The sequence below is a fragment of the Chionomys nivalis genome, chromosome 20 (assembly GCF_950005125.1).
Source record: "Chionomys nivalis chromosome 20, mChiNiv1.1, whole genome shotgun sequence".
NCBI classification, from domain to species: Eukaryota; Metazoa; Chordata; class Mammalia; order Rodentia; family Cricetidae; genus Chionomys; species Chionomys nivalis.
In genome coordinates this window covers 1,053,534-1,197,712 of record NC_080105.1, presented here as the reverse complement: position 1 = coordinate 1,197,712, position 144,179 = coordinate 1,053,534, and the positions used below count along the sequence as shown (strand labels likewise).

The window sequence follows — 144,179 nt, the reverse complement described above, 5'->3', positions numbered from 1 at the left end:
TTGTACTGAGAAAAGGAACACTGATCTCAGTTCGAACAGTGCTTTCACAAGTAGCAAACAACTGCTTGTCTTGACCAAGAAACGCATGTGCGTTTCACACTAAAGCTTTCGTGAAATTAATAAACTTTCGAAAGAACGCGATTATCTTTCAAAGCAAAGCTTGTACTGAGAAAAGGAACACTGATCTCAGTTCGAATAGTGCTTTCACACGTCGCAAACAACTGCTTGTCTTCACCAAGAAACGCATGTGCGTTTCACACTAAAGTTTTCGTGAAATTAATAAACTTTCGAAAGAACGCGATTATCTTTCAAACTAAAGCTTGTACTGAGAACAGAAACACTGATCTCAGTTCGAACAGTGCTTTCACACGTAGCAAAACAACTGCTTGTCTTGACCAAGAAACGCATGTGCGTTTCACACTAAAGCTTGCGTGAAATTAATAAACTTTCAAAAGAATGCGATTATCTTAAAAATTAAAGCTTGTGCTGAGAAAAGGAACTCTGATTTCAGTTCGAACAGTGCTTTCACACGTTGCAAACAAATGCTTGTCTCGACCAAGAAATGCATGTGCGTTTCACCCTAAAGCTTTCGTGAAATTAGTAAATTTTCGAAAGAACACGATTATCGTTCAATGTAAAGATTGTACTGAGAAAAGGAACACTGACCTCAGTTCGAACAGTGCTTTCACACGTAACAAACAACTGCTTGTCTTGTCCAAGAAACGCATGTACGTTTCACACTAAAGCTTTCGTGAAATTAATAAATTTTCGAAAGAAAGCGATTATCTTTCAAAGTAAAGCTTGTGCTGAGAAAAGGAATTCTGATCTCAGTTCGAACAGTGCTTTCACACGTAGCAAACAACTGCTTGTCTTGTCCAAGAAACGCATGTGCGTTTCACACTAAAGCTTTTGTGAAATTAATAAACCTTCGAAAGAAAGCGATTATCTTTCAAAGCAAAGCATGTACTGAGAAAAGGAACACTGATCTCAGTTCGAACAGTGCTTTCACAAATAGAAAACAACTGCTTGTCTTGACCAAGAAACGCATGTGCGTTTCACACTAAAGCTTTCGTGTAAGTAATAAACTTTCGAAAGAACGCGATTATCTTTCAAAGTAAAGCTTGTATTGAGAAAAGGAACACTGATCTCAGTTCGAACAGTGCTTTAACACGTAGCAAACAACTGCTTGTCTTGACCAAGAAACTCATGTGCATTTCACGCTAAAGCTTTCGTGAAATTAGTAAACTTTAGAAAGAACGCGATTATCTTTCAAATTAAAGCTTGTACTGAAAATTGAACCCTGATCTGAGTTTAAAGATTGCTTTCACACATCGCAAACAACTGCCTGTGTTGACCAAGAAACGCATGTGCGTTTCTTACTAAAGCTTTCGTGAAATTAATAAAATTTCGAAAGAACGCAATTATCTTTCAAAGTAAAGCTTGTACTGAGACAAGGAACACTGATCTCAGTTGGAACAGTGCTTTCAAACGTAAAAAACACCTCCTTGTCTTGACCAAGAAACGCATGTGCGTGTCTTATTAATGCTTTCGTGAAATTAGTAAACTTTCGAAAGAACGCGATTATCTTTCAAAGTAAAGCTTGTACTGAGAAGAGGAACACTGATCTCAGTTCGAACAGTGCTTTTACACGTAGCAAACAATTGCTTGTCTTGACCAAGAAACGCATGTGCGTTTCACACTAAAGCTTTCGTGAAATTAATAAACTTTCGAAAGAACGTGATTATCTTTCAAAGTAAAGCTGGTACTGAGAAAAGGAACACTGATCTCAGTTCGAACAGTGCTCTCACACGTAGCAAACAACTGCTTGTCTCGACCAAGAAATGCATGTGCGTTTCACCCTAAAGCTTTCGTGAAATTAGTAAACTTTCGAAAGAACACGATTATCGTTCAACCTAAAGCTTGTACTGAGAAAAGGAACACTGACCTCAGTTCGAACAGTGCTTTCACACGTAGCAAACAACTGCTTGTCTTGTCCAAGAAACGCATGTACGTTTCACACTAAAGCTTTCGTGAAATTAATAAACTTTCGAAAGAAAGCGATTATCTTTCAAAGTAAAGCTTGTGCTGAGAAAAGGAATTCTGATCTCAGTTCGAACAGTGCTTTCACACGTAGCAAACAACTGCTTGTCTTGACCAAGAAACTCATGTGCGTTCTTTCCTAAAGCATTCATGAAATTCATAAACTTTCGAAAGAACGCGATTATCTTTCAAAGTAAAGCTTGTGCTGAGAAAAGGAATTCTGATCTCAGTTCGAACACTGCTTTCACACGTAGCAAACAACTGCTTGTCTTGTCCAAGAAACGCATGTGCGTTTCACACTAAAGCTTTTGTGAAATTAATAAACCTTCGTAAGAACGCGATTATCTTTCAAAGCAAAACTTGTACTGAGAAAAGGAACACTGATCTCAGTTCGAACAGTGCTTTCACAAGTAGCAAACAACTACTTGTCTTGACCAAGAAACGCATGTGCGTTTCACACTAAAGCTTTCGTGAAATTAATAAACTTTCGAAAGAACGCGATTATCTTTCAAAGTAAAGCTTGTGCTGAGAAAAGGAACACTGATCTCAGTTCGAACAGTGCTTTCACACGTCGCAAGCAACTGCTTGTCTTCACAAAGAAACGCATGTGCCTTTCTTCCTAAAGCTTTCGTGAAATTAATAAACTTTCGAAAGAACGCGATTATCTTTCAAAGTAAAGCTTGTACTGAGAAAAGGAACACTGATCTCAGTTCGAACCGTGCTTTCGCACGTCGCAAACAACTGTTTGTCTTCACTAAGAAACGCATGTGCGTTTCACACTAAAGCTTTCGTGAAATTAATAAACTTTGGAAAGAACGTGATTATCTTTCAAAGTAAAGCTTGTCCTGAGAAAAGGAACACTGATCTCAGTTCGAACAGTGCTTTCACACGTAGCAAACAACTGCTTGTCTTGACCAAGAAACGCATGTGCGTTTCACGCTAAAGCTTTCGTGAAATTAATAAACTTTCGAAAGAACGCGATTATCTTTCAAAGTAAAGCTGGTACTGAGAAAAGGAACACTGATCTCAGTTCGAACAGTGCTTTCACACGTAGCAAACAACCGCTTGTCTTGACCAAGAAACTCATGTGCGTTTCTTCCTAAAGCATTCATGAAATTAATAAACTTTCGAAAGAACGCGATTATCTTTCAAAGTAAAGCTTGTGCTGAGAAAAGGAATTCTGATCATTTCGAACAGTGCTTTCACACGTAGCAAACAACTGCTTGTCTTGTCCAAGAAACGCATGTGCGTTTCACACTAAAGCTTTTGTGAAATTAATAAACCTTCGAAAGAACGCGATTATCTTTCAAAGCAAAGCTTGTACTGAGAAAAGGAACACTGATCTCAGTTCGAACAGTGCTTTCACAAGTAGCAAACAACTGCTTGTCTTGACCAAGAAACTCATGTGCGTTTCACACTAAAGCTTTCGTGAAATTAATAAACTTTCGAAAGAACGCGATTATCTTTCAAAGCAAAGCTTGTACTGAGAAAAGGAACACTGATCTCCGTTCGAATAGTGCTTTCACACGTCGCAAACAACTGCTTGTCTTCACCAAAAAACGCATGTGCGTTTCACACTAAAGCTTTCGTGAAATTAATAAACTTTCGAAAGAACGCGATTATCTTTCAAAGTAAAGCTTGTGCTGAGAAAAGGAACACTGACCTCAGTTCGAAAAATGCTTTCACACGTAGCAAACAACTGCTTGATTGACCAAGAAACGCATGTACGTTTCACACTAAAGCTTTCGTGAAATTAGTAAACTTTAGAAAGAACGCGATTATCTTTCAAAGTAAATCTTGTGCTGAAAATTGAACACTGATCTCAGTTTAAAGATTGCTTACACACGTCGCAAACAACTGCTTGTCTTGACCAAGAATCGTATGTGCGTTTCACACTAAAGCTTTCGTGAAATTAATAAACTTTCGAAAGAACGCGATTATCTTTCAAATAAAGCTGGTACTGAGACAAGGAACACTGATCTCAGTTGGAACAGTGCTTTCACACGTAGAAAACAACTCCTTGTCTTGACCAAGAAACGCATGTGCGTGTCTTACTAATGCTTTCGTGAAATTAGTAAACTTTCGAAAGAACGCGATTATCTTTCAAAGTAAAGCTTGTACTGAGAAAAGTAACACTGATCTCAGTTCGAACAGTGCTTTTGCACGTAGCAAACAATTGCTTGTCTTGATCAAGAAACGCATGTGCGTTTCACACTAAAGCTTTCGTGAAATTATAAAGCTTTCGAAAGAACGCGAATATCTTTAAAAGTAAAGCTTGTGCTGAGAAAAGGAACACTGATCTCAGTTCGAACAGTGCTTTCACACGTAGCAAACAACTGCTTGTCTTCTCTAAGAAACGCATGTGCGTTTCACACTAAAGCTTTCGTGAAATTAATAAACTTTGGAAAGAATGCGATTATCTTTCAAAGTAAAGCTTGTACTGAGAAAAGGAACACTGATCTCAGTTCGAACAGTGCTTTCACACGTAGCAAACAACTGCTTGTCTTGACCAAGAAACGCATGTGCGTTTCACACTAAAGCTTTCGTGAAATTAATAAACTTTCGAAAGAACGCGATTATCTTTCAAATAAAGCTGGTACTGAGAAAAGGAACACTGTTCTCAGTTCGAACAGTGCTCTCACACGTAGCAAACCACTGCTTGTCTCTACTAAGAAATGCATGTGCGTTTCACACTAAAGCTTTCGTGAAATTAGTAAACTTTCAAAAGAACACGATTATCGTTCAACGTAAAGTTTGTACTGAGAATAGGAACACTGACCTCAGTTCGAACAGTGCTTTCACACGTAGCAAACAACTGCTTGTCTTGACCAAGAAACTCATGAGTGTTTCTTCCTAAAGCATTCATGAAATTAATAAACTTTCGAAAGAACGCGATTATCTTTCACAGTAAAGCTTGTGCTGTGTAAGGAATTCTGATCTCAGTTCGAACAGTGCTTTCACACGTAGCAAACAACTGCTTGTCTTGAGCAAGAAACGCATGTGCATTTCACACTAAAGCTTTTGTGAAATTAATAAACCTTCGAAAGAACGCGATTATCTTTCAAAGTAAAGATTGTACTGTGAAAAGCAACACTGAACTCAGTTCGAACAGTGCTTTCACACGTAGCAAACAACTGCTTGTCTCGACCAAGAAACGCATGTGCGATTCACACAAAAACTTACGTGAAATTAATAAACTTTCGAAAGAACGCGATTATCTTTCAAAGTAAAGCTTGTACTGAGAAAAGGAACACTGATCTGAGATTGAACAGTTCTTTCACACGTCACAAACAACTGCTTGTCTTGACCAAGAAAGCATGTGCGTTTCTTCCTAAAGCTTTTGTGAAATTAATAAACTTTCGAAAGAACGTGATTATCTTTCAAAGAAAAGCTTGTACTGAGAAAAGGAACACTGATCTCAGTTTGAACAGTGCTTTCACACGTAGCAAACAACTGCTTGTCTTTACCAAGAAAAGCATGTGCGTTTCAAAGTAAAGTTTTCGTGAAATTAATAAACTTTCGAAAGAACGCGATTATCTTTCAAAGTAAAGCTTGTACTGAGAACAGGAACACTGATCTCAGTTCAAACAGTGCTTTCACACGTAGCAAAACAACTGCTTGTCTTGACCAAGAAACACATGTGCGTTTCACACTAAAGCTTGCGTGAAATTAATAAACTTTCGAAAGAATGCGAATATCTTAAAAATTAAAGCTTGTGCTGAGAAAAGGAACTCTGATCTCAGTTCGAACAGTGCTTTCACACGTTGCAAACAACTGCTTGTCTTGACCAAGGAACGCATGTGCGTTACACACTAAAGCTTGCGTGAAATTAATAAACTTTCAAAAGAACGCGATTATCTTTCAAAGCAAAGCTTGTACGGAGAAAAGGAACACTGATCTCAGTTCGAACAATGCTTTCACACGTAGCCAACAACTGCTTGTCTTGACTAAGAAATGCATGTGTGTTTCCCAATAAAGCTTTTGTGAAATTAATAAACTTTCGAAAGAACGCGATTATCTTTCAAAGTAAAGCTTGTCCTGAGAAAAGGAACACTGATCTCAGTTCGAACAGTGCTTTCACACGTAGCAAACAACTGCTTGTCTTGACCAAGAAACGCATGTACGTTTCTTCCTAAAGCTTCCGTGAAATTAATAAACTTTTGAAAGAACGCGATTATCTTTCAAAGTAAAGCTTGTACTGAGAAAAGGAACACTGATCTCAGTTCGAACATTGCTTTCACACGTCGCAAACAACTGTTTGTCTTCACCAAGAAACGCATGTGCCTTTCTTCCTAAAGCTTTCGTCAAACTAATAAACTCTCGAAAGAACGCGATTATCTTTCAAAGTAAAGCTTGTACTGCGAAAAGGAACACTGATCTCATTTCGAACAGTGCTTTCACTCATCGCAAACAACTGCTTGTCTTGACCAAGAAACGCATGTGCGTTTCACACTAAAGCTTTCGTGAAATTAATAAACTTTAGAAGGAACGCGAATATCTTTCAAAGTAAAGCTTGTACTGAGAAAAGGAACACTGATCTGAGATTGAACAGTTCTTTCACACGTCGCAAACAACTGCTTGTCTTGACCAAGAAACGCATGTGAGTTTCACACTAAAGCTTTTGTGAAATTAATAAACTTTTGAAAGAACGTGATTATCTTTCAAAGCAAAGCTTGTACTGAGAAAAGGAACACTGATCTCTGTTCTAACAGTGCTTTCACACGTAGCAAACAACTGCTTGTCTTTACCAAGAAACGCATGTGCGTTTCACACTAAAGTTTTCGTGAAATTAATAAACTTTCGAAAGAACGCGATTATCTTTCAAACTAAAGCTTGTACTGAGAACAGAAACACTGATCTCAGTTCGAACAGTGCTTTCACACGTAGCAAAACAACTGCTTGTCTTGACCAAGAAACGCATGTGCGTTTCACACTAAAGCTTGCGTGAAATTAATAAACTTTCAAAAGAATGCGATTATCTTAAAAATTAAAGCTTGTGCTGAGAAAAGGAACTCTGATTTCAGTTCGAACAGTGCTTTCACACGTTGCAAACAAATGCTTGTCTCGACCAAGAAATGCATGTGCGTTTCACCCTAAAGCTTTCGTGAAATTAGTAAATTTTCGAAAGAACACGATTATCGTTCAACGTAAAGATTGTACTGAGAAAAGGAACACTGACCTCAGTTCGAACAGTGCTTTCACACGTAACAAACAACTGCTTGTCTTGTCCAAGAAACGCATGTACGTTTCACACTAAAGCTTTCGTGAAATTAATAAATTTTCGAAAGAAAGCGATTATCTTTCAAAGTAAAGCTTGTGCTGAGAAAAGGAATTCTGATCTCAGTTCGAACAGTGCTTTCACACGTAGCAAACAACTGCTTGTCTTGTCCAAGAAACGCATGTGCGTTTCACACTAAAGCTTTTGTGAAATTAATAAACCTTCGAAAGAAAGCGATTATCTTTCAAAGCAAAGCATGTACTGAGAAAAGGAACACTGATCTCAGTTCGAACAGTGCTTTCACAAGTAGAAAACAACTGCTTGTCTTGACCAAGAAACGCATGTGCGTTTCACACTAAAGCTTTCGTGTAATTAATAAACTTTCGAAAGAACGCGATTATCTTTCAAAGTAAAGCTTGTATTGAGAAAAGGAACACTGATCTCAGTTCGAACAGTGCTTTAACACGTAGCAAACAACTGCTTGTCTTGACCAAGAAACTCATGTGCATTTCACGCTAAAGCTTTCGTGAAATTAGTAAACTTTAGAAAGAACGCGATTATCTTTCAAATTAAAGCTTGTACTGAAAATTGAACCCTGATCTGAGTTTAAAGATTGCTTTCACACATCGCAAACAACTGCCTGTGTTGACCAAGAAACGCATGTGCGTTTCTTACTAAAGCTTTCGTGAAATTAATAAAATTTCGAAAGAACGCAATTATCTTTCAAAGTAAAGCTTGTACTGAGACAAGGAACACTGATCTCAGTTGGAACAGTGCTTTCAAACGTAAAAAACACCTCCTTGTCTTGACCAAGAAACGCATGTGCATGTCTTATTAATGCTTTCGTGAAATTAGTAAACTTTCGAAAGAACGCGATTATCTTTCAAAGTAAAGCTTGTACTGAGAAGAGGAACACTGATCTCAGTTCGAACAGTGCTTTTACACGTAGCAAACAATTGCTTGTCTTGACCAAGAAACGCATGTGCGTTTCACACTAAAGCTTTCGTGAAATTAATAAACTTTCGAAAGAACGTGATTATCTTTCAAAGTAAAGCTTGTCCTGAGAAAAGGAACACTGATCTCAGTTCGAACAGTGCTTTCACACGTAGCAAACAACTGCTTGTCTTGACCAAGAAACGCATGTGCGTTTGACACTAAAACTTTCGTGAAATTAATAAACTTTCGAAAGAACGCGATTATCTTTCAAAGTAAAGCTGGTACTGAGAAAAGGAACACTGATCTCAGTTCGAACAGTGCTCTCACACGTAGCAAACAACTGCTTGTCTCGACCAAGAAATGCATGTGCGTTTCACCCTAAAGCTTTCGTGAAATTAGTAAACTTTCGAAAGAACACGATTATCGTTCAACCTAAAGCTTGTACTGAGAAAAGGAACACTGACCTCAGTTCGAACAGTGCTTTCACACGTAGCAAACAACTGCTTGTCTTGTCCAAGAAACGCATGTACGTTTCACACTAAAGCTTTCGTGAAATTAATAAACTTTCGAAAGAAAGCGATTATCTTTCAAAGTAAAGCTTGTGCTGAGAAAAGGAATTCTGATCTCAGTTCGAACAGTGCTTTCACACGTAGCAAACAACTGCTTGTCTTGACCAAGAAACTCATGTGCGTTCTTTCCTAAAGCATTCATGAAATTCATAAACTTTCGAAAGAACGCGATTATCTTTCAAAGTAAAGCTTGTGCTGAGAAAAGGAATTCTGATCTCAGTTCGAACACTGCTTTCACACGTAGCAAACAACTGCTTGTCTTGTCCAAGAAACGCATGTGCGTTTCACACTAAAGCTTTTGTGAAATTAATAAACCTTCGTAAGAACGCGATTATCTTTCAAAGCAAAACTTGTACTGAGAAAAGGAACACTGATCTCAGTTCGAACAGTGCTTTCACAAGTAGCAAACAACTGCTTGTCTTGACCAAGAAACGCATGTGCGTTTCACACTAAAGCTTTCGTGAAATTAATAAACTTTCGAAAGAACGCGATTATCTTTCAAAGCAAAGCTTGTACTGAGAAAAGGAACACTGATCTCAGTTCGAATAGTGCTTTCACACGTCGCAAACAACTGCTTGTCTTCACCAAGAAACGCATGTGCGTTTCACACTAAAGTTTTCGTGAAATTAATAAACTTTCGAAAGAACGCGATTATCTTTCAAACTAAAGCTTGTACTGAGAACAGAAACACTGATCTCAGTTCGAACAGTGCTTTCACACGTAGCAAAACAACTGCTTGTCTTGACCAAGAAACGCATGTGCGTTTCACACTAAAGCTTGCGTGAAATTAATAAACTTTCAAAAGAATGCGATTATCTTAAAAATTAAAGCTTGTGCTGAGAAAAGGAACTCTGATTTCAGTTCGAACAGTGCTTTCACACGTTGCAAACAAATGCTTGTCTCGACCAAGAAATGCATGTGCGTTTCACCCTAAAGCTTTCGTGAAATTAGTAAATTTTCGAAAGAACACGATTATCGTTCAATGTAAAGATTGTACTGAGAAAAGGAACACTGACCTCAGTTCGAACAGTGCTTTCACACGTAACAAACAACTGCTTGTCTTGTCCAAGAAACGCATGTACGTTTCACACTAAAGCTTTCGTGAAATTAATAAATTTTCGAAAGAAAGCGATTATCTTTCAAAGTAAAGCTTGTGCTGAGAAAAGGAATTCTGATCTCAGTTCGAACACTGCTTTCACACGTAGCAAACAACTGCTTGTCTTGTCCAAGAAACGCATGTGCGTTTCACACTAAAGCTTTTGTGAAATTAATAAACCTTCGAAAGAAAGCGATTATCTTTCAAAGCAAAGCATGTACTGAGAAAAGGAACACTGATCTCAGTTCGAACAGTGCTTTCACAAATAGAAAACAACTGCTTGTCTTGACCAAGAAACGCATGTGCGTTTCACACTAAAGCTTTCGTGTAAGTAATAAACTTTCGAAAGAACGCGATTATCTTTCAAAGTAAAGCTTGTATTGAGAAAAGGAACACTGATCTCAGTTCGAACAGTGCTTTAACACGTAGCAAACAACTGCTTGTCTTGACCAAGAAACTCATGTGCATTTCACGCTAAAGCTTTCGTGAAATTAGTAAACTTTAGAAAGAACGCGATTATCTTTCAAATTAAAGCTTGTACTGAAAATTGAACCCTGATCTGAGTTTAAAGATTGCTTTCACACATCGCAAACAACTGCCTGTGTTGACCAAGAAACGCATGTGCGTTTCTTACTAAAGCTTTCGTGAAATTAATAAAATTTCGAAAGAACGCAATTATCTTTCAAAGTAAAGCTTGTACTGAGACAAGGAACACTGATCTCAGTTGGAACAGTGCTTTCAAACGTAAAAAACACCTCCTTGTCTTGACCAAGAAACGCATGTGCGTGTCTTATTAATGCTTTCGTGAAATTAGTAAACTTTCGAAAGAACGCGATTATCTTTCAAAGTAAAGCTTGTACTGAGAAGAGGAACACTGATCTCAGTTCGAACAGTGCTTTTACACGTAGCAAACAATTGCTTGTCTTGACCAAGAAACGCATGTGCGTTTCACACTAAAGCTTTCGTGAAATTAATAAACTTTCGAAAGAACGTGATTATCTTTCAAAGTAAAGCTGGTACTGAGAAAAGGAACACTGATCTCAGTTCGAACAGTGCTCTCACACGTAGCAAACAACTGCTTGTCTCGACCAAGAAATGCATGTGCGTTTCACCCTAAAGCTTTCGTGAAATTAGTAAACTTTCGAAAGAACACGATTATCGTTCAACCTAAAGCTTGTACTGAGAAAAGGAACACTGACCTCAGTTCGAACAGTGCTTTCACACGTAGCAAACAACTGCTTGTCTTGTCCAAGAAACGCATGTACGTTTCACACTAAAGCTTTCGTGAAATTAATAAACTTTCGAAAGAAAGCGATTATCTTTCAAAGTAAAGCTTGTGCTGAGAAAAGGAATTCTGATCTCATTTCGAACAGTGCTTTCACACGTAGCAAACAACTGCTTGTCTTGACCAAGAAACTCATGTGCGTTCTTTCCTAAAGCATTCATGAAATTCATAAACTTTCGAAAGAACGCGATTATCTTTCAAAGTAAAGCTTGTGCTGAGAAAAGGAATTCTGATCTCAGTTCGAACACTGCTTTCACACGTAGCAAACAACTGCTTGTCTTGTCCAAGAAACGCATGTGCGTTTCACACTAAAGCTTTTGTGAAATTAATAAACCTTCGTAAGAACGCGATTATCTTTCAAAGCAAAACTTGTACTGAGAAAAGGAACACTGATCTCAGTTCGAACAGTGCTTTCACAAGTAGCAAACAACTACTTGTCTTGACCAAGAAACGCATGTGCGTTTCACACTAAAGCTTTCGTGAAATTAATAAACTTTCGAAAGAACGCGATTATCTTTCAAAGCAAAGCTTGTACTGAGAAAAGGAACACTGATCTCAGTTCGAATAGTGCTTTCACACGTCGCAAACAACTGCTTGTCTTCACCAAGAAACGCATGTGCGTTTCACACTTATGCTTTCGTGAAATTAATAAACTTTCGAAAGAACGCGATTATCTTTCAAAGTAAAGCTTGTGCTGAGAAAAGGAACACTGATCTCAGTTCGAACAGTGCTTTCACACGTCGCAAGCAACTGCTTGTCTTCACAAAAACGCATGTGCCTTTCTTCCTAAAGCTTTCGTGAAATTAATAAACTTTCGAAAGAACGCGATTATCTTTCAAAGTAAAGCTTGTACTGAGAAAAGGAACACTGATCTCAGTTCGAACCGTGCTTTCGCACGTCGGAAACAACTGTTTGTCTTCACTAAGAAACGCATGTGCGTTTCACACTAAAGCTTTCGTGAAATTAATAAACTTTGGAAAGAACGTGATTATCTTTCAAAGTAAAGCTTGTCCTGAGAAAGGAACACTGATCTCAGTTCGAACAGTGCTTTCACACGTAGCAAACAACTGCTTGTCTTGACCAAGAAACGCATGTGCGTTTCACGCTAAAGCTTTCGTGAAATTAATAAACTTTCGAAAGAACGCGATTATCTTTCAAAGTAAAGCTGGTACTGAGAAAAGGAACACTGATCTCAGTTCGAACAGTGCTCTCACACGTAGCAAACAACTGCTTGTCTCGACCAAGAAATGCATGTGCGTTTCACCCTAAAGCTTTCGTGAAATTAGTAAACTTTCGAAAGAACACGATTATCGTTCAACGTAAAGCTTGTACTGAGAAAAGGAACACTGACCTCAGTTCGAACAGTGCTTTCACACGTCGCAAACAACTGCTTGTCTTGTCCAAGAAACGCATGTACGTTTCACACTAAAGCTTTCGTGAAATTAATAAACTTTCGAAAGAAAGCGATTATCTTTCAAAGTAAAGCTTGTGCTGAGAAAAGGAATTCTGATCTCAGTTCGAACAGTGCTTTCACACGTAGCAAACAACCGCTTGTCTTGACCAAGAAACTCATGTGCGTTTCTTCCTAAAGCATTCATGAAATTAATAAACTTTCGAAAGAACGCGATTATCTTTCAAAGTAAAGCTTGTGCTGAGAAAAGGAATTCTGATCATTTCGAACAGTGCTTTCACACGTAGCAAACAACTGCTTGTCTTGTCCAAGAAACGCATGTGCGTTTCACACTAAAGCTTTTGTGAAATTAATAAACCTTCGAAAGAACGCGATTATCTTTCAAAGCAAAGCTTGTACTGAGAAAAGGAACACTGATCTCAGTTCGAACAGTGCTTTCACAAGTAGCAAACAACTGCTTGTCTTGACCAAGAAACTCATGTGCGTTTCACACTAAAGCTTTCGTGAAATTAATAAACTTTCGAAAGAACGCGATTATCTTTCAAAGCAAAGCTTGTACTGAGAAAAGGAACACTGATCTCCGTTCGAATAGTGCTTTCACACGTCGCAAACAACTGCTTGTCTTCACCAAAAAACGCATGTGCGTTTCACACTAAAGCTTTCGTGAAATTAATAAACTTTCGAAAGAACGCGATTATCTTTCAAAGTAAAGCTTGTGCTGAGAAAAGGAACACTGATCTCAGTTCGAACAGTGCTTTCACACGTCGCAAACAACTGCTTGTCTTCACAAAGAAACACATGTGCCTTTCTTCCTAAAGCTTTCGTGAAATTAATAAACTTTCGAAAGAACGCGATTATCTTTCAAAGTAAAGCTTCTACTGAGAAAAGGAACACTGATCTCAGTTCGAACAATGCACTCACACGTCGAAAACAACTGCTTGTCTTGACCAAGAAACGCATGTGCGTTTCTTCCTAAAGCTTTCGTGTAATTAATAAACTTTCGAAAGAACGCGATTATCTTTCAAAGTAAAGCTTGTGCTGAGAAAAGGAATTCTGATCTCAGTTCGAACAGTGCTTTCACACGTAGCAAACAACTGCTTGTCTTGACCAAGAATCGCATGTGCGTTTCACACTAAAGCTTTTGTGAAATTAATAAACCTTCGAAAGAACGCGATTATCTTTCAAAGTAAAGCTTGTAATGAGAATAGGAACACTGATCTCAGTTCGAAAAATGCTTTCACACATCGCAAACAACTGCTTGTCTTGACCAAGAAACGCATGTGTGTTTCTTCCTAAAGCTTTCGTGAAATTAATAAACTTTCGAAAGAACGTGATTATCTTTCCAATAAAGCTTGTACTGAGAAAAGGAACACTGATCTCATTTCGAACAGTCCTTTCACACGTAGCATACCACTGCTTGTCTTGACCAAGAAACGCATGTGCGTTTCACACTAAAGCTTTCGTGAAATTAATAAACTTTCGAAAGAACGTGATTATCTTTCACAGTAAAGCTTGTAGTGAGAAAAGGAACACTGATCTCAATTCGAACCGTGCTATCACACGTAAAAAACAACTGCTTGTCTTTACAAAGAAAGACATGTGTGTATCTTAATATAGCTTTCCTTAAATTAATAAACTTTCAAAAAACGTATTTATCTTTCTAAATAAAGCTTGTACAGAGAAAAGGAACACTGATATCAGTTCTATAAATTCTATCACATACCATACAACACCTTGTTTTACAGGAACACACATGTGCATTTATTACCAAACCTTTCCTTAAATTAAGAAACATTCAAAACAATGTGATTATCTTTCAAAGTGAAGCTTGTACAGAGAAAAGGAGCACTGATCTCAGTTCTAAAAATGCTTTGACTCTTGCCAAATAACTGCTTGTCTTTAGAAAGAAACACATGTGCATTTCTTATTAAATCTTTCCTTAAATTAATAAACTTTCACAAGAAAGAGATTGTCTTTCAAGGTAAAGCTTGTACAGAAAAAAGAATCACTGATTCTGTTCTAACAATGCTACCATAGGAAACAAACAACTACTTGTCTATACAAAGAAACACATGTGCGTTTCTTACTAAAGATTTCGTTAAATTAATAAACTTTCAGAAGAACGTGATTATTTTCAAATTAAAGCTTGTACAGAGAAAAGGAACACTGATCTCCCTTCTATCAATGCTATCACACGACCAAACAACTGCTTGCCCTAACAATGAAACACAAGTGCATTTCTTACTAAAGCTTTCCTTAAATTAAATAACTTTAAAGAGAAATTGATTATCTTTAAAATAAAGCTTGTGAGAAAAAAGGAACACTGATCTCAGTTCTAACAATGCTACCATACGTACCAAACAACTGCTTGTCTTTAGAAAGAAACACATGTGCGTTTCTTACTAAAGCTTTCCTTAAAATTATAAACTTTCAAAAGAACGTTATTGTCTTTCAAAGTAAAGCTTGTACAGAGAAAAAGAAATCTGATCTCAGTTCTAACAACGCTTTGACTCTTGCCAAAAAACTGCTTGTCTTTAGAAAGAAACACATGTGCGTTTCTTACTAAAGCTTTCCTTAAATTAATAAACTTTTAATAGAAGGTGATTATCTTTCAAAGTAAAGCTTGTACAGAGAAAAGGAACACTGATCTCAGTTCTAACAATGCTATTACACGTACCAAACCACAGCTTGTGAGAAACATATGTGTTTCTTACTAAAGCTTTCTTTAAATTAATATACTTTCAAAAGAACGTGATTATCTTTAAAACTAAAGCTTGTGCAGAGAAAAGGAACACTGATCTCACTTCAAACAATGCTTTCCCAAGTACCAAAAAACTACTTGTCTTTTGAAAGAAACACATGTGCGTTTTTTATGAAAGCTTTCCTTAAATTAATAAACTTTATAAAGAACGTGATACTTCCAAAGTATAGCTTGTAAAGAGAAAAGGAACACTGATCTCAGTTCTAACAATGCTATTACAGATAGAAAACAACAGCTTGTCTATACAAGGAAACATGTGCGTTTCTTACTAAAGCTTTCCTTAAGTTAATAAACTTTCAAAAGAACGTGATTATCTTTCAAAGTTAGATTGTACAGATAAAAGGAACACTCAACTCATTTCTAACAATGCTATTACACGTACCAAACAACAGCTTTTCTATACAAAGTAACATGTGCGTTTCTTACTATAGCTTTCCTTAAATTAATATACTTTCAAAAGAACGTGATTATCTTTCTAAGTAAAGCTTGTACAGAGAAAAGGAACACTGATCACAGTTCTAAAAATGCTTTGACACGTACCAAAAACAGCTTATCTTTAGATAGAAAAACATGTGCCTTTCTTATGAAAGTTTTCCTTAAATTAATAAACTTTCAAAAGAACGTGATCATCTTCCAAAGTAAAGCTTGTAAAGAGAAAAGGAATATTGATCTCAGTTCTAACAATGCTTTTACACGTGCCACACAACGGTTTGTGTTTAAAAAGAAAGACATGAGCGATTCTTACTAAAGCTTTCCTTAAATTAATAAACTTTCAAAAGAACGTGATTATCTTTTAAAGTAAAGCTTGTATAGAGAAAAGTAACACTGATGTCTGATCTAACAATGCTTTTACACGGGCCAAACACCTGAATGTCTTTACTAAGAAACACATGTGCGTTTCTGACTAAAGCTTTCCTTAAATTAATAAACTTTTAAAAGAACGTGGTTATCTTTAAAGTAAAGCTGGTACAGAGAAAAGTAACACTGATCTCATTTCAAAGAATGCTTTCACAAGTCCGGAAAAACTGCTTGTCTTTACATAAAAACACATGTGTTTTTCTTACTAAAGCTTTCCTTAAATTAATAAACTTTCAAAAGAACCTGATTATCTTTCAAATTAAAACTTGTACAGAGAAAAGTATCATTGATCTTAGTTCTAACAATTCTTTGACACGTGCAAAACTACTGCTTGATTTAGAAAGAAACACATGTGTGTTTCTAACTAAAGCTTTCCTTAAATAATAAATTTTCAAAAGAACGTTATTATCATTCAAAGTAAAGCTTGTACAGAGAAAAGGAACACTGACCTCCGTTCTAACAATCCTATCACATATACCAAATCCACTGCTTGTATATACAAAGAAAGATGTGTGCGTTTCTCACTAAAGCTTTCGTTAAATAAATAAACTTTCAAAGAACATGATTTTCTTTCAAAGTAAAGCTTGTACAGAGAAAAGGACCACTGATCTCCGTTCTAACAATATTATCACACGTACCAAACAACTGCTTGTCTATACAATAAACACATGTGCGTTTCTTAATAAAGCTTTCCTTACATTAATAAACTTTCAAAAGAATGTGATTATCTTTCAAAGTAAAGGTTGTACAGAGAAAAGGAACACTGATCTCTGTTCTAACAATGCTTTGACACGTGCTAAACAACTGCTTGTCTTTAGAAAGAAATACATGTGCATTTCTTACTAAAGCTTTCCTTAAATTAATAAACTTTCAAAAGAACGTGATTATCATTCAAAGTAAAGCTTGTACAGAGAAAAAGACACTGATCTCAGTTCTAACAATCCTATTACACGTACCAAACAACAGCTTGTCTATACAAAGAAACATGTGCGTTTCTTATAAAAGCTTTCTTTAAATTAATAAACTTTCAAAAAACGTGATTATCTTTAAAACTAAAGTTTGTGCAGAGAAAAGGAACACTGATCTCAGTTCTAACAATACTATCACACATACCAAACAACTGCTTTTCTACACAAAGAAACACATGTGCGATTCTTACTAAAGCTTTCCTTAAATTATAAACTTCCAAAAGAACATGATAATCTATCAAAGTTAAGCTCGAACACAGAAAAGGAAAACTGATCTTACTTCTAACAAAGCTTTGGCACGTACCAAACAACTGCCTGTCTTTATAAAGAAAAACATATGCGTTTCTTACTATCACATTTTTTAATTAATAAACTTTCAAAAGAACGTAATTATTATTCGAAGGAAAGGTTGTACAGAGAAAAGGAACACTGATCTTAGTTCTAACAATGCTTTTACACGTGCTACACTACTGCATGAGTTTAAAAAGAAACACATAAGAGATTCTTACTAAAGCTTTCCTTAAATTAAAAAACTTTCAAAAGAACGTGATTATCTTTCAAAGTAAAGCTTTTACTGAAAATAGTAACACTGATGTCTGATCTAACAATGCTTTTACATGGGCCAAACAACTGAATGTCTTTACGAAGAAACACATGTGCATTTCACACTAAAGCTTTTGTGAAATTAATAAACTTTCAAAAGAACGTGATTATCTTTCAAAGTAAAGCTTGTACAGAGAAAAGTAACACTGATCTCTGTTCTAACAATGCTTTGACACGTGCCAAAAAATGAATTTCTTTAGAAAGAAACACATGTGCGTTTCTTACTAAAGCTTTCCTTAAATTAATAAACATTCAAAAGTACGTGGTTACCTTTCAAAGTAAAGCTAGTACAGAGAAAAGAAACACTGATTTCAGTTCTAACAATGCTATCATAGGTACCAAACAACTGCTTGTATATGCAAAGAAACACGTGTGCGTTTCTTACTAAAGCTTTCGTTAAATTAATAAACTTTCAAAGAACATTATTTTCTTTCAAAGTAAAGCTGGAACAGAAAGAAGTAACACTGATCTCAGTTCTAAAAAAGCTTTGACAATTACCAAGCAACTTCTTGTCTTTAGAAAGAAACACATATGTGTTTCATACTAAAGCTTTCCTTAAATAAATAAACTTTCAAAGAACATGATTATCTTTCGAAGTAAAGCTTGTGCAGAGAAAAGTAACACTGATCTCATTTCAAACAATGCTTTTAAAAGTACTAAAAATCTGATTGTCTTTACAAAGAAACACATGTGTTTTTCTTACTAAAGCTTTCCTTAAATTAATAAACTTTCAAAGAACGTGATTATCTTTCAAAGTAAAGCTTGTACAGAGAAAAGGAACACTGATCTCAGTTCAAACAATGCTTTGACAAGTACTGGAAAACTGCTTGTCTTAACAAATAAACACATGTATGTTTCTTATTAAAGCTTTCCTTAAATTTATAAACTTTCAAAAAAACGTGATTATCTTTCAAAGTAAAGCTTGTACAGAGAAAAGAATCATTGATGTCATTTCTAACAATGCTTTGACACGTGCCAAACAACTGATTTTCTTTAGAAAGAAACACATGTGCATTTCTTACTAAAGCTTTCCTTAAATTAATAAACTTTCAATAGAAGATGATTATCTTTCAAAGTAAAGCTTGTACATAGAAAAGGAACACTGATCTCAGTTCTAACAATGCTATTACACATACCAAACAACAGCTTGTCTATACAAAGAAACACGTGCGTTTCTTTTGAAAGCTTTCCTCAAATTAATATACCTTCAAAAGAACGTGATTATCTTTCCAAATAAAGCTTGAATAGAGAAAAGGACAATGATTAATTTCTAACAATATTATCACACGTAAAACAACTGCTTGTCTATACAAAGAAACACATATGCATTTCTTACTAAAGATTTGGTTAAATTAATAAACTTTCAAATCTTTGAAAGTAAAGCTTGTACTGAGAAAAGAAAAACTGATCTCAGTTCTAACAATGCTTTGACACGTACCAAACAATGGCTTGTCTTTTGAACGTAATACATAAGCTTTTCTTTCTAAAGCTATCCTTACATTAATAAACTTTAAAAGAATGTGGATATCTTTCAAATTAAAGCTTGTACAGAAAAAAAAATTCTGATCTCAGTTCTAACAATGCTTTGACACGTGCCAAACAACTGCTTGTCTTTACGAAGAAACACATGTGCGTTTCTTACTAAAGCTTACCTTAAATTAATAAACTTTCAAAAGAACATGATTATCTTTCAAAGTAAAGCATGTACAGAAAAAAGTAACACTGATCTCAGTTCTCACAATGCTTTGAGACGTACCAAACACCTGCTTGTCTTTACAAAGAAACACATGTGCATTTCTTACTTAAGCTTTCTTAAATTAATAAACTTTCAAAAAACGTGTTTATCTTTCAAAGTAAAGCATGTACTGAGAAAAGGAACACTGATCTAAGTTATAAAAATGCTTTGACACGTGCCAAACAACTGCTTGTCTTTAGGAAGAAACACATGTGCGTTTCTTACTAAAGCTTTCCTTAAATTAATAAACTTTCAAAGAACCTGATTATCTTTCAATGTAAAGCTTCTAAAGAGAAAAGGAACACTGGTCTCAGTTCTAACAATGCTTTTACACGTGCCAAACTACTGCATGTCTTTAGAAAGAAACAAATATGCGTTTCTTACTAAAGCTTTCTTTAAATTAATATGCTTTAAAAAGAATGTGATTTTCTTTTAAAGTAAAGCTTGTACAGAGAAAAGGAACACTGATATCAGTTAAAAAAATGCTTTCACAAGTACCGAAAAACTGCTTGTCTTTACAAAGAAACACATTTGTGTTTCTTACGAAAGCTTTCCTTAAATAAATAAACTTTCAAAAGAATGTGATTATCTTTCCAAGTAAAACTTGTACAGTGAAAAGGATCATTGATCTCAGTTCTAACAATGCTTTGACACGTGCCAAACAACTACTTGTCTTTAGAAAGAAACACATGTCTGTTTCTTATGAAAGCTTTCCTTAAATTAATAATCTTTCAAAAGAACGTGATTATCTTTCAAAGTAAAGCTTGTAAAGAGAATAGGAACACTGATCTCTATTCTAACAATGCTTTGTCACGTGCCTAACTACTGCTTGTCTTTAGAAAGAAACACATGTGTGTTTCTTACTAAAGCTTTCGTTAAATTAATAAACTTTCAAAAGAAAGTGATTATCCTTCAAAGTAAAGTTTGTACAGAGAAAAGGAACACCGATCTCAGTTCTAACAATGCTATACACGTACCAAACAACATTTGTCTATACAAAGAAACATGTGATTTTCTTACTAAAGCTTTCCTTATATTAATATACTTTTAAAAGAACGTGATTATCTTTCATAGTAAAGCTTGTACAGAGAAAAGGAACACTGATCTCAGTTCTAACAATACTATCACATGTACCAAACAACTGCTTGTCTATACAAAGAAACACAGATATGTTTCTTACTAAAGCTTTCCTTAAATTAATAAACTTACAAAAGAACGTGATTATCTTTCAAATTAAAGCATGTAAAGAGTAAAGGAAGACTGATCTCAGTTCTAACAATGCTTTTACATGTTCCACACAACTGCTTGTCTTTAGAAAGAAACACATGTGTGTTTCTTACTACAGCTTTCCTTAAATTAATAAACTTTCAAAAGAGTGTGATTATCTTTCAAAGTAAAGCTTGTAAAGAGAAAATGACCACTGATCTTACTTCTTACAATACTTCGACCCGTACCGGATTTCTGTCTTTTTTTAAGAGAAATACTTGTGCGTTTCTCACTAAATCTTTTCATGGAATTAATACACATTCAAAAGAACGCCATTATCTTTTTATAGTAAAGATTGTACAGAGAAAAAGAACACTAATCTCACTTCCAACAATACCTTGATACATACCACAGAAGAGCGGCTCTCTTCAGAGCAACATATGTGCCCTTAAAATAAAAGAGATGTGTGTGGCACACACCTTTAATTCTAGCACTTGGGAAACAGAGGTAGCGAGAATTGAGTTCAAAACCAGCCTGGTCTAGAGTTAGATCCAGGACAGCCAAAGAAACACAGAAAACCTATCTCAAAAAGCCATAATCAGTGCTAAAAGACATTTGAGTAGATAGAAGTCTCCTGGATTAGTCCTTCCCTTTGTATAATTTGGTGCCACATTTTTCTTAATCTTCCTTATTTTGTTAAAAAATGATGAAGAGAAATCCTACACGCAATCGTCACGGGAATTATGTGATTATTTCTCTAAACCATGATGAAAGGAATGTTCAAGGATACTACACACCCAAGTAATATTGGGTACCAAGTGATAACCAAGAGGGACAATGTCCTTGTATTAGACCCTTGCTACAATTTCAAGTTGACATTATTTACAATACATCAACATACAGAGACTTAATCTCACAGTGAGATGGGCACATTGGAACCCCAAGATATGTATTTCCTCATACACCCAGAAGAGTTTGTATACTGGATAGGAGCAGCACTTTCTTTAGCATATCCCCTGGAAGAGAGATGTCAAATGCCATCCAATAAGAGTCTTACATCAATCCATCTGCTGAGATCTGAATCTACTCTCAGTTGTTGCAGCTTTTTATGTTCTCAACAGAGTGTCACACACTGTTTCATGCCTGTATGCATGGCAGACAGTAATATGTTCATTTAAAAGATGCCTTTCCACCTATTTCATTCTCTCTCTCTCCCTTCCTCTCCCTCTCTCTTCCTCTCTCCCTCTGCTGATTCTGCAGATCCTTTCCCCAGAGACTGGTCCCTTCCCTGTCCCTTCCCCTTCTGTCAGTAACTTATCACTCAAACTCTTTCTACATTACCCTATTGTCTGTCCTTCACTTGCCTTGTACTCTAACCTGCCACTAAGGCAAACACTTGTAAAATAAAAACAAGTGAATCCTAACACATACACACACATACACACAAATAACCTACATAAACTACAACAACCTCACACAAACACACACATACACACACACACACAAATAAACTACATGAACTAGAACGGTTTCCTTTAACAATTGAACTGTTGAAATTTCACTATGACATTCTCACACATACACATAATTTACTCTGCTCTTATTTGTTGACCTCCCCCATTCTCCTCCCTCTGTTTCTTTCCCATCGAAATTACATTACCTACAACAAGTTCAGGTCACCTCTCTCTGTGGGTTTTTCCATCATGATCTTGCCCACGCCCACCCTTGCTCATATAGTCCCCTAAACTCTCTTCAACTGGTCTCCCAGAGCTCGGCCTAGTGGTTGGCTGAGGACCTCTGCATCTACTTCCATTGGGTACTAGATGAACGTTCTATGATAACAATTAGGGTAGTCACCATTCTGATTACAGGGGAAGGCCAGTTCAGGCACCCACTCCAGAATTTCTAGGAGACTTGTGGATCCTTGGGAATTTCCCTAGCACCAGTACTCTCCCTATTCCATAATGGTCTCTTTTATCAAAATATCTCTTTCCTTACTCTGACCCTCCATCCTGCCCCCATCTCAACCATTTAATTCCTCATGTTTCAAGCCCGTCATTCCCTCTCTTTTACTCTCCCCACACTTGACCCAGGATATCTCATCTATTTCCTCTTCCCAGGGAGATACATGTGTCCCAATTAGGGTCCTCCTTTCTATGTAACTTCTCTGGAGCTGAGGATTGTAGTGTGGTTATTCTTTGCTTTACATCTACTGTTCACTTATGATTGAATACATATCATATTTGTCTTTCTGAGTCTGGGTTACCTCACTTAGGATGGATTTTTTTTTTTTTAGTTCCATTCATATGCTTGCAATTTTCATGATATAAATGTTTTTCTGCTGAATAATACACCATTGTGTATCTTACTTCTAACAAAAGGTTTTCATGAAATTTATACACTTTCAAAAGAACGTGATTATCTTTCAATGTAAAGCTACTAGAGAAAAAAGGTACACTGATCTCATTTCTAACAATTAATTAGACGTACCACAGAACTGTGTCTCTTTTCAGAGAAACACATGTGCATTTCCCATAAAAGCTTTTCAAGAAATTAATACACTTTCAAAAGTATGTGATTATCTTTCAAATTATGTTTGTCCAGAGGAAAGGAACATTGCTCTCACTTTTAACAATACCTTTACATGTCTCAAACAACTGCTTCTCTTTTCAAAGAAACAAATGTGTGTTTCTTACTAAAGATTTTCATGAAATTAATACACTTTCAAAAGAAAGTGATTATCTTTCAAAGTAATGCTTGTACAGAGAAAAGGAACACTGATCTAACTTCTAACAATACTTTGAAATGTCTCAAACAACATCTTCTCTTTACAAAGAAACACGTGTTTTTTTCTTACTAAAGCTTTTCATTAAATTAACACACTTTCAAAATAATGTGATCATCTTAGAAAGTAAAGCTTGTACAGAGAAAAGAAACACTGATTTTATTTGTCACAACTTTGACATGTCCCAAACTACAGCTTCTCTTTGCAAAAAAACCACGTTTTTTTCTTACTAAAGCTTTTCATGAAATTAACACACTTTCAAAATAATGTGATCATCTTAGAAAGTAAAGCTTGTACAGTGAAAAGAAACACTAATCACATTTCTCGAATTACTTTGGTTTGTCCTAAACAACAACTTTTCTTTACAAAGAAACACTTGTGCATTTCTCATTAATGCTTTTGATGAAGTGAATACACTTTCCTTTTTTTGTTTTCTTATTTCTTATAATAGTTTCATAGAGATCTGTGTCACATATGCAAATTCAGTAGTTTTCCATGTTCATGAAATTTTTTTTACACAGCTAATATTTCTACCTTCAAAAGCAGGCGTATCTTTTCTCTATCATCTTTCTCATGTATAGTCATACTTTAACAGCCACATATTTCCATACTATTTACCTTGCATGACTAGAATCATGAGAAATAGAACATACTGTGGCAAGTTTTGTTAAAATATTATCATTAAACATATTTACCATAGCTATCAGATGCTCCACTTCTGCATACATATATTTAACTGAAAGTAAAACATGTTCATGTGGAAATGTTTTTATAATGGTTGTAACATCATTATTTATGAAACTTCAGGGTGAACTTACCCACAACCTCAATCAACAAGATTATGAGAAGATAAAATAAGCTATGTGCATACAGAGGAGCATTATTTAACTCTTAACATGAATGCTATACGTTGTAATATGAGCGGCAGGGCTGCGTCCCCGGCACCCAGCCACCCGCATGGCTAGCTTATGCCCCGAAATAATTACACGGAAACTGTATTCTTTTAATCATTGTCTGGCCTATTAGCTCCAGCCTCTTACTGGCTAGCTCTTACATATTGATCTAACCCATTTTTAATATTTTGTGTAGCACCATGAGCTGGCTTACCAGGAAAGATCTTAACCTGTGTCTGTCTGGAGTGGGAGAATCATGGCGACTCCTGACTCAGCTTCTTTTTTTCAGCATTTTTTTCTGTTTACTCCACCCACCTAAGGTTTGGCCTATCAAATGGGCTAAGGCAGTTTTCTTTATTAGTTAACCAATGAAAGCAACAGATAAAATACAAGAACCACCTCCATCAGCTATACGAATACAGGGTAGATATTTATCTGAGATCCAAGACTATGTATAAAGGAGTTAAAACAGGTTAGAATTACAATGAGCATTAACTTCTATAAATATGAACTTGTGACACTGACAGGTATACTCTTCCTCATTCTCTTTACAATACATTCTGAGCATCTCAGATTATTAGCTTCTCACATAGGACATTAACAGATTGAAGACAGGTACAACTAATGACAATAATCCTCGAAACACTGTACTCCAGAGGTCATCCTAACAGTCAGTGGAAGAAAATATGTCTCTTTATTTAAATTTGTCAAAAACTTAGTGAATACACTTTCAAATGAACATGATTATCTTTCAAAGTAAAGCTTGTACAGAGAAGGAGAATACTGATCTCACTTCTGACAATTCTTTGACATGGCGCAAACAACTGCTTCTCTTTTCAAACAACAAATGTGCGTTTCTCACTAAAGCTTTTCATGAAATTAATACAATTTCAAAAGAACATTATTATCTATCAAAGTAAAGCTTGTACAGAGAAAAGGATCAATTCTCTCACTTTTTGCAATGATTTGACATGTCCCACAGAAATGTGTGTCTTTTCAGAGAAACACATGTGCTTTACTTACTAAAGCTTTTCATGAAATTAATACACTTTCAAAAGAACGTGTTTATCGTTTAGGGTAAAGCTTGTACCGATAAAAGGAACACTGATCTAACTTCTGAAAATACTTTGATAAGATTCAAACAACTGCTTGTCTTCAGAAAGAAACATATGTACGTTTCTCACCAAAGCTTTTCATGAATTTGATAAACTTTCAAAAGAATGTGATTATCTTTCAAAGAAAAGCTTGTACAGAGAAGAGGAACCCTGATATCACTTCTACCAGTACTTTGACATGTTGAAAACAACAGCTTGTCTCAACAAAGAAACACATGTGGATTTTTTACTATTCCTTTTCTTGAAATTAGTACACTTTCAAAAGAAAATGATGATCTTTCAAGGTAACGGTTGTTCAGAGAAAAATAACACCGATCTCACTTCTAACAAGACTTTGACATGTCCCAAACAACAGCTTCTCTTTACAAAGAAACACATGCTTTTTCTTACTAAAGCTTTTCGTGAAATTAATACACTTTCAAAAAAGTTATTATCTTTCAAAGTAATGCTTGTACAGAGAAAAGGAACACTGCTCTCACTTCTTACAATTCTTTGATGTGTGGCAAACAACTGCTTCTCTTTTCAAACAACAAATGTGTGTTTCTCACTAAAGCTTTTCATGACTATAATACAATTTCAAAAGTACATTATTATCTATCAAAGTAAAGCTTGTACAGAGATAAGGATCAATTCTCTCACTTTTTGAAATATTTGACATGTCCCACAGAACTGTGTCTCTTTTCAGGGAAACACATGTACTTTGCTTGCTAAAGCTTTTCATGAAATCAGTACACTTTCAAAAGAATGGGATTATCATTCAAAGTAAAGCTTGTAGAGAGAAAAAGAACACTGATATCACTTCTAACAATACTTTGACAGGTAGCAATGAACTGCTTCTCTTTACAAAAAAACACATGTGTGTTTCTCACTTAAATTTTTCATGAAAATAATACACTTTCAAAAGAAGATGATTATCTTTCAAAATAAAGCTTGTACAGAGAAAAGGAACACTAATCTCATATCTAAGAATACTTTGAAATGTCCCAAACAACAGCTTCTCTTTACAAAGAAACACATGTGCGTTTCTCTGTAAAACTTTTCTTGAAATGTGTACACTTTCAAAAGAAGGAGATTATCTTTCAAAATAAAGCTTGTACAGAGAAAAGAAACACGGATCTCAGTTCTAACAATGCTTTGAATGTACCACGAACTAAGTCTCTTTTCAGAGGAACACATATGCTTTGCTTACTAAAGCTTTTCATGAAATTAATACACTTTCAAAAGAATGTGATTATCATTCAAAGTAAAGCTTATACCATTAAAAGGAAAACTGATCTCAGTTCTAAAAATACTTAGATAAGATTCAAACAACTGCTTGTCTTGACAAAGAAACATATGTATGTTTCTCACTAAAGTTTTCATGAAATTAATACACATTCAAAAGTACGTGATTATCTTTCAAAGTAAAATTTGTACAGAGAAGAAGAATACTGATTTTACTTCTGACAATATTTTGACATGTTGCAAACAACTGCTTCTCTTTACAAAAAACACATGTCTGCTTCTTACAAATCTTTTCATGAAACTATTATACTTTCAAACAAAGTCATTATCTTTCAAAGTAAAACTTGTACAGAGAAAAGGAACACTGATATCACTTCTAACAATACTGTGACAGGTTGCAAAGAACTGCTTCTCTTTACAAAAAAACACATGTGCGTTTATCACTTAAACTTTGCATCAAAATAAAACACTTTCAAAAGAACATGATTATCTTTCAAAGTAAAGCTTGTATAGAGAAAAGGAATGCTGATCTCACATCTAAGAATTCTTTGAAATGTCCCAAACAACAGCTTCGCTTTACAAAGAAACACATGTGCGTTTCTCTGTAACGCTTTTCTTGAAATTGGTACACTTTCAATAGAAGGTGATTATCTTTCAAAGTAAAGCTTGTACAGAGAAAAGAAACACTGATATCACTTCTAACAATACTTTTACATGTCCCAAGCAACAGCTTCTTTTCCAAAGAAACACATTTTTTTCTTACTAAAGCTTCTCATTAAATTAATACCCTTTCAAAATAACGTGATTATCTTAAAAAGTAAAACTTGTACAGAGAAAAGAAAGACTGATCTCATTTCTCAAATTACTTTGACATATCCTAAACAACAGCTTTTCTTTACAAAGAAACACATCTGCGTTTCTCAGTAAAGCTTTTGATGAAGTGAATACACTTTCAAAAGAACATGATTATCTTTCAAAGCAAAGCTTGTACAGAGAAGGAGAATGCTGATCGCACTTCTGACAATTCTTTGACATGGCGCAAACAACTGCTTCTCTTTTCAAACAACAAATGTGCGTTTCTCACTAGGCTTTTCCTGAAATTAATACAATTTCAAGAGAACATTATTATCTATCAATATAAAGCTTGTAAGGAGAAAAGGATCAATTTTCTCACTTTTTGCAATGATTTGACATGTCCCACAGAAATGTGTCTCTTTTCAGAGAAACTCATGTGCTTTTCTTAGTAAAGCTTTTCATGAAATTAATACACTTTCAAAGGAACGTGTTTATCATTTAGGGTAAATCTTGTACCAATAAAAGGAACAATGATCTCACTTCTGAAATTAATTTGATAAGATTCAAACAACTGCTTGTCTTGACAAAGAAACATATGTACATTTCTCACTAAAGCTTTTTATGAAGTGAATACACTTTCAAAAGAACGTGATCATCTTTCAAAGTAAAACTTGTACAGAGAAAAAGAACACTGATCTCACTTCTGACAGTATTTTGACATGTCAAAAAAACTGCTTCTCTTTACAAAGAAACATATGTCCATTTCTTACAAATCTTTTCATGAAATTATTACACTTTCAAAGAACATCATTAGCTTTCAAAGTAAAGTTTGTACAGAGAATAGGTACAAGACACTCACTTCTAACAATACTTTGATATGTCCCAAACAACTGCTTGTCTTGACAAAGAAACACATGTGCGTTTCTCTTTAAAGCTTTTCATGAAATTGATACACTTTCAAAAGAAGGCAATTATCTGTCAAAGTAAAGCTTGTACAGAGAAAGGAAACACTGATATCACTTCTAACAATACTTTGAAATGTCCCAAACAACAGCTTCTCTATACAAAGAAACACACGTGCTTTTCTCATTAAAGCTTTTCATGAAATTGAAACACTTCCAAAAGAAGGTGATTATCTTTCAAAATAAAGGTTGTACAGAGAAAAACAACACTGATATCAATTCTCACAGTACTTTGACATGTTCCAAACAACTGCTTGTCTCAACAAAGAAACACATGTAGATGTTTAACTAATGCTTTCATGAAATTAACACACTTTCAAAAGAACTAGATTATATTAGAAAGAATAGCTTGTTCAGAGAAAAGAAACATGGACCTCAATTCTAACAATACTTTCACATGTCCCAAACAACAGCTTCTCTTTACAAAGAAACACATGTGCTTTTCTCACTAAAGCATTTCATGAAGTTAATACACTTTCAAAAATACATGATTATCTTTCAAATTAAAGCTTGTACAGAGAAGGGGAACACTTATCTCACTTCTAAAATACTTTGACGTGTCGCAAACAACTGCCTCTCTTTACAAGAAAACACATGTGCATTTCATACTAAAGTTTTTAATGAAATTAATACACTTTCAAAAAACGTGATTTTCTTTCAAAGTAAAGCTTGTATTGAGAAAAGGAACACTGATCTCACTTCTAACAATACTTTGACATGTCCCAAACAACTGCTTGTCTTGACAAAGAAACACATGTGCGTTGCTTACTAAAGCTTTTCATGAAATTAATTCATTTTAAAAATGAACATGATTATCTTCCAAAGTAATGCTTGTACAGAGAAAGGGAAGACTGACCTCAGTTCTAACCCTGCTTTGACATGTACCATAGAGTTGTGTCTCTTTTCAGAGGAACACATGTGTGTTTCTCACTAAATCTTTTCATGAAATTAATAAACTTTCAAAAGAACATTATTATCTTTCAAATAAAACTTGTACAGAAAAAAGAAACAATTCTCTCACTTTTTCCAGTGCCTTGACATGTCCCACAGAACTGCGTCTCTTCTCAGAGAAACACATGTATTTTTCTTACTAAAGCTTTTCATGAAATTAATACACTTCCAGGAGATCTCACTTCTAAAACTACTTGTCTTAATAAAAAAATATATTAAATTTCTCACTAAAGCTTTTCATAAAATTAATACACTTTCAGGAGAACGTGATTATCTTTCAAAGTAAAGCTTGTACAGAGAAAAGGAACACGGATCTCAGTTCTAACAATGCTTTGAGTGTACCACGAACTAAGTCTCTTTTCAGAGGAACACATGTGCGTATCTCACTAAAGCTTTTCATGAAATTAATACACTTTCAAAAGAATGTGATTATCTTTCAAAGAAAAGCCTGTACAGAGAAAAGGAGCACTCATCTCAGTTCTAACAATGCTTTGACAAGTACCACAGAATGGCTTCACTTTTCAGAGAAACACATGTTCCTTTCACACTAAAGCTTTTCATGAAATTAATCCACATTCAAAAGAATGTGATTATCTTTAAAAGTAAAGCTTGTACTGAGAAAAGGAACACTGATCTCAGTTCTAACAATACTTTGACACGTTTTACATATCAGCATCTCTTTTCAGAGAAACACATGTGCATTTCTCACTAGAGCATTTCATGAAAATACTACTTTCAAAAGACCGTGATTATCTTTCAAAGTAAAGCCTGTACAGAGAAAGGGAACACTGATCTCACTTCTAAGAATACTTTGACATGTCCCAAACAACAACCTCTCTTCATAAAGAAACACCTGTGCATTTCTCACTAAAGCTTTTAATGAAATGAATACACTTTCACAAGAATATGATTATCTTTCAAAGTAAAGCTTGTAAAGAGAAAAGGAACACTGATCTCACTTCTTAGAATTCTTAGATCCGTACCAGACCTTTGTCTTTTTTAAGAGAAATACTTGTGTGTTTCTCACTAAATCTTTTCATGAAATTAATATACTTTCAAAAGAACGTGATTATCTTTCAAAGTAAAGCTTGTAGAGAGAAAAGGAACACTGATCTCACTTCTTACAATACTTTGACATGTCCCAAAAACTGCTTGTCTTGACAATGAAACACGTGCATTTCTTAATAAAGCTTTTCATGAAATTAATATACTTTCAAAGGAGCTTGATTATCTTTCAAATTAAAAATTGTACAGAGAAAAGGAGCACTTATCTGAGTTCTAACAATGCTTTGACATGTACCATAGCACTGTGTCTCTTTTCAGAGAACCACATGTGCCATTCACACTAATGCTTTTCATGAAATTAATATACCTTCAAAAAAACGTGATTATCTTTAAAAGTAAAGCTTGTACAGGAATAAGGAACACTGATCTCACTTTTAACAATACCTTGACACGTACCACAGAACTGCGTCTCTTTTCAGAGAAACAAATGTGCGTTTCTCACTAAAGCTTTTCATGAAAATAATACGCTTTCATAGACCATGATTATCTTTCAAAGCAAAGTTGTACAAAGAAAAGGAACACTGATCTCACTTCAAACAATAGGTTGACATGTCCCAAAATACTGCTTGTCTTGACAATTAAACACATGTGCGTTTCTTAATAAAGCTTTTCATGAAATTAATAAACTTTCAAAAGAACGTGATTATCTTTCAAAGCAAAGCTTGTACTGAGAAAGCGAACACTGATCTCAGTTCTTACAATGCTATGACATGTACCACAGCACAGCGTTTCTTTTCAGAGAAACACATGTGCGTTTCTAACTAAAGCTTTTCATGAAATTAATACATTTTCAAAGGAACGTGATTATCATTCAAATTGAAGCTTGTAGAAAGAAAAGGAACACTGATCTCACTTCTAGCAATACTCTGACATGTCACAAACAACTGCTTCTTTTTACAAAGAAACACATGTGCGTTTCTCACTAAAGCTTTAAATGAAATTAATACACTTTGAAAAGAATGTAATTATCTTTAAATTAAAGTTTGTACAGAGAGACACTAAGGTTACCCACTAAGAGCAGTTAGTGCCTGACTAGCAGGCAGGCCTCAAGGTCCCCACCAGGGAGTGCGAACCCCTGCTGCTGGGGCTGCAGGGTCTGCTGTGCTCTCCTGGACCTGCCCTGCCTGCCTCCTTCTTCCCTTGGTCCCTGGCACTTTGGGCTACCAGGTGTCCCTGTGTAGGTGCTGAGAAGTTCCATCTGGACGGGTGAGTGTGTGCTATCCTGGGGCGGACTGTCCGGGAGGAGAGCACAAACCCCTTTCCCCCAGCTCCTGCTGCAGGGCTTTCTTTCCTAAACATGCACTCCCCCCCAAAGCCTGCCTTGTCTGCAAGGTCATTTACTGAGGATCAGCTTCCTGCTCCTACACTAAGGTTACCCACCCAGAGCAGTGAGTGCCTGACTAGCAGGCAGGCCTCAAGGTCTCCGCCAGGGAGTGCAGGCCCCTGCTGCTGGGGCTGAAGGGTCTGCTGTGCTCTCCTGGACCTGCCCTGCCTGCCTCCTTCTTCCCTTGATCCCTGGCTCTTTGGGCTACCAGGTGTCCCTGTGTAGGTGCTGAGAAGTTCCATCTGGATGGGTGAGTGTGTGCTATCCTGGAGCGGACTGTCCTGGAAGAGAGCACAAACCTCCCTCCCCCAGCTACTGCTGCAGGGTTTTCTTTCCTACACACGTGCCCCCCCCAAGCCTGCCTTGTCTGCAAGGTCCTTTGCTGAGGATCACCTTCCTGCTCCTACACTAAGATTACCCACCCAGAGCAGTGAGTGCCTGACTAGCAGGCAGGCCTCAAGGTCCCTGCCAGGGAGTGCGGGCCCCTGCTGCTGGGGCTGCAGGGTCTGCTGTGCTCTCCTCGAACCGCCCTGCCTGCCTCCTTCTTCCCTTGGTCCCAGGCTCATTTGGGCTACCAGGTGTCCCTATGTAGGTGCTGAGAAGTTCCATCTGGACGGGTGAGTGTGTGCTATCCCGGGTCGGACTGTCCCGGAAGAGAGCTCATACCCCCCTCCCCCAGCTCTCGCTGCAGGGCTTTCTTTCCTACACATGTGCCCCCGCCCCCCAAGCCTGCCTTGTCTGCAAGGTCCTTTGCAGAGGAACAGCTTCCTGCTCCTACACTAAGGCTACCCACCCAGAGCAGTGAGTGCCTGCCTATTGGGCAGGCCTCAACAACCCCGAAAGGGAGCACAGACACCTCCAGCCTATGCTGCAGGGTCGCCTGTGTTCTATTCGATCCCGACCTACCCCCTGCATTTGCTCTTTTGTCCTCGGGTCATTGGACTACCAGACATTCATGTCTTGGTTTTGAGGAGTCCATCTGGAAGTGAACGGTTCCTGCCCCTACACTGAGGAGATACACCCAGAGAGTTAGTCACAGCAAAGACTGGACCAAGACACCAGGCCTCTCCTGGCTCCATTTGAAGGAAAAGATGGGCAGGCGCCAATGCAAGAATTCCTCCAACAGCATGAAAGGCAATGTGACATCACCAGAATCCAGGAATCCCGAAATAAGAAGAATTGTACACCCTATTCCAGAAGAATTAGAAGAATTCGACCCAAAAGTGAATTATATGAAAATATAGAGGACCTTAAACAGGAGGTGAAAAACTGCCATATTCAATTAGAGATTACAAACAAAAAGGTAGAGGAAATGAATAAATATCTCAAAGATACCCAAGAAAACCAAGAGAAACAAGAAAAAGTAATCAAACAGGTAAGGGAAACGGTTCAAGACTTGAAGAATGAAGTGGAAGTAATAAAGAAAACACAAACAGAGGGAAGGATGGAGATGGAAAATTTGAATAAACAGGAACTACAGAGACAAGTACTACCAACAGATTACAAGAAATAGAAGAATCTCAGACACTGAAGATACCATAGAGAAAATAAACACTCTGATCAAAGAAAACAGAAAAACTAACAAATTCTCATCACAAAACATTCAGGAAACCTGGGACACAATAAAAAGACCAAACCTAAGAATTATAGGGATAGAAGAAGGAGAAGAAGTACAGCTCAATGGTCCAGAAAATGTACTTAATGAAATTATAGAAGAAAACTTTCCCAACCTTAAAAAAGATATTCCTTTGAAGGTCCAAGAAGCATACAGAACACCGAATCGACTGGATCAAAAAAAAAAAAAAAACATCTACTCATCATATAATAATCAAAACAAAAAACATACAGAATAAAGAAAGAATATTAAGAGCTGCAAAGGAAAAAGGTCAAGTTACCTATAAAGGTAAACCTATCAGACTTACACCTGACTTCTCTATGGAAACCATGAAAGCCAGAAGGTCCAGGATAGATGTACTGAAGAAACTAAGAGACCATGGATGCAAGCCCAGACTACTATACCCAGCCAAGCTTTCATTCACTATAAATTAAAGAGAGAAAACAAAATTTTCCAGGATAAAAACAAATTTAAACAATATATAGCCACAAATCCAGCATTACAGAAAGTAATTGAAGGAAAATTACAACCCAAGGAGTCCAACAATGCCCACAATAACTCAGACATCTAATGACCCTTCACCAGCACAACTTGAAGAAGGGAAACACAAAAACACTAGTACGAAAAGAAAGAAAGAAAGAAAGAAAGAAAGAAAGAAAGAATAAAGGAAGAAAGAAAGAAAGAAAGAAAGAAGGAAGGAAGGAAAGAAAGAAAGAAAGAAAGAAAGAAAGAAAGAAAGAAAGAAAGAAAGAAAGAAAGAAAGGAAAAGTGACCGGAGTTAACAACCACTGGTCATTAATATCACTTAATATCAATGGACTCAACTCACCTATAAGAGGCACAGGCTAAGAGATTGGATAGGAAAACAGGATCCAACATTCTGCTGTTTACAAGAAACACACCTCAATTACAAAGACAGATATCTACTCAGAGTAAAGGGCTGGGATAAGCTTTATGAAGCAAATGGACCTAAGAAACAAGCACTAATTTCTAAGAAAGTTGACTTCAAACTAAAATCAATCAGAAGAGATGGAGAGGGACATTTTTTACTCATAACAGGAACAATTCATCAGGATGAAGTCTCAATCCTGAATATCTATGCCCCTAATATAAAAGCACCCACTTATGTAAAAGAAACATTACTAAAACTCAAGGCAGTCATCAAACCACACACACTAATAGTAGGAGATTTCAACACTCCTCTCTCACCAATGGACAGGTCAATCAGACAGAAACCTAACAGAGAAATAAGAGGATTAAGGGAGGTAATGAATCAAATGGACTTAACAGACATCTATAGAACATTCCCCTCAAATAGGAAAGAATATACCTTCTTCTCTGCCACGCATGGAACCTTCTCGAAAATAGACCACATACTTGGTAACAAAGCAAACTTACACAGTTACAGAAAAATATCAGTAACCACATATGTCTTATCAGATCACCATGGATTAAAGTTAGAATTCAAAAACAATGCTGTCTCCAGAAAGCCTACAAACTCATGGAAACTGGACAGTCAACTACTGAACCACACCTGGATCAAGGAAGAAATAAAGAAAGAAATTAAAGTCTTTCTTGAATTCAATGAAAACGAAGACTCAACATACTCAAACCTATGGGACACTTTGAAAGCAGTGCTAAGAGGAAAGTTCATAGCATTAAGCGCCCACTTAAAGAAAACAGAGAAAGAACACATTGGAGACTATATAGCCCACCTGAAAGCTCTAGAAAAAAAGAAGCAGACTCACCTAGGAGAAGTAGAAGACTGGAAATAATCAAACTGAGGGCTGAAATCAACAAAATAGAAACACAGAAAACAATCTAAAGAATCAATGAAACAAAAAGCTGGTTCTTGGAGAAAATCAATAAGATTGATAAACCCTTATCCAAAATAAGCAAACAGCGGAGAAAGAATACACAAATTAACAAGATCAGAAACGAAAAGGGAGACATAACCACAGACACAGAGGAAATTCAGAGAATCATTAGATCTTACTACAAAAACCTGTATGCCACAAAATTGGAAAATGTAAAAGAAATGGACACATTTTTAGATAAGTACCATATACCAAAGTTAAACCAGGAGCAGGTGAACAACCTAAATAGACCTGTTAGTCTTGAAGAATTAGAAGTTGTTATAAAAGACATCCCTACCAAAAAAAGCCCAGGTCCAGACGGCTTCAATTCAGAATTCTACCAGGACTTCCAAGAAGACCTAATACCTATACTCCTTAAGGTATTTCACAATATAGAAACAGAGAAGTCATTGCCAAATTCCTTTTATGAAGCTGCAGTTACTCTGATACCAAAACCACACAAAGATACAACCAAGAAAGAGAACTACAGGCCAATCTCACTCATGAACATCGATGCAAAGATACTCAATAAAATACTGGCAAACTGTATCCAAGAACACATTAGAAAAATTATCCATTATGATCAAGTAGGCTTCATCCCAGAGATGCAGGGCTGGTTCAACATACGAAAATCTATCAATGTAATCCATCATATAAATAAACTGAAAGAAAAAAACCATATGATCATTTCATTAGATGCTGAAAAAGCATTTGACAAAATTCAACATCCCTTTATGATAAAGGTCTTAGAGAGATTAGGGATACAACGGTCGTACCTAAGTATAATAAAAGCTATTTATAGCAAGCCAACAGCTAACATCAAATTAAATGGAGAGAAACTCAAATCTATTCCACTAAAATCAGGAACACGACAAGGCTGTCCAATATCTCCATACCTCTTTAATATAGTGCTTGAAATTCTAGCGATAGCAATAAGACAACATAAGGGGATCAAAGGGATTCAAATTGGAAATGAAGAAGTTAAACTTTCATTATTTGCAGACAATATGATAGTGTACATAAGCGACCCAAAAAACTCCAGCAAAGAACTCCTATAGCTGATAAACACCTTTAGTAGCATGGCAGGATACAAGTTCAATCTCCAAAATATATAAAGAACTCAAGAAACTAGACTTTAAAATGCTAATTAACCCATTTAAAAAATGGGGCACTAAACTGAACAGAGAATTCTCAACAAAAGAAATTCAAATGGCCAAAAGACACTTAAGGTCATGCTCAACCTCCCTAGCGATCAGGGAAATGCAAATTAAAACAACTTTGAGATACCATCTTACACCTGTCAGAATGGCTAAAATCAAAAACACCAATGATAGGCTTTGCTGGAGAGGTTGTGGAGGAAGGGGCACACTGATCCATTGCTGGTGAGAATGCAAACTTGTGCAACCACTTTGGAAATCAGTGTGGCCATTTCTCAGGAAATTTGGGATCAACCTACCCCAAGATCCAGTAATACCACTCTTGGGAATATACCCAAGAGATGCCCTATCATATGGCAAAAGTATCTGTTCAACTATGTTCATAGCAGCATTGTTTGTAATAGCCAGAACCTGGAAACAACCTAGATGCCCTTCAGTATAGGAATGGATGAAGAAAGTGTGGAATATATACATATTAGAGTACTACTCAGCGGTAAAAAAGAATGACTTCTCGAATTTTGCATGCAAATGGATGGAAATAGAAAATACTATCCTGAGTGAGGTATTTCAGACCCAAAGAGAGGAACTTGGGATGTACTCACTCATAATTGGTTTCTAGCTGTAAATAAAGGACATTGAGCATATAATTTGTGATCCTAGAGAAGCTAAATAAGAAAGTGAACCCAAAGAAAATCGTATAGTCATCTGCCTAGAAAGGAGAAGTAGACAAGATTGCCGGGCAAAAAGCTGGGAACTAGCCAGTGAGGTGGCTTGGGGCTTAGGGGAAATAGGATGAGAAACGTGAGAAGGGGAGGATGGGAGGAGCTTGAGGGATTGGGATGTTTAGGATATAGGAAGGATGGATACGGGAGCAGCAAAGAATATATCCTAACTAAGGGAGCCATCTTAGGGTTGGCAAGAGACTTGACTCTAGAGGGGCTTGCAGGTGTCCAGGGAGATGTCCCCAGCTGGTACCTTGGGCAACTGAGTAGAGGGAACCTGAAATGATCCTATCCTATACTGATGAATATCTTACATATCACCTTAGTACCTTCATCTGGCGATGGATCGAGATAGAGACAGAGACTCAATTTGGAGCAATGGTCTGAGCTCTTAAGGTCCAAATGAGGAGAAGAAAGAGGGAGAACATGAGCAAGGAAGTCAGGACCACGAGGGGTGCACCCACCCACTGTGACATTGGAACTGATTTATTGGGAGCCCACCAAGGCCAGCTGGACTGGGACTGAATAAGCATGGGTTGAAACTGGGCTCTCTGAACATGGCGGACAACGAAGGCTGATGAGAAGCCAAGGACAATGGCACTAGGTTTCAATCCTAATAAATGAACTGGCGATGTGGGAGCTTAGCCTGTTTAAACAATCACCTTCCTGGACCTAGATAGAGGTGGGAGGAACTTGGTCTTCCTGCAGGGCAGGGAATTTGTACTGCCCTTCCGCATCAAGACAGAGGTGGAATGGAGTGGGGGGAGGAGAAGAGGAGTGGGGGTAGGGAAAGGGTAGTGGGGTGAGGGGCAATATTTGGGAGGGGGGAGGGAAATGGGAAATGGGGGCAGGTGGAAATTTTAAATAAAAAAGAATAAAAATAATAATAAAAAAAGTTTGTGCAGAGAAAAGGAAAAATGATCTACTTCTAACAATACTTTGACACATATCAGAGCTGCGATTCTCACTAAAACTTTTCATAAAATTAATAAACTTTCAAAAGAACGTGATTATGTTTCAAAGTACGGCTTGTACAGAGAAAAGGAACACTGATCTCAGTTCTAACAATGCTTTGACACATACCACAGAAGTGCGTCTCTTCTCAAAGAAACACATGTGCCTTTCTAACTAAAGACTTTCAAGAAATTAATACACATTCAAAAGAATGTGATTATCTTTAAAAGTAAAGCAAGTACAGGGAAAAGGAAAATTGATCTCATTTCTAAGAATGCTTTTACACGGACCACAGAATGACATCTCTTTTCAGAGTAACACATATACATTTCTCACTAAAGCTTTTCATGAAATTACGCCTTTAATCCCAGCACTTGGGAGGCAGAGGCAGGTGGATCTCTGTGAGTTCGAGACCAGCCTGGTCTACAGAGCTAGTTCCAGGACAGGCTCCAAAACCACAGAGAAACCCTGTCTCGAAAAACCAAAAAAAAAAAAAAAAAGAACGTGATTATCTTTCAAAGTAAAGCTTGTACAGAGAAAAGAAATACTGATCTCAGTTCTAACAATGATTTGACATGTCCCCATCAAATGCTACTTTTTTCAGAGAAACACATGTGCATTTCGTATTAAGCTTTTCATGAAATTAATACACTTTCAAAAGAATGTGATTATTTTTAAAGTAAAGGTTGTACAGAGAAAAGGAACAATGATCTCCTTCTAACAACATTGACATGTCCCAAAAACTGCTTCTCTTTACAAAGAAACGTCTGTGCGTTTCTTAATAAAGCTTTTCGTGATATTAATATACTTTCAAAAGAAATTGATTATCTTTTAAGTTAAAGCTTGTACAGAGAATAGGAACATTGATCTCAGAACTAACAGTTTTGACATGTACTACAACACTGTGTCCTTTTTCAGAGAAACACATGTGCGTTTCTTACTAAAGCTTTTCATGAAATTAATATACTTTCAAAGAACATTATTTGCTTTCAAATTAAAGCTTGGACAGAGAAAAGGAAAACTGATCTCACTTCTAACAATACATTGACATGTCCCAAACAACTGCTTGTCTTGACCAAGAAACACATGGACGTTTCTTACTAAAGCTTTTCATGAAATAATTACACTTTCAAAAAAACATGATTATTTTTCAAATAAAGCTTGTACAGTGAAAAGATGACACCAACAAACCAGAATCATAGCACATTTATTTTTTCAGAATACAGAAGGCCACTGCTGCTCATTGTAGGAGTGGGTCTCTGTGGGGATCAGTCTAAAGGTTCAATAATCTAAGCTTTTTCAATCATAGCTCATAAAAGTATTCCCTTGGCATCATGGGGCAACGTGTCACTGCAGTATTCCCCAAGCAAGGGCTGCCCTTCAGGTCATAGGCATAGTGCACATAACAGGGCAGACAGCTGAGAAAAATGAGACCGCCTTGAGCTGTCTTTCAGACCTGATATATCCAGAAGCTCAGGACCAAGTTCATCAAATCTGCATAGAAGCACTCGGCATCCATCATGGTTCTCCAGAGGGACAGGGTATGTCTCTTCGGTTAGCTTGTTCAGCTTGGCTGTGTGGTGAAGCAGTTGCTTCAGGATGGGTAAAGTCAGGTCATTCATGTAAAACTCAATCTTGAGGAGCTGGGAGCACTGACTCAGGGCAGACATCAAAGCACTAAATTGAGAATCCTCCAGCCGACATCCGGCCAGGTCAAGAGTTTCCATGGTGTCTTTCACTCTCTCAAGGAGATAGCCAAGTGGCTTAATACACCTGTCCAACATTGTGTAAGACAAGTAGAGATGTTTAAGCGAAGAAAGGTTCAGGCACCGGGGCAGGTAATCCAAGTCTCTCTGTATGATGTAACAGTGAGTGATAGACAGGGTCTCCAAGGGCTTCTTCAGGCGCCTAGAGAGAGAATGAGATTTCTGTCAAATGGTGTTGAAGAGGATGGTTAGAACTGACAATGTAGCAGATGGTACCTCTCCTGCATTCATTCTGAAGGAGGTCAACCCCCTTGTCTCTCCCTTTTGTGGTCAGCTCACAAAAGTCACAGAAATCTAGCATGGGCCAGACTCAGGCCACAGGAGAAAACCCAGCAATTTTCCTATCAGGAGGAGTGAATATGGTGACTGTAAGCTGACTGTAAAGATTACCTACCCCCAAGCGAGCTTCAGCGACACTCTCTTAGGGGCCTCTGTCAGTGAGACCAGCATCTATCCCTGGTGCATGAGTTAGCTTGTTGGAGCCCATTCCATATGGTGGGATGCCATGCTCAGCATTAACGCAGCTGGGAGAATCTCGGTCCTGCCCCAACTTAGTGTGCTGAACTTCATTGACTCAACATAGGAGCCCTCACCCATATGAAGTGAATGAGGAATGGTTGGGAGGGGAAGTGACGGGATTGATGAGAAGATTGTTGGAAAAGAGACATGTAGTGGAAATATAAATTGAAAAAAATTATTTTTAAAATATAACCGAAAGAAGAAAGGAATCAATATTTGGCCAAATATTAAAATATCTAGAATAAAAGAAAGAAAAAAGTGACCTGCATCCAGGCAAGGTGGCACAAGAATTTAATTCCAGCACCGGGGAGGTAGAGACTGGTGGATCTCCGAGCTCAAGGCCAGCTTTGCCTCAGAACTAGCTGTTCCTCTGAAAAGAAATCTCAGACAGGTGTGGCAGCTCTCACACTGTAACACAAGGGTGACACAGGACTATTGTCGACAGTTGGAGTCCACTTTGGGCAAAATAAAGAGTGCCAGTCAATCTTTGATTCATGATGAAATCCTGTCTCAAAAAATTCAAACATCAGATATATAGATGAAAATTAACAGTTCAGTATTTCTGGACTGGAACAAGGAATGAATTATTTATTTATGTGTTTATGCTCTTCAAAGAGCAGATTCTCAGCTGGGCAGTAGTGGGTCGTGTTTTTGATCTCAGCATTTGGTAGTCAGAGGCAGGCGGATCTCTGTGAGTTTGAAGCCAGTATGTCTACAAGAGCTAGTTCCAGGACAGCTTCCAAATCTACAGAGAAACACTGTCTCTGAAAAAAAGGAAAAATATAAAGAATGGGTGGTGGTGGTGCACGCCTTTAATCCCAGCACTCAGGGGGGAGAGGCAGGCGGATCTCTGTGAGTTCGAGGCCTGCCTGGTCTACAAGAGCTAGTTCCAGGACAGGAACCAAAAGCTATGGAGAAGCCCTGTCTCCAAAAATCCAACATATACATATATAGAAAGAAAGAAAGAAAGAAAGAAAGAGAGAGAGAGAGAGAGAGAGAGAGAGAGAGAGAGGGAGGGAGGGAGGAAGGAAGGAAGGAAGGAAGGAAGGAAGGAAGGAAGGAAGGAAGAAAGAAAGAAAGAAAGAAAGAAAGAAAGAAAGGAAGAAAGAAAGGAAGAAAGGAAGAAAGAAAGATTCACTGTGTATCCTAGACTCTAGACTCTAGTCTAGGCTGACGTTGAACTCCAATGTGCCTGCCTCTGCCACCATAGGGTTGAGATTAAACGTGTGTACCACTTCTGGCTGTTTTCAATGAATAAGTTAATCTTAGTTATAATCTGTGCTTTTTCCTATGTTTTGATCTGATCCAACATCAAAAAAATCCCAGATGGAGTAAGATTAGACTAAGTTTTAGGATCAGACTATGGAATTAGTCTGGGAGGGTGTGACTACAAAGGGGTGGGTTCAGTGGAAAGGGTTATAAAGAGTCAGAGCATCCAGAGAAACCCACAGAGTCTCTGAAACCTGGAGATACAACGCTTCCTTGCCTGGATTTGGAGGCCTATCACCAGTATCCAACTCTGGTAAGTCCCTTAGCTCTACCATCTATGCAGCCCAGTCTAGCCTTGTCTGTGCTTCAAATACTGTGTGTATTCCTTTAGTTTGCAGGGAATTCTGTCTTTTGCTTGTGGAAGTTGTTTTAATTGATATTTATTGAGCTCTACATCATTCTCTGCTCCCCTTCCTGCCTTTCCCCTCCTCCCTTTAATTCTTCCACAAAGACCCCATGCTCCCAATTTACTCAGGAGATCTTGTCTTTTTCTACTTTCTACTTCCCATGTAGATTGGATCTATGTAAGACTGTCTTGGTGTCCTCATTGTTGTCTAGCTTCTCTGGGTTTGTGGTTTGAAGAATGGCTTTCTTTGCTTTATGCTTCTTAAAAATCACCTATGAGTGAGTACATGTGATAATTGTCTTCTGTTTCTGGGTTACTTCACTCAAAATAATGTTTTCTAGCTCCATCCATTTGCCTGCAAAATTCAAGCTGTCGCTATTTTTATTTATTTATTTTTTCTGCTGTGTAGTACTCCATTGTGTAAATATACCACATTTTCCTTATCCATTCTTCAATCGAGGGGCATGTAGGTTTTTTCCAGGTTCTGGCTATGATAACCAAATCTGCTATGAAAACAGTTGAGCATATGTCCTTGTGGCATGATGGAGCATTCTTTGAATATATACCCACAAATGGTATTATTTGGTCTTGAGGAAGGTTGTTTCCTAATTTCCTGAGAAATCACAACACTGACATCCAAAGGGGTTGTACCAGCTTGCATTCCTGCCAGCAATGCAGAAATGTTCTTTGTTTTCCCCAAAAAACCTCTCCAGCATAAGTTGCCATTGGTGTTTTTGATCTTGGCCACTCTTTCAGGTGTAAGATAGTATATCAGAGTTTAGATTTGCATCTCTCTATTGACTAAGGGTGTTGAACATTTCCTTAAGTGTCTTTCAGCCATTTTAGATTCCTCTGAAAGTTGTCTGTTTAGGTCTGTACTCTATTTTTTTATTGGATTATGTGTTCTTTGGGTGACCATGTTCTTGAGTTCTTTGTATATTTTGGAGATCAGACTTGTCTGTGTGGTTAGTGAAGATCTTTCCCTTTCTGTAAGCTGTCGTTTTGTCTTGTTGACCTTTGTCTTGTTCCTTCTTTGCCTCAGTTTTCAGTTTCAGGAGGACCTGTCTGTGCTGCTGGGGCTATATTTATTTAGGAAGTGGTCTCCTGTGCCAATGCTTCCAAGTGTACTTCCCACTTTCTCTTTTTTCTTTTTCTTTTTGGTCTTTTCGAGACAGGGTTTCTCTTGCTTCTGTAGGCTGTCCTGGAACTAGCTCTTGTAGACCAGACTAGCCTCAAACTCACAGATCCATCTGCGTCTGCCTCCCAAGTACTTGGATTAAAGGCGTGTGCCACCACAGCCCAGCTATAGAAAGGCATGCGGGATTAAAGGCATGTGCCACTTTGGCCCCACAAACCATGCATTCTTATGCATGCCTTAAATCCCAGCACAACGGAGTCAGAGGGAGGGTGATCCGTGAGTTTGAGGTGAGCATACTCAACACAGTGAGTTCCATTCCAGCAGGTGTTGGCATGCTATTTGAGCCCAGCATGGAACAGATGGAGGTGGAGGCTAACCTGGTCTCCAGAGGGATCTCCAGGAGAGCCAGGGTTCACAGTGAGTTCCACAATGGCAGGGTTACTACCTTGTATCTAAATAGCAAATGAAACAAAGTAATTTGCATCTGCTGATTGATGCAGGGACTCCTCATCCTGGAGCCTATACTGTCCTCAAACTTGAAGAAAGCAGCCTGCTTCCATTTATTCAGTGTCCAAATGAAAAGGCTGAGCTATCTGCTGAAATTTAATTAGAAATCCTGCCCCTTTCAGTCTTCCTAGTTTCAGAAGAACACAGGAAGCTGTTCTGGTGCTCTAGAAGTATTAACAGTTGTGGTATTTATTGTTCTAGTGAGTTTCCTTCCTCTAGACTGTGAATTTTCCTTCCCATCTCTAGTCTTTTCTGTAGTGGCATTTTAGTTGTATTTTTTGTTTTTTTCGAGAAAGGGTTTCTCTGGCTTTGGAGCCTGTTCTGGAACTAGCTCTTGTAGACCAGGCTGGCCTCGAACTCACAGATCCACCTGTTTCTGCCTCCCAAGTGCTTGGATTAAAGGCGTGTGCCACCACAGATCAGCTTCAATTGTATTTTAATAAATAAAGCTTGCCTCTGGAGAGTAAAATTGCCACATTGGTCAGTCTTACAGCCAAGCAGTGGTAACACAGCCCTTTAATCCCAGTAGCATCACTAGTTGCCATAGAAAGCAGCAGTGCATGACTTTAATCCCAGCCCTAGAGAGGATTATAAAATGGAAGGAGACAGCTCTCACAGTCTCATTCTGAGATTCCTGGAGGCAAGATCACCATTTTCAGTTTGAGCTTTAGGTAAGAAACAGAGACTGGCTGCATTGCTATTCAGATCTTCATGTTGAACTCTAATTTCTCTGAGTTTTTACTAATCCTGCTTCATTTAGCACCCAATTGTTTTGTATGCAAGTTTATGAAAAAGTTGTTGCCTGAGTCTTTTTGGCCACCATCCCAGGGAGACTTGGGACTGAAATTCTAGCTCCAGGAATTTGAGCCCAAACCTACCCACCTGGATTTTTTTTTAAAGGAGCTTCCTGACTAAGCCTTAGCAGCAATAAACTCCCAGAGGTTTTCTCTGTATTTTTGGATGTCCACAAACTCAGTGACACCCTGGCTTCGAACTCACAGAGATCTGCCTGTCTATGCCTCCCTAGTGCTAGGATTTAAGGCTTGTGCCCCTATGCCTGGTTTCCTCCCAGCTCTTTTGAGATTCTCTTTCACCTACACTTAAATGGTGTTAATGAGCAGTACACGGGCTTCTTGGTAGTGGCTAGGACCTTAACGCCAGACTTGTAACAAAAACATGGCTACCGCTAGTGTCACCATGAAGCTAGACTATTATTAGGAAGGCAAGGAATGAAGCAGAACCAGCTGCCAAAGCCGCAGCTCTAATCCTAGCCATGCTGTTTAGCAGATTAGAGACTCTGTGGTCAGAACAAGATAGAGATGCAGGAAGGCAGATTCAGGTATGGGGGAAAAGCCTATAAATGGTTTACAATGGGTTCAAAAATATATGTGGGCTTGCGAGAGAAAAGGGATGAAGCCCTTAAAATAAAACAGATGGGTGTGGCACACGCCTCTAATTATAACACTTGGGAAACAGAGGTAGGGAGAACTGAGTTCAAAACTAGCCTGGTCTAGAGTTAGATCCAGGACAGCCAAAGAAACACAGAAAACCTATCTCAAAAAGCCAAAATCAGCGCTAAAAGACATTTGAGTAGATAGAAGTCTGCTGGATTAGTCCAACCTTGATATTTCAAAAAGGCTGTGAGTTCAAAAATTGTAATTCACAGTATATTTTACTTTGGAGAAGTTTTGCTTTTGGTTCCACATGAAGTGAGAGGCTGAGGGTCCATTGAGTGTTTTAAAAAAATAAGGATTCTTCAAGAGAGACCCCCTGAAATATCTCATAGGGACAGATAGCCCAGATGATCCAACGTTTTAGAGCACCTCTGTTGCTCTTTCCTCTGAGTTCCACTTCCACAGTAGTTTCAAGACTGCTGCTGAGATGATCCAGCCTCACCGAATAATCCAGTCAGGACTTGACCATAATCCTAAATCTTCTTTGTGTCCCCCATAAGATTATCAGTTCCTCCAATCAGCAGGAAGTACCCTAGAAAACTATGCCCACATTTCCCAAAAATGGATTATGGATGGTCTGTCTTTGTTTAGTGTGTTGGTTACAAGTTATGGATAATGGTCAGGAAAACAACTAAACAAAGGAAATTAGATTCAATGTTTTTGTGAGACAAGGTTTCTCTACATAGCTTTGTAGGCTGTCCTGGCAGTAGCTTGGTAGACCAAGCGGGCCCTGATCTGAGAGATCTGCCTGCCTCTTCCTCCTGAATGTTGGATTAAAGGTCCGTGCCACCCCGCCAACCTCCCATTGACAATGCTGATCTTTTGGTGAATTTAAGATAGGTATTTTTCTTTGGTGTGGGGGATACAGAGTTTATTAGTGGATGATGTAAAGAAAAAGGGGAATGGAGAGAGGGAGAGAGAGGAAAGGAGAGAGAGGCAGCAGCCACTTTTCTGAAGTGAGACTGGGAGAGAGAGAGAGAGAGAGAGAGAGAGAGAGAGAGAGGGAGAGGGAGAGGGAGAGAGGGAGAGAGGGAGAGAGCTAGCTGATCTACATATTCTTGAGCATGCCTTAAATCCCCACAGTAGGGAAGCAGAGGAAGGCTGATTCTTACTGGTGAGTTTGAGATCAGCCTAGGCTTCACAGTGAGTTCTAATCCAGGAGGTGTTGGAATGCTATTTCATCCCCGCATGTAGCAGACACAGGGAGGTGGATGTCTGAGTTGGAGGCCACCCTGGTCTACAGAGATTTCCAGGACAGCCAGGGTTCACAGTGAATTCCAAACAGCCAGGGTCACTATCTAGTTTTGAAATTGAAAATGAAAAAATGAAAAGTTTTTGCATCTGTCGATTGATGCATGGAGCCTATAGTGTCCTAGAATTTGCAGAAATCAGCCTGCTTCCATTCAGTGTCCAGCTGACATTTAATTAGAAATCCTACCCCCTTCAGTCTTACTAGTTTCAGAAGAACTCAGGAAGCCATTCTGGTGCTCTAGAAGTAAACAGTTGTGGCAGTGTTATAGTGAGTTTCCTTCCTCCAGAATGTGAATAATCATTTCCATCTCTAGTCCTCTCCTTTTTAGTTTTATTTTTCTTTTTTGCCTGTTGTCCTCCTCTTTCTTTGGAGAGACTGCACACCACAGAGGGGTGAATCGTGGCTTTAACTCCAGGAGAAGGTGATCAAAATTGGTCAATGGAGATCTCAACAATCCCTCAGCACTGACTGCCCTGACAGCTCCCTGTGTGTGCGGAAGGACTTCCTAAGTTTACAATCATTAACGGTCTCTTTCTTTGCCTGCTTCCCCAGTCACAATGAGAGATCAAGCCCCACCAACACTCCAGCAGCTAGCGTTCGAGAGCCTATTGAAGAAGGAGGCCTTGGCCATTTCTGGTCTGGCAGACTGGCCCTGGTTCTTGTTCCCAGCAGCATTTGAGAGGGCCTTCAGGAACAATCAGACCAACATCCTGCGGGCCATGGTGCCTGCCTGGCCATTCACATGCCTTCCTATAGGAATCCTGATGAAGAAGCCACACCTGGAGACTTTGAAAGCTCTGCTTGATGGACTAGATGTGCTGATTACAGAGGAGCCTTGCCCCCGGTAAGCAAGATCCAGCTCTGTTGGAGGAGGCTCTGTGTGAACAAAGCAAGACCATGTGGAGCCAAGGATTATTTGGTCAAAGAGGGTTGGGAATTCTAATAGCATCTGCTTAGAGGAATTTAGAGGCTTTGGCCTGGTCTCAGCCATCTTGGCAATAATAATGTGAAGAACACGAGAACAGCCACTGAGCAATCCCTCAAGGGTGTCTGTCACTCAAAGTTCCAGGTGGAATGAGGCTGGGATTAAGGGGAATGGAAGGATGTGGGACAGGGCTGAGGATGCCTCCCTGGTAAAGTTCTCTTTATACTGAGCATGAGGTCCTGGTTTTCATTCTATGCATAGGCAAAAGCAAACTTTTGGAAGGGAGAGCTGAAGTGTGAGATGTGGATAAGAAGAAGACTGTATTATGTATGGTATTTGCTGAGATTGCTACCTGTTTCTCCCACAGCCGCGGAAAAATCAAAGTGCTGGATTTGACAAATAGGGATTCCTGTGTCAATTGGAGTCAATCGTGTGAAAGGGAATTCTTTCTTCAGTTCACGAGAGAGAAGACAGTGGAGATGTGTCCTTACTCGCAAGTAAAGAAATATTTAAATGTCATAACTGACCTAAATATCATGAAGAGTGAGTGTGATGAATGTCCCACATACTTGTGGCGATGGGCCCAGCAGAGACAAAATTCTGTTCATTTGTGCTGTCCAAAGATCGATATTTTGAGATCAAAATACTTTCCCACAGCCATAGACTTCTTAAAGTCTGTAGATCTCCACTGTGTATGGGAGCTGAGTTTGAGATATACATGGATAGAAGGCATGGCTTCTTTTGGACCGTACCTGAGACAGATGAGAAACCTTCACACACTCAGTTTGTCATACATTCGGAAGGATTCAAGCATCAGTGGATCTGAAGAGCTGGAAGAGGAGTGCATGAACAAATTCGTATCACAATTACCCCAATTCCACTGTCTCCAGCATCTCTATATCAACGATTCTCCTGCTCTGGTTGGCAGCCTGGCTAACTGTCTCAGGTAAGGAAGGATAAAGAGAGGTTCTCCAGACAAATAACCCACCTTTTCCTTATAGGTTAGGAGGTCCTTGAACATCAGGCTATGCACTATCAACCTTGTACATCCAAGGAGATGAGCTCTGTGCTAAGCCACCTGTGACCAGCCCCAAGGGTGCCGATAATTGCTCATTAGAGAAAGGTTGTTGGGTGCATAGAAAGAGATTGAGTTAGTGGGAAATGGGTGACACCTGCATTGAAGTTGTGGGACCAGGAAATGGCAGTGTTGAGGAAAGGACGTTAGGGGAACCTAAAGGGAAACACTTGTGGTGTCGCTGAAGCTTGCTTGTTGTAGGTAGTCCTTACAGTCACCATATTCACTCCTCCTGATAGGAAAATCACTGGGTTTTCTCCTGTGGCCTGAGCCTGGCCCATGCTAGACTTCTGTGATTTTTATGAGCTGACCACAAAAGGGAGAGTCATGGGGGTTGACCTCCTTCAGAATGAATGCGGGAGAAGTACCATCTGCTACATTGTCAGTTCTAACCATCCTCTTCAATACCATTGGAAAAAATCTCATTCTCTCTCTAGGCACCTGAAGAAGCCCTTGGAGACTCTGTCCCTCACTCACTGTTACATCATACAGAGAGACTTGGATTACCTGCCCCGGTGCCTGAACCTTTCTTCGCTTAAACATCTCTACTTGTCTTACACAATGTTGGACAAGTGTATTAAGCCACTTGGCTATCTCCTTGAGAGAGTGAAAGACACCTTGGAAACTCTTGACCTGGCTGGATGTCGGCTGGAGGATTCTCAATTTAGTGCTTTGATGCCTGCCCTGAGTCAATGCTCCCAGCTCCTCAAGATTGATTTTTACAGGAATGAACTGTCTCTACCTGTCCTGAAGCAACTGCTTCACCACACAGCCAAGCTGAACAAGCTAACCAAAGAGACATACCCTGTCCCTCTGGAGTACTATGATGGATGCCGAGTGCTTGTACGCAGATTTGATGAACTTGGTCCTGAGGTTCTGGATATACTCAGGTCTGAAAGACAGCTCAAGGAAGTCTGTTTTTTCGCAGCTATCTGCCCTACCTGTTATGTGCGCTATGTCTATGACCTGAAGGGCAGCAGTTGCTTGGGAAATAATGCCGCGGCACGTTGCCCCATGATGCCGATGGAATACTCTTATGAGCTATGGTTGAAAAGGTTTGGATTATTGAACCTTTAGACTGCTCCCCACAGAGACCCCCACCATGAGTAGCAGTGCCCTTTTGTCCATGGCACAAAATAAATGTGCTATGATTCTGATTTGCTGGTGTCAGCTTCACAGCAAACAGTCAACTCATTCCCAGCATTCTCTGTTTCTGTTTTTTCTTTCTTCATCCTACTCACCTAGTAAGTCTCAAAGCTGTATGGGCCATGGAATTCTTTGGGACCCAGGGCACATGACTTCAGACCCTTCAATGTAGTCGTCTGAGTTCTAAGATTGCTAACCATTACCAGGAGGCCCGGTTTGTAAGCCTCATAGCAGTGGGGCCTTATTCTTCAAAGCTCCTACCCTGTGGTTGTAGCTGGTGTCTTTCACATAAAAACCTCCTTTACAGGGGCTGAGGAGATGGCTCAGTAGTTAAGAGCACTGACTGCTCTTCCAGAGGACCTGAGTTCAATTCCTAGCAGACACATGGTAGCTCAACTCTCTGATCTGGTCTCCTCTTCTTGTGTGACAGGCAGAACACTGCATCATAATAATATACATAATAGTAATCATAATCCTTGAAAAATATTCATTCCTTGGGCATGTTTCATTTTCTTGGTCTCTAAGAAGTGTCCTTTTAGCCCTGCAACTGTATTTTCTATATTTTGGTGTTGCTGTCCCTGATGCTACTCTATTCCCTTTGTATAATTTGGTGCCACATTTTTCTTAATCTTACTTATTGTTGTTAGAAAATGATGAATAGAAATCCTACACTCAATCATCACAGGTATTATGTGCTTATTTCTCTAAACTATGACGGAAGGAATATTCAAGGATACTACACACCCAAGTAATATTGGGTACCAAGTGATAACCAAGAGGGACAATGTCCCTTGTATTAGACCCTTGCTAGAATTTCAAGTTGACATTATTTACAATACACCAACATACAGAGACCTAATCTCACAGTGAGATGGGCACATTGGAACCCCAAGATATGTATTTCCTCATACACCCAGAAGAGTTTGTATACTGGATAGGAACAGCACTTTCTTTAACATATCCCCTGGAAGAGAGATGTCAAATGCCATTCAATAAGAGTCTTACATCAATCCATCTGCTGAGATCTGAACCCACTCTCAGTTGTTGCAGCTTTTTATGTTCTCAACAGAGTGTCACACACTGTTTCATGCCTGTATGCATGGCAGACAGTAATATGTCCATTTAAAAGATGCCTCTCCACCTATTTCATTCTCTCTCTCTCTCTCTCTCTCTCTCTCTCTCCCTCTCCTGTTTCTGCAGATCCTGTCCCAAGGGACTGGTCCCTTCCCTGTCCTTTTCCCTTCTGTCAGTAACTTATCACTCAAATTCTTTCTGCATAACCCTTTTGTCTGTCCATCACTTGCCTTGGACTCTAACCTGCCACCAAGGCAAACACTTGTAAAATAAAAACAAGTGAATCCTAACACATACACACACATACACACAAATAACCTACATGAACTAGAACAACCTCACACTCACACACACACACATAACCTACATGAACTAGAACAGCCTCCTTTAACATTTGAACTCTTGAAATTTCACTATGGCATTCTCACACATACACATAATTTACTCTGCTCTTATTTGTTGACCTCCCCCATTCTCCCCCCTCTGTTTCTTTCCCATCAAAAGTCCATGACCTCCAGCAAGCTCAGGTCACCCGTCTCTGTGGGTTTTCCCATCATGATCTTGCCCACGCCCACACTTGCTCATATAATCCCCTAACCTCTCTTCAACTGGTCTCCCAGAGCTCGGCCCAGTGGTTGGCTGTGGATCTCTGCATCTACTTCCAATGAATACTGGATGAACTTTCTATGATAACAATTAGGGTAGTCACCAATCTGATTACAGGGGAAGGCCAGTTCAGGCACCCTCTCCAGAATTTCTAGGAGACTTGTGGATCCTTGGGAATTTCCCTAGCACCAGTACTCTCCCTATTCCATAATGGTCTCTTCTATCAAAATATCTCTTTCCTTACTCTGCCCCTCCATCCTGCCCCATCTCAGCCATTTAATTCCTCATGTTTCAAGCCCGTCATTCCCTCTCTTTTACTCTCCCCCCAGTTTACCCAGGATATCTCATCTATTTCCTCTTCCCAGGGAGATACATGTGTCCCAATTAGGGTCCTCCTTGCTATGTAACTTCTCTGGAGCTGAGAATTGTAGTGTGGTTATTCTTTGCTTTACATCTACTGTTCACTTATGATTGAATACATACCATATTTGTCTTTCTGAGTCTGGGATACCTCACTCAGGATGGATTTATTTTTTTAGTTCCATTTATTTGCCTGCAATTTTCATGCTATAACAGTTTTTCTGCTGAATAATACACCATTGTGTAAATATATCTCATTTTCTTTATCCATTCTTCAATGGAGGGTCCATCTAGGTTGTTTTCAGGTTACCGGCTATGGAGAAGATTTTCAGGTGCCTGCTTGTGGACTGATGAATTCTTTGCTAGAGCAGTGAACTTCCTCCAGATTTGAGGACAGGATCTAGCTGCCTAGCTGCTTACTCAAGACACACCACTTTCATTCTAAGCAGGAATCTTAATCATCTTTGCTCCTCTTTAAGTGTTATCTGTTTGGGTGGGGCTTCACCTCAGCACTTGGCATGTTTTGGAATGTTGGGTTGAAAGTTCCATTTCAAGCCCTTTCGTTTGGAGGTTGACTCAGTCCAAACTCCATGTCTGAGAAAGGCCACCAAACAGTGAACCTTTCCCCCAGAGAGGGTCAAGACCTCTCCCACAGGGTATTCAAACTGTCCCCAGAAAAGAACACGTGGTCTTTCTGGCTCTCCTTTTCCCTCTTTGAGGTTTCCCAGAGGGCCACCTGGGACCACTGGCATTCATTCAACCTGGACTTTTTCTAATTTGGTTTAATTTGGTCTGATTTTTATTATTGCATCACCAGGGATGTTTGTTGGGCTGCAAAAACTTTACATTGGCCTCCTTGAACAGTGGGAGAAAGAGCAGCATTGGCAGGTCCTTCAGAGGAGAAATGGTCAAGACCTCATTCCTCACCAGGTTCTGCACTCCCAGCTGTAGGAGTGCGGGTGGGTCCTGGAAGGTCATTTTGATGGATGTTTTGGGAGATAGTCCTGGGGAAGAATTTAGGTGAAAATATATTTTCAGAATCTTTCTTATGAAGCTCTTTCCCCTCATAGTGAGCACCTGTCACCACTCTGTCCTTGATGGAGATTGGTTCTGCTCATTAGTCACTATTTGGTGGTCTCAAAGGCAAACTCGCTACCCTGGCAGCATGTAGAGCCTCTCACAATCACATTCACCATTGTGCCATCCAGTCCCAACTTGTGCTCCTCTGAAGCCCATAGCCCTTTGGAAGGGGAACTCCAGGGAAGGAAAAATCTGAGCTCCTTTCCTCATGGCAGAAAAGATACTAACCACCTTTCAGAGACAATAGAATTTTGATATGCCCACCCTACCAATATTCTGATTTCAAAAAACTGATCCTGCCTGGCAGGGACTGAGGATAATATGTGAAAAGGGGTCATTGCCTTTAATTTTCAAAGATTTAGCTCCTGGTTTACGAAGCCTATAACATACATCTTTGGAATAGACAGTCACTGGCTATAGGTTTGGGGGGACAGTAGTTGGGGTTCAAGTCTATTTAGCATCTTTTTTTTTCATTTTCCTAATTATGTTGACCCAGCTCTGTAGTCCAGGCTAGATTCAAGTCACCATAAGATCTTAGAGTTAGACACTAGCCAATCTGGTGTGACCTTATTCCCCAGCGTGGTGTCATTCAAACAGCGGCCTTTGAAATAGTGCATGATGTCAGTGTGGCTTGCAAGAACCTAATATTTCATTACGTTAGAGGCAAATGCAGGAGTAATTCCATGCAGTCTAGTCTATATTTTGAGTTTGAGGCCAGGCCAGTAGTAGAGGTTATAAGAACAAAAATAAGAAGGAATGGTATGGATTGATGAGTCCCTTTGATTTTGACTGAGGTTGTCTGGTGCTGTGGTTTGATTCAGGTCCTGGCCTGTGTTAGACAAACATTCTACCTCTGAGCTGCATTCAACTCAATCATTTCCTTTTATTTTACATAGAGACAAAGTCACTTCATGTACCCAGGCCATCCTAGAGCAAGAATTTTCTTTCCTCACATCTCTAGTGCTAGGATTCCAGCATTGTGCAAGCAGCCTACATGGCTTCATTTTATGTCAGTTTGAGGAGTGATCTTGTCAAACTGACCAGGATGAGGCAACTGCACCCCAACAAGCACTGTCGGAAGAATCACTGTCTTGTGGCCCTTCTTAACAAAATCATCCCCAATCTTGTTTTTAAGATACTGTTAAAAATTCCATCAATAGCAAACAGAAAGGCCTAACTATATCAAGACTAATGAACCGAAAATACCATCTTGCCACTTGAAGAAATCATTTCAATTTTTAAAAGTATTGCTGATTTTGTGTGTATAGTTATTGGGACTGCATGTATGTATGTGCACTATTTAGAATCAGTGCCAGGCCAACAGAGGACTTTACATGTCTGTGATCTGTGATGTAGGTGCTGGGAATGGATCCCAGGATTTTCAGAAGTGCAGTCATTGTGGTATCTCATGTGCTGGGCCATCTATTCAGTCCCTTGGTGATAATCTTAACATGCAGCTCAGTTACTGTGGGTGCTTGCCCAGAATGCAACATGTTCTGGGTTCTATTCTCAGCCCTGTACTAACCTGAAAAACACGTAGTATCCCAACAGTGAGGAGTTGTAATCGAAAACATCATACATTCAAGGCCAGCCTGGTCTACATGAGATCACGTCTCACAAATACAACTTTCAGAGCTAGATATAAAGAAACAGACCTGTGACCTGCATCCCACCTCCTGTGTGGTGCAAAGAGGCAGATTTCCAGTTCCCAGTCAGCCTGAGTTACAGAGACTTCATGACCTAATGAGATTCCATCCCAAATAAAAGTTCTAAAATTCTTACATGAACACCTATTTTCATTTTTCTTTTCTTTTCTTTCTTTCTTTTTTTTTTAAGAGACGCTTTCTTTGTATAGCCTTGGCTATTCTGGAACTAGTACTGTAATCCAGGCTACCCTCAAACTCACAGAGATCCACCTACCTCTAGCTCCCATGTTCTGGGATTAAAGGTGTGTGCCATAACCAGAAGCTGTAATTTTAAACACATGTTATTCCATATCATAATTGAGAAGTGAAAGCAGAAATACAGTTCAAGGTCATCCTGGATTACATATGATCTCTAGGCCAATATATTCAATATTGCTATCCTGTCTCCTAAAGCTAAGTGGAATTTTAAAATACATTTTAAATTTTGATCTCCACACTCAAGAGGTTCAGGCCCGTGCAATTCTGCACGTTTTAGAACAACACGAACTATCGAACCAGACTATTTCAAAAAGCAAAGAATCAAGTTTTCTGACAGGATTTCCAGATGCTGGGAGTCTGAAGCAGAAATCCATGCAAGATTTCATCTCACAACACTGAGTCCATTTGCTTTTCAAAATTCATTTATTATTTGCTTATCTATGTACTTGGTTTATAATTTATGTCTGTGATGGACCCTTCCTTTGTAGATAATTTTGTCTGGGACTCTCAACAATTTTCCTTTCTATTTCTTCAGATGGCTGAGTTTTGTTCATGTGTTCTCCACATTGTTCTGAGTGTGCCTCAGCTCAGTGTTTATCTGTGCCCCAAAATGAGCTGAAACTATTATTGTCATACCTGTGAGTGTGTTTTGAGTTCTAGGCTGAGCTTGTTTCTCTTTCAGTCATCTGCTGTGGTGTCTCTGAGCACACTGAGGTGCAAGACTGGAGAAAGACAAGTTCAAAGTCATCTTCAGCTGTGCAGGAAGCTTGAGGACAGCCTTGTCAGGGACCAGCCTCAACAAGATTACCTTTCTTCCAGAGTGGAGGCTTGGGAATCTAGAAATATAGTGTTGGACCCTAGAGTCCAAACACCGAGGAGGAGTCACCCCCAGAAACACCCTCTCACACCACAGCTGATGCTAAAGCATGAGGATTTTATTAATTCTGTCATGACAGGGTCCCTCAGCATCTGGGAAGCCAAGAGACCTCGAATAGCTGGTGTAATGGTTGTTCTGTCTCTTTAAGAGACAAGCCACGCCCACTCCCTCCCCCATCCACTGAGGCAGGCTGATCTTTAGCTTCTGGCCTGAGCTTGCTCTCTTTTCCATCTTCCTCTCAGAGAGGCAGCTTCGCTTCTGCCTTCTCCGCACTTCTCCGCTTCCCCCCTTCCCTGTCTCTCTCTCTCACTCTGCCCCCCCTCCACCCTTCCTCCTCCATTATCCCCTGAATAAATACTCAAGCTCATTCTGCATGTCGTCTATCCATGTCTTTGTCCCCTGCCTGCCCACCATGGGTCTCCCTGCCTTGGACCAGCCACTGCTCTGGGACTGGCAGCCATCTCTGCCTGGGACTGGCTGCTTCCAGAACCTGCTGTCTCCTGCCACAAGTCCGGCTACCACCATTCCGTACCTACAGCATTTCTGCTGCCTACTGCCGCTGGAGATCTTGCAGCATGTAAAAAATATATATATAAAATTGTTGCCGTGACTCAGATAGGCTCTCCCACTCCAGTTCCTCTCCAGAGATTGGGATCCTAAACCAGGATTTTTCTTACTCTCACCACCGGCTTCCATTGGTAAGTTTCCCCCTTTCTGCTATGGTTGCTTCCCTCAGCTTAAATTGTGTTTGGAATGGCCCTGGAGCCAATCCACCTGTGACTGAGGGCCCAGGGTCCCTCAGATCCTTTGTTCTCTCTCTCTCTTTTTTTTTGGTTCATTTTTTTCTTTTCTTATTTCCCTCACCATAAAAGGCCACTCTGGCTTTTGAGTCACCCCGACCAGATCCAGCCAGGCCATAGCACCCCACCCGGAGTCAGGAGACACCTGGCTCATGGGTCCTGGGTGTTTGTGCCGATTTACACCCCACCTATACGGGGAGACGTCCCCGTTATAGGCCTTCTGGTGTCGCTGTTTCAAGGGTTTTCACAATTTCAGCTGTGGATAGCAACCATAGTAGAATGGGGGAAACTTACCATGTCTTTTCTATTGATGTGAGCCTTCGCTCCCATTATTCATTCTATTTATTTATTTATTTATTTATTTATTTATTTATTTATTTAATTTATTATTGGTTTTTCAATACAGGGTTTCTCTATAGCTTTGGAGCCTGTCCTGGAACTAACTCTTGTAGAACAGGCTGGCTTCGAACTCACAGAGATCTACCTGCCTTGACCTCTGGAGTGCTGGGATTAAAGGAGTGCTCCACCACTGCCAGGTTCCATTATTTATTTTACATCCTTAAGGCTGCTAGCTGAGCTGATCTTATCTGAAACCCCTTTCACTGATTGAGAAGCCAAGGCTGCAACTCCCTGCCTGCCCCTCCCCCACAATCCCTTCCCTGCCTGCCCTTCCACCACAAACCACTCCCTGCCTGCACAGAATACCTTAGATGTGTTTAAGATTCTTCTTTTATTTACACAACACACACACACATTTGCACACATACACGCATGAGCACACACACAGGTATTGGTTTTTCAGACACAGTTTCTTTCTTTCTTTTTTTTTTTTTTTTGGTTTATTTAAGGTAGGGTTTCTCTTTAACTTTGGAGCCTGTCATGGAACTAGCTCTTGTAGACCAGGCTGGCCTCAAACTCACAGAGATCTGCCTGCCTCTGTCTCCCAAATGCTGGGATTAAAGGCATGTGCCACTACTGCCCAGCCCATATTTATTTTGAAATATACAATGAGATCTGAGGAGAGCAGTAGTCCTGTTTGTCTCATCTCAAATAATAAATAAGTCATATCATCACCCACAGCAAAACACTTGCCCTAAGTTTGTCCTAATTTCTCTGTAGTCCATTTCCACTAAAAGAGGCTCTCCAGCCCGCACTCAGCAGAACACTCCCACACTGACAGTACACGTTTCAAGTGCAAACTAAGTAGAATACTAGGAAAATGGTATGAGAAGAATTTACACATAAACACATCATCACTTCCCAGTTTCTCTTTGCTTCAAAGATACTAATCAAGACTTCTTTTTTTTTTCTTAAATTTCTTAGATTTTTTTTTGAGGTGCAAATTTTTTTTTATTCTTTTTTAATTAAAATTTCCAACTGCTCCCCGTTTCCCATTTCCCTCCCCCTCCTACCACACATTGTCCCCTCCCCCCACTCCCCTCCCCCATCCCCACTCCTCTTCTCCTCCCCCCAGTCCATTCCCCCTCCCTCTCGATACTGAAGAGCAGTCCAAATTCCCTGCCCTACAGGAAGACCAAGGTCCTCCCACTTCCATCCAGGCCCAGGAAGGTGAGCATCCAAAGAGGCTAAGCTCCCACAAAGCCAGTTCATGTATTAGGATCAAAACCTAGTGCCATTGTCCTTGGCTTCTCATCAGCCTTCATTGTCCGCCATGTTCAGAGAGTCCAGTTTCAACCCATGCTTATTCAGTCCCAGTCCAGCTGGCCTTGGAGAGCTCCCAATAGATCAGTTCCACTGTCACAGTGGGTGGGTGCACGCCTCATGGTCCTGATTTCCTTGCTCATGTTCTCCCTCCTTCTGCAGAGACCCAATTTGGAGCAACGGTCTGAGCTCTTAATCAAGACTTCTTTACAGTCTCTACTGGATTATAAAATGAGTAAAGTAATTTAGGAAATCAGAGATAAACCAGAAGAAATGGGTCAAAACACAGTATTGATCTGCTTGAATGGAGGACCAGGGAGGGAGATCATGTTTAGAAATCTAATACTCCGCTTCTCATTAATAATAATTGGCTGGGAGGAAGAGTGATAATACTTGTATAGTATTAATAATGAGACACAAAGGTCTGGTTTTCTCTCTGAGTCTTTTGAATACTTAAAATTAGCATTCAACATGGAAATGAACTGTGGTTCTAAGATGAGCTGGGTGGTGTTGGAGCAAAAGAATTCAGAAAACTTCTCGGTTTGGCCTGATTAATGGTTTTCAAGACAATGGAAGCACAGGCTTTGGTTAGATATTTTGGACCTGTCACTTGTGTAGAATAGTCCCCACTGTGTGTGCTGTGTGGTTCTCAATTGCTCTAAACATGGAGCTGTTTTTCCCTGACATGGACTCGGTGAAACAACTCCCAGTGCAGAACCATGAATTCTGACTTTGTCAGTCCTACTGAACTGATGATGCATGTCTTACTGTGGATCATCTAACAAAATCCACTGACATCATGTCTAAAGGTGTTAACATAAACACATTGATAAGGCAGCCATGGGATCAAATTTTCTCAAATTAGCATCTTCCCAGCGGCATAATTTCCACAAAATGAGTGATGTCATAAAACTGGCAAAACTGTCATTGTATCTATTTATAAGCCAAATTTCATCACATGGACTGTGGAAATCAGATGCAGAGCCTCGGGGAAGAGAGTGTCAAAGTTTTCCCAATGGATAAGAAAACAACTACACACACAAAAAAAAAGAAAGGATTCATGAATGCATAAGTTGCTTCTCATATGGCCACAGAAAGAAAAGCAGGTGGTGATACCCAGGTGCCGACTGGATATGCTGATCTGCATGGAAGTTCATAATTCAACTGTCCAGGCTTAGAGCAGACAAACATGGTTACTTTGGTTTTGTTCTTCTTGTTCCAGAACATTTTACCTCAGGAGCCGAGTCTCATTCATCCCAGGTGCTTTTGGAGAATGAAGCAGAATGAAGAGAATGGTGGAGACTCACTGACATATTATAGCTTCATTATTCTCCCAACAAATAGAACAGAATCTGCTGAGAATTTGGAAGGCCATTTGCATGAAGAGTAAGTGCCTTCAAAGGATATGGAAGCAGAGAGAGAAATAAGAGAAACATCACCTTTCACGATAGCCACAAACAGCATAAAATATCTTGGGGTAACTCTAACCAAGGAAGTGAAAGATCTATTTGACAAAAACTTTAAGGCATTGAAGAAAGAAATTGAAGAGGATACCAGAAAATGGAAGGATCTCCCTTGCTCTTGGATTGGGAGAATCAACATAGTAAAAATGGCAATTCTACCAAGGGCAATTTATAGATTCAATGTATTTTCTCTGTAAATATCATCATGGATATTCCATAAGGGCCCAAGAGGATGAACATCTGAACAATGCCTTGAATCTTCTGCCCTCTTCTCCCAACCTGCACCCAAATACATAACACCACATTCTTTTAGAAACTACATGTTATTTTTTCTACATTTAATTTTTCTAGAGAATGTTCTATTTTTCTCTCAGTCACCCTCCAAATTTCCAGACTGGGTGCTGTGTGAATAAGTACTGTATACCTTTTCCATCACATATAGCCTGCCTCTTTGCAGTTTCCACAGCACAGTAGCAGGTGATGTCGCATCTAAAAAAACCCCATTCTATTTCCATGAACGCCAACCTAAGTGGGTACAAATAAGTGGCCATACAGTCACCTGACAGATATTCCATCAATATGTAGGTCCTATGTTCATTCCTAGGACAACTAACATATGTGGTACTGCTAGCTGTGAAGAGCCTTCACATAGATTTTCAGTTACTTTGTCAGATGCTCTGCATGTGGCCACACTAAAACTTTTAAAGATGCATCAAGACCAGAAGTAGGAAACCAGTCCACTCTGAACTTCCTATGAGTTCCTGTTCCTCCATAGTTCACATATATACATGCACAACCACTGGCCTTTAATTTCAAAGTCCATTTCTTCACTCAAACATTAGAGTATAGAAGGAATGCATAGAATGTAAATGATAGGTTTGCATTCTTTGAAAAGTGAAACTGACACTAATAGTGGTGACTGCGCACTTCTGCTGTCACTTGCTTTAGTGACAGCTGTGCCATTTGATAATTGTCACTACCATATGACAGTGATAGAGGAGATACCTACTAGGTTCACCTCTGCCATTATTTAAGAGGCATGTGTCTTTTCTTTCCACATCTAAGCTGTTTATTCTCTGACCCTCATATTGCATTGACCTCTCTTCTTTTTCTCTAAGGCATTTTATTAATTAATTCTGGCCATTTTACCAACTTTTGAAATACACATATTTTGATTTTATCAATTGTTAACAGCTGGTTTCAAACACAGAACTTTAATCCACTAGATCAATTTAGTGGCTCAAATCATAGATGTTTCTTAATACTTAGTTTACAGGACTTAGTGATTGAGTTTCACAAGTTCTAATCTCAGATTCCTGTTGCAAGTTACAGAAATTTTTAATGTTATATTTTCTGTGAGGTAATAAAGAATATTGTAAATATTTTCTTTTAAAAATATATAGATAAATACCTATTTTCACACATAAAAACAACACAGTGGTACAATTTCTAAGTGGTAAAGTAACTGTAATTAACTCAAAATGAAAATGCATATTTAATATTTCATGGTCAAATGATATGCAATGAGTTAGGAAGTAACAGCAATTATTATTCCTCCCATACATGGAAACACAAATTGGTATCATTCTCCTCCAATTGATTATTTACCTATTTTTATTACATGAAACTCCATACATATTTTCCATACAGTTTACAGCTAACGCCTTCTATTTTGCAAACATGTAATAGTGGCACATACAAATCCCAGTAGGATGCATTGTTAGTGTAACTGGAAAGATATCTCGGAAGATATTTTCCAGAAGAAAATTCATGTTGGTCAGATACACCCAGAGTGAATATAGGGCATACTGGTGTAAACATAAAATAGGTGAACAATATTGGAAAAGAAGTACATGTCCTTAATTTCATCACTCAGGACCTGGAGCAGGTATAGCCCCATGCCTTTGAGGCGAGTCTAGTCTACAACAAAGAATCATTCAAAACCATGGAATACATTCATTATTTATGGCCTAAATGTGCATTAATACTGTCCATATACACAGATACATACAGACATACATCTTTACAAAATACATCTCTGGTATTTGAATACATTTAAAAATATATCTTAAAAAAGATTTTATGTCTGAAAAAGATAAACAAGAAACAAAAAAGAAAAAGATGAAGATGGATAGGATGGGATATGTTAAGTATATTGCCCACTGATTATAAATAATTGTAACCGAAGAGCCAAATTTTGCCCATGCTACTTTAGACTCATCAGACATTTTGACTGCCTTACCCAATTCAGTTAATTTCACAGAAAATACAGTAAATTCAATAGAACACACATCACGTGTAATTTATTGTTAAATAATTTAAGAATGAAATCATGACCAGGTTTACTCTTTGGTCAAAACCTGTTGCCTTTTCTTTACTCAAAAACCAGAGATGAACCAAGTTCTCTGTGAAAGATGACCATGGCACATTTTCTTTATTGGAGATGCACTCTCATGAAATTTTAAAGTTTTTTCAAGCTTCCAGCTTCCTATGTCATCTGAACATCACAACACAGAAGATTCATTTTAAACATTGGGCGTGGTTGGGAACACCATTCATTACAGATATCTTTGTATTCATGGGACATGATTTTCCGTAGGTCTTTGTCCTATTAAACAGCGTATCATTTTACAGATCACCAAAGGAAAACTATCAGTTTCTATTGGCCTTCATGTTTTCCTTGGATGAAGTCAACAGGGACCCTGATCTTTTACCAAATATGTCTTTCCAATTTCTTACTATGTCAAGACAGTGTAAGACTGTGCCACAATTACACATTTGCCTTCAATATTCTCATTCTCTCACTGATCTCGAGATTCATGGTATTTTTCCTAATTATTGATGTATAGAATGGAAGACATGTATAGTTATGCTTTCAGGACCGAACTGGTTAGTATCTTCTTTGCATGGGAAAGCCATGGACCTCCTCATGCCTGAGCAGGTAAGGTTTTGTGTGGTCTTGGGTTTGCAAGAAATTGGTGCCATTCTCAAGTGCTAAGAAAAGTGTGAAGAAGAAACTGGCCTACACTTATTTCAAACTGTTTAGTCCATGGGTGTATTCAGAGACTTTAGGGGACTTCTGTATTTACCTTTTTGAAATAGAGATGAGGGAAGAACTACAGGTAACAGGGTGTTTTAGAACTCTTGGAAGAAAAGTGTGTTTAACAAGTTCTTAGCCCCTCATGCTGCTCTGTTTCCTCGATCCTTCAGCTTACCTTTGGACCCTTCCATCCTATCCTGAGTGATCATGAACAATTTCCTTTTCTGTATCAAATGGCCCCCGAGGACACATCTCTACCCCTGGCCATGGTCTCCCTCATACTTCATTTCAGCTGGAACTGAGTTGACCTGGCCATCTCAGACAATGATCAGAGTATCCAATGTTTCTCATATTTGAGAACAGAGATGGAAAAAATACACTCTGCTTTGCCTTTGTAAACATGATTCCACTCAACATGCATTTGTACATGTCAAGAGCTGAAGTGTACTATAACGAAATCTTGACATGATCCTCAAATGTTGTTTTCATTTATGGTGACACAGACGGTACTCTAGCTGTCAGCTTTAAAATGTGGACATCCCAAGGTATACAGAGAATCTGGATCACCACCTCACAGTTCGATGTCACTATAAGTAAAAGCGACTTCTTGCCTGTATTGTTTCATGGGATTCTGGCATTTGCACACCACCATGCCAAGATTTCTGGTTTTAGAGATTCTATTATGACAGTGAACCCTCTCACATACTCAGATGAATACCTGGCAAGGCTGGAGTGGGTGAACTTTAACTGTGGAGTCTCGGCTTCTATGTGTAAGACACTGAGGAACTGCTCATCCAACAGCTCATTGGAATGGCTCATTGCACAGACATTCAACATGGCTTTTAATGATGACCTTTATGACATATACAATGATGTGTATACTTTGGCCCATGTCTACCATGAGGTACTTCTTCAGCCAATGGGCAATCAGGAAGAACACGATTTTAACTGCTTGATGGTGATATTTCTATTTGATGATATTGATTGCTTTCTATATTGGTCTTTATTAGAGTCTCAACTATACCATTCTAGTGGGTTAGTCTATATTTCCCCAAATAGAAAGATTTTTGAACATTTTTCCTCTTGAGGAAGTAAATTTAGAGGTTTGAAAAATCTCAAATACAAACTTTGTGGGGTGGGAGACACAATTTCTCAATGAAAACCAGTGATTCTGTTATAGAGCACTTGAACATTATCACCTCTGCTGTAATACTGGAAACATAGGAGTCTTCTTCATTAATCCTCTCCATGATAAAAAGATGAACTTTTGTTCCTTAATTGTCAAATATGTGGCAATCAGTGTAGGGGATGGTTTGCACAGGTGTTCTAAAATGATTCTGCCCCAACTCTGGCCTCTGGAAAACTCACGTGTGTGTGAATGGATGGCTCCTATTGTGTATGGTGGATATTTATGTGTTTCTCTGTGCTTTTGGGTATATCTGTTTAGATGTTAAATATGTGTTTCTATCTATCTGCATATCTACCTATGTGTATAAGTAAGAATAAGTTGGTCTCGTGTCAATGTCTTTCTCTATGGGTGTGTTTCTGTGTGTTTCTCCCTATGTGTATTTGTGAGTGCATGTGTCTACATGTGCCCAGGTGTGTGATTTGTCTGTTTTTTTGGTTGTGCTTGCACTTGTGCATACTTGTGTTACTGGTTATGGGCAAGTTTTGGTGAATGTGTTGTACATACATATATCTGTGTTTCTGTTCCTCTGTATGTGTATCTGTCTGTCTTTGCATTTGAGGATAAATTTGTGTCAATTTCTCCCTGCATTTATATCTGTTTATATCTGTGTATGTCTCCTTGTGCATATTTATCCTTGAATTTGTGAGCATGTGTATGATCTTGTGTATAATTTTGTGGGTTTCTCTTTGTCTATATCTGAGTGCATAAGTCTGTCTCTGTGTATCTGTATGTTCATATCCTTTCTTGGGTTCAGGTGTATGTATGTGTAAATAGTATGTGCTTGTATTATGTATGTATCTATGTATGAATATGAGTTTGTTTGTATGTGTTTATGAATATTTAATACTTACAATCAGTGTCTTCATGTATGTCTGTGCTTATGTTTGCTAGTTCCTCTGAAAAATATAAATTTTAGGACTGTTATTTTATTTCCATTTATCTACTTGCTTTCATTGAGATTTCTCACATGGGCCCATTCAAGAAAGTTGTATTTAAGATGAAATCAGAATATATTTTCTGACTTCAAGAAAGGGTACATTCACTAAAGAATACTGCCTGTCTTTCAGCTGAACTCTTTACTTAGGAAGACCCACTTCACTAATCCAGTTGGGGACACAGTGAATATGAACCTGAAAGAAAAATTGCAGCCAGAGTATGACATTTTCCAGATTTGGAATTTCCCAAATGGTCTTGGACTGAAGGCAAAGATAGGAATGTTTAGCCCATATTTTCTACATGGTCAGCAGCTCCATTTATATGAAGATGTTATAGAGTGGGCCATAGGAAGTAGACAGGTAGGTCTGACCTAATGTACTGATTTACATTACACAGCAGTAACACTGTCACGTGGGTCCACTTGTGCTTCCATGTAACTTAATAAAGATAGATTGTCATTTTAGGAGCAATTTTCAAGCCTCCTACAAAATGTTTCTTCTTTTCACATTTTTGATGTGACATCATATGGATTGTTTCAGGATTTCATACATACATACTGTGACTTTATCATACCAGAATATGTTTCTAGCTTTGAAAATAAATAGAAAACTAGGGGTTACCAGTATTTAATCTTTTTTTAAATTATTTTTTATTATCGAGACAGGGTTTCTGTGTAGTTTTGGTTCCTGTCCTGGAACTAGCTCTTGTAGGCCAGGCTGGCCTCGCACTCAAAAAGATCCTCCTGCCTCTGCCTCCCAATTGCTGGCATTAAAGGTGTGAGCCACCACCGCCCGGCTCCAGTATTTAATCTTATTTCCTGCAATAGAGAAATATTCTGTTGGTCCCTTTCTAATTACTACACAGTGGTTTTCCTCTTTTTTGCAGCACCTCTGACTCAGATGCTGAAAGGCTGAGGCTAACTGTAAGGGAGGAGTTAAATAAACATATGCCAATCATTTATATTTTTTAAAGCATATGTGGGTTGTTTTTATTTTTAACTGTTTTTTTTTAAGATTAATTCTTTTATTATGAACACAGTGTTTTGTCTGCATGTATACCCGCAGGGCAGAAGAGGGCACCAGATCTCATTATGGATGGTTGTGAGCCACCATGTGGTTGCTGGGAATTGAATTCAGGTCTTCTGCAAGAACAGCCAGTGCACTTAACCACTGAGCCATCTCTCCAGCCCCAATCATTCATTTTTATTATATTATTTGCTTTCAGTATTTTTGCCAACAGGTTCCAAATTGCCAATATATTTAGCCATACATAGACAAAACATTTTTTGACCCATTTAGAGACCTTGTGAATTGTAATCTTGTTTTATCTTTCTGTCTTTTTTTTTCTGTTGGTCCGAGTGTTTTTCAGCATGTTTCTGTGCAGTACTGGAATGTGTGTTAGATATACATGTCAGAACAATGATTTGGATTTCCACGAAACCGGAGACAACTTGGTTCCACACAGGGTGAACTATAAATGAATCTTGCATCTGTTCATGAAGAGCAATTGTTATTGACAGCTGAGCCATTTCTCTATCCCTGAAGCTTGTACTGTAAAAGAAATTTCTCACTAGAGGAACATTGCTTGATCCCATTAATTCTTTCATAGTTCACCCCTAACAAACAAGTGTGTATCTATTTGCTTTATCTCTTTGGGTGGAGGTATTGGTAGTAAAGATATTTGCTTATGAAAATTTATAAATGATATATCCCATTATGGGTTTTATGTATGTTATACATAAGAGTTCTTATGAAGGTGTATTTAAGGTATCTAATTCAAACTCCCAACCTACAAAGTGGCTAGAATTTTAAAGGAGTTAACTTCAAGAGAGACTTCAAGCTTGATCTGAAATTATATATTAGGATTCCCAGGTTGTATGAAATTTACAGTTAATATCCCTGCTCAGAGTGACGGGGAGACTTATTCTCAGGGAAAAGGATATTTGATCTGAAAGTTTAACTACCAAACTACATGTCCATTCAGAGAGCGCAACAAAATTTTACATGTGTTGTGAGATAGACTTGCTTGAGCGTTATTAAAACATCTGTTGCAGGAATCCAGAAGATTACGAAAAATTCAACCATGGCTATAATCCAAGATATGCAAATTTCAATGCACAAACAAGAGAAGAAAAATATGAAGACATCCAAGCAGCACAACTCCAAATGTTAGAGTCAGAGGTTTAAACAAGAGTGTGTTCACGATGTACTGAACAAAGAATTCAAAGATGACTTTGAGTCAAACAACCTCCAGAACAAAGCAAGGAGTTCACAGAAACTTGCACACAATATGGAACTGTGTGAGCATGTGACAAATACATCCCAAAATGTGAAAAATAATGACAAAAATTTAAATTAAAATATATATAGGAAAAATAAGTGAAATCACTTAAATATATCAGTGAAAATTCTCACTAACAGAATACTTCAAGATGAAGACAGGGTGGCAAGACTTGAAGACCAGGCTGAAAATAGAAATCTGAAACTATGATGAAGATAAAAATAAAAAAATAAAATATATGTGAGACCAAGAAGATAAAGTTCAAGTATCAAAATTTTAACCTATTACCACAAAAGAAGAAGGATACACCAAAAGCATCAAGAGTATATCCAAAAAAAATGTAAAACTGATTTTCCAGAATGCAGTGGGACATTCTCTAGTCAAAATACACAAACATCAAGATTGGCTGTAAAATCAGCAGTCATTTTGCTTCCAAAACCAAAACTAACTTACAAACATGAAGAGACTACTTCTACAAATATGAGGTGGGAGAAATTTGAGGAACATGTCACATAATAAAGAAAATTAGAGACTAAACATTTTGATGTACATAGATCTAAAATTTCTCAACTAAACCTGAGTAATAAAACTTAACAACATGCCTTTCCATCTCTCTCCCAAAAAGGCAGCTTCTGTTTCTCCCTCTCCCTATTCCCCCCCCCTCTCTCTGCTCTTTTCCCTTTTTGTCCTTTTCCCTTCCATAACCCACCAAATAAATATTCAACCTTACTCTGCAAAAAACAAAACGAAAAAACAAACCTCAACAACAAAACAGAAATATCTGCCCCATTGGTAAAGATGACTGCATTTCAGAGATACAAGTTGCCTTCAACATATGCAGACCAGTTATGTAAATGTGGCACATAAATAGACTCATGGATAGAACTAGAGGATCATCCAAATATGTGCAGAAGGTACGCATAACAATTGCAGCATTCATTACGTGTTAAAATTTAAAAAAAAACAGCACAAAAGAAAGATCACATCTTGACAAAATCAGGTTTTCTTTTCATTAATTAATATTTAACAGTCTGATCACTTTAAAAATGTTTTCCATGGAAAATCATTTGACAACATTATCCTACGTGAAGAGACACTCAAGAATTTCCTTTAAAATCCTAAGTGAGGCCATTTCTATTTTATGGCACATATCTTAATCTAAACTCTTGGGAGGCAGAGACAGTCAAAGTCCTGTCTTTTAATGGCAAGTCTGGCCTACATAGCAAGTCCAAGCCAGCTAGGGTTGCATTTAGAGAACAAACCTCAAAAGACATGGACAAAAATTAGAGAAGTAAATACATCTTCTTCACTCTCATTCAAAATAGTCCTTAACATCTTAGCAAGTACAAAAAGAAATTGCTACCATGAAAAACAGAAAAGAAGGGAAGAAATATGTCCACTGATAGCATACATGTTTAACCCTAGAATTCTGGAGGGAGAGGAGGCATATCCTTGTGGAATCTAAGTCAGCCTAGTCTATAGAAGGAGTAAGGTCTAAGACCACTACACTGTGAAACCCGCATTCAATGGGGAAGAAAACAAAGGAATATTTGTCCCTAATTATATTGTGGAGAATATGAAAGAGTGTGAGCATAGGAGACTCTGATGTTTCATCACTGATCTCAGCACTGAACAGAGCATGCAATGTGAACCTGCATTATTAGCAGCTTTCCAAAGCAGCATATAGACCTGTATCTCTAGGTTTTTGATGATATGAAGATATTTTATTTCAAACTTTAAGAAATCTTTCAATTAACCTCAAGTTATTTAACTTTTATCCAGGTTCTGCCATGTCTGTAGTCTGTGTCAGGCACTTTATTATCAGGAAACACTCCACCTTCCAGCTCAGTGCACATCAGCTCAGCACTTCATCACTAGAAATGCACCAGGCTCTACCTATTCTTCTGTCTATTTACACTCTGTCATACTTTGCAGGGTGATTTTAGTGGAGTTTTTGTGTGCTATCTCAGATTTGAGGAGTCTTTCCCTGTTTTAGATTTCTCCATTGGTCCTAGCTTGCTATGTTATTGCTGTAATTAAACAGACCATGAGCAAAATGAGAAGGGAGGTTTGGTTTGACTCTCGGGATATAGTTGAGGGAAGACAAAGCAGGAATCTGAAGACTGCAACTAAAGCATAGACCCTGAAGGAACACTGTTTACTGGCTTCTTCTGCTTGATTTCTCATACAGCCTGCCTAGGGGACAGCACTGCCCAAAGTGGACTGAGCTCTCCTACATCAACTACTGATGGAGGAAGGTCATTGGTTAATAAAGAAACTGCCTTGGCCCATTTGATAGGCCAGCCCTTAGGTGGGTGGAGTAGACAGAATAGAATGCTGGGAAGAAGTTAGCCAATTTCCATGCCTCTCCTCTCTGGGTCAGACACAATGAATCTCCAGTCCAAGATGGACTTATGCTAGAATCTTCCAGGTAAGCCACCATCTCCTGGTGCTACACAGATTATTAGATATGGGTTAGTCAAGATGTGAGAGTTAGCAAACAAGAGGCTAGATATAATGGGCCAAGCAGTGTTTAAAATAATACAACTTGTGTGTTGTTATTTCAGGGCATAAGCTATCCAGGCAGCTGGGAGCTGGCGGCAGGAAAACAGCCCACAGCTCCTTCTACAAAATACCAACGAGTAAAATGTTTTGCAGTTATGATGACATGTTAATCTAATGAAAAGAATTTTTTGGTTTTTGTCCCTTCTAACTTTTTAATGTACTTGGTGTCACGTTGCAAAAATTAAGTAGAAAAACAACTGTGCATGCTCTCTCATGTTTATTTGTCCAGAGTGAACAAGTCATTCTTCTTCCTAAATTTCCAGCAATGTGACACTACCAATTTTATGTTAAATTTTTTCTATACATTTACATAAATTGCCATTCTATAATATGCTAAGTGAAATATGGTCACTCTTGGTGTATATAAACTAAACTTAGTGATACTTTATTGAGGCAATTTAAAGTAGCTATGGAATGAATAGGCAAGGCTCCCGAGAGCAAGTTTGTCTAATTTTCCTCAGATGCCGCCATCTGTGTGCAGTGCTGATTGTGGTCCTGAATTCAGAAAGTTCAGGCAGCAGGGAATGGCAGCCTGCTGTTTTGATTGCAGTCCCTGCCCAGAAAATGAAGTTCCTAATGAGACAAGTGAGTATTTGCTGCCAAGATAAAACCTTGATTTTGATCTTCCTTTCTCACATACACAGGGATGATCAAAGGGTCTAAAATCTTTGGCACAGATTGAATATATTACTTTCCTAAGTTAGATTTATTGGAATATGATCAATATCAATGTCCCTTTAAGTCACACTGTTTGCTATGACATACAACTTTGACTCACTAAAAATTCATGACATACGTCAATTTCTCAAAGAAACAGTTTTGATAATCAAACTGCAGTGTGAGAGAATTCTAAACAAGATCTTTCCTAGTGATTGTTTAATCTAACTGCATGTGTGTATGTGTCCCTACAGACATTTATTGGCACCATGTATGTTTAAGAATCAATGAGAATCAGAATAGGACATCAGATCCACTGAACTCTGGTGTGGGAGGTCCTTCTAACAGCCCCTCACTACAGAATTCTCTTTGTTGGGTGTTAGGAACCAATTGCAAGTTCTCTGTCTGGTTAATGAAAACAGGAATAATTACTTGTACAGTTAAATCAGACACAGTTAAATATGAGACAGAAGACTTTAAGTAATATACAGAGACCCTCATTACAAAGGATCAATGTGATTTGAACTCTAGGGAAATATTGATAAGTACTGACACACAATATACAACAGATAAGGAATCCTGCATTCAATTTTTTAATTATTTTTTAATTAATATTTCCACCTGCTCCCCGTTTCCCATTTCCCTCCCCTCATCCCAAATATTGCCCCCTCCCCCCACTCCCCTCCCCCTATACCCACTCCTCTTCTCCACCCCCCACACCATTCCCCCTCCCTCTTGATACTGAAGAGCAGTCCAAATTCTCTGCCCTGCGGGAAGACGAAGGTCTTCTGTCTATGTCCAGGAAGGTGGGCGTCTAAACAGGCTAAGCTTCCACAAAGCCAGTTCATGTATTAGGATCGAAACCTAGTGCCATTGTCCTGGGCTTCTCATCAGCCTTCATTGTCCGCCATGCTCAGAGAGTCCAGTTTCAACCCATGCTTATTCAGTCCCAGACGAGCTGGCCTTGGTGGGCTCCCAATAAATCAGATCCACTGTCACAGTGGGTGGGTGCATCCCTCGTGGTCCTGATTTCCTTGCTCATGTTCTCCCTCCTTCTGCTCCTCATTTGGACCTTAAGAGCTCAGACCGTTGCTCCAAATTGAGTCTCTGTCTCTACCTCGATCCATCGCCAGATGAAGGTTCTAAGGTGATATGTAAGATATTCATCAGTATAGGATAGGGTCATTTCAGGTTCCCTCTTCTCAGTTGCCCAAGGTACCAGCTGGGGACATCTCCCTGGACACCTGTGAACCCCTCTAGAGTCAAGTCTCTTGCCAACCCGAAGATGGCTCCCTTAGTAAGGATATATACTTCGCTGCTCCCATATCCACCCTTCCTATATCCCAACCATCACAATCCCCCGAGCTCCTCCCATTCTCCCCTTCTCATGTTTCTCATCCCATTTCCCCTTTGCCCCATGTCACCTCACCCTCAAGTTCCCAGTTTTTGCCCTGCAATATTGTCTACTTCCCCTCTCCAGGCGAATGACTATAGGATTTTCTTTGGGTTCACTTTCTTATTTAGCTTCTCTAGGATCACAAATTATATGCTCAATGTCCTTTATTTATGGCTAGAAACCGATTATGAGTGAGTACATTCCATGTTCCTCTTTTTGAGTCTGGGATACCTCACTCAGGATAGTGTTTTCTATTTCCATCCATTTGCATGCAAAATTCGAGAAGTCATTGTTTTTTACCGCTGACTAGTACTCTAATATGTATATATTCCACACTTTCTTCATCCATTCCTCCACTGAAGGGCATCTAGCTTGTTTCCAGGTTTTGGCTATTACAAACAATGCTGCTCTGAACATAGTTGAACAGATACTTTTGTCATATGATGGGGCATCTCTTGGGTATATTCCCAATAGTGATATTACTGGATCTTGGGGTAGGTTGATCCCAAATTTCCTGAGAAATTGCTACACTGATTTCCAAAGTGGTTGCACAAGTCTGTATTCCCACCAGCAATGAACGAGTGTGCCCCTTTCTCCACAACCTCTCCAGCAAAGGCTATCATTGGTGTTTTTGATTTTAGCCATTCTGACAGATGTAAGATGGTATCTCATAGTTGTTTTAATTTGCATTTCCCTTATCGCTAAGGAGGTTGAGCATGGCCTTAAGTGTCTTTTGGCCATTTGAACTTCTTCTGTTGAGAATTCTCTGTTCAGTTCAGTGCCCCATTTTTTTATTGGGTTAATTAGCATTTTAAAGTCTAGTTTCTTGAGTTCTTTATATATTTTGGAGATCAGACCTTTGTCTGTTGCACGGTTGGTGACGATCTTCTCCCAGTCAGTGGGTTGCCTTTTTGTCTTAGTGACAGTGTCCTTTGCTTTACAGAAGCTACTCAGTTTCAGGAGGTCCCATTTATTCAATGTTGTCCTTAATGTCTGTGCTGCTGGGGATAAACATAGGAAGTGATCTCCTGTACCCATATGTTGTAGAGTACTTCCCACTTTTTCTTCTATCAGGTTCAGTGTGTTCAGACTAATATTGAGGTCTTTAATCCATTTGGACTTGAGTTTTGTGCATGGTGATAGATATGGATCTATTTTCATTCTTCTACACATTGACAACCAGTTCTGCCAGCACCATTTGTTGAAGATGCTCTCTTTTTTCCATTGAATACTTTTATCTCCTTTATAAAAAATTAGGTGTTCATATGTTTGTGGGTTAAAATCAGTGTCTTCTACTCAGTTCCATTGATCGACTTCTCTGTTTTTATGCCAATACCAAGCTGTTTTCAATACTGAGGCTCTGTAATAGAGTTTGAGGTCAGGGATGGTAATGCCTCCAGACGATCCTTTATTATATAAGATTGTTTTGGCTATCCTGGGTTTTTTGTTTCTCCATATAAAGTTGATTATTATCCTTCTTTTGATCTGTGAAGAATTTTGATGGGATTTTAATGGGGATTGCATTGAATCTATGAATTTCCCTTGGTAGAATTGCCATTTTTACTATGTTGATCCTCCCAATCCAAGAGCAAGGGAGATCCTTCCATTTTCTGGTATCCTCCTCAATTTCTTTCTTCATAGACTTAAAGTTCTTGTCAAATAGATCCTTCACTTCCTTGGTTAGAGTTACCCCAAGATATTTTATGCTATTTGTGGCTATCATGAAGGGTGATGCTTCTCTGATTTTCATCTCTGCTTCCTTATCCTTTGTGTATAGGAAGGCAACTGATTTTTTGGAATTGATCTTGTATCCTGCAAAGCTACTAAAGGTGTTTATCAGCTGAGGAGTTCTTTGCTGGAGTTTTTGGGGTCTCTTATGTACACTATCATATCATCTGCAAATATGAAAGTTAAACTTCTTCCTTTCCAATTTGAATCCCTTTGATCCCTTTATGTTTTGTTATTGCTATTGCTAGAATTTCAAGCACTATATTAAAGAGGTATGGAGAGAGTGGACAACCTACTCGTGTTCCTGATTTTAGTGGAATAGCTTTGAGTTTCTCTCCATTTAATTTGATGTTAGCTGATGGCTTGCTATAAAAAGCTTTTATTATACTTAGGTACGACACTTGTATTCCTAATCTCTCTAAGACCTTCATCATAAAGGGATGTTGAATTTTGTCAAATGCTTTTTCAGCATCTAATGAAATGATCATATGGTTTTTTTCTTTCAGTTTATTTATATGATGGATTACATTGATAGATTTTTGTATGTTGAACCAGCCCTGCATCTCTGGGATGAAGCCTACTTGATTATAATGGATAATTTTTCTAATGTGTTCTTGGATATGGTTTGCCAGTATTTTAGCGTCGATGTTCATGAGTGAAATTGGCCTGTAGTTCTCTTTCTTGGTTGTGTCTTTGTGTGGTTTTGGTATCAGAGTAACTGCAGCTTCATAAAAGGAATTTGGCAATGACTTCTCTGTTTCTATATTGTGGAATACATTAAGGAGTATAGTTATTAGGTCTTCTTGGAAGTTCTGGTAGAATTCTGCATTGAAGCCATCTGGACCTGGGCTTTTTTTTGGTGGGGAGGTTTTTTATAACAACTTCTAATTCTTCGTGACTAACAGGTCTATTTAGATTGTTCACCTGGTCCTGGTTTAACTTTGGTATATGGTACTTATCTAAAAAAGTGTCCATTTCTTTTACATTTTCCAATTTTGTGGCATACAGGTTTTTGTAGTAAGATCTAATGATTCTCTGAATTTCCTCTGTGTCTGTGGTTATGTCTCCCTTTTCGTTTCTGATTTTGTTAATTTGCGTATTCTCTCTCCTCCGTTTGATTAGTTTGGATAGGAGTTTATCAATCCTATTGATTTTCTCCAAGAACCAGCTTTTTGTTTCATTGATTCTTTGGATTGTTTTCTGTGTTTCTATTTTGTTGATTTCAGCCCTCAATTTGATTATTTCCAGTCTTCTACTTCTCCTAGGTGAGTCTGCTTCTTTTTTTTCTAAAGCTTTCAGGTGGGCTATATAGTCTCCAATGTGTGCTTTCTCCGTTTTCTTTAAGTCGGAACTTAAAGCTATGAACTTTCCTCTTAGCACTGCTTTCATAGTGTCCCATAGGTTTGAGTATGTTGAGTCTTCGTTTTTATTGAATTCAAGAAAGACTTTAATTTCTTTCTTTATTTCTTCCTTGATCCAGGTGTGGTTCAGTAGTTGACTGTCCAGTTTCCATGAGTTCATAGGCTTTCTGGGGATAGCATTGTTGTTGAATTCTAACTTTAATCCATGGTGATCTGATAAGACACAGGTGGTTACCAATATTTTTTTGTAGCTGTGTAAGTTTGCTTTGTTACCAAGTATGTGGTCTATTTTCGAGAAGGTTCCAAGAGCTGCAGAGAAGAAGGTATATTCTTTCTTATTTGAGGGGAATGTTCTATAGATGTCTGTTAAGTCCATTTGATTCATTACCTCCCTTAATCCTCTTATTTCTCTGTTAGGTTTCTGTCTGATTGACCTGTCCATTGGTGAGAGAGGAGTGTTGAAGTCTCCTACTATTAGTGTGTGTGCTTTGATGACTGCCTTGAGTTTTAGTAACCTTTCTTTTACATAAGTGGGTGCTTTTATATTAGGGGCATATATATTCAGGATTGAGACTTCATCCTGGTGAATTGTTCCTGTTATGAGTAAAAAATATCCCTCTCCATCTCTTTTGATTGATTTTAGTTTGAAGTCAACTTTCTTAGAAATTAGTATGGCCACACCTGCTTGTTTCTTAGGTCCATTTGCTTGATAAACCTTTTCCCAGCCCTTTACTCTGAGGAGATGTCTGTCTTTGTGGTTGAGGTGTGTTTCTTGTAAGCAGCAGAATATTGGATCCTGTTTTCGTATCCAATCTCTTAGCCTGTGCCTCTTTATAGGTTAGTTGAGTCCATTGATATTAAGTGATATTAATGACCAGTGTTTGTTAACTCCAGTCATTTATCCTTTCTTTCTTTCTTTCTTTTGGTAGTAGAGTTTGTGTGTTTCCCTTCTTCAAGTTGTGCTGGTGAAGGGTCATTAGATGTCTGAGTTATTGTGGGCATTGTTGGAATCCTTGGTTTGTGATTTTCCTTCTATTACTTTCTGTAAGGCTGGATTTGTGGCTACGTATTGTTTAAATTTGTTTTTATCCTGGAAAATTTTGTTTTCTCCATTTAAAGTGAACGAAAGCTTGGCTGGGTATAGTAGTCTGGTCTTGCTTCCATGGTCTCTTAGTTTCTTCAGTACATCTATCCAGGACCTTCTGGCTTTCATGGTTTCCATAGAGAAATCAGGTGTAAGTCTGATAGGTTTACCTTTATAGGTAACTTGACCTTTTTCCTTTGCAGCTCTTAATATTCTTTCTTTATTCTGTATGTTTTTTGTTTTGATTATTATATGACGAGGAGATTTTTTTTTTGATCCAGTCGATTTGGTGTTCTGTATGCTTCTTGGACCTTCAAAGGAATATCTTTTTTAAGTTTGGGAAAGTTTTCTTCTATAATTTTATTAAATATATTTTCTGGACCATTGAGCTGTACTTCTTCTCCTTCTTCTATCCCTATTATTCTTAGGTTTGGTCTTTTTATTGTGTCCCAGATTTCCTGAATGTTTTGTGATGGGAATTTGTTGGTTATGCTGTTTTCTTTGATCAGAGTGTTTATTTTCTCTATGGTATCTTCAGTGTCTGAGATTCTTTCTTCTATCTCTTCTAATCTGTTGGTGGTACTTGTCTTTGTAGTTCCTGTTTGTTTATCCAAATTTTCCATCTCCATCCTTCCCTCGGTTTGTGTTTTCTTTATTACTTCCACTTCATTCTTCAAGTCTTGAACCGCTTCCCTTACCTGTTTGATTACTTTTTCTAGTTTCTCTTGGTTTTCTTGCGTATCTTTGAGAGATTTATTCATTTCCTCTACCTTTTTGTTTGTAATCTCTAATTGATTATGGCAGTTTTTCACCTCCTGTTTAAGGTCCTCTATTATTTTCATATTATTCACTTTTGAGTCAAATTCTTCTAATTCTTCTGGATTAGGGTGTACAATTCTTCTTATTTCGGGATTCCTGGGTTCTGGTGATGTCACGTTGCCTTTCAAGTGGTTGGGGGAATTCTTGTGTTGGCACCTGCCCATCTCTTCCTTCAAATGGAGCCAGGAGAGGCCTGGTGTCTTGGACCAGTCTTTGCTGTGACTGACTCTCTGTGTGTATCTCCTCAGTGTAGGGGCAGGAACCGTTCCCTTCCAGATGAACTCCTCAACCCCAACACAGGGACGCCTGGTATTCCAATGACCCACGGAAAGAAGGGCGAATGCAAGGGGTAGGGCGGGGTCGAGTAGAAAACAGGCAACACTGCAGTACAAGCTGGAGGTGCCTACGCTCCCTTTCGGGGGTTGCTGAGGCCTGCCCGCTAGGCAGGCACTCACTGCTGTAGTTGGGTAGCCTTAGTGTAGGGGGGGTTGTGCTCTCTACCGGGACTGTCCGCCCCAGGATAGCACACACTCACCCGTCCAGATGGAACTTCTCAGCACCTACACAGGGACTCCTGGTAGCCCCAATGAGCCAGGGACCCAGGAAAGTAGGAGGCAGGCAGAGCAGGTCCAGGAGAGCACAGCAGACACTGCAGCCCCAGCAGCAGGGGCCCGCGTTCCCTGGCGGGGACCTTGAGGCCTACCGTCTAGTCCAGCACTCACTGCTCTGAGTTGGTAGCCTTAGTGAAAAGGCAGGAAGCTGTTCCACAGCAAAGGACCTTGCAGACAAGGCAGGCTTGGGGGTGGGGGTGGGGGCACGTGTGTAGGAAAAAAAAGCTGCATTCAATATTTTTATGTACAGCACCCACTTAATAATGTCCCAAATGTAAGAAAACATTTTCGTATGAAAGTATCTTAGTCACAATTATCTGAATGGTGTTGTCATGTACAAGCTCTTATTAGTCAAAGGATATTTGTTTAGTTTTGGGTATATACAGATGACAGATGTATTGTTTTTCTCTATGGTTCTCACACCATGCAATAAAATAAATGTCTTTAAAACATATTAATGGCCAATAATATGGCAAAGTAATTAATTCCCTTGCTACTAGAGCTAATAATGAGTTCAGTTATCTCTGGCTCTGGTTCATCTTCTCAGTGGTTGCTTCCCTGTACCTCCTTCTGTGGAGTTTGCTGCCTCACGTCTGCTCAGACCCAGGTTGCTGGCCTAGTCCTGCCTCGGTAAATGTCGGTCTGCATCATTTCCTATTCCAAGGCTGGGTGACCATAAACTAAGCTCAGCTTACATAGTTCTATCCTGTAAAATTTTATACACACCTCTCTTTTGCTAGTTCCACTCCCTGTATGCAGCTTTCCATGGCATATATCTCACAGCTTGGGAATCTCAACATCCTTTCATCTCAAAATTCAAATGTGACTTCATTTTCACAGATGCATTCAATGAACTCTCACAGGATCTTCACTGAGATTCTGATTCTGGGAAGTTCTTCATCACATGCAAACAATAACTCTTTTTACTGTGTAACATGTGTTTTCCCAGCTTGCCAAAGCACTCAGTTCATCATCTCCCTGTAGTAGAATCTTCACCACAGCACTGGGTTTTCCAAATTCTTTCTGTAGACACTTAGTGCTATGAACTTTCCTCTTAGTTTATACTTTCCTAGTGTCCCATTAGTTTGTGCATGTTGTGGATTTATTTTCATTGAATGCTAGGAAGTCTTCAATTTCTTTCTTTATTTTTTCCTTGACCCAGTAGTGATTCAGTTGAGAGTGTTTCCATGAGTTTTTTTCATTTTTTTTTTTTTTTGGTTTGTGTTGCAGGTGAAATCTAACTTTAACCCGTACTGGTTCCATATAATGCAAAGGGTTATTAAAATTTTTTGTATCTGTTGAGATTTTATTTATGACCAAGTGTGTGTAAATTTTAGATAAGGTTCCATAAGGTGCTGAAAAAAGTATGTTCTTATCTTTACACAGGTCATGAAACCCTGGACCGGGAGTGGGAGTAGAGGGAGTACAACAGAAATGGGAGGAGGGGAGGAGGTGGAAGTTTTTAATAATAAATAAGTAAATAAATAAATGAATAAATAAAAAGTGTAGGGATATAGCCCCACCCTTGGGCTAATGTTTACTGATAAATCTGCCAGGTGTGATCCCAGCAGCCCCATTTCTCTGCTTTTCCTGTTCTCTGCGGGAACCTGTGGTCCTGTAAGTCTATTTCCCTATTAAAGCTGTATATATTTTTATAATCTGTCTGAATTCGTTTATGTCGTTACATTTGGCGTCCAATGTCAGGCTATTTTGCACCCGCCCTGGCACAGGGGGGGCACAATCTCTATCTTTCCCAGCCTTTCCGAGCAAGTTAGTTACCAGAGCTCAGAAAGTGCGATTGGCCGAGCATAGCCTGCTAGCTTTCACAGCGTGCTCTCTGCTCGCTTTCCCTTCCCCCACTCCAGGCCACGATACAGTCACAGAGCAGCGACCCCCACAGAGCAGTTAACAACTCCCTGCTTGCCTTCCAAAGCCACACTGCCTGAATTAATGGAAGCACCTCCGGTTTTGAAGCAAAAGCTGCCAAAGCAGCAGACAAAGTGACCCCTTGCCTTGTCAGGCAGTACAATAATTTTTGATTTGAGTTAATTGTTTCAGACCGGCTCTGACTTAGACCACGTGGACTCAGGTGCATTTCTTTCGCCACCACTGGCAGAAAAACGTCATTACAGGTAAATAATTTTCTTTATAAATAAGAAAAATGTCTGAAAACTTTAACAGCCTTTTCAATTGTATCATGTGGGAGATTTTACAAGAAGTGTCTGTCAGCCCACAGATATGGATCTTTCTGGGATTCGTAATTTTCCTTGGTACTATATGGTTTGATAATAGAAATATGATAAAGTCTTTACAAGACGAGGTTGAACGCTTAAAAACAATTGAGAATGACAACAGTCTTCTCAAAAATCAGTTTGAAGTTCTCCAGGCAGAGAACAGATCTTTGTTTAACACAACTCGACAAACTGAACAAAATTTAGAAGAGGTACAGGCTGATGTTAAGGAGAAATTCATTACTATGGAAGAGGGAACAGCTGATTTGGATCGTAAGCTTCAGTCCCTTTCAGTAGGAACTGAAACATTAACTGAGAGAATAAAACTGCTGAATGTGACAATCGGATTTTGTCTAAAGCTTATGACAGATTGGCGGAAAGATTGTCAATACAAGAAGGCACGTTTTATGCTATAAAAATTATGTCCAAAGATGAGATGTTATCTCTAATGGACAAACTTCATACTTTAGAATCCTCAATGAAGGCTTTAGAACATAATTTTGGACAGGAGATTCAGACATTACAGAAGGCAATGGTGAATAGAATTGAAAAGATTGAGGAATTTCTAAATTCTGAGGAAGAAGAGCAAGAGGTAGAAAGGCAAATTTTAACTACATCTGTGGGTAAATCTCTCCGGGACAATTCCCACAAAGCTCTACCTACAGTTCTACCTGCCTTTCCAGTAGTAACAACAGAGAAAGTGGTTGGTTCCAGAAACCCTAGGGTCATCAAGGAAGATACATGGGAACCTGTCCGTATGAATGATCTCAAAGAAATTAAACAGGCTGTAATGACTTTTGGGATGAATGCCTCTTTTGTTAAAGAGATGCTAAGATCTTGGGCCAAAACAAATAAAGTCACACCCTCTGACAGGTTACAACTGAGCTCTGCTGTCCTTGAGAGTGGACCGTAATTGAAATGGAAATGCCTATTCAGGCAAGAGGCTAGACTTTTAGAACAGCAGGAAAAAGCAAAGGGAATTGAGATTTCCCTAGATCAAATTCTAGGAGAGGGCCTAATTTGGATGAAAACACACTCTCCATGTGTACTACAGCAGCCTTAAGGGCTTGGGACAGGGTACAAGACCCAGGACAGAGAATAGAATAATTTGTCAGAGTTAAACGGGGTCAGAGAGAAACCTTTAGTGACTTTTTACAAAGATTAACTAAGGTTATACAAATAGGGATATCTGACCCAGAAGCAAGACGTATAATGATTGAGTCTTTGGCTTATGAAAATGCAAATGTGGAATGCAAAAGGATTTGGGGGCCTTTAAAGCCCAGATCAGCACCCTTGGAAGAATGGGTCTTGCATACACTGAATGTTGATACATTTGATTATGGCACTGAAGCATGGGTAGAAGAAGCAATTTCCAATGGTAAAAGGAGACATCAGAATACCAAATGTTTTAATTGTGTCAAAATGGGTCATATGAAAAGGAATTGTAGACAACAGATTTTCAGAAATAATAAGAATGCATCTTCTAGAAATAACAGAAATAGGAGGACTCAGCCTTCAGGTTTATGTAGAAGATGTGGAAAAGGCAGACATTGGACGAATGAGTGCAGGTCTACAAGAGATAGACAAGGCAACCTGTTACAGATGGGAAACATGAGAGGTGGTGGCCTTACAGGCCCCCATGGCAAACTTGGTTCATTCATTTCCAGTTACTGCAGAGAACGTGACTCATCAGGACAAATAGGAAGCCCCATGCCTACTGTTACAAGCAATAATGATCAGAAAGATGAGTTCCGTGTGTTTTGACAAACTTCTATAAATGATCAAAGACCAAAGCTGAGAGTGTGTAAATGGCATTTTTATTACTGGCCTGCTGGACACAGGTGCTGATGTGAGTATCATTACCCCAGAATCTTGGCCTCTGTATTGGCCTCTTCAGAATGTAAATGTTCAGCTCCTGGGAATTGGAACCCTATCTCGAGTAAGGCAGAGCACGAGATGGGTTGAATGTATAGGACCAGAGGGACAAATAGGAAAATTAAGGCCATATGTAGCCAATATTTCAATGAATTTATGGGGTAGTGACCTATTACAACAATGGAATACCCAAATTAACATTCCTGTTACTTCTAGAGCCTATATTTCTGAGAACAATATTAAAAGATATTACAAACGGAGAAAACCAGCCATTCAGGCTGTACAAGAACAAGCAATTGGTGTCCTTTCAGAGACACCAACAGCCTTGCCTTTAAAATGGTTGACTGAGAAACCAAATGGACAAAGCAATGGCCTTCAGCTGAGGAAAAGTTACAGGCTTTAGAACAGTTTGTACAAGAGCAATTAGATGCTGGACATATAGAAGAATCTACCAGCCCTTGGAATTCTCCTGTATTTGTGGTTAAGAAAAAATCAGGTAAATGGAGAATGGTGACAGATCTCAGGGCCATCAACAAGGTTATTCAACCTATGGGCCCTTTGCAATCTGGAATTCCTTTGCCCTCTTTATTGCCAAAAGGATGGCCTCTCATAGTTATTGATTTAAAGGATTGTTTTTTCACTATACCTTTACAAAAAGAAGATAGAGAAAAATTTGCCTTCACAGTGCCTACTTATAACAATTCTCAACCTTCGAGGAGGTACCACTGGGCCGTCCTCCCCCAGGGTATGATAAATAGCCCCTACCTGTGCCAATATTTTGTGAATCAACCATTGCAAATAATACGCAAGAAATTTCCAAAATCGATAGTATATCATTATATGGACGACATTTTGTTATCCGATTCAAACATGGATACCTTGAACAGACTGTTTGAAGAAATAAAAATACTTTTACATAAATGGGGATTACAAATTGCTCCTGAAAAGATTCAGAAGGCAGATTCTGTTAATTATTTAGGTTATAAAATAGGTTTGTAAAAAATTAAGACACAAAAGGCACAAATTCGGAGAGATCACCTACGGACTCTTAATGACTTTCAAAGACTGTTAGGGGACATTTCCAGTCTATGACCAGCTATTGAGATAATACCTGATCTAATAATTCATTTGAACAAAACCTTGGATGGTGACAAAGATTTAAACAGTCCCAGAGAATGAACAGCTGAAACAGAAAAGGAACTGACGATGATTGAGGAAAAATTACAACAGGCACATGTGGACAGGGTGAATCCAGAGCTCGATTATATTCTCATCATACTACCATCAAAAATTTCCCCTACAGGAATTTTAATGCAGAGAGATGATATTATCTTGCAGTGGATCTTTATACCACATAAATCAAGTAAGAAACTGAAAACTTATGTGGAAAAAGTCTCTGAGTTAATTATCAAAGGCAAGATGAGACTTCGTCAACTAGCAGGTATAGACCCAGCAGAAATTATAGTGCCTTTCACTGCTGATGAACTAAAGAAATTATGGGAAGATAATGAACCATGGCAAAGAGCTTGTGCTAATTTTTTGGGAGACATTAATAACAACTATCCAAAAAGCAAGAGGCTTAACTTCATAAAGAGAACTTCTTGGATCCTTCCTCGAATCGTCCGTGATGCTCCAATAACTGGAGCCCGTACATTCTATACTGATGCCAATAAATCAGGGAAGGCAGGTTACAAATCAGAAGACTTGGGTAAGGTGGAACAAAGTCCTTATGATTCTGTCCAGAAGGCAGAATTATATGCCATTCTTATGGTGCTAAGGGATTTTAAAGAACCTATTAATATAGTTACTGATTCACAATACGCAGAAAGAGTTATTTTACATATTGAAACTGCTGAATTTATACCTGATGATACAGAACTAACCTCATTGTTTCTCCAGGTGCAAGATTTGATCAGGAACAGGCTTTGCCCTATGTACATAACACACATCCGATCCCATGTGGGTCTGCCAGGTCCTCTAGCACAAGGGAATGCAGAAATTGATCAATTATGGATTGGTAGTGTGCTACAAGCCTCTGAATTTCATAAAAAAACATCATGTTAATAGCAAAGGTTTGAAGAAAGAGTTTTTTATTGAATGGCAACAAGCTAAGGAGATTGTAAAGCAATGCCCTACTTGCTCTTTCTATAACCAAATGCCACTGCCTGCAGGGGCTAATCCAAAGGACACTCAAAGGAATGAAATCTGGCAGATGGATGTACTCCACTTTGCATAATTTGGCAAATTAAAATATGTTCATCACACCATTGACATGTATTCAGGCTTTCAGTGGGCAACGGCTTTAAGTTCAGAAAAAGCTGATTCAGTTATCACTCATTTATTAGAAGTCATGGCTATCATGGGTATACCTACACAAATAAAGACAGATAATGGTCCTGCTTATGTCTCTAGGAAAATGAAATGGTTTTTTGATTATTACAATATCAAGCATGTTAAAGGTATACCATACAATCCTACAGGTCAAGCAGTCATAGAAAGATCAAATCGAACTATAAGGGATATGTTGAACAAACATAAAGGGGTGGAAAACACCCCCAGAAATAGGTTACATAATGCTTTGTTAACCTTGAATTTTCTCAATGCTAATGAGAAGGGAACATCGGCTGCAGAAAGACATTGGATATGGAAAAGTCTACTGAACTAAATCAACCAGTTTATTTCAAGGATGTTCTGACCTCACAATGGAAGCCAGGAGCTGTGCTGCATTGGGGAAGGGGATTTTCTCTTGTCTCCACAGGTGAGGAAAAATTGTGGATACTGTCAAAATTGATAAAGGTTCGTTTTGATGAAGAGTAGCCAGTTGGGAAAGATAAATAACAATTCAATCACATGAATGGCAATCATACTGATGGTAAGTAATACAGATAGGTTGGGGGCAGGGTTCTCTTCTTATCTCCACAGGAAAATACCCATCTTCAAAGAATTTAAGGGACCCTGAATATTTAATTACTGATGGAGGGACATGTTCTGTAAGTATTAATTTATATGTATATATATATATATATATATATATATATATATATATATATATATATGTCTTAAAATTTCTTTGCCTTTCCTCATATCTGTGTCTTTCTTTATATGTCAGTATATGTCCTTGTTGTTAATGTTTAAATTTCCCATAACAAGCAACAATTTTTCCTACAGTAATCTTTGAAGTTTCCAGGATGAAGAAACTCAATCTGGTTTTTATGACGTCGTAATTTTTTTTTAAAGCGCTAATATTAGACCTGTTTTTTGGTACCAACTAGATGAGACAATTTCGAATGGTGCGCATTTTTGACAACACTCTGGCCGGACCTTCTCTAAATGCTCTGAGACTAGTTACAATTTTCTTAGGTCAAAGGTTAATTTGGGAATTTTACCATCATTTGCTTTCACAGGACCCCCTAAGAAGAACGTAACCCCCATGTCAGCTAGAAGCAATCTTAGAGGACGACATTCTCTCTCCCAACAGAGTTTGCATTCAGGGTTAGGGACATCTTTTAGTGGTTGGTTTAGGGTTGAGGGGATGGGGTTATATTTTTATGGACTTAGGGGTATATTTAAAAAAGAAAAAAAAAGAAAGAAGAGGAAGAAGAAGGGGATTAACTGGTTTTATGGGATGATAGGTATTTGTGAATTACTGTTTATAGAAAATTGTATTGGTACTGTTTCTTGTATATTAATATATTGAATATTGAATGTGAGTGTTCCTACCTCTATTTTTGTATGAGTATGCTTATAACTTTGTCTATATTGTATTGATACATCTACCATATTACGATGTACATTCTACCTCTGATACTATGACATTGTTTACAGTTATTTGTCTTCATATATTGCACAGTTGTTTATTCTTTTAGTCTTCAAGTTAGATAGGTATTGAGAATTATATGTTTATCATATTTATTTTTAAGTTAATCAGGTCTTTTAGTTACATAGAGATTATATTTAGTATAGATAGTATGATCTTCAGCCTCTTTGAAGAGCTGTAGAAAATGGCCTTTAATCTAACCTAAAATTTCTGTGCCAACGAGACACAATTACTCCTGGCAACGCCACTCTACTCCGGAGAGAACCTTGAGCACCAAAGACACTCCACTGGGAGCTTGTCTTCTTGGCAGAACTGGCCTTTGGGTTAAGAAAAGCCCATACCTCAACTTCTGACAAAGATACAGAATATCCCTAAGTGGATGAAACAGGATTGTCTATCCTGCCAAGACAGGGTAGGATAGTTCTAAGAATGGTATGCCAGTTATGTTAGGCCTTAGCCAAAGTTGGTTGACTCAACATTGCAAACGAGACTTGGGTGATTGCCCAGGTAGTCAGTTGTCTCTGTCAATTGTTGCACATTTTGGATATCTCTCGTTTGTAAAGTAATATTTATTCCCTTCTCAGATCTTTGACGGAGTTGAAGATTATATAATTGTAGTTACTCTCTGTTATTTAGACTCCTTGAGATAGAATGTTTAGCAAAACTTTTGTACTCAATATTGTTTGTTATATTTATTATGTGTTATTATTGTATATAGTTGTATTTGGTTTAGTTCTATCTTATTTAGACAAAAGGGGGAGATGTAGGGATATAGCCCCACCCATTGGGGGCGTGTTCGCCTCGGGCTAATGTTTACGGATAAATCTGCTGGGCGTGATCCCAGCAGCCTTTTTCTTTTGCTCTGCTTTTCCTGTTCTCGGCGGGAACCTGTAGTCCTGTAAGTCTATTTCCGTATTAAAGTTGTATATATTTTTGTAATCTGTCTGCATTAGTTTACGTTTTCGCAAAAAAGAAATGAAAAAAGTACCTTCTTTTTTTGGTAAAATATTTCATAATAATTTAATAAGTTCATTTGAGTCCGATGTGTGATTTCAGGTTTAGTAATGTTTCTTTTAAAATGTTGGTGCTTTTGTATTTATGGGATAGATGTTCAGAATTAAGACTTTATCTTGATTTTCCTGTGATGAATATAAAATGTTCTTTTCCATCTCTTTTCAGTAATTTTACTTTGAAGTCTTAGTTTTTCTTTTTTTTTTTTGATTTTAGGGTAGTTACACTAGCTTTTTTCTTAGATTCATTTAATTGGAAAATTTGTTCCCAACCATTTATTCTGAGGTAATGTCTGTCTTTGAGGTTGAGGTGTTTTTCTTGTAACCTGAAGAAGGATAGACCCTGGTTTTATATCCATTCTCTTAGCCTATCTCTTTTTATTGGCAAATTGAGTCCATTGATAGTATGAAATGTTAATGATCAGAAATTATTAATTCTTGTGGTTTTTTTTTTTTTTGGCCTTGGTAATGTTAGTGTGTACATTTCCCTTCTCTGGGTTTACCTGTTGTGAGTTATCTATTGTCTTTGTTGTCTTTGTTTTCATGGATATAGCTATCCTCCATGGGTTGGAGTTTTTATGATAGCACTTTCTGTAGTGCTGGGTTTGTAGAAAGTTATTGTTTAAATCTGGTTTTGTCTTGAAATACATTACTTTCCTTGTCTGTGGTGATTGAGTGCTTTTCAGGCATAGTATTATGGGCTTGCATCTGTGGTCCCTTATTGTCTGTAAAACATCAGTCCAGGACCCTCTGGCTTGTAGCGTCTCCATTGAGAAGTCAGATAGCTCTGCCTTTATATGTATATTGGCCTTTTTCATCTGCAGCTCTTATAATTCTTTCTTCATTCTGTTTGCTTAGTGTTTTGATTATTATTGGGTGAGGGGACTGTTTTTTGGTCTAGCAAACTTGGTGTTATGTAAGCTTTTTGTACCTTTATATACATGTTCTTCTTTAGGTTGGAATTTTTTTTATGATTTTGTTGAATATATTTTTTGTGTCTCTGAGATGAGATTTTTCTCCTTCTATTCTGGTTATTCATAGGGTTGGTCTTTTCATGGTGCCACAGATTTCCTGGATGTATTCTGTTTGGAATTGATTGGACTTGACATTTTCTTGGACTTATGAATCTATTTCTTCCATTGTATATTCAACATCTGTGATTGTCTCTTCCATCTCTTATATTCTGGCCATGATGCTTGAATCAGTAGTTCCTGTTCATTTACCCCTATTTTTCATTTCCTGAATTCCATCTGTCTATGTTTTCGTTATTGTTTCTATTTCAATTTCTAAGTCTTGAACTCTTCCCTTTACCTATTTTACTGTTTATTCTTGGCTTTCTTTGTTTCTTTCGGGGATTTATTGATTTCTTCTAAAACTTTGTGTGTGTGTTTTGATTTCTTAAGGGAATTTTTCATTTCCTCGTTAAGAGCCACTACCATCTTCCTAAAGTTATTATTAAGACTGTTTTCTTGGTTTTCAGCTGTATTGGAAAGCTCAGGTCCTACTGTTGTGGGATCACTAGCAGTCCCATATTGCTCTTTCACTTGCTGATTGTATTCTTGTGCTGGCATTTACTCATCTGTTCTTCCAACAGGTGTGGGCCATATCAGTGCCTAAGGAGTCTGTTCTTCCATCTGATATGTCTCATGTCTGTGCATGATCTTTCAGCTGCTGAGGTTTGCACTTGTACCTATGTAGACTTCTAAGTTTAATAGGGAATACTGGCTATGGAGAGGATGTTCAGGTGCCTGCTTGCTGACTGATGAAGTCTGTACTAGAGCAGTGAAGTTCCACCAGATTTGAGAACAGGATCTAGCTGCCTTGCTGATGCTGTTTTCCCAACTAGCATGGCATGTGACTATGCCTATATAGTCTACTGGGCTTGCAAGGGTGAGCTGGCCAGGTGGAGAATGTTCAGGTTAGCAGGAATTGGTGGTGAAGTTGGTCTTGGAGGAACAAAATCCGATCAAGAGCACTGGTGTGTTGTCAGAGTTTCTGTCTTGCCCAGTTCCTGCAATTGTTAAGTCCAAACAAATCTCACAAAGGTCTACATTAATAATAACCTGATTGGCCTAGTATCTCAGGCTTTTTATTAAATCTTTCTTACAACTTATATTTGCCCATTGTTCTTGTCTATTTTAGCCACAAGGCTTGGTACCTTTATGGTGAGCAGTCATACCTTCCTTTTTTTGTGTCTGGGCAAGGACTGCGAGGAATGGGCTTCCTCCTTCCAGAATTTTCCTCTTACCATTGACCTGCTTCTATTTCTGTCTGGTTCTCCCACCTACACTTTCTGCCTGGCTACTGGCCAATCAACATTTGTTTAAAATATATTTGACAAAATATAGACCAATTTCCTACACCACTTTCCCCTCATTTTTTTTTAAATAGAAGAACTCTGAAACTGTATTATCTTTTGACCATGAGGCATAACAACTTGCAACCAACATTCTAACCAAACGAAAATATCCATAGCCCATTTTTTGGGAATTTGGGTGTTGTATTCCAACTACTTCCTGCTGGTTGGGGGCACTGATAATCTTATGGGGACCTAAAGAAAATTTAGAATTATGATCAGTTCCTGACTGGAGTATCCTATGAGTCTTGATCATCTAAGGCAGAAGCCTTGAACCTGTTCTGGATGCAGAACTCAGATATCTGGGTCAGCTGTCCTTCCTGGAAATTTCTCAGGTGGTCTTCCTTGATCAAACCTGATTTTTCTTTTTCTTAAATAGTCATTCATTTTTAATTTCTTTAAAGATTTCATGAAAGGATTAAAAGGGACTTTAAAGAGAGACAACTAGAAGTAGTCTCGAAATTGGCGATACAAAAGTTACTGCAATGTAAAATACATGTTTTAGAAAGATATAGAAACAAAAGATATAGGCAGATATAGATATAGAAATAAAAAGTAAAAACCTATACCTATACATATACATCAATTTAAATTAATAGATGAATATAGAGAAGTAATTCAATAGATTATTGTTATTTTAATTATTTTTTAATCAATAAATTTATTTATTAAAAATTTCCACCTCCACTCCTCCCATTTCCTTCCCTCCACTCCACCCCTCCCCCTCCCTCTCCAGTGCTAAGAGAAGTCAGGGTGCCCTGCCCTGTGGGAAGTCCAAGGTCCTCCCCACTCCATCAAGGTCTAGGAAGGTGAGCATCCAAAAGAAATAGGCACCCACAAAGCCAGTCCATGTGGTAGAATCAAAACCCCGTTCCATTATCCTTGACTTCTCAGCCAGTACTTCCAGAGGCATTATCATCCCTGACTTCCAACTCTATTACAGAGCTACAGTAATGAAAACAGCTTGGTATTGGCACAAAAACAGAGATGTTGACCAATGGAATCAAATCAAAGACACAGATATTAATTCTCAAACCTATGAACACCAGGTTTTTGACCAAGGAGATAAAATTATACAATGGAAGGAAGAAAGCATCTTTTTTAATTTTATTTTTTTAAGTGTTTCTTTTTTTAATTAATTAATTTATTTATTAATGATTTCTGCCTCCTCTCCACCACCACCTCCCATTTCCCTCACCCTCCTCTGATCAAGTCCTCCTCCTTCATCAGCCCAAAGAGCAATCAGGGTTCCCTGCCCTGTGGGAAGTCCAAGGACCACCCACCTCCATCCAGGTCTAGTAAGGTGAGCATCCAAACTGCCGAGGCTCCCACAAAGCCAGTACATGCAGTAGGATCAAGAACCCATTGCCATTGTTCTTGAGTTCTCAGTAGTCCTCATTGTTCACTATGTTCAGCGAGTCCTGTTTTATCCCACGATTTTTCAGACCCAGACCAGCTGGCCTTGGTGAGTTCCCAATAGAACATCCCCATTGCCTCAGTGTGTGGGTGCACCCCTCGCGGTCCTGAGTTCCTTGCTCGTGCTCTTTCTCCATCTGCTCCTGATGTGGACCTAGACATTTCATTCCGGTGCTCTGATGTAGATGTCTGTCTCTGTCTCCTTTCATCGCCTGATGAAGGCTAATATTCAGGAGGATGCCTCTATGGTTTTCTTTGGGTTCACCTTCTTATTTAGCTTCTCTAGGATCACAAATTATAGGCTCAATGTCTTTTATTTATGGCTAGAAAGCAAATATGAGTGAGTACATCCCATGTTCCTCTTTTTGGGTCTGTCTTACCTCAATCAGGATAGTGTTTTATATTTCCGTCCATTTGTAAGCAAAATTCAAGAAGTCATTTTTTTTACTGCTGAGTAGTACTCTAATGTGTATATATTCCATAATTTCTTCATCCATTCTTCTATTGAAGGGCTTCTCGTTTTTTCCAGGTTCTGGCTATTACAAACAATGCTGCTATGAACATATTTGAGCATATACATTTGTTATATGATAGGGCACCTCTTGGGTATATTCCCAAGAGTGGTATTGCTGAGATCTGAACCCACTCTCAGTTGTTGCAGCTTTTTATGTTCTGAACAGAGTGTCACACACTGTTTCATGCCTGTATGCATGGCAGACAATAATATGTCCATTTAAAAGATGCATCTCCACCTATTTCATTCTCTCTCTCTCTCTCTCTATCTCTCTCTCTCTCTCTCTCTCCCTTGCTCTCCCTTTCTCTTCCTCTCTCCCTCTCCGGCTTCTGCAGATCCTGTCCCCAGAGACTGGTCCCTTCCCTGTCCTTTCCCCTTCTGTCAGTAACTTATCACTCAAACTCTTTCTGCTTAACTCTTTTGTATGTCCCTCACTTGCCTTGTACTCTAACCTGCTACCAAGGAAAACACTTGTGAAATAAAAACAAGTGAATCTTAACACATACACACACAAATAACCTACATGAACTAGAACAACCTCACACACACACACACACATAACCTACATGAACTAGAACAGCCTCCCTTAACAATTGAACTGTTGACATTTCACTATGGCATTCTCACACATACACATAATTTACTCTGCTCTTATTTGTTGACCTCCCCCATTCTCCTCCCTCTGCTTCTTTCCCAGCGAAAGTCCATGACCTCCAACAAGCTCAGGTCACCTGTCTCTGTGGGTTTTCCCATCATGATCTTGGCCACCAGCCCCCCTTGCTCATATAATCCCTTAAACTCTCTTCAACTGGTCTCCCAGAGCTCGACCCAGTGGTTCGCTGTGGATCTCTGCATCTACTTCCATTGAGTACTGGATGAAAATTCTATGATAACAACTAGGGTAGTAACCAATCTGATTACAGGGGAAGGCCAGTTCAGGCACCCTCTCCAGAATTTCTCGGTGACTTGTGGATCCTTGGAAATTTCCCTAGCACCAGGATTCTCCCTATTCCAAAATGGTCTCTTCTATCAAATTATCTATTTCCTTACTCTGCCCCTCCATCCTGACCCCTTCTCAGACATTTAATTCCTCATGTTTCAAGGCCCTCATTCCCTCTCTTTTTACTCTCCCCCCAGTTTACCCTGAATATCTCATCTATTTCATCTTCCCAGAGAGATACATGTGTCCCAGTTAGTGTCTTCCTTGCTATGTAACTTCTCTGGAGCTGAGAATTGTAGTGTGGTTATTCTTTGCTTTACATCTACTGTTCACTTATGATTGAATACATACCATATTTGTCTTTCTGAGTCTGGGCTACCTCACTCAGGATGGATTTATTTTTTTAGTTCCATTCATTTGCCTGCAATTTTCATGATATAAATTATTTTCTGCTGAATAATACACCATTGTGTACATATATCACAATTTCTTTGTCCATTCTTCAACGAAGGGTCCCTCTAGGTTGTTTTCAGGTTACTGGCTATGAAGAGGATTTTCAGGTGCCTGCTTATGGACTGATGAAGTCTTTGCTAGAGCAGTGAAGTTCCACCAGATTTGAGGACAGGATCTAGCTGCCTAGCTGCTTAATCAAGACACACCACTTTCATTCTAAGCAGGAATCTTAATCATCTTTGCTCTTCTCTGAGTGTTATCTGTGTGGGGCTTCACCTCAGCCCTTGGCATGTTTTGGAATGATTGGTTGAAAGTTCCATTTCAAGCCATTTCCATTGAAGGTTGCCTCAGTCCAATCTCCATATCCAAGAAAGGCCGCCAAACAGTGAATCTTTCCCCAGAGAGAGTCAAGACCTCTGCCACAGGGTATTTAAACTGTCCCCAGAAAAGGACACGTGGTCTTTCTGGCTCTCCTTTTCCCTCTTTGAGGTTTCCCAGAGGGCCATCTGGGACCACTGGCATTCATTAAACCTGGACTTTTTCTAATTTGGTTTGATTTGCTCTGCTTTGTATTATTGCATCACCAGGGAGGTTTGTTGGGCCCCCAAAACTTTACATTGGCCTCCTTGAACAGTGGGAGAAAGAGCAGCATTGGCAGGTCCTTCAGAGGAAAGATGGTCAAGGCCTCATTTCTCACCAGGGTCTGCACTCCCAGCTGTAGGAGTGTGGGTGGGTCCCTGGAAGGTCATTCTGGTGGATGTTTAGGGAGATAGTCCTGGGGAAGAATTTAGGTGAAAATATATTTTCAGAGTCTTTCTTATGAAGCTCTTTCCCTTCACTATGAGCACCTGTCACCACTCTGGCCTTGATGGAGACTGGCTTTGCTCATTAGTCACTATTTGGTGGTCTCAAAGGCATACTCCCTACCCTGGAAGCATGTGGAGCCACTCACAATCAATCAATTTCACCATTGTGCCATCCAGTTCCAACCTCTGCTACTCTGAAGCCCATAGCCCTTTGGAAGGGGAACTCCAGGGAAGGAAAAATCTGAGCTCCTTTCCTCATGGCAGAAAAGATACTAACCACCTTTCAGAGACAATGGAGTTGTGATATGCCCACCCTACCAATATTCGGATTTCAAAAGACTGATCCTGCCTGGCAGGGACTGAAGAGAATCTGTGAAATGGGGTCATTGCCTTTAATTTTCAAAGATTTAGCTCCTGGTTTAGGGAGCCTATATCATACATCTTTGGAATAGATAATGTACTGGGTATAAGTTTTGGGGGACAGTAGTTGGGGTTCAAGTCTATTTAGCATCTTTTTTTTTCCATTTTCCTAATTATGTAGCCAGAGCCAGCTACGTTGTCTGGGCTGGACTCAAGTCACCCTAAGATCCTAGATTTAGACACTAGCCAATCTGGTGTGACCTTATTGGCCAGCATGGTGTCAATGAAACAGTGGCCTTTCAAATACTGCATGATATCACTGTGGTTTGCAAGAACCTAATATTTCATTACATTAGAGGCAAATGCAGGAGTAATTCCATGCAGTCTAGTCTATACTTTGAGTTTGAGGCCAGGACAGTAGTAGAGATTATAAAGACAAAAATAAGCCTGAATGGTATGGACTGATGAGTCCCTTTGATTTTGACTGAGGTTGTCTGGTACTGCAGTTTGATTCAGGTCATGGCCTGAGTTAGACAAATATTCTACCTCTGAGCTGCATTCAACTCAATCATTTCCTTTTATTTTACATAGAGACAAAGTCACTTCATGTACCCAGGCCATCCTAGAGCAGGAATTTTCTTTCCTCATATCTCTAGTGCTAGGATTCCAGCATTGTGCAAGCAGTCTACATGCTTCATTTTATGTCAGTTTGAGGAGTGATCTTGTCAAACTGACCAGGATGAAGCAACTGCACCCCAACAGACACTGTCGGAAGAATCACTGTCTTGTGGCCCTTCTTAACAAAACCATCCCCAGTCTTGTTTTTAGATACTGTTAAAAATTCCATCTATTATCTGGGTTGTTGTGGCACAGGCCTTTAATCTCAATACTTGAGAAGCAGAGGGGACCCACCTGGTTTACAGAGTGATTTCTAGGATGTTCATTTCTACTGCCTTGGAAAACAAAATGAATTTTTTTTTCAATTTAAGCACAAAAGTGTAGCCCATGAGCTGTAATTCCTGGGATTACAAACACCTGAAATAACAATGATTCCATAATTGAAAGTGAAAGACTGGGATAAATTCAGAGCTTCTAGCAGGAAAAATAGATTTAAAAAGTTCAGCAGGAAGAGAAGAGCCAATATCTCTTTTAGCCAGTTCAGTGACTCTGTTTCAGGAATTAACTGAAGATAAAGTTAGAGTATAATCTGAGGACAATCTTGAGAGACAGGGAGTTACCCCCTTGTGATTATCACTGGTATTTTTAGAATTTTTCAAGGATCTCTGGTATTTTCAGAATTTTCCAATGACGCTATCCCTACCACCTTTGGATTACTGAGTTATGGTTTTTCCCTTAAATACGCCTTCTCCCAGCAACTCAGGGTCAAAATCTCTACCCCTGAGTGGGAAATGAGTTTCGGCCCCAGTGCACTGGTTCCTGTCCTGTCAATAAACCTCGTGCGATTGCAGCAAGGATGGCCTCTCATGAGTTCCTGTTGGACGTGTTATCCTGAGACTTGAGTGAAAGTTGCCCCCCTCCAGAGGGAAGGAAATTAAAGAAACATTCCAAATGGGAAGGAAATTAAAGAAACATTCCAAGACCAATAAATGTAAATGAAGTCAATAATTAGTAAAAGGACCCCAAGTGAAAATTATCAGGAAGTCAAAACTTAAGCATCTTGAACAACAGAGCTAAGATTACCATCAGAATTCCTCATTCCATCTCAATCACTCACAGGTATCCAAAGAAAAATATACAGCTTCATATTGAGAAACAGAAAATAACAGAATATCTGAAAGAATCATGAACAATAAAATAATTTTTTGGAACTACCAGCATACCTATTTCAAGTTGTACTAAAATCCTCTACTATTAATAACATGTTATTGGTATAAACAGAGACAACTCAATCAATGGAATTGAATTGGAATACTAAATAAAAATCCACATTGCTACAGGCACATAGTTTTGACTAGTCAGAAGAGAAGACATGAAAAAAAATATGGCATCGTCAACAAATGGTGCTGGCCTAACTGGATGTCTGCATATAGTAGAAAATAAATATATCCATACACACATCGTGCACAAATCTCAAGTCCAAATTTATTAAAGCTTTCAATATAAAAAGAATTACACTGAACCTGGTAGAAGTGGGAAAGAGCCTCAAAATCATTGGATTGGTAGAAAAATATCTGGAAAGAACACCAGTAGTGTACAGAATAGGAGCAGTAATTTATAAATCGTGCCTCATGAAACTGAAAAGCTCCTCTAAGGCAACCTAGATAATGAGATGATGTGGGAATCTCCTCTGTGTGCTGTGATTAGCATTGATGAATAAAGAAACTGCCTGGCCAGTTGAAGGCAGAACTTAGGTAGGTGGGAGGACAGAACTGAATGCTCGAAGGAAGAAAGGCAGAGTAAGTGAGAGATTCCTTGGATTCTCCACCTGAGAAAGATGCCAGTTAGAACTTTACCTGGTAAGCCACTGCCACTTGGCAATACACAGAATATTAGAAATTGGTTAAATTAATATAAGACTTAGCCAATAAGAAGCTAGAGCAAATGGGCCAAGCAGCGCTTTAATGAATATGGTTTCTGTGTGATTATTTCAGAGCTAACCTAGCTGGGCGGCTGGAAAGGACAAGGAGCCATCTCCCTACAACAGTTAGAAAATATTTTTACCAACTCCACATCTGACAGGGGTCTAATATTCAAAATAAACGGAGAATTCAAGAGACTATATATCAACAAACAAAGATCGCAATTTTAAATGGGTCCTGAACTAAACTGAGAATTCTCAAATTGCTCAGAAACACTTAACAAGATGTTCTTTTTTTCCTTGTCTTTGGTTGTTTCTTGGAGTCCATCACTTTCTTTAAGGGAAATAGAGACAGAGTGAATTTGGAAGAAAGTATAGGGATGGATCATGTTAGTCTTTAATCTCAACACTCACTGGCTGTTAAAGACAGACATTAACTCAGACATCAGTAGAAGGACTTTTAGTTTCTTTTAAATATGATTGTATATTAAAGAAAGAAAAATTCTTCTACAATGCAGCAATGTCCAATAGGCAGGTATTGTAAATTAAATGGTTGAATGGAAGATTACAAGAAATTACATTCAGAAAAGTAGTATGTATGTCAATTCTTGGCTTCTTCATTAGAAGAAACAGTGAGAGTCACTAGCTAATGCATACATCTTCCAATGTATCATAACAGGTGGTTTTGTACCAAAACTACAGCTTTCACTTTCAAATTAGGAAATGGTAGTTTAGGAAGATGCTTTCTCCTTTAACTTTTTAAGAGAATTTCTTTCTGGTCTTAACAAAATTATACAGCACTTGGTGATAAAAATACACCCCATCAAGCCTGCACTGGAGGCCAGGATGCAGAAGACCTCCACAGCCACCATGACCTTGCCCTTGGTGCTATGGTAGACAGGAAGAAAGGTGAGCCAGCCACTACAGAATTATAGCATGCTGAATGTCAGCAGCTTGGCTTAGTTGAATGTGTCAGGGAGATTCCTGGCCAAGAAAGCCACAATGAAGCTCCCTAATGCAAGGGAACCATGGTATCCCAAGACACAATGAAATGCAATCATTGAGCCCTTGTTACACACAATGATGATGTGGCCTTGTTCACTCTTGGCATCAATTTCAATAAATGGAGGAGAAACTCCCAGCCAAATTGCACGAGAATAATTTGGATGAGGGTACAGAGGACAATGATGAAATTGGATGCCCTTAGAATCAGGTAGTATCTCATCCTTCTTCCAGGGATTGTGAGTTTGAAAGCCAGAAGCACAGTCACTGTTTTGGCCAACACAGTAGAAACAGCCACACTTAATACCACTCCAAATGTGATTTGCTGCAGGATGCATTTAGCTGCATTGGGATGGCCAAAAAAGAGCAAGGGACACAGGAAAGAAAAGATGAGTGAGACGAGCAAGGTGTAGCTGAGATTCCGGTTATTGGCCTTCACAAGTGGAGTGTCATGGTGCATTATGAAGATCCCAAGAACCACAGATGTGAATGCAGCAAAGCAAAGGCCATTAAGGTCAGAGCCATCCCCAAGGGGTCTTCAAAGGTCAGAAAACTCACAGTTTTGTCAATGCAATGGATGTGTTCTGCATTGGCATACTGGTCCTCTGGACACTTTACACACTGATCCACATCTGATGGAGAAAGAAAACTATCATTAGTGAATCTTGAGCATTTTTCTGGACAAGACATTTCATTTATGTGTGTTGAAATTAGCATTGCAATATCTGCACTTGTGCTGAGGATGAAATTATAAGATAATGCTGCATAGCAATGCTTCCATTTCACTATAATCATTCATTATCTCTTAGTGGATTGCATCTAAACAATCATTACTTTGTCTATTAAATGTGTGTTAATGGTATCATTTGTCATGTTATATTGAAAGATGTTTTTAGAAGAAAGACAGGAGATAGAGGATGAGGGCAAAGGGAAAAGAACAAAGGAGAGGAGTAGATATTTGAGCCAAGAAGACAAAGCTTTCTCTGATTAGAGTAGAAACAGGCATCACCTGTGGGAAAATGTCAATTTATAAAGGTAAAGGGTTACCACATTTTAGGATGAAGTGTTAAATTTGATTATCAGGTTTATTAGGACACTCATGAGGGTTTTTTTCTAGGTTGACTTCACACTTTCATATCTGGACAATGATAGTCAATCCCAGGTGGAGGAAGTTGCTGATTAAGGCAATAGATCTTTGTGGCTAGCTTTGGGAATGTAATTGTCCTAGGTTTTATATTGCTTTGAAGAGAAATGATGACCACGGCACTTCTTTTAAAGAAAAACATTTAATAGGTTTCTTATACTCAGAAATTCAGTCCATTATCATCATGTTTGGATATGGTCATATGCAGATGGACCTGGAATTGTAGAAGGAGCTTTGAATTCTCTTTTTATCATTGGCAACAGGAAGCAAACAGACTCACTGTGTATTTCTTAAGCATATATGAAACCTCATACTCTGCCACCAGAGTGAAACACTTCATCCAATAAGACCATATTTTCTCCAACAAGACCAAATATCCTAACAGGGACACTGCCCATGATGTCATGAGGGCAAATTTTTTTCAAGCTACCATTGTAATGGTTTACAGCAAGGTGAAGGGAATATGAGAGAAGGACAGGGTTAGTTAGAGATATACCTGCCATGCTTGGGATGGCTACAGTCCTTTCAGAATCATTAATTTGTAGGTGTTTATACATAAAGTATCAAAAGAGATCATGAATATGAGATTGGGTGGGTTTATATGGAGTAAGTAGGAGGGGGAAATGAGAATGGAAGGTTATATAAATATAATTTTGATGTTGGAAAATGCAAACATAATCTAATAAGTTAAATATGTATGCCCTTAGCCATGTTCTCGTCTGATAGTAAAGATGCTGTACTCCTCAGTATTGTTCATAACAAGCAGCAACATGGCAGTTCCCATGAATAGTAAGCAGTTGAAAGATCTGCCTCCAGGCTGCATCCCCACTCCCGGTGTGAAACAATGGTCTATATTCAGTCAATTATATTTTGAATAAACACTGATTGGCCAGGAGCCAAGAAGGAAGCAAAGATGAGACAACCAGACAGTAAGAAGAGGCAGGTCAAGAAGAACAGAAGAATTCTGGGAAGAAGGAAAGAAGTCCATTCCTCTGCAGATCTGTCACAGCCACAAAAAAAGCATGATGTGACTGTGCTGCCTAATAAGGTACCATGATGTGTGGTTAAAATAGATAAGAATAATGGGTTAATATAAGTTATAAGGGTTAATAAGAAGCCTGAGCTAATAGACCAATTAGTTTATGATTAATGTAGACCTCTGTGTAATTGCTTTGGATTTTAACGATTACGGGAACTGGGCAAGACAGAAACCACTGACAACAAATGGCGCGCCAATATGGGGCTGACCAAATCTACTTAAAAGCCTGAGAGAGCTTGGGAAGTTATTCCAAATAAAAAAAGAATAGCGTTAAACACAGCTTCTTAATAGCACCATTTTCTTAGGTGGGTTCTGCTTGCTAGAGGCAAGCACTCTCATTTCAGAGAGACTTCCTGACACAGCTTTAGCTGCAAAACCTTGCATCTCTTTTATGAGGTCCTGCCAAGAACACTTAAATGGGGTTGATGAAAATCTGACCGCATGCTTTCTGGTGGTGGCAGGGATTTTGAAACGCCATAGAGTTGTGGCAATAAACATGGCTACAGCCGGTACCTCTGCCATGAGCCTGGAAACTCAGAAAGCTAAGGAATGGGCTGGAAATAGCTGTCAAAGCCATGGCTTTAATCCTCTCCATATTGCTTGGCAAATTTAAGACTCAAGTGATCACAAAAAGAAAGATATACAGTAAAGAGAGATTTAAAGATAAAGAAAACTTCTAAATGTTTTACTGTGTGTTAAAAATATATGCAGGCTTGGTAGAGAAAAAAGGTTAAAGTCCTTTAAAAAAAGAGAATAGTTGGGTGGGGTGGCACACACCTTTAATCCCAACCCTTGGAAGAAAGAATCAGGCAGACATCTGTGAGTTCAAGGCATGGTGGTACATGTCTTTAAACCCAATACTTGGGAGGCAGAGACAGAAAGATATCTATGAGTTCAAGGACAACCTGGTCAATAGAGTGAGTTCCAGGACAAAGATACTCAGAAACCCTGTCTCAAACAGCCCAAAATAAAAAGTAAAAGAAATCGAGCTTAAAATAAAGTCACGTAAAGATGGAAAACACATAGAGAATCTAGATACTGTATGTTATTATCTTCTCTTTGAATTGTTTGAATGCTGAGGAAGGAGGAACAGTGGCTAAAAGATATTTGATTATAAATGCTGATTAATTAATCCAAGACATCTATTTTGAAAATACCTTGACTCAAAATTGAAGTCAAAAGATATGTTTTTTGGAGAAGAGGTTTAGCTTTCCTTTCCACACAAAATGAGAGGCTATGAATTTATTTTAAGTTAAGAAAAATCAGCTTTGCTATGAACATAGTTGAACAAATGCTTTGGTAGTATGATTGGGCATCTCTTGTGTATATTCCCAAGAGTGCAATTGCTGGTTCCTGAGGTAGGTTGACTCCCAGATTCCTGAGAAACCTGCCACACTGATTTCCAAAGTGGTTGTACAAGTGTGCATTCCCACCAACAATGGATGAGTGTTCTCCTTACTCCACATCCTCTCCAGCATAAGCTATCATTAGCATTTTTGATTTTAGCTATTCTTACAGGTGTAAGATGGTATCTCAAATTTCTTTTGATTTGCATTTCCCTGATCGCTAAGGAGGTTGAGCATGACTTAAATGTCTTTTGGCCATTTGAACTTTTCCTTTTGAGAATTCTCTGTTCAGTTCAGTACCCCATTTTTTAGTTGGGTTAATTAGAGTTTTAATGTCTAGTTTCTTGAGTTCATTATATATTTTGGAGATCAGACATTTGTCTGATGCAGGATTGGTGAAGATCTTCTCCCAATCAGTAGGTTGCCTTTTTGTCTTAATGACGGTGTCCTTTGCTTTATAGAAGCTTCTCAGTTTCAGGAGGTCCCATTTATTCAATGTTGCTCTTATTATCTCTGCTACTGGGATTCTACATAGGAAGTGGTCTCCTGTGCCCATGTGTTGTAGACTACTTCCCACTTTCTCTTCTATCAGGTTCAGTGTGGTCAGATTAATATTGAGGTCTTTAATCCATTTGGATTTGAGTTTTGTGAATTGATGTGGGATTTCATTGGGCAATAAAGAAACTGCCTTGGCCCATCTGATAGGGAAAAATTTAGATAGGCCGAGTAAACAGAACAGAATGCTGGGAGGAAGAGGAAGTGAGCTCAGATGCAGGGCAGCTCCACTCAGTGCCAGACACGATGAAGCAAGCCACCAGGTCAGACATGCTGAATTTTTCTGGTAAGCACACCTAGCAGTCCTACACAGATTATTAGAAATGGGCTAAATTAATATGTGAGAATTAGCCTAGAAGATGCTAGATATAATGGGCCAGGCAGTGTTTAAATGAATACAGTTTGTGTGTTGTTATTTTAGGTATAAAACTAACCATGTGGGAGCTGGGTGGGACAAAAAGCAGGCCCACAGCTCTTACTACAGAGTGGCACCCAGACATGGATGATTGAATCCGCTGAAAGTCTGAGAAAGCTTGGGAAAGATTAGAGTAAAGCATGTTTTCTTGGTAGCAGCAATTTCTCGGGTCTGCTCTGCTTGCTAGAGGCAAGCAAGCACTCTCATCTGAGAGAGGCTTCCTGACTCAGCTTTAGCTGCAAAATCTTGCAGCTCTTTGAAGAGGTCCTGCCACGAAACACTTAACCGGTGTTGATGAAAAGCTGACTGCATGCTTGTTTGTTTTCAGCCATAGCAGGAAAAAAGCTTCGCCGTTTAAAAATGCTCAACTTCCTTAGCGATTAGGGAAATGCAAATCAGGACAACTTTAAGATACCATCTTGCACCTGTCAGAATGGCTAAAATAAAAAAACACCAATGATAGCCTTTGCTGGAGAGGATGTGGAGAAAGGGGTACACTCATCCATTGTTGGTGGGAATGAAAACTTATGCAACCACTTTAGAAAGCAGTGTGGCAGTTTCTCAGTAAACTCAGGATCAACCTACCCCTGGACCCAGCAATACCACTCTTGGGAATATACCCGAGAAATGCCTTATCATACAACAAAAGTATATGCTCAACTATGTTCATAGCAGCATTGTTTGTAATAGCCAGAATGTGGAAACAACCGAGATGCCCTTCAATGGAAGAATGGATGAAGAAAGTATGGAATACATACACATTAGAGTACTACTCAACAGTAAAAAACAATGACTTCTTGAATTTTGCATACAAATGGATGGAAATCGAAAACACTATCCTGATTGAGGTAAGACAGACCCAAAAAGAGGAACATGGGATGTACTCACTCATATTTGCTTTCTAGCCATAAGTAAAAGACATTGAGCCTATAATTCGTTATCCTAGCAAAGCTAAATAAGAAGGTGAACCCAAAGAAAAACATATAGGCATCGTCCTAACATTAGCCTTCATCAGGCGATGAAAGGAGACAGAGACAGACATCTACATTGGAGCACCAACTTACTGGCAGGCTAGCAAACAGAAAAACTATAACAAATTCCCTTGGTATGAGGCAAATATCCTCAAAGGAAATGGTAGAATGCACAGTCTAATATCTCTCCAGACATTTCTTGTCTGTCTGTCTGTCTGTCTGTCTGTCTGTCTGTCTATCTATCTATCTATCTATCTATCTATTTAATCTATCTATCATCTATCTATTTATCTATCCTTGAGACAGGATCCTAGTCTGGCCTCAAACTTCAGATCTTCCTCCCTCACCTAAATGCTGAGATTACAGGCATCTAACAGTACTCCCGATCCTTAATACTTTTGTAATATTCCAAAGTTTAATATTTATTTTTATGACAAAATTTTAAAAGTAAAACATACCAAGTACTGTGGTATATACTGTTAGTCCCAGCTACTTGGAAGACTAGAAACTTGATTTTACTAAAACTTGAGAACAGCTTGGGCAGCATAAGGAGTCTAAACAATAAGTTAAGCATGGTAGCATAGAACCTATCATCTTAGATTAGGAGACAGACAGGAAGAGTGTCATGAGTTGCTAGCCCATTCCTCAAAAATAAACAAGCCAATAGGGCTCAAGAGATGACTTCAGAGAGCCTGGATTTGATTGCTAGCACTCACAAAGTTTGCTGGAAACCATCTGCAATTCTGGGGATCCAATATTCTCTAGCCTCTGTGGGCATAGGCATGTATCCAGGGTAGACACATAGTCAAAAACTCACACATTAAAAATAAAACAAACAAAAAAACAACCCAAACTGACAGACAAATGTTGAATCTAGTAGCACAAAACCACACCATGACCAGGTGGTATTTATTCTAGGAATGTATACATGTAGATTTGGTTTGTTTTTCTGATGGCACTTTAGATTGAATTCAGGACTTCACACATGTGCTAGGTACATGGAGATGATGATTATGTCTGGAAAGTAATCATATGAAAGTGTTTGTGAAAACAGTTACAGTAAAGGTCCTACATGCCTGAAAGTCACTAGATAAAATTGAACAATCAAGAAAAAATGGGTGAAACTTGTGAAATATGAATCATCACAAAAGCTGTTATTAGTGAGAAAATACAAAACATCTACCAGTCACCCCATGGCAAGGGCAGTATAAAGGCCTGTCTAGCTCCTTGTGGAGAAGGGTCATTTATCTCTGCCATGATAGTGGCTCCTTTATCATCCTGTTGTTTCCCAAGTACAGAGTCCAAGGCTTTCTAGCAGCAGTTGTAATGGGCAGGTAAAAGTACCCTTGCTCTATCTCTAGATGAGATGAGCCCACTCTGGAAACAGAATTTTAGTTGGAGGTTTCTCTGTCCTGCTTCTAAATAACCACTTGGAGACTTAATATCAATTGTAAACTATTTTGTAATGGCTAAATGAATGCAGACAGATTGTAAAAATATATACAGCTTTAATGGGGAAATAGACTTACAGAACCACCGTTCCCATGGAGACCAGGAAAGCAGAAGCAAGCGCTGCGAGCACGCTCACCAGATTTATAGGTAAACATTAGCAGAAGGAGAACACGCCCCCTAAGGGGCAGGACTTATCCGTACATCTCCCCCTTTTGTCTAAATAAGACAGAACTAAACCAAATACAACTATATACAATAATAACAAATAATAAATATAACAAGTAATATTGAGAATAAAAGTTTTGCTAAACATTCTATCTCGAGGAGTCTAAATGATGTAGAGAGTAACTACAATTATATAATTTTCAACTCCGTCAAAGATCTAAGAAGGGAATAAATATTACTTAACAAACGAGATATATCCAAAATGTGCAGCAATTGACAGAGACAACTGACTACCTGGGCAATCACCCAAAGTCTCGTTTACAATGTTGAGTCAACCAACTTTGGCTAAGGCCTAACATAACTGACATACCATTATTAAAGGCAAGGAACTTTTCAAAACTATCTTACCCTGTCTTGGCAGGATATGACAGTCCTGTTTTATCCATTGATGCACGCTCAGTATCTCTGTCAGTGGTTGAGATATGGGCATTTCTTTGTCCAAAGGCCAGTTCTACCAAAAAGAAAGGCTCCATGTGGAGTGTCTTTGGTGCTCAACATTCTCTCAGGAATAGAGCGGTGTTGCCAGGAGCAATTGTGTCTCACTATCACAAAACTCTGAGTTCAATTAAAGGCCATTTTCTACAGCCCTTTGAAAAGGTTGAAGATTATCTATTTATACTGAGTATAATCTCTATATATCTAAAGAACCTGATTAGTCTAATTATAAATGACAAACTTAGATAACTATTAATCTATATAATTCTCAATATCTATCTAACTTAAAGACTAAGGCAATAAACAACTGTGTAACAAATGAGGATAATGACCTCCAAATATAAACACTGTACAAATATACATTTCAATATGGTAAATATATATCAATACACAAATATTATATAAGTATCTTAATCAGAGGTAGAAATGTACACTGCAATATGGTAAATATATACTATATATATATACACAATATATGTCAATACATAAAAAATGTTTTAAACAGAGGTAGAAACATGCATGCATACAATAGTCAATATAATTTAACTTTGTATCAATATACAAGAATCGATACCAATATATTTGTCTAAAAACAGTAACTCACAAATATAAATCTATTATCCCATCACTCCTTCTTTTTTTTTTCAAAATGATCCTTGAGCTTATAGAATTCCTCCCCAATCTCCCAACCCCTAAATGATGTCCCTAAACCCACGTCGTCCTCTAGAATTACTTCCAACTGTCATGGGGGCGACGTTCTTTCTGGGGGATCCTGTGAAAGTATAATGATGGTTAAATTTCAAAATCAATGTCTTTTAAAATTGCAAATAGTCTCTGAGTATTTTGTGGAGGTCTGGCCAGAATGTTGTACAAGATGTGCACCATTTCGGCTAACCAAGGTGGGATCGTCTTGTGCAGCTGGTACCTAAAACAGGTCTTGTAGTAGAGCTATCAGTATCATGACTTCATATCAACCAGGTAGAGTTGTTGTTGTGGGGCCCCATCTTCTTCCTGGAAACTTCAAATGTCACTTCAGGAAAAACTCATTGTTCATTGTGAAAAACTTAAACATTAATCATTTAGACATATATATATATATATATATATATATATATATATATATATATATTCAAAGAAAGGCATGATAGATATATTCAATGAAAAGTATGATAGATATGAAGAAAAGCAAAGATGTTTTCTAAACTCATATTTCTTTCTGTCCCATATCAGGGCTCTTGACATGAGAAAGAAACTCCAGAAACTCTGGGTTTTTCTCTTACTAACAGGCTTGGAATTGGAGAGGGACTGAGCCAGAGTCCAACTTCAAAACCAGCTCTACATATTTATAAAGAAGTGTTTGATAAGACATATAAAAAAAATTAATACTTACTAAATGTGTCCATCCATCACTAATTAAATATTCAGGGTCCCTTAATTTCTTTGAAGATGAGTATTTTCCTGTGGAGATAAGAAAAGAACCCTGCCACCAACCTATCTGTATTTCTTACCATCAGTATGCTCGCCATTCTTGTGAATGAATTGTTATTTATCTTTTCCTAGTGGTTTCTCTTCTTCAAACCGAACCTTTATTAATTTTGACGGTATCCACAATTTTTCTTCACCTGTGGAGATAAGAGCAAAACACCTTCCCCAACGCAGCACATCTTCTGGCTTCCATTGTGAAGTCAGCACATCCTTGAAATAAACTGGTTGATTTAGTTCAGTAGACTTTTTCATTATCCAATGTCTTTCTGCAGCTGTTGTTCCCTTCTCATTAGCATTGAGAAAATTCAAGGTTAACAAAGCATTATGTAACCTATTTCTGGGGGTGTTTTCCATCCCTTTCTGTTTGTCCAACATATCCTTTATAGTTCGATTTGATCTTTCTATGACTACTTGACCTGTAGGATTGTATGGTATACCTTTAACATGCTTGATATTGTAATAATCAAAAAACCGTTTCATTTTCTGAGACACATAAGCAGGACCATTATCCGTCTTTATTTGTGTAGGTATACCCATGATAACCATGACTTCTAATAAATGAGTGATTATTGAATCAGCTTTTTCTGAACTTAAAGCAGTTGCCCAAAGAAAGCCTGAATAAGTGTCAATGGTGTGATGAACATATTTTAATTTGCCAAATTATGCAAAGTGGAACACATCCATCTGCCAGATTTCATTCCTTTGAGTGCCCTTTGGATTAGCCCCTGCAGGCAGTGGGGTTTGGTTATAGAAAGAGCAAGTAGGGCATTTCTTTACAATCTCCTTAGCTTGTTGCCATGTAATAGAACTCTTTCTTCAAACTTTTGCTATTAACATGATGTTTTTTATGAAATTCAGAGGCTTGTAGCACACTACCAATCCATAATTGATCAATTTCTGCATTCCCTTGTGCTAGAGGACCTGGCAGACCCATATGCGATCAGATGTGTGTTATGTACATAGGGCAAAGCCTGTTCCTGATCAAATCTTGTACCTGGAGAAACAATGAGGTTAGTTCTGTATCATCAGGTATAAATTCAGCAGTTTCAATATGTAAAATACTCTTTCTGTGTATTGTGAATCAGTAACTGTTGTAATATGAGCGGTGGGGCTGTGTTCTACCACCCGGCTGCCCGCACGACTAGCTTATGCCCCGAAATAATTACACGGAAACTGTATTTTTTTAATCCCTGCCTGGCCCATTAGTTCCAGCCTCTTATTGACTAGCTCTTACATATTGATCTAACCCATTTCTAATATTCTGTGTAGTACCACGAGCTGGCTTACCAGGAAAGATCTTAACCTGCGTCTGTCTGGAGTGGGAGAATCATGGCGACTCCTCGACTCTGCTTCTTTCTCCCAGCATTCTGTTCTGTTTACTCCACCCACCTAAGGGCTGGCCTATAAATGGGCCAAGGCAGTTTCTTTATTAAATGAAATTAATTCCTCCATCATTTCCCCTTTTTTGTTTAAACAAAAAGAAAGGCTTTAACTTTAACATAGTAAAATGACATATAACAAAACGGTTATCAAGCAAGAATTACAGTTACAATATTTATATCTATTTTATCTTTTATCATAACTAAGGAAAACATAACTAAGGAAAACTATAACTGTAACTAACCATTCTTCAACTCCATCAAAGACTCCAGAAGGATATAATATTACCTAAGTAAACAAGAAATAAGAAACTTCAAACTTTAGAAATGACAGAGACATCTCACTGCCTGGACAGTCACCCATAGTTCTTTTGTACCATTGGGGCATCCATCTTCGGCCTACAGGCCCATAGTATCCAGCAGACACATTTTCATGAAGCAGGAAATTCCAAAGACAGTTCAGTCACTATCTGCTGTGTCCTGCAGAATGTCTCACAGACTCTTTCATGAGTCAGGAACCCCGAAAGATCATCTCACCTTTAGGCAAGTTCAGCAGTCCTCTCTCTGCGGGTTCTTTGTGTCCAGTTTATGCAACAGTCCAGGCATGAGCAGTTTCATGCCCAAATGGCTATCAAACTCCTTAAGGAGCCTCTTCAGTGCCCATCTTCCTCTTGAAGTAGATTGGTGCTGCCAGGAGCAGACGTGTCTCATTGTCATGAAAAGCCCTAAGTTATTAAAATATTTTAAATGCCATGTTCTGTAGTCTTTGAAAGATATGAAGAATGCCTATCTAATTGAAATATATCTCTATAGCTGAAATATATCTATGCACATCTAGAAAATCTAACTAACATGACTAAAAGCTTGGCAATTATCGATGATTATCCATTAACAACCTATATACATTACATTTTTAAATGAACTATACAATCACAATACCTTAATCAAGATTAGAAATATGCATATACATATAACAAAATTGACCTTCAAATCCACACCAAAGCAAATTATTCATATCTGTATCATATCCCCCTTTAAATGTAAAAGAACATTTATAAACAATATTTGGGAATATGGGCGCAGTTTTTCTCTCCAAACTGCTTCCTGCTGAATGGGGGCGCTGTTATTCAGGTCTTTCATGGTATAACCTGTGTGATAGGTTCCTCTCAGTCGGCAGTTGAGCAAAGTAATTTTTTGAAGGTGTTCACAGCAATCCTTCAGGAGGACGTGGTCCATCATACCATATTGAAATAGAAGCAATCCAAAGAGTCTCATCCTCTGTGAAAACAAAAGAAGAAACTCTTTTCCAAAGTATCATATCCTTAGATCCAAATTCTGAAGTCAAAGTATTTTGAAAATATCTATCTTGTATTAGTTCAGCAGCATTTATAAACAAACATCTTTTAGCATCTGTTGCTCCTTCCTCAGCATTGAAACAATTCAAAGAGAGCATAATAGCATACAGTATCAAGATTCTCTGTGTATTTTCTATCTTTGTGCAGCTTTATTTTAACTCTATTTTGTTTATTTTTACTTTTGTTTTATATTCTCTGTATATATTTGTCCTGGAATAACTCTGTAGACCAGACTGTCCTTGAACTCTCAGAGATCCTTCTGTCTCTGCCTTCCAGGCATTGGGATTAAAGGCGTGTGCTACCACACCTTGAAGTCACAGAGGTCAATCTCCCTCTGTCTCCTAAGTGTTGGGATTAAAGATGTGTACTACCACAGCCAACTACTTTCTTACTTTCTGTCTTTTAGCCTGCATATATATTTTACACACTGTAAATCATTTAGAAATTTTCTTTTGTTTTGTTTTTGAGTCTCTCTTTACTGCGTCTCTCTCTTTTTTTATCTGACCACATGAGCCTTCAAATTACTGAGCAATATATGGGTAGGATTAAAGCCGTGGCTTTGACGGCTGGATCTAGCACATTCCTTAGCTTTCCAGCCTCATGGCGGAGAAACCAGCTGTCGCCATGTTTATCACCACAACTCTGTGGCGTTTCAAGGTCCTTGCCAGCAAACAAGCTACAACACTCAAATGCTCTCTCTGTAGCTGACCTCCTGCCTCAGAGTCAGAGTTTGCCCTGGCAGGACAGACCAGAATGCCAGCATTTTAAAACAGCACAACTTTTTTCCTGCTACGGCTGAAAACAAACAAGCATGCAGTCAGCTTTTATCAATACCATTTAAGTATTTAGTAGCAGGACCTCTTCAAAGAGCAACAAGGTTTGCAGCTAAAGCTAAGTCAGGAAGCCTCTCTTAGATGAGAGCATTTGCTTGCCTCTGGCAAGCAGAGCAGACCCGAAAAATTGTTGCTACCAAGAAAACATGCTTTACTCTATTCTTTTCCAAGCTTTCTCAGGCTTTCTGTAGATTCAGTGCCCCATGTCTGGGCGCCATTCTGTTGTAATATGAGCAGCGGGGCTGTGTTCCACCACCCGGCTGCCCGCACGACTAGCTTATGCCCCGAAATAATTACACGGAAACTGTATTTTTTTAATCCCTGCCTGGCCCATTAGTTCCAGCCTCTTATTGACTAGCTCTTACATATTGATCTAACCCATTTCTAATATTCTGTGTAGTACCACGAGCTGGCTTACCAGGAAAGATCTTAACCTGCGTCTGTCTGGAGTGGGAGAATCATGGCGACTCCTCGACTCGGCTTCTTTCTCCCAGCATTCTGTTTTGTTTACTCCACCCACCTAAGGGCTGGCCTATAAATGGGCCAAGGCAGTTTCTTTATTAAATGAAAGTAATTCCTCCATCAAGTAACTATATTAATAGGTTCTTTAAAATCCCTTAGCACCATAAGAATGGCATATAATTCTGCCTTCTGGACAGAATCATAAGGACTTTGTTCCACCTTACCCAAGTCTTCTGATTTGTAGCCTGCCTTCCCTGATTTATTGGCATCAGTATAGAATGTACGGGCTCCAGTTATTGGAGCATCACGGACGATTCGAGGAAGGATCCAAGAAGTTCTCTTTATGAAGTTAAGCCTCTTGCTTTTTGGATAGTTGTTATTAATGTCTCCCAAAAAATTAGCACAAGCTCTTTGCCATGGTTCATTATCTTCCCATAATTTCTTTAGTTCATCAGCAGTGAAAGGCACTATAATTTCTGCTGGGTCTATACCTGCTAGTTGACGAAGTCTCAACTTGCCTTTAATAATTAACTCAGACACTTTTTCCACATAAGTTTTCAGTTTCTTACTTGATTTATGTGGTAAAAAGATCCACTGCAAGATAATATCATCTCTCTGCATTAAAATTCCTGTAGGAGAAATTTTTGATGGTAGTATGATGAGAATATAATCGCGCTCTGGATTCACCCTGTCCACATGTGCCTGTTGTAATTTTTTTTCAATCTTTGTCAGTTCCTTTTCTGCTTCAGCTGTTAATTATTTGGGACTGTTTAAGTCTTTATCACCATCCAAGGTTTTGTTCAAATAAATTATTAGAACAGGTGTTATGCCAATAGCTGGTCATAGACTGGAAATGTCTCCTAACAGTCTTTGAAAGTCATTGAGAGGCCGTAGGCAATCTCTCCTAATTTGTGCCTTTTGTGTCTTAATTTTTTACAAACCTATTTTATAACCTAAATAATTAACAGAATCTGCCTTCTGAATCTTTTCAGGAGCAATTTCCAATCCCCATTTTGGTAAAAGTATCTTTATTTCTTCAAACAGTCTGTTTAAGGTATCCATGTTTGAATCGGATAACAAAATGTCATCCATGTAATGGTATACTATAGATTTGGGAAATTTCTTGCGTATTATTTGCAATGGTTGGTTCACAAAATATTGGCACAGGGAGGGGCTATTTAACATACCCTGGGGGAGGACGGCCCAGTGGTACCTCTTTGAAGGTTGAGAATTGTTATAAGTAGGCACTGTGAAGGCAAATTTTTCTCTATCTTCTTTTTGTAAAGGTATAGTGAAAAAACAATCCTTTAAATCAATAACTATGAGAGGCCATTCTTTTCGTAATAAAGAGGGCAAAGGAATTCCAGACTGCAGAGGGCCCATAGGTTGAATAATCTTGTTGATGGCCCTGAGATCTGTCACCATTCTCCATTTACCTGATTTTTTCTTAACCACAAATACAGGAGAATTCCAAGGGCTGGTAGATTCTTCTATATGTCCAGCATCTAATTGTTCTTGTACCAGGGGTTCTACAGCCTGTAACTTTTCCTCAGCTAAAGGTCATTGCTTTGTGCATATTGGTTTCTCAGTCAACCATTTTAAAGGCAAGGCTGTTGGTGTCTCTGAAAGGACACCAATTGCTTGTTCTTGTAAAGACTGAATGGCCGGTTTTCTCCATTTGTAATATCTTTTAATATTAATCTCAGAAATATAGGCTCTAGAAGTAACAGGAATGTTAATTTGGGTATTCCATTGTTGTAATAGGTCACAACCCGATAAATTCATTGAAATATTGGCTACATATTGCCTTAATTTTCCTATTTGTCACTCTGGCCCTATACATTCAACCCATCTTGTGCTCTGCCTTACTCGCGATAGGGTTCTAATTCCCAGGAGCTGAACATTTACATTCTGAAGAGGCCAATACGGATGCCAAGATTCCGGGGTAATGATACTTACATCAGCACCTGTGTCCAGCAGGCCAGTAATAAAAATGCCATTTACACACTCAGTTTAAGTCTTTGATTATTTATAGAAGTTTACCAAAACACACGTAACTTATCTTTTTGATCATTATTGCTTGTAACAGTAGGCATGGGGCTACCTAATTGTCCTGACGAGGCATGTTCTCTGCAGAAACTGGAAATGACTGAACCATGTTTTCCATGGGGGCCTGTGAGGCCCCCCCTCTCATGTTTCCCATCTGTGTCAGGTTGCCTTGTCTATCTCTTGTAGACCTGCACTCATTCGTCCAATGTCTGCCCTTTCCACATCTTCTACATAAACCTGAAGGCTGAGTCCTCCTATTTCTGTTATTTCTAGAAGATGCATTCTTATTATTTCTGAAAATCCATTGTCTACATTTCCTTTTCATATTACACATTTTGCCACAATTAAAACATTTGGTATTTTGGTGTCCCCTTTTACCATTGGAAATTGCCTCTTCTACCCATGCTTCAGTGCCATAATCAATTGTATCAACATTCAGTGTATGCAAAGACCCATTCTTCCAAGGACGCTGATCTGAGCTTTAAAGGCCCCAAAATCCTTTTGCATTCCACATTTGCATTTTTATAAGCCACAGACTCAATCAGTATACACCTTGCTTCTGGTTCAGATATCCCTATTTGTACAGCCTTAGTTAGTCTTTGTAAAAAGTCACTAAAGGGTTCTCTTTGACCCTGTTTAACTATGACAAATGATTCCATTCTCTGTCCTGGGTCTTGTTCCCTGTCCCAAACCCTTAAGCCTGCTGTAGTACACATGGAGAGTGTGTTTTCATCCAAATTAGCTTGTTCCTGAGGGTCGGAAAAGAGCCCTTCACCTAGAATTTTATCTAGGGAAATGTCAATTCCCTTCACTTCTTCCTGCTGTTCTAAAAGTCTAGCCTCTTGCCTGAATAGGCATTTCCATTTCAATTGCGGTCCACTTTCAAGTACCGCAGAGCTCAGCTGGAGCCAGTCTGAGGGGGTTGCTCTACTTGTAGTGGCCCAAGATTTTAGCATCTCTTTAACAAAAGAGGCATGCATCCCAAAAGTCATGACAGCCTGTTTAATTTCTTTGAGATCATTCATATGAACAGGCTCCCATGTATCTTCCTTGATGACCCTAGGGTTTCTGGAACCAATCACCTTCTCTGTTGTTATTACTGGAAAGGCAGATAGAGCTGTAGGTAGAGCTTTGTGGAAATTGTCCCAGAGAGATTTACCCACAGATGTAGTTAAAATTTGCCTTTCTACCCTTTGCTCTTCTTCATCAGAATTATGATATTCCTCAATCTTTTCAATTCTATTCACCATTGCCTTTGCAATGTCTGAATCTCCTGTCCAGAATTACGTTCCAAAGCCTTCAATGAGGATTCTAAATTATGAAGTTTGTCCATTAGAGATAACATCTCATCTTTGGACATAATTTTTATAGCATAAACCATGCCTTCTTGTATTGACAATCTTTCCGCCAACCTGTCATAAGCTTTAGACAAAATCCAATGGTCACATTCAGCAGTTTTGATTCGCTCAGTTAATGTTTCAGTTCCTCCAGAAAGGGACTGAAGCTTAAGATCCAAATCAACTGTTCCCTCTTTCATAATAATGAATTTCTCCTTAATATCAGCCACTAATGTTTCAGTTCCTACAGAAAGGGACTGAAGCTTACAATCCAAATCAGCTGTTCCCTCTTCCATAGTAATGAATTTCTCCTTAACATCAGACTGTACCTTTTTTAAGTTTTGCTCGGTTGATCGAGTCATGTTAAACAAAGATCTGTTCTCTTCTTGGAGAACTTCAAACTGATTCTTGAGAAGATTGTTGTCATTCTCAATTGTTTTTAAGTGTTCAATCTCTGCCTTAAGAATCCTGGATTCGTCTCATAAAGACTTTATCATATTTCTGTTATCAAACCATTTAGTGCCAATGAAAACTACGAATCCCAGAAGGATCCATAGATGTGGGGTGATAGACACCTTTTGTAAAATATCCCACATGGTACAATTAAAAAAAAACTGTTAAATTCTTGAATGGTAACGTGTTCAGACATTTTATTTATAAAAGAAAATTTTTTACCTGCAATGACTGGTTCCTGCCAGTGGTGGTCTCTGTGGTTTTGGAGCCTGTCCTGGAACTAGCTCTTGTAGACCAGGCTGGTCTCGAACTCACAGAGATCCGCCTGCCTCTGCCTCCCTCAGCAAATCCTACCGGCGTGCACCACCACAACCAGCAAGCAGGCGGGGCAGAATGGGCCTCTGTGGCCAAGTGTATCTCGGACTCGGCACTGGGGCCCTAGTCACGAACTAAAAAACGATACCCGGAGATCAGACCTTTGTCTGTTGCGGGGTTGGTGAAGATCTTCTCCCAGTAAGTGGGTTGCCTTTTTGTCTTAGTGACAGTGTCCCTTGCTTTACAGAAGCATCTCAGTCTCAGGAGGTCCCATTTATTCAATGATGCCCTTAATGTCTGTGCTGCTGGGGTTGTACGTAGGAAGTGTTCTCCTGTGCCCATGTGTTGTAGAGTACTTCTCACTTTATCTTCTATCAGGTTCATTGTGTTTGGACTGATATTGAGGTCTTTAATCCATTTGGACTTGAGTTTTGAGCATGGTGATAGATATGGATCTATTTTCATTCTTCTACAGGCTGACATCCAGTTTTGCCAGCACCATTTGTTAAAGATGCTCTCTTTTTTCCATTGTATACTCTTAGCTCCTTTATCAAAAATCAGGTGTTCATATGTTTGTGGGTTAAAGCTAGGGTCTTCTATTCGATTCCATTGGTCGACTTCTCTGTTTCTATGCCAATACCAAGCTGTTTTCAATACTGTAGCTCTATAATAGAGTTTGAAGTCAGGGATGGTAATGCCTCCAGACAGTTCTTTATTGTATAAGATTGTTTTGTCTATCCTGGGTTTTTTTGTTTTTCCATATAAAGTTGATTATTGTCTTTTCCAGATCTGTGAAGAATTTTGATGGGATTTTGATGGGGATTGCATTGAGTCTATAGATTGCTTAAGAAAGTAGACCATAAAGGGCTAATCAACCCAATTAAAAAATGGGGCACTGCGCTGAACAGAGAATTCTCAACAGAAAAAGTTCAAATGGCCAAAAGACACTTAAGGTCATGCTAAATTTCCTTAGCAATCAGGGAAATGCAAATCAAGACAAGTTTAAGATACCATCTTACACCTGTCAGAATGGCTAAAATCAAAAACACCAATGATAGTCTTTGCTGGAGAGGTTGTGGAGAAAGGGGTACACTCATCCATTGCTGGTGGGAATGCAAACTTGTGCAACCACTTTGGAAAACAGTATGGTGGTTTCTCAGGAATTTCGGGATCCACCTACCCCTGGACCCAGCAATACCACTCTTGGGAATATACCCAAGAAATGCCCTATCATACAACAAAAGTATATGCTCAACTATGTTCATAGCAGCATTGTTTGTAATAGCCAGAACCTGGAAACAACCGAGATGCCCTTCAATGGAAGAATGGATGAAGAAAGTATGGAATATATACATATTGGAGTATTACTCAGCAGTAAAAAACAATGACTTCCTGAATTTTGCAGGCAAATGGACGGAAATAGAAAACACTATCCTGAGTGAGGTGAGCCAGACCCAAAAAGAGGAACATGGGATGTACTCACTCATATTTGGTTTCTAGCCATGAATAGGGGATGTTGAGCCTATTATGCGTGATCCTAGAGAAGCTAATTAAGAAGGTGAACCCAAAGAAAAACATTTAGGCGATGAAAGGAGACAGAGACAAAGACCCATATTGGAGCACCGGACCGAAATCTCAAGGTCCAAATCAAGAGCAGGAGACAGAGCACGAGCAAGGAACTCAGGACCGTGAGGGGTACACCCACACACCGAGACAATGAAGATGTTCTATCAGGAACTCACCAAGGCCAGCTGGCCTGGGTCTGAAAAAGCATGGAATAAAACCGGACTTGCTGAACATAATAGACAATAAGGACTACTGAGAACTCAAGCACAATGGCAATGGGTTTTTGATTCTACTGCACGTACTGGCTTTGTGGGAGCCTAAGCACTTTGGATGCTCACCTTACTAGACCTGGATGGAGCTGGGTGGTCCTTGGACTTCCCACAGGGCAGGGAACACAGATTACTCTTAGGGATATGAGGGAGGGGGACTTGATGGTGGAGTGGAGGGAAATAGGAGGTGGTGGCAGGGAGAAGGCAGAAATCTTTAATAAATAAATAAATTAATTTTAAAAATAAATTAAAAATAAATAAATAAATAAAAAACGGCACCCGGGAGTGTGCTGTGTTAGCTAGCTGGCTATGTGCTTGAATCAGGGGCAAAATAGCCCGACGTTGGATGCCAAAATGTAACGGCTAAACGAATGCAGACAGATTGTAAGAATATATACAGCTTTAATGGGGAAATAGACTTACAGAACCATTGTTCCTGCAGAGACCAGGAAAGCAGAAGCAAGCGCTGTGAGCACCCTTGCCAGATTTATAGGTAAACATTAGCCCGAGGCGAACACGCCCCCTAAGGGGCGGGACTTATCCCTACACTATTTGGCCTGTTGCTCAAACTTATTACTAACTAGTTCCTACTCTCAAATTTCTATTTATCTATGCATTGCTATATAGCTCATGGCTTTACGTAATAGTGAAGGGCATCTTGCTGCTTTGACAGTTTGGTGGCCTCTCCCAGACCCCATTCTTCTTCCTTGTAATTTCAGTTTGGCTTTCCTGCATAGCATTATTCTGTCCTGCTATTGAACAAAGCAGCTTCTTTATTAACCACTAGGAATAAAACATACTCACAGCATAAAGGAAGGATGTCCCATAGCACATGACCTCTAAGTAAATTTGGGGGTAGAAAGCACGAAATACTTAGTTGTTGAAATCTATGCCAAACCAAGACTGGTTCTTCATGCTACTCTTGGATTTCAGACAGGCATTCCTTTCACTGGGACACAGTGCCATAGAAAATCCTCTGGTTTCACTAATGGGATGCATAGTACAGGATAGTGTTCTGTCCTCTCAGAGTTCTTCAGGCTGGCATTTTGGTTGCATCTTTAGTATCTCTTTCAGCCTTCTGGAAGGCCGGTACAGCCAGTAGATGCCATCATCATGAGTTCATTTCTATTTCTTTAGCTGTGCATGTGGAACTTTGTGCTTGTAGATCAAGCACTCCTTAAGCCCAGATCATCAGAGCTGACAGTTTACCGCCAAGGAACGCCGCATCCACCTGAGTGTCTCTCTGCCATGCTCCTTTACTCTTTAGTTTTGACAGGGTCTCATGATCCTCTTCTCTCAGTTGCTCAAAAAATGGATTACATGTATGCACTACCATCCACCTTCTTTCTTTCCTAATTAAGTTTTGCTTTTCAGCAGTTTGTGATATTTTTTCTTGCCTAGCAAACAAGTGGAGTTGAGTTTGGTCTCCATAGCACATAATCCAGACAAGGAGAAAAACTGTAATCTCATGCTTTGAAAGTAGAAGGCAGAGGGTCAGAAGTTCAAGGTCACCTTCAACTACACAGTGAGTTTGAGACCAGCCTTGGCTAGAGACTTTGCCTCGAAGATTGCTTTTTTAATTAATAAATATTTTATTAGTAAATTTTATTCTTTTCTGGCTTTGTTTTGAGACATAGCCTTAAAAGGCCACCTTGGCCTTTAGCTTGCTATATATAGCTCAGCCTGGTCTGACCTCAAAATCTTTGCTCTCAGAATTCTGAATGTGGGTGCAGGAGATTACATGTGTTGGCCATCATGCCTAGCTGAACTTCTAGTTCTTGGTTCTAAGATCAAATCCAAAGACTATGACATGCTAGACAAGCACTCTAGCTAGCCTGAACCTGCTGCACCACTACTAGCCAGTTACACTAGATCATGTAAAGAAAATGAATTTCAAAGCTATGGGTTTTCCTCTGGGTTCCACTTTATTAACAATGCAGTTTTAAGATTTTAACCACCCATATTTTATGTCTAGCAATAGTTCAACAGCTCACATTTTTCCAGACTATTTTCACCATTTCCCTTTCTCACAGACAGGACAGCCTGTTGAATATTCAAGTCCTCCCTCCACAAGGCTGGAAGACACCTCATGGAGCCAGCTTGTTACCTAGTGCCTAGTTGGTCTCGGTCAGTGCTGCTCTGCTGCTCATGAGATCTCAGGAGCAGCAATAACCCCACTGCTCTCAGTGAGTAGTCCCCTCCACAGGGTTTGCGCATGACTTGTTTCTGACTCTAAGGCTAGCATGGTGCCCCATACATTGGTTCTGCTTGTCTTGAACACGCAGAGTCTTCCTCTTCCCTGACAGGTTCTCCTGAGTGTTAAAACCTCCTCTAGACTGTTCATTTAGCTCTATTTGAAGATAACTGTCTTTTAATCGACATTTCCTCGTGGATAGAGTAGGGCCTTGGGGTCCCCTACCCTGAGGTTCTATAAGACATATATAATTGACTGGAGTAGAAGAACTTTGTGGTAGTGTAGCCTCCATTATGCTGCCCAAAGCTCTTTGGTAGTGAAGGTGTTTGTGAGCTGTCCATTCTGTTGGCAGTACTCTTCATGGTCTAAGTATGTTGCCCTGGATGTTTCCTGGAGCTGTAGCTAGCTGCCTTGAGTCATTTGCAATCCTACATGTGACCCCAATGAACTCACTGATTCACTGCCCAGATTGGGATAGAATCATTTCTTTAGTTTGTTGTTACCTTTTTCATCCAGGTGAAGGAAGGGTGAACAGATGCTTTTTCCCACCCTCCAAGGAAACGTCACAAGGACCTGAGAGTCAATATGTCTGGCTCTGCAGGCCAAGTGGTGTCTTCCTTAGATTGTTTAATGCCATCACAGTGGGCAGGCACTTGCAGAAAGTCAGTGAGTGAGTGTGTCTTACTTGGTTCACACTGTAGTTGCTAACTCCTGGTTCAACCCCTATCATGTACTTTCATCAGAAGTGAGTCACAGAAATGGAGCAAAAAAGCACACTTTACTAATGTACTTTATTAACTGTCTGTTACACCTAAAAAGCTAATCTACCACCTTACCACAGTTTTGGGCCAAAAATATTTTTAGTTAATATATGTCTATGACAGATACAAGACAGCCACCATCAATTTATCTTCATTCACCAGGAGTCTTAAATAAAGGAGTTCTACTCTTGTACTTCTCTGCAATCTCTTTGATATTTTCCAAGAGGTCTTCAGACACGCATCCTTCATACTCTCCGTCAGCTTTAGCAAGCTGTTCTTCAAGGTGTTTCTAATGGAAACAATTCACAACTCTTAATGTACAAACATGAATTTTGTTTCAAGTGTGACATTTACATACAAGAATGACATTTGTAAATTAATAAAAGAATGAGATGAAATGTTCAACATCCTTAGTCATCAGAGAAATGCAAATGAAAACAACTCTGAGACCCCATCTTACAACTGTAGGAATGGCCAAGATCAAAAACACTGGTGACAACTTATGCTGGAGAGGTTGTGGGGTAAAGGGAACACTCCTGCATTCCTGGTGGGAATGCAGCTGGTGCAACCCCTTTGGATGTCAGTGTGACAATTTCTCAGAAAATTAGGAAAGACCCTTCGTTAAGACCTAGTAATACCGCTTTGGGTGTATATCCAAAGGATGCTCAATCATGCCACAAGGACATGTGCTCATATGTTTGTAGCAGCTTCATTTGCCATAGAGAGAACCTAAACAACCTAAACTGAAACAACCTAAAGGCCCCTCGACCAAAGAATGCATAAAGAAATTGTGGCACATAAGACAAAAAGGCAGCCTACTGACTGGGAGAAGATTTTCACCAACCCGGCAACTGACAAAGGTCTGATCTCCAAAATATATAAAGAACTCAAGAAACTAGATTGTAAAAGGCTAATCGACCCAATTATAAAATGGGGCACTGAGCTGAACAGAGAATTCTCAACAGAAGAAGTTCAAATGGCCAAAAGACACTTAAGGTCATGCTCAACTTCCTTAGCGATTAGGGAAATGCAAATCAAGACAAGTTTAACATACCATCTTACACCTGTCAGAATGGCTAAAATCAAAAACACCAATGATAGTCTTTGCTGGAGAGGTTGTGGAGTAAAGGGTCCACTCATCCATTGCTGGTGGGAATGCAAACTTGTGCAACCACTTTGAAAAGCGGTATGAAGGTTTCTCAGGAAATTCGGGATCAACCTACCCCTGGACCTAGCAATACCACCCTTGGGAATATACCCAAGAGATGCCCTATCATACAACAAAAGTATATGCTCAACTATGTTCACAGCAGCATTGTTTGTAATAGCCAGAACCTGGAAACAACCGAGATGCCCTTCAATGAAAGAATGGATGAAGAAAGTATGGAATATATACATATTAGAGTACTACTCCACGGTAAAATACAGTGACTTGAATTTTGCATGCAAATGGAAGGGAAATAGAAAACACTATCCTGAGTGAGGTAAACTAGACCCAAAAAGAGGAACATGGGATGTACTCACTCATAATTGGCTTCTAGCCATTAATAAAGGACATTGAGCCTATAATTCGTGATCCTAGAGACGCTAAATGAGAAGGTGAACCCAAAGAAAAACATATCGTCATCCTCCTGGGTATTAACCTTCATCAGACAATGAAGGGAGACAGAGACAGAGACCCACATTGGAGCACCGGTCCAAAATCCCAAGGTCCAAATCAGGAGTAGAAGGAGAGAGAGCACAAGCAAGGAACTCAGGACCGCGAGGGGTGCACCCACATACTGGGACAATGGGGATGATCTATCGGGAACTCACCAAGGCCAGATGGGCTGGGTCTGAATAAGCATGGGATAAAACCGGACTCACTGAACATAGCAGACAATGAGGACTGCTGAGAAGTCAAGAACAATGGCACTGGGTTTTGATCCTACTGCACACACTGGCTTTGTGGGAGCCTAGGCAGTTTGCATGCTAACCTTACTAGACCTGGAAGGAGGTGGGAAGTCCTTGGAACCACAGGGCAGGGAACCCTGACTGCTCTTCGGGCTGATGAGGGAGGGGGACTTGATTGGAGGAGGGAGAGGGAAATGGGAGGTAGTGGCGGGGAGGAGGCAGAAATCTTTAATAAATAAATTAATTAATTAAAAAAAGTAAAAACAAAGTCACTCCCTCTTATGTTGCAAGATGAAACATATTAAAATATGACTTTCAAAAAAAAAAGAAAGAAAATGTGGTACATTTATATAATGGAGTACTGCACAGCAGAAAAAGATAACGACAGCTTGAATTTCACAGGGAAATGGATGGAGCTAGAAATTTTCAGTGAGGTAACCCAGACACAGAAAGACAACTATCATATGTACTCATAATAGGTGGTTTTTAAACATCAGCAAAGAAACCCAGCCTACAAACCACAATCCCAGAGAACTTAGACAACAATGAGGACACTAAGAGAGACTTACATAGATCTAATCTACATGGAAAGTAGAAAGTAGAAAAAGACTAGATCTCCAGAGTAAGTTGGGTGCATGGGGACCTTGGGGGAGGATTGAAGGTGGGAGGAAAGCGGCAGCGAAGGGAGCAGAGCCAATGACCAGGACTTTTGGACCTGGTGTCTGAGATGGAGATGATGAAAGTTATTGGCAAGCACAAGAATATTATCAAATTGTTGGGGGCCTGCACACAGGGTGGTAAGTACAGCAGGTGGGTGGACAGTTAGATCGGGACCCCTGAGTTACACACAACATCTCTGAGGTGTCTGTGCTTCCAGGACCATTGTATGTGCTGATGGAGTATTCCGCCAAGGGCAACCTCCGGGTGTTCCTGTGGGCACAAACGCCCCTAAGCATGGAATACTATGGTGCCTCCAGGCTGCCAGAAAAACAGCTTACCCACAAAGATCAAGTGTCTTGTGCCTATCAGGTGGCCCGAGGTATGGAGTACCTGGCTTCTCAGAAGGTGAGCAGAGCTGGGGCACAGGTGAGGTAGGGTCTTTCTGAGCAGAAGAGTGGATGTCAAGCTTGCTTAGGCTAGGGAGGTGTCAGTTTAGCACAGGTTCCTTTAATGCCTCCTCAGTGTATTCACAGAGACTTGGCTGCCAGAAACGTGTTGGTGACTGAGGACAATGTGATGAAGATTGCAGATTTTGGCCTGGCCCGTGATGTGGACAATCTGGAATACTACAAGAAGACTACAGATGTGAACCCCATTCCAGGATGGTTTGGGTGCAGTGCTCCACCGGGGGACACCTGACAGCCAACAACTCTCCCTCTGCCTACGGCCAGCTACCTGTGAAGTGGATGGCACCAGAGTCCCTGTTTGACAGAGTCTGCACCCACCAGATTGATGTGTATGTGTCCTAACATAGGATGGGGATAGCAAGACCCAAGTCACACCTATCACAGCCTTTAGGTTTCTGGCCCTCTCAGGCTATATTCTGTCTCCTCATCTGAGACAAAAGCATAGCCCTGCCATGCCTCTCATCCACACACCCCTCCTTTCCCATTGGTAACCTGTCCTGTTGTAAAACTGTTATAGTAATTGACCAGGAGTAACAGGCCTCTGCTCTCACTCCCATACAGGTGGTCCTTTGGAGTCCTGCTCTGGGAGATCTTTACACTGGGGGGCTCACCATATCCTGGCATCCCAGTGGAAGAGCGTTTCAAGCTATTGAAAGATGGCTACCGCATGCACAAGCCTGCCAACTGCACACAAGACCTGTGAGCAAAGCATTCCTTATTCACTCCTCTAACTAGTCACTGGGAGTGGCTGGTTTCCTACCAGGGCTCCTGGTAGCCTTGGGTGAGGTAGGGATGGACAACAGGCCAAGAAACCACAGCCATATTTGCCACAGGTATGGGATCATGCGGGAATGTTGGCATGCAGTGTCTTCACAGAGGCCCACCTTCAAGCTTCTGGTAGAGGGTTTAGATGGCATCCTCACTGTGACATCAATCCACGTAAGTACCACTCAATCCTGCCCTCTCTGCCTTCTCTGTTTCTTGTGCGGGCTGCTCCTCCAAGTTCCAGTAATGGGGTTGGCCTTCAAGGGCCAGCCTGAACATAGATGGACATGGAATCAAGGGGATGCATACTAACATAGTCCTATGACCTTTTCTACCAACAGGTATACCTGGAGCTATCAATGCCTTTTGAGCAGAGCTTGCCAGGTGATGAGGATACCAGGAGCCCCAGTTCCTTAGAGATAACTGTTCACCCACAACCTGCTACCCCCAACCCAACCCAGGAATTGGAGGACTCAGACATGAGGGGCCAAGAATCCCATAGATCAAGCCCCAGTTAATGTTTACGTATATAAAATGTATGGAGTCTTTACAAGCTGTATTTGCTGTAGGGTTAACACTTCTTATGTGACACTTCCTCGTTTTATAGTATTGACTATTATGTTTCAAACCTAGTAAGAAAAAGCAGTGAACTTACTCTTGTTATTTTTTTGTACTGTTACTGAGCCCTTGACTTTGGTGGCTGTCTCTTACCTATAAGCTAGCAGTGCCAGGACAGTCTCAGGGTAACTTTTCTTGGAGCCCAGCATGTGGTTTGTCAACCCACATTGGCAGAAGTAGTTTTGTTAATGCAAACAACTTACTTTCCAAAAAATAAAGAGATAATCAGTTCTTATTCGCACCTGTGCCACTTACCTTCCATTCTGGCATCTGAACAGCTACATCCTCACTCTTTGTGAGGACTGATTATGAGATTTGTCTCTGTGGGGGTGGAGATAATAACTGGTGAGGAATCTTAGCTGTTGACTAGTCCCTAGTGCAAAGTGCTGGACTCAGGCCCCAGGAGGACTAATTGTCTTACATTTTTCCTTCCCAGTGTGAGGGCAGATGGGCTTGGACATGCTTGTCTGTGACCCAAACTACCTCCCAGAACCTCAGGGTTACCAGTTTAGAGGTTCCAAAGAGAGGACTCAAGAGAGTTGGTGTCCATAGGAGGGCACCATGAGGGTGTGAAGGATGTACTCTGGGACTGCCTTGCCAGAGGAGGGATCCTATGAGAACACAAGATGCTCAGATATATGTAGTAACTTCTGTGGGAAGGAAGATAGGCAAAATCCCTGGTATAAACAGTGTACACTAATAAGGAATGCCTTTAATCCCAACAGTTGGTCTACGAGACCAATCTGGTCTACACGACAAGTTCTAGGACAGCCAGATCTACGTAGAGAAGAAGCTGTAGGTCTGGCTGTTTGCTGGTTCCCCTACAGCAACCAAACAAGGGGCATCAGACAGCTTCATACCAAGGACTCAGAGCCATGAAGATACCTGGTAACAGTGAACAGGCAGGAGGAAGTAGTTAAAGAGCCTGAACCTCCTACTCAAATCTCCCAAGTCCTATTGAAGTTAGGTTCCTTCTACTGTGTCTGGTTTCCTCTGATCAAGAGGAGTTTCTCTACCCAGATGCCTTGTCTTTTGGACATGGGTTGTGATAATGATAGTGGATTTTCTTGTTTGCTCTGAGTAGTACTGGGAATAGGCTGGTTTCCAGTCTGATGCTCCTGCTTACTAACATTGGCCTGTGGCTGGTCATCATCCTGTGTTGGCTATGGAGGCTCATCCAGTTGCATCTACCTTACCCTCAGTGATTAAAATACCTACTGTAGCAATTTGCCAAAAAGGCAATCTATGATCTGTGGGGATGTGGCATTTTCCTGATACCTAGGAATGCCTTGACTGATTTCCACATATAACTTTGTACAAGTGTCCCCAGTTGTGACCCAGCTGCCCTCACTCCCCCTCCCCCTGACCCACAGGGGAACTTCCTTGTGGTCTGTAATTGACAACGATGTCTCTGTTCTTTCTGGCCAGTAGGTCTCCACAGAAGGAGTAGAGGTATAAAAGGTTCTGGGCAAAATAAAGGTTGCTGTGCTTCCACCTGAAAAGAAGCCTCTGTGTTTCAATCCTGGCACCCCTGCCAGTCTCGGCTATCCAGGCTCTGCTGGCTGCAGCAGGTGGAGGTTCCACCAAGATCTCAAAAGTGGGGATTTGTGAACTGGGTTCCTCAGTCCGAGGAGTGTATTGGGGAAGGTAAAGTGTTTTTATTTTTCATCCCCAGAGATAACTCTAAGGGACATCCTCCAAGAGATATGCTAGTATAAAGAGACAGGAGGGTGAATTGAAAGGCCTCTGAAAATAACTGAAACTCTTAAAACAACAAGGCATGGAAGTAACAAGGAAGACAGCCAAAGATTTTGTACAGGAGGGAGTTTAAATGTTCCAGACTGGGAACAAACCAAGTCAGATTAAAAGGAGTATGTGTGTCTTCTTACCCAGAGATGCTCTGAGGGATGCCTTCTGGAAGATTGGCCAGTAGAGAAGAAATAAAGAGAAGGCAGGAGGGTGAATTGAGGGCCTCAAAAGATAGAATGTGTAGAGATATATGTTACTGTGTGGATTGTGCAGACGGCTGAGACTGTCAACCAGCTTGCTGAAAGAGTCTGCAATGCTTTGGAGATTTAAAATTCAATTGGGCATACTAAACTTGAACCAATGAGTAGCTCTGGTTCAGGAGCAAGTGGACAATCTTTGGACTTTTCAACAGTTATGAGTTACTCATGACACTGTATCGCATGCTTCTGCTACTGTTATGGCATTCAACCATCATATGAGAAGGGTTTGGAATACTGCTTTTGTTAATTTTACCACCCAGTTAGGGCATGCTAGATGGTTACAGTGCTGGTCTGACTCCTTGGCACTGTCAGTCCTGGGGATACTTGGTTTAGGGCTATGTGTCTGGGTAGCCACAGATGGGCAATATTTGGGAGCAGGATGCTACCTAAAACAGAGGATATTAGAGGGCTATTCCCCATGACAGGCAAGGTATTGTAAAATAAAATGGGGGGAGTTGTTGTGATTCAGCTGCCCTCACTCCCCCTGACTGACAGCAGAACTTCCTTGTAGTCTGTAATTGACAAGGATGTTTGTGTTCTTTCTGGACAGTGGGTCTCCACAGAAGGAGTAGAGGTATAAAAGGTTCCTGGGCAAAACAAAGGTTGCTGTGCTTCCACCTGAAAAGAAGCCTCTGTGTCTCAATCCCGGCACCCCCCACCAGTCTCAGCTATCCAGGCTGCGCTGGCTGCAGCACCAGTGACTGGGGTTCTGAGCATTTGGTCTATCACCACTGTCATCGAAACCTCGCTCGAGCCTGGGGAGAGAGTACACTGGGGCAAGGCATTGTCAGCATGGTGTGTGCAGTGGGGTTCATAATGGGAGAAGGACTATGCATACACCCATGTGCATCTACTGTCAGGGTCATAGGTATAATTTATGACATTTCTTTTTATTAATTGTTACATGCATGTGTATATGCATGCAGTTATATATTGCTAACTGTAAACCAGTCATTCTGTATAGCTAGCAAGTATGTTTTCAGGACTGGCTATTTGATAATGGATATCCAACTTGTGTGCTCTTCCTTGGACTCAGAAATTTCTATAAAAAGACTCAGGCATTAAACCATGGCTGGGAAAACTGAAACTGACAAGATTAATAAGGCCCTTCTTCTCCCAAGGTTATATAGGTGTTGAGCAGGACAGCTGAAGCAGTGAGTCATGCAGAGATACTCAGGCTTCTGATTTTCATGAATCACCCATTTTAATATAAGCCTTGGTGATGCTGTTGCATTTGAGTCATTCATATTATTGTAAGTAATCCTTCACCTGTACTCCTGTTAATTAACTTCAATAAACTCATTAATTTGAGGGACTAGGTTTTGCACTGTCTTTCCTGGGAGGCAGTCAGGTAATGAAAGGGGGGACTGGTAAATAATACCAATGATCAATTTCTAGATTCCTTTCTATCCAGATACATTGCAGGAGGGCCGTGTTACCATCAACCCAGATACAAAAGCATAGTGGGCTTTTTCTTCCACCAGCAGGCTTCCTCTCCTAGTTGTTTGGTTCAGTCCAAATAGATATGTTCAAGGTTAGTCCTGAAGATGTTTACCTGAAGCTGCAGGTGGTCATAACTCTTGTGAGTTAACTATGGCTGTGTCATGTCCAAAAGACAACATTTTACAGCATGTCCCCTTATCCTCAGTCACAATATTCAGGACCTATTTCTATATAATACTCTCTGAGTCTTGTGAGTCAACTATGGCTGTGTCATGTCCAAAAGACAGCATTGCACAGCAAGTCTCCTCATCCTCAGTCACAATATTCAGGACCTATTTCTATAACACTCTCTAAGTCTTGTGAGTCAACTATGCCTGCTGTGTCATGTCCAAAAGACAGCATTGCACAGCAAGTCTCCTCATCCTCAGTCATAATATTCAGGACCTATTTCTATAATACTCTCTAAGTCTTGTGAGTCAACTATGCCTGCTGTGTCATGTCCAAAAGACAGCAATGCACAGCAAGTCTCCTCATCCTCAGTCACAATATTCAGGACCTATTTCTATGTAATGCTCTCTAAGTCTTGTCAGTCAACTACAGCTGTGTCATGTCCAAAAGACAGCATTGCACAGCAAGTCCCCCATCCACAGTCACAATATTCAGGACCTATTTCTATAATACTCTCTAAGTCTATGGTGAGTGGCTTTTCTTCATGCCCCATACAGAACTTAATATTCATGGTCACTTCAGCATTTTGAGGTTTCGAGGCTGTGCATTTATGGCTACCTACTACAGAAAGAAGAACCTCTGACTAAGATTGAGAGCTGAAGAGATCTATTTTGTTCCACAAAGCAGTTACTAGTAGCATAATCTTAAAGGGCTATGACCCTTCCAGCCATGGTCTTCTGATCAGGTACTGTGTACTGTACTAATTTTTTGTAGTGCAGATCGGAAGGAAACTAATTATACACTAACTCTCATGTCACTGTTGTACCAGTGATTTTTTTCATATTTTCTTGCCTTTTAATGAAAAGTTTTAATTTCATGAGATCTTATTTGTTAATTTTTTGTCTCATTTCCTATTAGATGAGGGTCCTATTCAGAAAACCCTTACCTGTACTTACAAGTGGGAATATTTTTTCTACCATGTTATCCCGACCAGAGGGATATGAACTGGGGTCCCTGATAAACCTAGAGGAGAAGAATGAAAGCAGACAAGAGACATGAGAAAGATGGCAAGACAGGATTTCTGAAGCCGTTCCCTTTATTCCCTCTCAGAGGCTGTTATAATAGCAAACAGGAAAAGTCGGGGGCGGGGGGAGAGGTGTCAGGAAACTCTGGTCTGGAATTCAGGTCTGGAGACATCACTAGCTGATAAGTAAATACTGAGGGTCTTCGATTGTTGACTAACAAAGGAAAATGCTAACTGATTCCTGAGCCTGGTGCCTGCAGGTCTCTGCTAGGAGATAAGAGGCCAGATTGATTTCCTAGACCCTGCAGAGAGGATGAGGTAAATATTTTTAACTTGTGAGCTTAAGATGGCTGTAAACAAAATGCAATCTTGAAATACAGGTCTTTGTTTCCGGCACCCTGTCCTTTGGCATTTTCAGGGTATCAGGTCTCATTCTGACATCCATGACTCATTTGGTGCAGGGTCTGTGTGGTAGAAGATAAGGGACAGAGTTTCATTTTCTGTATACTGAAAACAGGTTTTCACAACCATCATATCTGAGACAGTATCTTCAAATGCAAACATATATATATATATATATATATATATATATATATATATATATATATATATAATGAAACACAAATATGTATGCAACATTACACTATGTACTCACAAGAGCATTCTGCTTATCAAATGTAATAAGTAGTCAAGCTCTGACCACTCAGAGGAAGGCATGGCAACCACTTTCATTAGAATAAATTTACTTCCTAATGTGAACAAAGGATCCCACTTATAAACCACGTTACATCAGAAACAGCAGCACCACAACCACATGAACATTCTTTGGGAAGCTGGGTGGAGCTGATGGCAAATTCTTGTAATCCTTTCAAGGAGGAGGCCTACCAGGTGTTCAAGGGCAACTTCTGTTATAGAGCAAAGCAGAGAGCAACTTGTGCTATGACAGATTCTTAAAACGCCAATGGGCTCAGTAACTTTTACTTTCCTATGCTGAGCAGTAGGCTAGGAAGCTTGGTAGCTTGTAGAAACTGCTGGAACCAACACCATTTCTTGTTCTCTTGGTCAAGTGTATTGACAAAAACAAAAACAAAGCTCTCTCTTAAAACCTCATCTGTCACTCCATTTTGCTCTTTTTTTTTGAGACTGGAGCCCTAAATGGGGCTGGCCTCAAATTCTTGCATCTGTTTTGTCAGCCTCTGCAGGGCTGGGATTCAAGGCAGGAATTGCATTCAGTCACCTCTGAATCTTCACAGAGGACATCTCACCCTCATGAGAACATGGGCTGTGAGGAGTCACCAGACTCTGAGGAGATGGTGGCTACCAGCTGTGAGACCCACCAGTCAGAGGCCCTGAGTCAGGTCTCCATGGCCTGGAGGCTGCTCTCACCATGCTGAATTTCCCAGACCTCCTCCTCCACTGCCTCAGCAGTTTCTCGGCAGCTCTTTTAACAGTCTCTAGTGTGCACATGCTCAGTGTTCCAGACCGAATGCACATGTTGAGGGGCAGGGGGTGGAACACTCCCTCCTTAGTGCCTCATTGGGCCAGAGTACCTCTGGGGTGGGCTTAAACCTCATGTTATTTATAGTGGATGTGTTTTGTGTGGCTCTATTTGGAGGCTGGCACTTTCTGGTGGGATGTAGTGTTGGTGGGAAGGATCTTGAGCATCTCAAGGGGAACAAACATTAAGGAGTATCTGAACACTGGGGGTCTGCACATTGCAGGCCTCTGGCTCCACACAGGAAAAGTGAGATACTCTCACCTCCCTGGCCTACTCATGAGTGACAAGGGAGGGTCTTGCGGCCAGTACTGCACACCTACCATCCCACAGTTCTTGCTCTGCTTCTTTTCACCTCCTCTCACCTCATCTAATTTCTCTCAGCTTCACAACATCTGGACCACAAAACCTCTTTGACCATGTCTGGGAGGCTACCATATAGCTCTGCTTTCTTGCAAAGAGGAGAAAATTAAAATTAAAAGTAGCTAGTCACTTTCTCAACATCTTACTGCTTCTTGTATATGACAGGGACCCTAAACAAGTCAAGTCCACACATAGGTAGAATAGACTTTGCTACTACTCTGAAGAACTGGCCAAGACCTATTATGTCTAGTCCCAGTGAGGAACCGGTACCTGATGTTGATTTTGTACCAGGTCATCAACTTGGTATTCCTGTGACTCAGCATGGACAGGGAGCTTGCATGACTCAGCCTGCACCCATATCATTCCACAGCCCCAGTGGTTTGATAAACATTAGGAATTAGAATGACATAGTCTCTCTTCCCTGAGAAATAACAAAAGCATAAGTTCGAGTGATTTTATGATAATTAAAATAGAAACTCATTCTGAAGGAAAAAAAGAGAAAAAAGGTTGTATCCTAATAAACTGATTTTTTAAAATTTACTGTGAGGTTTCTAAGTTCTACCTTGTCTCTTCCATCTGGATCACTTTTAGGACTGAAGGCTTTGTCAAACCAGTTGCCAAGATAGGGAAATGATTTGGGACTGGGGATATTGTTTAAAGGAGGAGGCATGTGCCACCTTCATCAAAGTGTCTTATTCAGAACTTAGTCTTTGCAAACTTCCACTCTATATCAGCAAGACACTATGAAAGGCACAAATACAAGTTTTTGAGAGAGAGAAAACTGGAAGATGTTGTTAGGTCTGATTTAAGCTCTGTAGTTGCTTCTAGAGAGGGCAATCTAGTAGTAGTTATATAAGCTCAAATTACATGTCCACTATAAATGCAAATTATATAGATCTTACAATCCACTTTGAGAAATACATTTTGTTGGGTATGGTGGTACATGCTTCTAAACCTAGAAATTCTGAAGTTGCTGCAGAATGATTATAAATTTGAGAAAAACTGAGAGTAAGATCCTACTTCAGATTACAGAAAACATAATAGGGTGTCACATAAATGCTGTCACAACAACAGAGTAGCATTCAATCTAACTTTAAAAAATGAATCACAAACACCATGAAGCCTCTTAAGTTGTCTCCTCCATTTCCCAACAAGGCCTCTTTTATGACAGAAGGTGTTGTTGAGCCAGGTGACATTTATGAATGGAATATTGTGTGGCCGGATTATAGAAGCCCATATTCTTACGCTGTATGGCAGTCAGAATTCTGAGCAACCTGGCAAGGCACAATTTGCACCTGCCACACAGATGGTGATGGCTTAGCCTTTTGATAGTGATACAACCTGATGCTCTCCTAAGCAGGTGGTCAGGATATGCTAATATGTTTATCTGCTCCTTCTATTTTTTTATCTTTATTTATTTATTTATTCTTTGTTGAAACAATTTCTGCCTCTTCCCAGCCTCCCATTTCCCTCCCCCTCCTCCCACTCCTCTCCCCCTAAACCCACTCCTCTCCCCCTCTCCCAACTCCTCTCCCCCTCCCCCCAATCCATTCCCCCTCCCTCTTGAGTCTGAAGAGCAGTCCAGATTCCCTGCCCTGTGGGAAGTCCCAGGTTCTCCCCCTCCATCCAGGTCCAGGAAGGTGAGCATCCAAACTGGCTAGGCTCCCACAAAGCCAGTTCCTCAAGTAGGATCAAAACCTAGTGCTATTGTCCTTGGCTTCTCATCAGCCTTCATTGTCCGCCATGTTCAGAGAGTTCAGTTTTATCCCATTCTTATTCAGTCCCAGTCCAGCTGGCCTTGGTGAGCTCCCAATAGATCCGCCCCACTGTCACAGTGGGTGGGTGCACCCCTCGTCGTCATGACTTCCTTGCTCCTGTTCTCCCTCCTTCCGCTCCTCATTTGGACCTTGGGAGCTCAGTCTGGTGCTCCAATGTGGGTTTCTGTCACTATCTCCATCCATCGCCAGATGAAGGTTCTATGGTGATATGCAAGATATTCATCAGTATGGCTATAGGATAGGGTCATTTCAGGTTCCCTCTCCTCAGTTGTCCAAGGTACAAGCTGGGGACATCTCCCTGGACACCTGTGAGCCCCTCTAGAGTCAAGTCTCTTGCCAACCCTAAGAAGGCTCCCTTAATTAGGATATATACTTCCCTGTTCCCATATCCACACTTCCTTTATCCCAACCATCCCATTCCCCCAAGTTCCCCCCGTCCTCCCCTTCTCACTTTTCTCACCACATTTCCCCTTACCCCCCTCCCCCCACCCCCACATTCCCAGTTTTTGCCAGGCAATCTTGTCTACTTCCAATATCCAGGCGGATGACTATATGCTTTTCTTTGGGTTCACCTTCTTATTTAGCTTCTCTAGGATCACAAATTATAGGCTCAATGTCCTTTATTTATGGTTAGAAACCAATTATGAGTGAGTACATCCCATGTTCATCTTTTTGGGTCTGGGTTACCTCACTCAGGATAGTGTTTTCTGTTTCCGCCCATTTGCATGCAAAATTAATGATGTCATTGTTTTTTACTGCTGAGTAGTACTCTAATATGTATATATTCCACACTTTCTTCATCCATTCTTCCATCGAAGGGCATCTAGGTTGTTTCCAGGTTCTGGATATTACAAATAACTGCTCCTTCTATTGTAATTTAGGTCTCAAGTGTGGTTTTTCAGCCTATGTGACAGAACAGGCATAGATGTGGATGTGACCTAAGTCATTCTCCCTGCTACCTTGGAAACAGAATGCTAAACTTCTCCCTCAGTTTATATTTTGTTATAAAAGCTATTTGAATAATAAACATGGATGAATTTCAGGATGTGAATTTAGGATTTCATGAAGGATCCCTGAAACTCCCTCCCAATATAGTTGTGTGAGTTGTGTTTTCATTCCACACCTCCACTCTGGTATGAGAAAGTTTATGTCCAGATCCCAGAGCCCAGATCCCTGAATATTGGCACCCCACAATGTGAGGCTCCAAACACATGGAAGAATGACCAGAAATATGGAGAAGAATGTGAGGAACCCATGAGAAAATTTTACCACAGAAGGAAAGGTAAGGAATGAGTACTCAGAAATAAGGGATAGAATTTAAAAAAGCATGTAAATGGGAGAATAAATCATGAATAAAAGTCATAAACAATAAGGTATATATATGTGTGTGTGTGTGTGTGTGGCAAGGAGACAGTATTCAGTTATGTATGTTGGCAGCTAAAGAAAGTTAAAGTGGAGTAGAAACAAAGGCAGAGATATTTAGAGTCTGTAGGCATTATGATCACAAAGATGGAGCTTTTAATCCTCCTGAATGGGTAGAAAGAATACAGGGAATATGGCATTTGGCCCAAAAATGACCTAGGTTACCACTGAGATTGTCCACACACATGCACTGTAGCTAACTGAGTTTAATCCAAATGAAGTAGTGAGCTGAGTCTAACCTTCCTAATTGGCAAGTAGGAGACAAAGTTCAGAGAGCTAATATTACCTCCCACAGTCAGCACCCAGAGTCGGCCAATAGATTCAGGAATTCTCCTAATTTTATGATTACAAGTTAAAGTAAAAAAGAAAAGATAGTAAGAATCAGCACAGCTACACCCACTGGAGCTTGTGATGGCATGCCATGATCTTAGAGCAGCCACAATGACAGATACCAGAGAGCCTATGAATGTACCACTCACCTCTGACCTCTGATGGGACTTTTCAACTTAGAAAGCATGACTTGTGCCCAGGAAGCATGGGGAATGAGGAACGGGCACCACCTGCTCCCTAGAAAGACAAAGACCCAGAAAGACAAAGCCAAGTGGCAGATGGAGGGAGCATGTCCTGCCAAATATCAAGCTGTTTTCAGTACTGTGGCTCTGTAGTGAAGTTTAAAGTCAGAGATTATGATGCTTCAGAAGTTCCATTATTGTACAGGATTGTTTAGGCTATCCTGAGGTTTTGTTTTCCTTATGAAGTTGAGGATTGTTCTTTTGAGGTCTGTGAAGAATTCTGCTATAATTTTAATGGTTGTTTGCATTGAATCTGCAGATTGCTTTTGGTAAAATTGCCATTTGTTGCTATGTTGGTTCTACCATCCCAAGAGCATGGGAGATCTTTCCATTTTCTGATGTCTTAACTTTCTTTTTTTCAAAGATTTAAAGTTCTTGTCATACAGATTTTTTCACTTGTTTAGTTAGAGTTACTCCAAGATATTTTATGGTATTTGTAGCTATTAATAAAGGGTGATGTTTCTCTGATTTCTATCTCAACTGTCGACCGCCTTGGCGAGTAACTCTGTCTAGGGTCTGTAACCCGCCTGGCTGGTCAGTTATTCCAGTGTCACAGAGAGGTACTACCTGAAAGACATGGGCTTGTGAGAAGAAGGAGGCTAGGCAGATTAGTCGAAGCCTTTGTTTATTAGAGTCATTGTTAGAGCTTATATAGCCCCTGGATGAGGAGCTTGGGGGGCTGGGGCACGGGATCTTGCCACGTGGTCCACACAGGTCATGTAGGCCAAGAGGTTACAATCGGTCAGCTCACAATTCCTCTGCCAGGAGTTCACAAGTTGACACACCTAGTTCTCTAGATAGTTAGACTGTGAGTCGGGTTCTGCTAACAGATAGCTCTCTATTAACAGACAATTTGGGTGTGGAATAGGCTTTGTCAATAAAACAATTCTCAAGATAATTGGGAAGTGGAGCCCTCTGCAAACTTCTCAGAGCAATGGTCCTTATAATAATTTTTGGGGGGACATGGCTCGTGAAACTCAACTCATTTATCGTCTGTGTAGAAGAGGTGAGTTTAGGTTATTTTCAGGTTCTGGCTATGACAAAATAATTCTATGATCATAGTTGAACACATGTCCTTATGGTAAGGTCGAACTTCATTTGTGTATAGGCCCAAAAGTTGTATTCCTAAGTCTTAATGTAGTTTATTGTCTAGTGTTCTGAGAAATTGATATGCTAGAATCCAAAGTGGCTGTGCCAATTTGCATTCCCACCAGCAGTATAGGAGTTTTTTCTTTACCCTGCATTCTCTTTAGCATAAGTTGGCATCAGTGTTTTAAATCTTGGCCATTTTTTTTATTCTTTTTTAATTAAAATTTCCAACTGCTCCCCGTTTCCCATTTCCCTCCCCTCCTCCCACACATTGCCCCCTCCCTCCACTCCCCTCCCCCATCCCCATTCCTCTTCTCCTCCCCCCAGTCCATTCCCCCTCCCTCTCGATACTGAAGAGCAGTCCAAATTCCCTGCCCTACAGGAAGACCAAGGTCCTCCCACTTCCATCCAGGCCCAGGAAGGTGAGCATCAAAACAGGCTAAGCTCCCACAAAGCCAGTTCATGTATTAGGATCGAAACCTAGTGCCATTGTCCTTGGCTTCTCATCAGCCTTCATTGTCCGCCATGTTCAGAGAGTCCAGTTTCAACCCATGCTTATTCAGTCCCAGTCCAGCTGGCCTTGAAGAGCTCCCAATAGATCAGTTCCACTGTCACAGTGGGTGGGTGCACGCCTCGTGGTCCTGATTTCCTTGGTCATGTTCTCCCTCCTTCTGCTCCTCATTTGGACCTTAAGAGCTCAGACCATTGCTCCAATTTGGGTCTCTGTCTCTCTCTCGATCTATCGCCAGTTGAAAGTTCCTGTGCCATTCTCCTTGGCCTCTCGTCAGCTCTCATTGTCCGCCACATTCAGAGAGTCCGGTTTTATCCCATGTTTTTTTCAGTAGCAGTCCAGCTGACCTTGGTGAGCTCCCAATAGATCGGCCCCACTGTCTCAGTGGTTGGGTGCACCCCTCATGGTCCTGACTTCCTTGTTCATGTTCTCTCTCCTTCTGCTCCTCATTATAACCTTGGGAGCTCAGTCTGGTGCTCCAGTGTGGGTCTCTGGCTCTATCTCCATCCATCGCTAGATGAAGGTTCTATGGCGATATGCAAGATATTCATCAGTATGATTATAGGATAGGTTCATTTCAGGTTCCCTATCCTCAGGTGCCCCAATGAACTAACTGGGGACATTGCCCTGGGCATCTGGTAGCCATTCCAAGTTCAAGTCTCTTGCCACCCCTTAGGTGGCTCCCTTACCTAAGGTATGAGTTTCCCTGCTCCCCTATCCAACCTTCCTTTATCCCCAATCACCCCGATTCCCCCAGTTCCCCTCATCCTCTCCTTCACACTTTTCTCTCCCCATCACCCCTCATCCCCATCCCACCCCACCCCCAAGATTCCAATTTTTTGCCCATCAGTCATGTCTATTTCCCATAGCTGGGAGGATATCTATATGTTTTTCCTTGGGTTTACCCTCTTGTTTAGCTTCTTTAGGATCACAAATTATAGACTCAGTGGCCCCTATCCATGGCTAGAAACCAATTATGAGTGAGTACATCCCATGATCTTTTTTTTGGGTCTGGGTTACCTCACTCAGGATCGTATTTTCTATTTCCATCCATTTGCATGCAAAATTCGAGAAGTCATTGTTTTTTACCGCAGAGTAGTACTCTAATGTGTATATATTCCACAATTTCTTCATCCATTCTTCCATTGAAGGGCATCTAGGTTGCTTCCAGGTTCTGGCTATTACAAATAATGCTGCTATGAACATAGTTGGACAAATGCTTTTGTCATATGATAAGGCATCTCTTGGGTATATTCCCAAGAGTGGTATTGCTGGGTCCAGGGGTAGGTTGATCCCAATTTTTCTGAGAAACCGCCACACTGATTTCCAAAGTGGTTGCACAAGTTTGCAGTCCCACCAGCAATGGATGAGGGTACCCCTTTCTCCACAACCTCTCCAGCAAAGGCTATCCTTGGTGTTTTTGATTTTAGCCATTCTGACAGGTGTAAGATGATATCTCAAAGTTGTTTTGATTTGCATTTCTCTGATCGCTAAGGAGGTTGAGCATGACCTTAAGTATCTTTTGGCCATTTTAACTTCTTCTGTTGAGAATTCTCTGTTCAGTTCAGTGCCCCATTTTTTAATTGGGTTAATTATCCTTTTAAAGTCTAGTTTCTTGAGTTCTTTATATATTTTGGAGATCAGACCTTTGTCTGTTGCGGGGTTGGTGAAGATCTTCTCCCAGTCAGTAGGCTGCCTTTTTGTCTTAATGACAGTGTCCTTTGCTTTACAGAAGCTTCTCAGTTTCAGGAGGTCCCATTTATTCAATGTTGCCCTTAATGTCTGTGCTGCTGGGGTTATACATAGGAAGGAAAAACAATCAAACAATCTTGGCCATTTTTATAGGTATAAGATGGACTCTTTGAGTTGTTTGATTTGCATTCTTTAATGGCTAAGGATGTTGAGCATCTTTTAAATGTCTTTCAGTCATTTCAGATTCATCTGCTGAGAGTTTTCAGTTTAGGTCTACACCCTGTACTTGTGTTGGATTATTTTTTCTTTTGATGATTAATTTCTTGAGATCTTTGTATGTTTTGGAGTTGATTAGTAAAGACCTTTTCCCATTCTATAAGCTGACATTTTATCTTGTTGACTGTATACTTTGCTTTATAGAAGCTTCTCAGTTTTAAGAGATATCATTTATTAATTGTTTCAATGTCTGTGCCACTGGGGCTGTATACACCAATGCATTTTAGTGTACTTGTAACCTATTTTTCTGTGAGGTTCAGTGTGGTTGGTTTTATGTTGAGGACTTTGATTCATTTAGACCAGAGTTTTGTGCACAGAGATAAATATGGATCTATTTTCATTCTTCTATATGTTGATGCCCAGTTATGCCAGCACCATTTTTTGAATATGCTTTCTTATTTCCACTTTCCTGTAAGCTAGGCAGACTTACACCTTACAAGGAGGACAGTTTAAAAACTTTTAACTAGATACAATGGCTAAAGTCTTTATAATATTCTTATAGCAGACCTTGAGCCACTAAGTAAAATTCTTAGAGAAAGCATTGAGCCAATTTCCAATAGACAGCTTATAGAAGCTGCCAAACAGATACTCAAACAGTATCTGTAGTGTATGCTATACAATAGTCAGCACGTACATCATATTAATTTTGATTCAGCCTTAGCAAGCATGTATATTGAATAAAAAACTTATTTCTACAGAGTTTTATGAAAAAATGGTTTGCTTTTTATGACTGCACCTTCCCATTCTGCCAGTTAGATATTAAACTCTTAATTTAAAGCATGGGATTAAACAGTACAAAAGAGCATATGGAATCTAGGAGATGTTTTAGCAGAGTACTAACTATGATCAATGTTTCTTATAATAAGCAATAAATTAATTGATAATTTTAAAGTAAAGATTCTATGACAATTGTGTTTGTTCAATTAAAAAGCCAGATTAATAATCTTTTCCCAGCTGATTGTTGCTTTTATTTGCCCAGCTATATTTTGCTAATGTTATAGCTAAAGATTCTTTAAAGGATATTCTGCTGAATCTTACAGATGGTTTATCCAGTAGAAGAACTGCATATATGGTTAATAATAAAAAGGAATTGTGGAGTGTGCTATAACTTCCTGAAAACAGCTTAAATAGATAAACGTTGCAAACAGATTCTGGCATGGTGGCACAAAAGTGACCTTTGTTAAGGCAAGGTGGAAAAAAAAAACCCTTGCAATGAATTATAAAAATATCCAGCCCTATATTAATTTGGGCTCCAGAAAGTGTTTGTGCCTTTTTTCACAGAAAAAAAAAAAATAAGGCTGGATGAGATGACTGCATGTACAGGAAAGGAGTGGCAGTCCTGATGACATCATAGCTGATAACATCCCCATAGAGGAGTCTGAGTGAAAGGAGTTAGATAAAAAGCCCACAGTCTTCTCCACCCCCATAGAGAACAGTGCCTGATTCACGGGACCTGATGCCATCACTCTGCATTGCTGGATGCCATTCTGAGCTGCTTCCAGATACTTGGACACACACACAGTCACAGGGATCCTGCTGTACGATGACTACAACTTGCTTGCAGTCTGAATCCTGTTTACTTTGAAGCTCAAATGCAGACTGAACATTTGACTGTTTTAATCTTTGGGACACAGAACTCATTTTGATTAAAATATTGGACCTGCAAACTAAGACCTAAGCTTTTTCCTCTAATGGAAGGAAAGACACAAAATAAGAAATGATTGAAGCCCTTCTTCACACAAAAGGGGGGCAATGGTATATCATAGCAGCAATGTCATTGGACTCTCACCTCTCAGAAAAAAAAAACTTTTATTGTCTTTTGATTAATATGGATTTTAAAAAGTGTGATATGTTAAATTGTGGGTTTATTTTTAATTCCCATTCTAGAATTATAATATTGACCTGATAATGTTTGTAACTGCTTATAAGATGTTGAGAAAAGTTTTGACATGTCCTGTAAATGTTTGGACTTAATGCATGTGTTAAGAAGTCTAGATTTTGATACAGTATAAAATTATCAAGAGGTGCTCTAGACCAGCAGAAGAAACATTTTCAACTCAGGCGATCTTCCTCTCCTTTAAATGGGAGACTATAGCCTTTAGGAGCATGATTATTCATAAAACATTATGATCTCTCCTGACAAAAAAGTATGGCTCTGAGACACAGAGCCCAAAGGTATTTCTCTCCCTTAATCTCTTTTATTCACAGAGGTCAGAGATGGGTTTGAAACTTCTCCCCAGATGCCTAAGACAGGAACTCGCATGATTGGAATGCTAGTTTCTGATGGTAAACATTAGTAGATGCAGGAGTCTTTGCCTAAGGCAAAGACAATCATCCTCCCTGTTGCAGAAGCACAGGCTTTATTAAAGTTAATATAAGGGAATGGATTGTAGAGGGTGGATTATACAGGCCCATTTTCTTACATTGTATGGCATTCAGAATTCTGAGTGGCCTGGCAAGGCACAATTTGCATCTACTACACAGAAAGGAGTCTCCTAGCCTTTTGAGAGTGAGACAACTTGACACCATCCTAAGTAAGTGGTTAGGCTATGCTAATGCCATTCTGTTCCTTCTGTTGTGATTTAAGAGATCCCCTGGGGAAGAGGTGTTTTTCAGTCTATGTAACAGAGCAGGCATAGGTGTGGATGTGACCTAAGTCATTCTCCCTGCTATCTAGGAAATGGAATGTTAATGAATATTACCCTCAGTTTACATTTTGATATAAAAACGGTTTAAATAATAAATGCAGGTGAATTTCAGAATGTGAATTTAGGATTTCATGAAGGCTCTCTGAAACTTCCTCCCTATAAAGTCATGTGAGTTGTATTTTCAATTCTACACCGAATAGTTTCCAGAATTTAATAGTTTGGGAATATTATGAAACATATGCTTCTTTATGTAAGTGTAGGTCTCACTTCTCTAGTTTCATTAGGAGTGGCATTACGTAGTTTCGAGGTTAATTTACATGTAACTTCAGGCTAGCCTGCCCTTAGCTCTCCATATCCTCTTCAGTACTTGTTGTTTGCAGTATAGTCTTGTTATGGTTTTCAGTGGTATTTCCCAAATGGGTAAAAATGTTGAATTATCTGCAGATATGCATATTTGTCACCTGTCAATCTTTTGTAATGAAGTATCTGTTCAGAATGTTTGTCTACTTTTATTGGCCAGTATGCACATTGTTATTCTTCTTGTGGGGTTGGAAATGAAACACGAGACATGCGGGGTCCCACGTGGGTAAACTTTAATGTGGGGGAGCAACAGGTAGGGGACAGGGGTGAAGAGACGAAAGGAAAAAGAGAGAGCGGGTTAAGGAGTCCCCCGTTTTTAAGAGAGGCTCCAGGTGCGTCTGGTAGAAAATGTCCTGCGCATGCATGGCTTCCCATTGGGCTGCTGGGATTTGTAGTCCAGAGGAATCCAGGTGCGCCTCAGAGAATGTCCTGCACATGTGCGGCCTTGTCTCCAAAAGGAACAACACACATTTTTGTAGTAAATTTGTAGGCATAGGTTTGAAGTTTTCAAAGACCTTGTAGACATCTCATTCCTAAAAATTTCCTTTATGTTTTTGTGCAACCTCTTGGCAACTTAAATGGCTTCATTTTTCTCATCTAGTGGCACTCCAAAAATAATCATCCTACAGAGAGCTTAGTCCATGAATGAGCTCAGAATGAGGTCACATAAAGTAAATTTCAGTAAACAAAGGTTAGGGAGATAGCTTATTGTGCAAACATGCATGCTGCCATGCATGACAAGCTGAATTCAAGTTCTAGGACCCAGATAGTGGTACAAAAGACCTGACACTAAATATATGATTTAGAAAATGTACATGTGTGTGCACACCCCCATGAGCACACACACACTTAGACAGAAAATTAATAAGTTAATTAAGTAATAAATTAATATGAAAAAGAGAATCTCTGTAAATAAATCTCTTCCATGTAGCTACTGCACTGATCAAGTGATGTACCTATCTGGAGAGGGTGTGGGCAAGAATACCAAACCTCTTCCACCCCCTCCAGTGGTTTCTAGGGTGTTATTTTTCACATGGATTGCTTTTTTTCAATGCCAAAGTATAGTCTGTGCTATTAAAGCAAACTGGCAGCATGACTTAGAGTTTAAAGAAAACTAAAATGACATGATGATTACAAGAATGATGAACCCTTGTTTTCTGTAAATGATGTGTATATAATATATATTATAGGCATTGTGAATGATTTAATAAACTGATAACAGTCTATTACTTCATACAGTCCGCAATCATGAGAACATTTGAGATGCCCAATCTAATCCTTAGAATCTGTAGATATGTTAATAGCACATGAAAAGGGAGAATTAAAGTTGTGTAAGGTTTCATTAGACGGCCCTTGGAATAGATTATCTGTGTGGGTTAAGTATAATCTCTAGGTTGCTTTTAAATGCAAGAGGGAAACATAGAGGGAGTGCCAATGTGATACCATATGAGAGACTCAACCAGACTCAACACTCTTGCCTTCTAAGGGGAAAAGGGTTGTTAACTAAAGAAGGCAGAAAGTTTCTAGAGATAGGAACACATATTTTCTGCTATAGTTTCAGAAAGTTCAGCCAACACCTTGACTTTAGTGATGAGAAATGATGGCTAATAGGCTTCATCTTACATTCATACACAGTTGTATGCGGAGTTCAGTATCTCAGTCTATTGGGCCGAGGACCTAGTTTCTTGCTGGCTCTTGACCAAACACTTCTCCCCATTCTCTGTCACATGTTCTAAGATATTTCACAACATTGTAACTGACTTTAATCAGAGGAAAGGGAGAAAAAAGCCAGTTTGTTTATAGCCTAATCTTGTGAATTCTTTTTCTCACCCAGACTTTAAAGGGAATAATTGACAATTAAATGTTGCATTTTTATAAGTAGAGCATATTTGATAGGCATGTGCATTGTTCTGACACTACCTACCATAGGATTATTTCTATTGTTGGGGCCCACAGGTGTGAGTCCATTCCACCTTGACTAGTGGTTAATGAGTTTGAGCTTGTTTTGCTTTCTCAGAGTTGTTAACTATGGGTGGCTACAATGCAGAGATCCTGACCTAGGCTACAGCTATTTAGTATTTTGAGTATAAAGGTGTATCTGCTCCACCTAGACCAAAGATTGTGGATGCTGTGTCTATTCCTTGTACCATGTTAGTGAAGTATGCTGTATTCTCCATCACCTTTTGGAATGGGGTAGAAAAAGGTGTGGAACATAAACAAGAACAGACTCAGGGTTCAGTATTCACTGAATTTCTCTCCCAAGTGCTGAGATTAAAGGCGTGTGCCACAACCACCTGGCAATATTCATTTTTATTAATGCTTTTTTATTATAGTTAAAATATTCAACAGTATACCTTCCATAATTCACTGTTTGAACAAGATATCATAAGTGTACTCTAAACTTTGGAAGAGCATTGTTTTCTTTTGTTCTCTGAATACCTCTGTGGAGAACAGCGTGTCCTTAAATTTAGTAGTGGATATAAGCTGATGAGCTTTCTACATTCTCTGTTGAAATTTGTTAGAAATAGCTTTTGCTTCTTGCAAATAATATCATCCCTTCATTCTTCTAAACCACTCCTCATTCTTATGCATATTGTATATTGAACAACTGTACACACAGACAGTTACATTTTATATAAAATTTAGGGCAGTGAATAGAAATTTTAAAATTTATTTCTGTAAGCAACAATGTCATTGCAACCAAATTTTCAATCTAAAACAATTTGATTCAGTTCCAAAATGAAATAAGCCAGACAAGAATATCAGAACAGCTGAGCAACAGTAGGAAATAGCATACTATCTTGCTCAGTCCACAGTCAATGCATGTATGCATTGAAGAGAATTTTATGTCCCTATTTCAAACCCTCCCAGTTCTGGATTCTAAAATAGTGAGAAATACAAAGATTTCTGATTTTAATTTTTTTAATTAGAATGGAATTATATAACTGACACTTATATTAAAGCACAGTTAAATTTGATGAAAAATAATTTTTCTAAATTGAAGAACAGTATCTAATGTTATGAAAAAGTCAGAAACCTCAGTTTGTCTCCTAGTTTCCATTGCTCTAAAGGATGAAGAGAAAGCATGATCAAAAGCTTTCTGTTCATTTTAGTACTGAGGCTATTCCTTTTTGGTAGACTATATTTTACTAATGAAACATTCTTTTAAGAAATTAGTTTAAAAATATGGACAGTCCAAAGAAAGGAGAGTGTTCATAAATCTATAAGATGAAAGTAATGAAAGCATTCCAAAATAAAGTTATATTAACTGCAACACTGTTTGGCTGTAACACCCTATTCTGTGTTACCCCCTCTGTATAGTACGTGTGCCACTGTACTGTACGTGAGTGGGGCAAGGGCCTGGAGATTGAAAGAACACACAAAGAGATCTGGGTCATTCGAAAGGAGATCAGCCGAATGCAGGAGATCAGCCGAATGCCGTTTATTTAACCTTGGGGAAATACTTATATACCTTGGTGCTGTGCAAGGATTTCCACCCAGGCAGGTAGGAAATTACCACACCAAAGATGGAGTAAAGAATGACCTACAGCTAATCACCAGGTGGGGCAGAGAAAGCACAGGAATGAACAGAAAGCTTTAGTTAGCTGACCAGAAACTCTTCTCAAGATGAATCTCAGGAACAAGGGTAGACCAGGGCCCAACACTTGGCCAGTGACTCAGGCATATTTCTAGCTAGCTCTTTCACCTTGAATTAACCCATTTCTATAATCTGTATATGGCCACAAGTCTATGGCTTACTGGTAAAGGTTCTGGGTGTCTGTCTCCTTTGGCAGCTACATGGCATCTCCTTGAGTCTACCTACTCTCTTTCTATATTTCTGTTCAGATTTCCTGCCTGACTTTACTCTGATAAGCCACTGACTGAAACAGTTTTATTCATTGACTGATAAAAGCAACACTATACAGAAGGACTTCCTACATCAATCTTGAATGAGGGAGCAATTTGGAGGTTATCATGAAACCTGGCACCAGAGAAATTCCCAGGAATCCACAAGAATGATACCAGCTAAGATCCTAAGCAATAATGGAGAGGGTGCCTGAACTGGCCTTCCCCTGTAATCAGATTGATTATTACCCTAATTGTCATCATAGAATCTTCATCCAGTTACGGATGGAAGAAGATGCAGAGATTCACAGCTAAGCACTGGGCCAACCATCTAGAGTCCAGTCAAAGAGAGGGAGGAGCAATAATATGAGCAAAGGGGTTAAGAGCATGATGGGGATACCCACAGAAACAATTGACCTGAGCTAGCAAAAGCTCACTGACTCCAGACTGATAGTGAAGGACCCTACATAGGGACAAGTTAGGCCCTCTGAATGTGGGTGATAATTGTATGGCCTGGAAAGTCTGTGTGCCCACTAGTAGTAGGACTAGGATTTATCCCTTGTGTTTGAACTGGCTTTTTGGAGTCCATTCTTTATGGAGGAATGTAGGGCCCGGCTCTACCCTTGTTCCTGGGGTTCATCTTGAGGACAATTTCTGGTCAGCAAACTAAAGCTTTCTGTTCATTCCTGTGCTCCCTCTGCCCCACCTGGTGATTACCTGTAGGGCAT

General features: G+C 39.4%; 1 pseudogene; it reads left to right on the top strand.

The window, feature by feature from the left end:
• Positions 1-59,137: 59,137 nt before the first annotated feature.
• On the top strand, positions 59,138-122,655 carry LOC130863117 (vomeronasal type-2 receptor 116-like; annotated as a pseudogene).
• Positions 122,656-144,179: the final 21,524 nt, after the last annotated feature.